General features: G+C 40.5%; 3 protein-coding genes, 1 long non-coding RNA gene and 3 pseudogenes across 8 annotated transcripts; all 7 read left to right on the forward strand.

Annotated features, from left to right (window-relative positions):
- Positions 1-2,016: 2,016 nt before the first annotated feature.
- On the forward strand, positions 2,017-2,942 carry LOC143723618 (UDP-glucuronosyltransferase 1A5-like; annotated as a pseudogene).
- Positions 2,943-34,083: 31,141 nt separating this feature from the next.
- LOC143723371 (uncharacterized) lies at positions 34,084-36,369 on the forward strand. Its single transcript, XR_013197095.1, has 3 exons — positions 34,084-34,491; positions 35,149-35,223; positions 35,301-36,369. It is a non-coding gene; the product is annotated as an uncharacterized LOC143723371 (long non-coding RNA).
- A 6,694-nt stretch (positions 36,370-43,063) lies between these two features.
- On the forward strand, positions 43,064-46,195 carry LOC143723569 (UDP-glucuronosyltransferase 1A5-like). Its single transcript, XM_077216187.1, has 2 exons — positions 43,064-43,983; positions 46,028-46,195. Exons 1-2 carry the CDS (start codon positions 43,141-43,143, stop codon positions 46,079-46,081), a joined length of 897 nt encoding a protein of 298 aa, XP_077072302.1. The 5' UTR covers positions 43,064-43,140; the 3' UTR covers positions 46,082-46,195.
- A 13,523-nt stretch (positions 46,196-59,718) lies between these two features.
- LOC143723563 (UDP-glucuronosyltransferase-like) lies at positions 59,719-86,605 on the forward strand. 3 transcript variants are annotated; one of them, XM_077216180.1, is made up of 5 exons: positions 59,719-60,671; positions 81,690-81,821; positions 85,360-85,447; positions 85,633-85,852; positions 86,195-86,605. In XM_077216180.1, exons 1-5 carry the CDS (start codon positions 59,829-59,831, stop codon positions 86,472-86,474), a joined length of 1,563 nt encoding a protein of 520 aa, XP_077072295.1. In that variant the 5' UTR covers positions 59,719-59,828; the 3' UTR covers positions 86,475-86,605. The 3 variants fall into 3 exon arrangements, with proteins under 3 accessions (XP_077072295.1, XP_077072294.1, XP_077072293.1); XM_077216179.1 differs by lacking the exon at positions 59,719-60,671 and adding an exon at positions 75,047-75,919; XM_077216178.1 differs by lacking the exon at positions 59,719-60,671 and adding an exon at positions 79,259-80,971.
- Positions 63,508-65,973, forward strand: LOC143723570 (UDP-glucuronosyltransferase 1A1 pseudogene; annotated as a pseudogene). Its single transcript, XR_013197144.1, has one exon. The product of XR_013197144.1 is annotated as a UDP-glucuronosyltransferase 1A1 pseudogene (transcript).
- Positions 77,615-78,663, forward strand: LOC143723568 (UDP-glucuronosyltransferase 1A5 pseudogene; annotated as a pseudogene).
- Positions 86,606-87,768: 1,163 nt separating the features above from the next.
- On the forward strand, positions 87,769-95,267 carry prmt2 (protein arginine methyltransferase 2). 2 transcript variants are annotated; one of them, XM_077217129.1, is made up of 9 exons: positions 87,769-87,960; positions 88,491-88,664; positions 88,826-88,987; positions 91,269-91,433; positions 91,605-91,780; positions 92,360-92,489; positions 92,579-92,715; positions 92,893-93,055; positions 93,226-95,267. In XM_077217129.1, exons 1-9 carry the CDS (start codon positions 87,880-87,882, stop codon positions 93,256-93,258), a joined length of 1,221 nt encoding a protein of 406 aa, XP_077073244.1. In that variant the 5' UTR covers positions 87,769-87,879; the 3' UTR covers positions 93,259-95,267. The 2 variants fall into 2 exon arrangements, with proteins under 2 accessions (XP_077073244.1, XP_077073245.1); XM_077217130.1 differs by lacking the exon at positions 88,491-88,664 and having other exon boundaries at positions 87,777-87,960.
- The last annotated feature ends 13,748 nt before the right edge of the window (positions 95,268-109,015 follow it).

Below are 109,015 nucleotides of genomic sequence, written 5' to 3' on the forward strand. Positions count from 1 at the left end.
GTTTTAAAAGTTGTTGAAAGATTCCAAAAATGTTTTTGAGGTGACGAACAAAGTGCCCTGCTCGGACTAAACCGTCCATAAAGTAGGCTAATTATTGTAAGCGTGTAGTCTAGATTAATAGGGTTATTATTTAATGAATATGTTACTGAAGGCTGCATAAGCCACAGTAATAGCATTAGAGAAAAGCGCGCGCGAGAGAAAGGGTAGCCTATAGTCAGACTTATGATGCGTTTTAACCAAGGTTAAATATAGTGCAAAAACAACATTACAGCTACACCCAACCACACATTAGATTAAAATGTTGACATTGCTAAAATTGTTAGTGTGCAATGAGTGTGTCTGGAGTAGGCTTCTATAGTTGTAGCCTATGCAGTTAAACCTTGAGCAGTGCAACTTCAATGCAGCTAACATAATTTAGTTAGTACAGTCCTATAGCGCCACCCCGTGTGTAAACTGCCTCAAAATAATGTAGCTATAATATTTTATAATTTTCAATTAGATATCAACTGTTCCTTCAAATAATTAATTTAAAAATATGTACTGATTCTGAATGTAAATAATTACTATTATTTGTCTATTTAAATGTCAAATGTATTTTGAATGTCAAATTGAAGTAGCTATTTAAATGTCTGGCCTATCCAAACCAAAAAGTAAATGGTGAAATTAAAATGTTTCCATTTAATTTAGTCTAGTATTCAAGGTTAGTATTTAAAGAATATAACCTAGTATTTAGGTTAGTAATCAAAAGTATAAAATTAATGCATTTATCATTTTTTAAAAATTTCAAATAAACAGGGGATACTTTACCATCAAATCGTTGAAGTGTGTAAAGTAACCTATTCTGTGTTTTCTCAGTGTCCTGGCTATGAGTCTCAAGAACACAACACACTAGATGATTACTGAACTGAACTGAATATTCTCATATCACATCATTTTACAAATTTACTTTTCCAACTCCTGCAACTAGGCCTACATTCCTTATAGTGCACCAGCAGCAGAGCAGATCAACCAATTCAGTTAGGCTAACTACTTAACTACTTACTACTTCAGTTACAAACAAACAATAAACTGTCATAGTAGTACATACCATCAGTATTAGCTGGAAAAATGTCACAAATAAACTGAACACATAACTTTTTTAATATTTAGCCTATAACATTATGGTATTGTTTGGAGTTTTGGAGAATTAAAATACAGTTTCAATATATAGCCTCAGACACTAACAATAATGTTAACGTGAAAAAAATGATCCTTTTTTCGGTCGTTATATATATTTATATATTTATTGTAAAACTTTGTTGACATGGCATGGCAGAACACCAAAACCCCTAGAATTATAATATGATGACTTTTACAATATTTTTCAAAACACTCTTCTACACCGTCTTTCAATAATATATCAAACCCAGCAACAAAAATGACAGAGATGCCGATAAAAAAAGAAAGGTTAAGAAGCTGATCACATGAATGCTGGATATTGCACCAGTTCTGTTTGGCACAGCATTCATTAAAGTCAAGTTCTAATAGGCCTAGCGCTTTATTGCTTCAAAGCAACTCAAGTAGAATAAAACAGAGTCGCACATTCTTCAATTTTAGGAATCAGAATTTGAATGATTAAAAAAAAAAATTTAAACTTCCGTTTTTAATGCAACTCTACTTATGTTTTATCTCTGACCTCGACGGAGCGACAGGAATGAATGAGCAGGTGGAGCCCTCAGAGCAATAACACCTATTACGTCATCCTCATTGGTCAATGGCAGTTCGAACTTAGAAGGTGTTTATCAGTCGCAAAGTTTTTTGTTCAGTTTTTGATTTCACTTAAGGTGTATCAGGACCTGGTCTGCTGAGGGTGTGTTTTTCCACGGATGAGTGGAAGGCGGATTACATTCTCTTGAGGCCCTGCCTTCTTTTTTGGCTGTTGCAACATCCCTTTTAGGATAAAAACCTCTGCTGAGAAGTGCAAATTCATAAGTGTCTTGCAGGATTCAAAACAACCTACTCTTGCCAATACTACCAGCTCATATACTTGTATTAATTGCTGATTATGAATGATATGATTGTTAGAATGGCTGCTTCTGTGTTCCTCTTGTGTCTTTTCTGCCTGGGATCAGCAGAGGCTGGGAAGTTATTGGTGATTCCAGCATATAGCAGCTACTGACCAGGCATGAAGCCTTTGGTGGAAGAGCTTGGCCGTAGAGGAAACCTGGTGGTGGTCGTCACCCCAGAGGAAAGTCTGAACATGGGTCCAGCACACCACAACTCTGACATATCCAGTACCCTACACCAAGACCCACCTACAAGAGAGCATGAATGCAGGTATTAATGAAATGTTGAGTGCAGATCTATCCACAGATATGGACAGGTTTCAGAGTTTTATTAACACTATGGATATACTTAAAGTTATTATAACCCGGAACGCTGATGGTTTGCTCTCCAACAAGGATTTGATGAAGAAACTGCAAGATTACAAGTTAGATGCTATTCTCACAGATCCATTTGAGACTGTTGGAGTTATTGCTGCAGAATATCTCTCAGTTTCAGCCATTTATATGCAAACAAGCCATCCTTGTGGTGCCAATGCTCTTGCCAGTCAATGTCCAATTCCAGCTTCTTATGTTCCACAACCTTTAACTCACTTTACTGACCACACGAATCTCTGGCAAAGAAGTGTGAACCTGGTAAGGACTCTCCTGCAGCCAATGGCTTGCTGACGTATGTTTGCTCGTGCAGATGAGATCGCCTCACATGTTCTGCAGAGAAAAACATCGATGGTAGAGATCATGAGCCGTGCAGCTCTCTGGTTTATGCATTTTGACTTTGCCTTTGAACTACCACGTCCATTGATGCCTAACATGATCATAATTGGAGGAATGGAGAGCAAGAAAGCAGGACCTTTGTTACAAGTAATTCTTCTAATAGCTGTCATTTTACACTACTTCTAATTTTGCCTTTGCTGTCTACTAGCAAAGTTTCTCTAAATTTGGCCTCGGAAGAAAAGTGCAGTCTCATTTTTGTTCAACACCTAAAAAACAGTATATTGGCTACACATACCATGAACACATTGCGCTTTTCTTTCTCAATATGTAAATGTGATCAATATGTCCAATCAAATTTCTTATCAACTATATTTCATCAATTTCAGATCTGATTTCAAATCTGACAACTCTAACTCTTAACGCAGTAATTCCACTGCTTTCCCATGTACAAACTCACTCTAAATCAGATGCAGTTCCCTTAAGTTTCTAAAGAGCGAAGTCACAATATTATTTAGGCTAATTATTAGGTTAATATATATTAGGCTAGTTTTGCACCATTTGGTTGACTTGCATCATAGTTTCCATTGTATGTTGTGCAAAATTTTGTCATTTGTAGTATTAACTGCTAAAAAAAAATTCATCTCTGTAATCACACATATAGAGACTGGTTTTATTTGAGTTTGATCTTTAAGTTCATGCATCACTCTCTGTTTAAAATACATGGGCAAAAAGCACATGTCTTCCTTCTGGATTACTGGATATATGTGTCATGATTCTGCCCTCGTGTCCTTGATTTTCTCTAGTCTTGAGGCAGGATCATGACAGACCCATGTTTTGTGTGCAAGCACATGGCCTTTTGTTTGGGCTATGTGCTTGTGTTGTCTGTTACATACCCGCCCCCTTGTTATCCTCGTCTTGTCATTATTGTCTAGTCAGCTTCACCTGTTCTTGTCATTAGTGTCTCCCTATATCATCCCCTTGTGTTTGCTGTCCTGTGTTGGTTCATTGTGATTCTTACCTGTGTGTTACTTTACCTGTATCATTCCTTGTGAGTATCCTGTCGAGTGTATTGTCTAGAGAAAGTTCTACTGTTTGTTTTTCGTCAAGTAATCTGTCACGTCTTAGTCAAAGTTTAGTCTCTCCTAGTCTTGTCTATGTTTTTCCCCCCTGTGGGTTTTGTTTTCACTAGCTTTGTCCTATAATAAAGTGTGTGTGTTAAGCATCCTGTCTGCGCTTGGGTTCATCTCTGTAAATCATAACAGAAAGAACTGACCAATACAGAACCCAGCAGACAGTATGTCCTCCCAGCTCCAGCGACAATCGGAGTTCAGTGAACAATGCTGGTTGTCGGCTCCCACCGACAGAAAGAGGGTCAGCTTTCCAATCTCGTCCCAGGGTGAGTGGGTCCTGAGAAATTATGCCTAACTCTGGGATCGTTTTTCCGGGGAGGAGCCGTAGGCTTCTTCGAGGTCTCCACCTTCTGCCTGGCTGCCAGTGATTTCAGAGGGTCGTATGTTAGCCGTCACTACGCGAGGGGACCAGGCTGGTTCCACCACGACTCCTGAGACACCGTCCGTATTCTCCAGCCTTCGTGGAAAACGAGGGAGACGGATCTCTTGGGAGTCTGCTTCTGAGTCCTCAGCGACGGAGTCCACCCTGCCTGAGACTGTGCTTCCCCAACCAGTCACAAGTCCGACTTTGGCCTCTGCTCTGCGACCCAGGAAGAAGAGGAGAAAGGGAGCCTCTTGTCCTCCGTCTCCCCCTGAGTCCGCGATGGCTCCCCAACCCGCAGCTGCAGAGAGCGTGGATCCCAAGCCAGCTGCAGAGAGCGCGGATCCCGAGTCAGCTACTTTCAACGCCACTACAGAATCAGAGATGAGGAGTGTCGATTCTGCTTGGGGAAGCGTTGATTCCGGGTCTGATTCTGAGAGCTCATTTCCTGTTCCCGCTCCACAGCCACCTGCCACACCCCTTGTCTTCGCTCCACTGCCGGCTGCAGCAGTTCCCACTGTCACCCAACCTCTGAATGTTTCCCCGGTCTCCCCTGTCATGGTTCAATCCTGGACTGTTTCACCTACTTCCCACACTACACAACCAAACCCACCCGGATCCCTCGTCCTAAGAACTTTGTTGTGCCTCCGCCTCCCCTTCCTTGTTTATTATTCCTAATTTTTCACCCTAACCCTGTCATTGTGTATTAGTGTATGCCTTTGTTATTATTTGTCATGTTTTGTTGGTTTGTGTCTGTCTCAGTCTGTCATGTCCCGTGTTTGATGTCCCCTTGAAGAGCGTCTGGAAGACGCTCCTTAAGGTGGGGGTTCTGTCATGATTCTGCCCTCTTGTCCTTGATTTTCTCTAGCCTTGAGGCAGGCTCATGACAGACCCATGTTTTGTGTGCATGCACATGGCCTTTTGTTTGGGACATGTGCTTGTATTGTCTTGTTACATACCCCGCCCCCTTGTTATCCATGTCTTGTCTTAATTGTCTAGTCAGCTTCACTTGTTGTTGTCATTACGTGTCTCCCTAAATCATCCAGAGATGGGGGACTCGAGTGACATGACTTGACTCGAGTTGCAAATTTAAGGACTTGAGACTTGCTTGACTAAATTAAGAAAATTACTTGACTTGACTTTGACTTGAGATCCAATGACTCGAGACTTGACTTGACTTGAACTGTATGACTCGAAAATGACTTCATATACATTTTTATATAAATCATTGCAATATTGATGACCAAAATGAAAGTAACGGAACCATTGACGCCAGTCATCAGATTCTGCGCGATTGCGTGACGCACAGAGCACAGAAAAAACATACAGCGCGGTGAGCGTGCTAAATACAAAAACATCTCCCAGCATCGTTTCTTTTTGGCTTTAAACATTAGAAATTGACCATATTCATACAAGAAGATTTGCTGTACGCATAATAACTGGCAAGGGATATCGGACACGGACACGACCATTACGACCTCGAACTTCATTCACCACGTCTAAAAGTAAGCTATATGGCATGTTTAACCTTTTTGTTATAGTTAATTTGACTAACGTTAAATCTAGAAAATAGTGGTCAAAACAGCATGCCTCTTTATACAATATGTTTTCAAATGTAGCTTTAAGGCTGTCAATAGATTCAAATGATAATTAATGATGGCATATTTTTTGTATAACGTGCATACATTCACGCTGACATTTGCCACTGTTTCTTTCAAACCATGCTTTAAAGCCAAATATGTCGCTCTTTCCAATGACGAAAAACAGCATAGAAAACTGTTAATGGTGTTTTGTCGTGTTTTATGTTTCTCTTGAAGCAGGGTCAGATGTTATCAGGGGGTTGGGGGGCATATGTGAGCAGAATTAATATGCATCCAAAATTCAAGATGTAGAAAAAAAGTCCCTAGTAGGAGTTATTTTTATATTTATAACACATGATATTAAAAATTATTTCCAGAATATTGGCGCGATTGCAAATGTGATTATAATGATTTTATACAACAGTCCAGTAAACAAAGAGTGAATATTGTGGTGTGAAATTTTAGACATAATATTCAGAATCAGAATCAGAATCAGAAAGAGCTTTATTGCCAAGTGTGCTTGCACACACAAGGAATTTGTTTTGGTACTGAGGCTTCCAGTGGACATATACAAATACAACATGAAACATAATACTACAAATTATAAGAATAAAAAAAATATATTTATAAATATATGAGAATAAAACTATCACAGTTGGGTTTAGTCAGAATAGAAATTTTCAGATTTACAGATTATGAACCTATTTATAGTGTTTTGAATATTATAAATACATAAATCTACATATAAGTATCACCTGAGTTGTAGGATATTGCACTAAACAGTGGGAGTATTGCACTTACAGGCATATGCCTTGGGAGGAGTGTTAACTGTTCAGGAGGGAAATGGCCTGTGGGAAGAAACTGTTCCTGTGCAGAGATGTTCTTGTGGCCAGTGATCTGAGTCTCCGTCTTGACGGTAACAGTTCAAACAGGTGGTGTCCAGGGTGAGTGGAGTCTGTGATGATTTTACCTGCTCTCTTCCTCACTCTGGAAGAGTACAGGTCCTGGAGGTTTGGCAGGGGGGCACCAATGATCCTCTCCGCAGTCCGGACTGTCCGTTGTAGTCTCCTGATGTCTGATTTGGTAGCTGAACCAAACCAGACAGTGATGGAAGCGCACAAGACAGACTCAATGACGGCTGAGTAGAACTGAATCAGCAGATCCTGTGGCAGGTTGAACTTCCTCAGCTGGCGAAGGAAGTACAGTCTCTGCTGGGCCTTTTTCACAGTGGAGTCAATGTGATTGTCCCACTTCAGGTCCTGAGAGATGATAGTGCCCAGGAACCTGAATGACTCCACTGCTTCCACAGTGCTGTTCATGATGGTGAGTGGGGGGAGTGCTGGGCTGTTCCTCCTGAAGTCCACGATCATCTCCACTGTTTTGAGCGTGTTCAGCTCAAGGTTGTTATAACTGCACCAGGCAGCCAGCTGTTCAACCTCCAGTCTGTAAGCAGACTCGTCACCGTTTTGGATGAGACCGATGACAGTGGTGTCGTCTGCAAATTTCAGGAGCTTGACAGTGGGGTCTTTAGAAGTGAAGTCATTAGTGTACAGGGAGAAGAGCAGTGGGGAGAGAACGCACCCTTGGGGGGCGCCAGTGCTGGTGGTGAGAGTCCTGGATGTGTGTTTCCCCAGTCTCACTCGCTGCTGCCGGTCCGTCAGGAAGCTGGTGATCCACTGACAGATCGAGGATGGTATGGAGAGCTGTGTCAGTTTGGCTGTGAGAAGACCAGGCATGATGGTATTGAAGGCCGAACTGAAGTCCACAAAGAGGATCCTTGCATAAGTCCCTGGTCTGTCGAGATGTTGCAGGATATAATGCAGTCCCATGTTGACTGCATCATCCACAGACCTGTTTGCTCTGAAAGCAAACTGAAAGGGATCCAGCAAGGGTCCAGTGAGGTCCTTCAGGTGGGCCAGCACCAGTCTTTCAAACGACTTCATGACCACAGACGTGAGAGCGACAGGTCTGTAGTCATTAAGTCCAGTGATTTGGGGTTTTTTGGGGGCAGGAATGATAGTGGAGCGTTTGAAGCAGCAGGGAACTTCACACTGCTCCAATGATCTGTTGAAGATCTGCGTGAAGACCGGGGCCAGTTGGTCAGCGCAGGCTTTTAAACAAGCAGATGAGATGCCGTCTGGGCCTGAGGCTTTCCTAGTCTTCTGTTTTTTGAAGACTCTGCTCACGTCCTCCACACAGACCTTAAGCTCAGGTTGGATGGCAGGAGGGGGGAGTGATAATTGGAGTGCAGGAGGTGATGGTGAAAGTGTGAAGTGCAGATCAGACCGGGTGTGTGGTGTGAATGAGGGCTTTTCAAACCGGCAGTAAAATGAATTTAAATCGTCAGCCAGGTGTTGATTGTCCACAGATCGAGGGGATGGTGGCTTGTAGTTGGTGATGTTCCTCAGGCCATTCCAGACTGATGATGGGTCGTTGGATGAAAACTGGTTTTTCAGTTTATCAGAGTAGTTCCTTTTAGCAACTCTGATCTCCTTTGTCAATCTGTTTCTGGCCTGGTTATACAAGATTTTATCCCCACTTCTGTAAGCATCCTCTTTGGCATGACGAAGGTGTTTGAGTTTCCCAGTAAACCATGGTTTATCATTAGTGAATGATAAGAATGTACTGGTAGGAATGCATGTATCCTCACAGAAACTTATATATGATGTTACAGTATCTGTGAGCTCATCCAGATCATTGGTAGCAGCTTCAAAAACAGTCCAATCAGTGCAATCAAAGCAGGCCTGTAGATTCTGCTCTGCTTCATTAGTCCATCTTTTTACAGTCCTTATTCCAGGTTTAGCTGATTTCAGTTTCTGCCTGTAGGTCGGTATGAGATGAACCAAACAGTGATCAGAGAGCCCCAAAGCTGCCAGTGGGACGGAGTGATACGCATTTCTTATTGTGGTGTAACAGTGGTCCAGTATATTACTGTCTCTGGTGGGACATGTAACGTGCTGTCTGTATTTTGGTAGTTCACGGGAAAGATTTGCTATGTTAAAATCCCCAAGAATGATTAAAAGAGAGTCTGGGTACCTTTGTTCCGTTTCAGATATTTGTTCAGCCAGCTGTTGTAGCGCCGCGCTCACGCACGCGTCTAGAGGGATGTAAACATTCACGAGAATGAAAGAGGAAAATTCCCGAGGCGAGTAGAAGGGTTTACAGTTTATGAAATGTGCCTCTAAATTAGGAGAGCACATCTTCTTCAGTGTTGTTACATCTGAACACCAACTTTCGTTAATGTAGAAACACAATCCACCACCTCTCGTTTTCCCCGTTAGCTCCGCGATGCGATCCGCTCGGACCAGCTGGAAGCCCGGCAGATGTATTGCGTTGTCCGGTATGGCTTCACTCAGCCAGGTTTCAGTGAAGCACAAAGCAGCAGAGTTTAAAAAATCCTTGTTAGTGTGGGTGAGGAGAAGAAGTTCATCCGTTTTGTTAGGAAGGGATCGGAGATTCGCGAGATGAATACTGGGGAGTGCAGTGCGCAGGCCGCGCTCGCGGAGTTTAACCAGCGCGCCGGCTCGCTTCCCGCGTTTGCGTCTGACGCAGCACCTCCGACGAGAATGTCCAGCAAAACGTCTGAATAATCAAAAACTGTAGAAAAGATTTCTGGTGTGTGTTTCCTAATGTCCAGTAGTTCGTCTTTGGTGAAACTGATAGGAAAAGAATGACTAAACGCAGAACAAACGAACAAAAACAACACAATAGCTGGAGAGCTCCACACCGAGGCAGCCATCCGCGGCACCATCTTGGATCTGACCAATAGGTCAGATCCAATAGGTCAGATATTTATGGTGTTTAATATTGTAAATATTCTCTGTTTTTGCTCTTTCTCCAATGACAGTAGTTTAAAAAAAGCCACAGAAAAATAGTAGTTTTGTGATTGAGTGACCTAGTTGTTTAGTTCCAGATTGAATCTGCAGCTTTGAATGAATGCTTCTATGACTCGTACATTAAGACGTTGATTTGGCGCCACCTATTGGCGGTTTTAATTTCATAATTAAAAAAATAGAATTTATAATTTTTTAGCATCTAATTTTCTATATTAAAATGATTATATTTAAATAATTAATCTCATAACATTATTTATGGTGTTTTAATTGCAGTCTAAATGCATGGATAGAAAAAAAATGGTTATAACATAGTTAGAAAAAAATGCCCTTGGAAATCAATTTAAAGGGTAACTAAACACTAAGGGGCGGTTTCCCGGACAGGGTTTAAATTAAGCCTGGAGTAGGCCTTAATCTAGAATAGTTAATCGTGTCTTAAAAAATGGCTTTCTGTAACACAGATTAAGTACAGATTAGTTACACCTGGACTATGGAGCCCTGAACTAAAATAAACCAGATTAATTTAAAATCAACTGTACTAATCTGAATTAGCATGACAGACGTAGCCTATAAAACATGGAATGAACCAAGAAAAGCTAAAAATTGCATGGAACTGAGAAGCAAATACAAGGAAAACAATGGCATCAGAAAAATTTTTTTACTAAACAAGAGAAAATTATTTTTAAGCAAGCTAAATAAACATCAGATATGGAACAGCACACATCAGCTATGGAAGAAAAGAAAAGAAATGCCTGGAAGTCTGTTTGTAATTAATTATATACAATTAATTACAAACAGACTTCCAGGCATTTCTTTTGAAATTGAACCATTTGAACTCACTCTCGTGCTTTCCCTCGACCCCCACTCCCTCCCACTCGTGGTGAGATCTCCCAAACTCACACAAGAATCTAAATACTTTATATAGGCCTACACGAAGTGAATGCCTGCAATCATTCAGTCATTGACGAATGCACAAAATGTGCAAATTAATAAAAACATTATGAGCATTACGAAACGATACACAATTGTAGTTTAAGTTCGCGCTGAAACTATATTTACCTTATAATATATATATATATAACCCATTAAACCTGCTGAGAAACGAGGAGGGAACCTCTGAGTGAACTAAAACGAGCAGTTCCACGCGCATGCCCGGGAAACTCATGAATATTCATGTAGGCTCCGCCCACTGCCTCTACAGATGCACAAGTCAGTTTTTCTCCACATTTAACGAGATATATAGTGCAAAAGGGAGAGCGTGCGAAACTTGTCACTTGAAAGATTCGTAACATCTTTAGTTGATTGGAACTTCATAATTATTGCCCTGATGGTCAAAATGGGGATTTTCAATTCTTTAGCTATTTTCTTACAGCCACTTTCCATTTTGTGATGCTCAACAATCTTTTAATGCACATCAGAACTATATTCTTTGGTTTCACTCATTGTGGTGGATGATTGAGGGAATTTGGCCTTTGTGTGTTTCCTCATATTTAAACTCCTGTGAAACAAGAAGTCATTCTTGAAAAGTCAAGAAGACAATTTTTATGTTCCTAGTCACCCTGGTGTGCTAAAAAAAAAAAAGGTAAATATTAATGGAAATATACTTCAGAAATATTTCACTCGTAAAAAAATTCTAGGGTTGCCTGTCATGAAGATGGAAGGAGAACCCAGGCGCAGACAGCAGATGACACTCAAATGATTTATTTTGGACCAAAACAGAAAACAAAACCCACGAGGGGGTAAAACAGGACTGGAGCAGAGTATAACAAGACTAAGACACGATGACAAACAAAGACTCTGACTTGACAGGAAACAAACTCACAATACTGATTAAACAGGTCTTCAGACAATATACTCACAGGGATTAACACGCAAAGTTAGACAATGTACCGACACAGGACAGCAAACACAAGGGGATTAAATAGGGAGACACTAATGACAAAGACAGGTGAAGCTGACTAGACAAGGACAGGTGAAACTGACTAGACAATAATGACGAGACAAGGATAACAAGGGGGCGGGGTGACGTGACAACACAAGCACATGGCTCAAAACACAAGACCATGTGCTTGCACACAAAACATGATTCTGTCATGATCCTGCCTCAAGACTAGAGAAAATCAAGGACACGAGGGCAGAATCATGACAGAACCCCCACCTTAAGGAGCGGCTACCAGACGCTCCTCAAGGGGACATCAAACACGGGACATGACAGACTGAGACGTCGACACAAACCAACAAAACATGACAAGTAACAGTAATGCCAAACACGAAAACACAACAACCGGGTTAGGATGAAACATTAAAAATAAAAAACAAGGAAGAGGTGGTGGAGGAAACAGAGTTCATGGGGGGTGGTCCAGGGTGAATGGGTGTGCTGGGGGTCTTAGGTCCACGGGATGAGGATGGGGAACGAGGAATCCGGGCTGGCTTGGAGGGGGACACACGAGGGGGGGACTTGGACAAAACAGTACGGGGTTTAGTGGCGACAGGGAAAACAGTCCGGGAACTAGTGGTGACAGGGACAAACGGGGAAACAGTCCGGGGACTAGTGGTAACAGGGACAAACGGGGAAACAGTCCCGGGGCTGGTGGAGACAGGGACGAACGGAGAAACAGTCCGGGGGCTGGTGGAGACAGGGACGAACGGAGAAACAGTCCGGGGGCTGGTGGAGACAGGGACGAACGGAGAAACAGTCCGGGAATTAGTGGAGACAGATTGGGATACTGCTTCAGTGGTAGCAGCAACAGATTCAGAGACAGAGGGTGAGGAAACGGGACTCCTGACGGGGGACATAGCAGGTGAAGGGGCAGGACTGGGTGCAGCGATCACAGCGGCAGGCTCGGGGGCTGGAGACAAGACAAGACAAACAGGGACTTCGAGGATTTTAGCTAGACAAGACAAATAATCAGAGAGGGTCTTGGCAGCAAGGAAGATGTGCATCTCCTGACGAGCAGAAACCGATTTCAGAACCTCTTTTGCGGCTAGATCGGCCGCAAGTCTCTCAGTAGATTCTGGGACGGCGCTAGCTGGAGCGGGCTCATGGACGGCGCTAGCTGGAGCGGGCTCATGGACGGCGCTAGCTGGAGCGGGCTCATGGACGGCGCTAGCTGGAGCGGGCTCATGGACGGCGCTAGCTGGAGCGGGCTCATGGACGGCGCTAGCTGGAGCGGGCTCATGGACGGCGCTAGCTGGAGCGGGCTCATGGACGGCGCTAGCTGGAGCGGGCTCATGGACGGCGCTAGCTGGAGCGGGCTCATGGACGGCGCTAGCTGGAGCGGGCTCATGGACGGCGCTAGCTGGAGCGGGCTCATGGACGGCGCTAGCTGGAGCGGGCTCATGGACGGCGCTAGCTGGAGCGGCCTCATGGACGGCGCTTGCTGGAGCGGCCTCATGGACGGCGCTTGCTGGAGCGGCCTCATGGACGGCGCTTGCTGGAGCGGCCTCATGGACGGCGCTTGCTGGAGCGGCCTCATGGACGGCGCTTGCTGGAGCGGCCTCATGGACGGCGCTTGCTGGAGCGGCCTCATGGACGGCGCTTGCTGGAGCGGCCTCATGGACGGCGCTTGCTGGAGCGGCCTCATGGACGGCGCTTGCTGGAGCGGCCTCATGGACGGCGCTTGCTGGAGCGGCCTCATGGACGGCGCTTGCTGGAGCGGCCTCATGGACGGCGCTTGCTGGAGCGGCCTCATGGACGGCGCTTGCTGGAGCGGCCTCATGGACGGCGCTTGCTGGAGCGGCCTCATGGACGGCGCTTGCTGGAGCGGCCTCATGGACGGCGCTTGCTGGAGCGGCCTCATGGACGGCGCTTGCTGGAGCGGCCTCATGGACGGCGCTTGCTGGAGCGGCCTCATGGACGGCGCTTGCTGGAGCGGCCTCATGGACGGCGCTTGAAGTTGCGGGCTCATTGACGGCGCTTGAAGTAGCGGGCTCTGGGGCAGCGATCGCGGACTCAGGGGGAGACAGAGACGGAGGACAAGAGGCTCCCTTCCTCCTCTTCTTCCTTCTGGGTCACGGAGCTGAGTCCGTAGCCAGGCTTGAGACCGGTAAGGGGGGCGAAAAGGGAGACGAAGCAGGTGCTGGCGACTCCACCGCAGGCAAGGGGGATTCCGTGGAGGACGACTCAGACGCTGACTCCCACGACAAACGTCTTCCACGCTTTCCACGGGGGCTGACGGACACGGGTGATGGATCGGGAGTCAGGGTGGAAGACGCTTGGTCCTCCTGTGTCACGACGGCTAACATGCGACCCTCAGGGATGACTGGAAGTGTGGCAGGAGGTGAAAAACCAGGGGGACCTGGCTGCTCCTTCCGAGACAAGTAGTCCACCATGTTGCGAAACGGACGGCGGACCAAACTCTCTCGTTCAGCAAGGGGAGGGAGGACTTTGAGACCCGCGACGAGGTAGCGGTTGACCAGGGTCTCCGGCAGGAAGAACCTCCTCTCCTCAACAACCTGGGCGTACCTCTTCAGAGTCAACTCACCCTGGGGAGGGAAAGGAAGCTTGCCATTGGAACTGTCAGAGATAGCCACGCGCCACCACAGTTCCGGGTCAGAAGGCTGAAGATCAGCGGAGAAGGACTGAACGTCTGCTGGGTTCTTTTCTGGTCGGTACATTCTGTCATGAAGATGGAAGGAGAACCCAGGCGCAGACAGCAGATGACACTCAAATGATTTATTTTGGACCAAAACAGAAAACAAAACCCACGAGGGGGTAAAACAGGACTGGAGCAGAGTATAACAAGACTAAGACACGATGACAAACACAGACTCTGACTTGACAGGAAACAAACTCACAATACTGATTAAACAGGTCTTCAGACAATATACTCACAGGGATTAACACGCAAAGTTAGACAATGTACCGACACAGGACAGCAAACACAAGGGGATTAAATAGGGAGACACTAATGACAAAGACAGGTGAAGCTGACTAGACAAGGACAGGTGAAACTGACTAGACAATAATGACGAGACGAGGATAACAAGGGGGCGGGGTGACGTGACGAGACAACACAACCACAATGCTCAAAACACAAGACCATGTGCTTGCACACAAAACATGATTCTGTCATGATCCTGCCTCAAGACTAGAGAAAATCAAGGACACGAGGGCAGAATCATGACAGTGCCAATAATTGTGGCCAACGTGCTTTGGAGAAAAACATTTATTTCATAATGTGATTTCCCCCCCCCCAGTTTCAATTATTTTACTTCAATGAAAGGTTAGATTTTTGCAATTTGTTTTAAATGGAAGATCAAAAGAAAATTTTTGAACATATTTACCAGGGGTGCCATTATTTCTGACCACAGCTGTATATATATACTAGTAGTACATGTGTCTTCTTTGAAACACATTGTTAATCTGAAGTTAAACCTGCCTCCTGGTAGGTTTAATTTAAGACTCAATTTAGTCTTGGGGTAACTCTAATCTTCCTCCACGAAATCAGTTTATTAAACTCTGGACTAAACTAAATCTAGGACTATTTAAAGCCATGACAGAGAAAGCAGATTTCTGTTAAACTGGTTTAAAGGGCCATTTTAGTCTAGCACTAGGCTTAATCTCTGTCCGGGAAACCGCCCCATACATAACAACTTTTTTTAGTTAATGATCTGTTAGAATGGAGCTTCATAAATGCTGTTCATTGATTCCAGTAATTTTTTTGACATTTGGGTTTGAAGTGTTTTAATTCTACAATATATGGTATAAAAACGTCAGTTTATAAACGAGGTATATAGACCCTCTTCAGGTTGAACGGTGGCTACTGCAGTTGTATTTTCCTATAGGATGTTTGCGGTGGTTCGTGACGCAGCGGTTGTTGGTGACGTGGGCAGGTTCCATACAAAGAGATGCATCTCAGGTGCACGCCCCCCTCCGTTGGGCTCTGCCCACTTTTCCAGCATTTTTCAAATATTGCCAGTGGGTGGAGTCAGGCTCTGACCAGAGGTTTAGTTACCGTTTAAGGCAGGGGTCTCCAACCTTTTTTCATTTGAGAGCTACTTTTTAAAAAATATAGTGGCCGAGAGCTACTCATGTAGGCTAATACAATACTTAAATCTCTTAAATAATGTCTCATAACTCTCATATTAACAACTATCTAAACTGTTTTAGACCTAAAATAGTTTTTGGTAGGCCTATATATGTCACCCTTAAATGTCAGAGAAAAGAACAGAATCAGAGATTAATTTTTTAAAGAAAATTGTACTTTGCATATTATACTATAAAAACACATAATTATAGTTGATTTTATAGTGCATCTTAACTAGAGATGAAATGGCCTGAAAATTTCATTTCATGATTAAAGTGACCAAAATGATCAGTTATCACAGAACCCTGTTCAAAAAGTACTAATACTAGGCTACACAATAAAATCCATTCACCAAGGTTTATGTCGAAAACCAGCAAATAACAAATATAAATAGAATTCATTTTCACTTTTTGTTTACATAAACAAAATAACAACATTAAAAATAATGGTCAGATTTTAAAGGAGTGTCTTGCGACATGTTATCTACTAACATGTAGCCTACAAGTTCAAATAAAGTTTTGACAAAAAAAGATTTATAAAAAGCTCGCATATTTCAGCCTTTAAATCATTTTTATAAAAAGAATGAGTCAAAAAAGATAAATTACTGACGTTCACAATGCACATTAGCTTATCTTTCATTATTAATAGTAAAATTCGGTCCGATTTTCCCGTGGCGTCTGTCATTGCTATGCAACCATGCACTGCGCTCTCCACAATGACAAAGAAGTTTTAGTAGCTAATGGATTTTTCATCTTGCTGCGCATGGAAAAATGAGTGCCTCGCTTCAATTATGAGCTTCCTACATTTGAAATAACGAACTTGAGCGTGCAAAAGATGCGATATGTGAACGCCCCCTTGGTGAGCTACCTCCAATCAGGCCACAAGCTACTGGTAGCTCGCGAGCGACGTGTTGGAGACCCCTTCCATTGGCAACCGCAATGCGTGCTCCACAGATGAGGCATACAGCTTTATCTTTAACATTAGTGAAGAGGAATTCTGTCTCCCACTCCTCGTTAAAATAATAAGTCTTCTTTTTTGCATGACCTGCATTGTCAGCAATAATTAATCTTTTTTTTATTTTTTATAGTTCAATTTATCTTACGTATGTACCGTCTGCCCGCGACCGCCTCAACTCACTGAAGTTACGTTACGTTTTTTTTTAAAAACGTGCTCGACGTGCAGATTCTAAATATTTTTAATTATTTTATGTTTTAATGGTATATGAAATGTTACCATTAGTTATTTTCTCATTTTATGCCATCATCATAAATAATAATAAAAAAAACTAAATGAAAGACAATTCAGGCTATTTTTAGAACGTGCTCAGCGGGCGACTCAGAGACTCCATGCGGGCTACCAGGTGCCCGCGGGCACCATGTTGGAGACCACTGGTTTAAGGGGTCAAATATGGGCTATTAATGGAAAAGTTAATGTCTGGGTGATATTGCATAAACAAATATATAAGCAAAGTTAAACATATGACATTTACTATAAAACCAATATAATTAATGCATCACACTTGTGAATTTACCTTCAAATGTTTTATGTTCAAACTTTTTCATATAATTGTTATTATCATAATAATTCCAAATTGTGATATCATAAATACATGCTGTAATAAATTATATGAATATTATTAAGATTACGATATAAATGTATAAGAAAGGTAATCAAGGTAATCAAACATAAATAAGGTTGAGGCCAATATAAACTTTTTTTCTGTTTGGTATTGTGACTTGACTTGGACTTGACCCTTAGCAGGACTCGACTTGACTTGCTTGAAGTGAACCATTGACTTGACTTGACTTGACTTGACCTGACTTGACTTGGTTGCGTGTACATGCGACTTAGACTTGATGGTATGGGACTTGTGACTTGAACATGTGTGACTTACTCCCACCTCTGATATCATCCCCTTGTGTTTGCTGTCCTGTGTCGGTTTATTGTGATTTTTACCTGCGTGTTACCTTACCTGTATCATTCCTTGTGAGTATCCTGTCGAGTGTATTGTCTAGAAAAAGTTCTGCTGTTTGTTTTTCGTCAAGTCTTAGACAAGACTAGGAGAGACTAAACTTTGACTAAGACTTGACGAAAAAAGTAAGGACAAAACTAGTGAAAACAAAACCCACGAGGGGGCAAAACATAGACAAGACTAGGAGAGACTAAACTTTGACTATGTTTTGCCCCCTCTTGGGTTTTGTTTTCACTAGTTTTGTCCTTACTTTATTTTACTGCAATAGGCCTACATGTTAAATGCGTAGTTTATTCCAAGCGCTGTATCTTTTTTATGGGCATGAGCGATGCTCGACTCACAAATGAATCACTCTTTTGAGTCGATTATGTTCAAAGACTTCATCAAACAAGTTGGCAGACTTAAAGTTTTTCCAAATGAAGTCCTTAGCAACTCATTACTAATGAAAGGAAATAAATGAAATTTACACCATTATGAGTTCCCACCACTAAATGCAAGTGTGTGTGTGTGTGTGTGTGTGTGTGTGTGCACATGTCTGTTTGTGTGTATGAATATGCGTGTGTGTGTGTGTGTGCATGTCTGTTTGTGTGTATGAATATGCGTGTGTGTGTGTGTGTGTGTGTGGTTACAAAACTGTTCCACAAATAGGGTCTCATTCATGAAACATTCGTAAATATACGAGTAAATATGCGAGTGATTTGCGCGTAAAGAGACCTTCCCGAAAACTTTTCTCCTGATTCACAAATACTTCGTAAACGTCAGATGTGAGAGTGAAATGTGTGTGTGTGTGTGTGTGTTAATGAATTCCAATCAATCGTAAATGGGATGCGTATGCACATTCATTCTCAATTACCAAAAATCCCGCCCATTAAATCCGTCTGACAACTATATATGGGCATCATATTATGACATGAATGCGCAGAGCCGGCCCGAGCCTTTCCCACTACGCGAAGTCACCTGTGCTTGATGATTATTGACACAAATGTCACGCAATAATGATACATTATAAATGAATACAGTGAGGTTATGTATTAATACAAAATAAATACTTAATAAAAAATAGATGCCTACTTAAAAAAGTTTTAACTTTTACTTTACTTTTTTACTACCTCTTTGAAACTTCTTAAAACAAACTGTCTCAAAACATAAAATAAATTATTTGCAAAAAATAATGACAAAACTGAGAAATCAGAAACATAATAAGAGCAAGGGTTCAACAATGAAAATTATTGTTGAAAACTGTAAAAATATTATTATTATTTCTCAACTGTCTCAATACAGTGTAACTGTCCTCAAAATCTTTTTTATTATTATTATTGTAACAGACTTTGTTGGATTGTACATGACAGAATCCAACAAAGTCTGTTACTATAATACCGGTAATGATGTACTGGCGCTCGTTGTATGTGTGTATGCAATCTATTGTATGCAATTTCCCCTCGGGGCTTGCCGTAGATAGGAATGGGTCGTGCGCACTTGGTACTGGAGTGTCGCGGGTTTTTGGAGTTAGTGATCTGATGTGTGGTATAAAGTGGAGAAGAGTTCAAACTGCTATGTTTATTATTTATTCAAACTGCTACCCTTACACCTAGAAGGTTAAAGGTTGTATCAGTGATTTCAGGCCCAAAAATAAATGTCTAATCTTTCCTAACGATCCGCTAGCTGCCCGCCCCATAAGCATGCCGTCCAAAAACCGCGTCTCTGTAGGCAGCCTAGGCTCTGAGATCTGCACACAAAAACAAATGTGTACAACCACCACTCAAAACCAAAATAAAGTGTTCCAACCAATCACTGACAGGGGCGGGTGTTGTGAGATTTTGCGCTCGTGCATGGCTGGACGCGAAATCGGAGCAACACCCGCCCCTGTCAGTGATTGGTTGGAACACTGTTTATTTTGGTTTTGAGTGGTGGTTGTACCCATTTGTTTTTGTGTGCAGATCTCAGAGCCTAGGCTGCCTACAGAGATGCGGTTTTTGGACGGCATGCTTATGGGGCGAGCAGCTAGCGGATCGTTAGGAAAGATTAGACATTTATTTTTGGGCCAGAAATCACTGATACAACCTTTAAGTTCCCCTGCGGCTATTTTCTCCAACTTAAACCGATACCGTGACTATGCGCAGTTGCGCACGAATTGTCTACACTCGCGAGGTGTCTATATTATGCGCATGACTTAAACGCTGGCAGACACAGTAGCAGTTGTTGGCAGGTATATTGATCATGAAATCAGAATTTTCTTGTCTTGAATTATTCATTCATATTCATTCATTCATTTATGTCACTTGTTTAAGTCATCTAAAAAAAAAAAAAAAAGTTAAACTCGATTGGGGGGGGCCCCTGGTGGCCAGGGGGACCCAAGCAGCCGGTTAGTTCGCTTATGCCTCGGGCCGGCCCCGTGAATGCGAATGAAAAAGAAAAATTTCTCAGATGCAGAAATTGAAGTTTTATTATCAGAAGTTCATTCAAAACGCCACATTTTATTTTCAAGCGTACATAGTGGCGTATCGAGTCCTAAAAAAGGAAGCTTGGCAGCATATTACAGATGCAGTCAATGGAGTTTCATCTGTTAATCGAACATTCCCAGAAGTGAGAAGAAAATGGTTCGACATTAAGCTTGAGAGCAAAAAACGAATTAGTTCACTTCGGAAAAATCGTATTAAAACTGGAGAAGCTGAAAGCAAGAACCATTGCAGATGCTTTTACTACATTTACATTTACATTTACATTTAGTCATTTAGCAGACGCTTTTATCCAAAGCGACTTACATTTGAGGATTAAACCAAGCAAGTCATCATGGAGAGGCAAAAACAACGCAAGAAGTGCTCAGAATACCAAGTTCAAACATTGCTCAGAGTAGCATAAACCAGACAAGCGAAGATTTCAAGAAAAAGGTTTTTTTTTTTTTTTTTTTTTTATGTTAAGTGCTCACGGAAGAGATGAGTTCCCTTTCAAGGGAACTCGAGCTGCGTTGAGACGCGGTGGGAACGCTCTGCGTGATTGCGTCGTGAAGCACGTGTATAATCAGTCCAATGGAAGAACGAGACGTCACCGGCGGTGACGTCATAGACCAGGAAGCTATAAAGCACACCAGAAATCAGACCGCGACAGCTTCTGTTGCCTTCAGCAAGCGCTCTCTGTATACTGTCCTTGTCTATTTATTGTTGTCTGTCACAAGCACATTATCTATCTATCTATATATATATATATATATTATGGCGAAACAAGAATTCAAGCGTTGTGTTGTCCCTTGCCCTCGTTTCATCACGGGTGGGGACACACATCAGCTTTCATTGGAGTCATTCAGGTTCCTGGGCACTATCATCTCTCAGGACCTGAAGTGGGACAATCACATTGACTCCACTGTGAAAAAGGCCCAGCAGAGACTGTACTTCCTTCGCCAGCTGAGGAAGTTCAACCTGCCACAGGATCTGCTGATTCAGTTCTACTCAGCCGTCATTGAGTCTGTCTTGTGCGCTTCCATCACTGTCTGGTTTGGTTCAGCTACCAAATCAGACATCAGGAGACTACAACGGACAGTCCGGACTGCGGAGAGGATTATTGGTGCCCCCCTGCCAAACCTCCAGGACCTGTACTCTTCCAGAGTGAGGAAGAGAGCAGGTAAAATCATCACAGACTCCACTCACCCTGGACACCACCTGTTTGAACTGTTACCGTCAAGACGGAGACTCAGATCACTGGCCACAAGAACATCTCGGCACAGGAACAGTTTCTTCCCACAGGCAATTTCCCTCCTGAACAGTTAACACTCCTCCCAAGGCATATGCCTGTAAGTGCAATACTCCCACTGTTTAGTGCAATATCCCACAACTCATGTGATACTTATATGTAGATTTATTTATTTATAATATTCAAAACACTGTAAATAGGTTCATAATCTGTAAATCTGAAAATGTCTATTCTGACTAAACCCAACTGTGATAGTTTTATTCTCATATATTTATATTTTTATTTTTTATTCTTATAATTTGTAGTATTATGTTTCATGTTGTATTTGTATATGTCCACTGGAAGCCTCAGTACCAAAACAAATTCCTTGTGTGTGCAAGCACACTTGGCAATAAAGCTCTTTCTGATTCTGATTCTGATTCTGATTTGTGTTGCTTGTTTGGGAGTGGAGCATGCCCAGTCAGTTCTCGAGGGAGCTGACTGTGAGCATTGCGAGAAGCTGTCCGTGAGGACGCTCCGCTCTCGCCGGGCGTTCTTTGAGGAGGACGGTTCGGTTCGCGCTCCCCGGGGTGCGGGTCCCGCTGCTGCCGAGGCACAGCGAAGGCTTTCATCTTGGGGTTCGCATATGGATCTAGTAGCTGGGCTTGAGACGGGCCCAGCCCTTTCTCAACCCTTACCTGCTGGATCCGGTGCCTCTGCCCAGGAAGGAGCCCGCGCTGCGGCTTCTCCTTCCCAGGTTGGGGCACCATTGTTGCGGCTATCCAGTTCTGAAGATCTGGATGTCGTCAGTGTTGATATGGGGGATGTTGAGTTTTCGCCAGCTCATGCCTCCGATAATGATGAGGAGCTTATGGAGGTTTTATCTCGTGCTGTAGCTAGATTAAATATTGAATGGCCAGCCGATGATTCTTTGAGTGTTACTTGAAAAAGTTTATTAGATGAAAGATTTTTACCATCTAAAACACAGCCTCCACGTCGGGGACTCCCGTTTTTTCCCGATCTTCACAATGAGGTTTCGAGATCGTGGAATAAACCGGCGTCATTCAGAGTATTTAACCCACAAACTTCCTGTTACAGTAATGTTTTGGGTGCATCTGATTATGGTTATGTTAAGGTGCCTCGGGCTGAAGAGACGCTCGCGAGCTATCTCTCTCCCGAGTCATCGTCATCATTAAAAATCCCGACGTTACCCACCAAGCCATTAAAATCTACATCTTCGCTGGTGGGTAAAGCTTATTCGGCAGCAGGTCAGGCTGCGTCATGTCTGCACACTATGTCTATACTGCAGGCATACCAGGCTGATCTGCTGAAGGATATCGATGAACGTGAGGAAGTCAGCACTGACGCAATTCGAGAATTGCGTCGCGCAACAGACCTGTCTCTCCGGGCCACCAAGGAGACGGCCAAATCAGTGGGCCGTTCTATGGCAGCCCTGGTGGCCACGGAGCGGCATCTTTGGTTAAATCTGTCTGATATAAAGGATAAAGATAGGTCTGTTCTTCTGGATGCGCCACTGTCACCTTCAAGTTTGTTCGGCGACGCTATCAACTGTGTCGTCGATAGGTTTCAAGAAACGAAAAAACAATCGGCTGCGTTCCAGAGGTTTCTTCCTCGACGTTTCAATATCCCCAAGACTGCTGGGCGAAAAATGATTATTAAATCCGAGCAGTCTCATCCGAGTACAAGCTCCTCACAGCACAGAGTGCATCAAAAACAGAGCGTCGCCACTCGGGTTCCTCCACAATCTGGGGAATCTGGGTGGCGGTCGCAGTCCAGGCCAGCTAGGGGTAGGCAAGATCTGAGGACTGTCATCTCTAAGAAGGCTTGGGCTAAGAAGAAGTCCTGACGCCCAAGGCGTCAGGCTTCTGAGGGTGGTCCCCTCCGAGGAGGGACGATTTCGAGAAATCGTTCATCCTCGGCACCCTCTGGGGGGCGATTCTCTGAGGAGAGTCACAGCGCTGCCACATCGGTTGTTCCCTGCCGGTTCGCCGCTTCAGGGCACCGAGGTGTCAGCGTCCCCAAACGATTCTCCGAGGAGGATCGTAGAACGGTCAGTTGGGTTGTTCCCTGCCGGTTCGCCGCTTCAGGGCACCGAAATGTCCGTACAACCGAATCCCGAGGCCAGTCTCGAGAGACTGGTCCCCTTAGTAGAATTTCTGGCAGCGTGGAAACTACTGCCAAATATTTCTCAGTGGGTCCTGCATATAATAGAAAAGGGTTACAGAATTCAGTTCGGTTCTCGTCCGCCCAGATTTCAAGGGGTCCTTCCCACAGTGGTGGACCCAAGGCAGGCTCGGGTCATGGAACTAGAAGTACTGACGCTTCTGCAAAAAGGGGCTATAGAAAGGGTTTCTCCTCCCAGCAGAGAGTCAGGGTTTTACAGCCGTTACTTCATCGTTCCCAATAAGGATGGGGGGTTGCGTCCTATTCTAGATCTGCGTCAGTTAAACAGCAGAGTTCAGAAACTCAAGTTCAAGATGCTTACACTCAAACAGATTGTATCACAGATTCAGTCCGAGGACTGGTTTGTCACAATAGACTTGAAGGACGCTTACTTTCATGTATCCATTCATCCTCATCACAGGAAGTTCCTGAGGTTTGCTTTCGGGGGCGAAGCATACCAATATCGGGTCCTTCCATTCGGCCTAGGTTTATCACCCCGCACCTTTACGAAATGCGTGGATGCAGCGCTGGCTCCTCTGAGACTCCAGGGCATTCGCGTATTAAACTATATCGACGACTGGTTGATCCTGGCTCGTTCCGAGCAGTTGGCAGTTCGGCATCGAGATGTCGTTCTGTCTCACTTAAAAAGGTTGGGGTTGTGGCTAAACACCAAGAAGAGTGTGCTCCTCCCAGCCCAGAGGACCACTTTTTTAGGGGTGATGTAGGATTCGACAACTATGCAAGCACGATTGTCTCCAGCTCGTATTTCTGCGATTCTCACAGCCGTAAATATGGTAAAACTAGGCCAGTCACTCACTGTGAAACAGTTCCAGAGACTGGTGGGTCTCATGGCAGCTGCGTCCAACGTAGTTACTTTTGGCCTTCTGCACATGAGACCCCTGCAGTGGTGGCTCAGGACCAAGGGGTTTTCTCCGAGGGGAAATCCGTTTCGCACGATCAAGGTCACGCGGCTATGCCTACGTGCCTTGGTCATGTGGAAGAAACCTTGGTTCCTCGCCCAAGGCCCAGTATTGGGGGCTTCTTGTCGACGCGTAACGCTATCGACGGATGCTTCCCTCACAGGCTGGGGGGCGGTCATGAGTGGCCGCTCGGCGACAGGTGTCTGGCAGGACCATCAGCTTTCGTGGCATATAAACCGACTAGAGATGATGGCGGTATTTCAGGCTCTCAAATACTTCCTGCCAGACCTGAGAGGCCATCATGTGCTCGTCCGCACAGACAACACATCGGTGGTCTCTTACATCAACCATCAGGGGGGTCTGAGGTCCCTATTATTATGCAAACTGGCTCATCAGATCCTCCTATGGGCCCAGGGAAAATTACTGTCACTCAGGGCAGTTTATATTCCAGGGTATTTGAATGTGGGAGCAGATATCCTGTCAAGACAGGGGCTGAGGCCCGGGGAGTGGAGACTTCACCCCGAGGTGGTGGAGCTCCTATGGGAGAACTATGGTCAAGCTCAGATAGATCTTTTCGCATCTTACGATACAACCCATTGTCCGCTTTGGTTCTCCCTCACATATCCAGCTCCTCTCGGACTGGACGCTATGGTACAGGAGTGGCCGAGGCTGCACCTGTACGCATTCCCCCCGATATCATTGCTTCCGGGAGTTCTGGAGAGGGTTCGCCGGGAGGGGGCTCATCTATTATTAGTAGCCCCGCACTGGCCGACCCGAGTGTGGTTCTCGGACCTAGTGTCCATTCTTTACGGCTCTCCCATGGAGATTCCTGTCAGGGGGGACTTGTTATCTCAAGCAGGGGGCATGATATTTCACCCTCGCCCGGAGTTGTGGAAACTGTGGGCTTGGCCTCTGAGGGGGCCCAGCTCTTAGAATCCGGTCTCTCGACTGAGGTCGTTGAGACCATCCTTCAATCCAGAGCTCCTTCCACGAGAAAACTATATTCATTGAAATGGAAATTGTTCTCTACATGGTGTGGAGAACGTTTTTTAAATCCTGCTAACTGCCCGGTTGGTACAGTTCTCGATTTCCTTCAAGACCGTTTCTCTGCTGGATTATCTCCCTCCACCTTAAGGGGGTACGTAGCGGCTATATCTGCTTATCGCTCCCCTTTGGGGGCTTCTTCTCTTGGGAGAGATCCTCTTATTACTCGTTTTCTCCGTGGTACACTGAGGCTTAGGCCTGCATTGCACTCTAGAGCACCGGCTTGGGATTTGGCCATTGTACTTGAGGGTCTGGCCCTGGCTCCCTTCGAGCCTATTGAAGAGGTTTCAGAGAAGTTCCTTACACTAAAAACTCTATTTCTTCTCGCTATTTCTTCTATCAAGAGAATTGGAGATCTGCAAGCCCTGTCGGTGGCTCCTTCATGTTTGGAATTTGCACCTGGTATGGTGAAAGCATTTTTACACCCTAGGCCGGGGCACATTCCTAAGGTCCCCACTAATGTGGCGGGCCCTATTGTGCTGCAGGCTTTTTGCCCTCCACCTTTCGTTACCCCAGATCAGGAAGGTCTCAATCTGTTATGTCCCGTTAGGGCTTTGGATGCCTACGTTCACAGAGCTGCCCTGTGGCGTAGATCAGAGCAGTTATTTGTCTGCTTCGGTTCAACCAAGAAAGGTTGTCCTGCATCTAGACAGGTAATGAGCAAGTGGGTAGTTGAGGCTATCTCACTTGCTTATGAAGCGGCCGGACAGCTCTCACCTATGGCTGTCCGCGCCCATTCTACTAGGAGTATGGCTGCCTCTAAGGCTTTAATTTCAGGGGTTTCCCTGCAGGACGTTTGTAATGCGGCAGGCTGGTCCTCACCGCATACATTTGTCAGATTCTACGACCTAGACCTCTCCACTCCCGGGGCTAGGCTGCTTGTTTCTTAGTGTGTGCAAGGACTCCACACAGAACGGGCATTTCTCATTATGGCGTAGTGGACATGGGGTTCCCACCGCGTCTCAACGCAGCTCGAGTTCCCTTGAAAGGGAACGTCTCAGGTTACGTATGTAACCCTGGTTCCCTGAGAGGGAACGAGACGCTGTGTTCTCCTGCCATACTTCCTGCATGCCCTGATCGACTTGCTTCAGGCCTTTTCAGAAGCTGTCGCGGTCTGATTTCTGGTGTGCTTTATAGCTTCCTGGTCTATGACGTCACCGCCGGTGACGTCTCGTTCTTCCATTGGACTGATTATACACGTGCTTCACGACGCAATCACGCAGAGCGTTCCCACCGCGTCTCAACGCAGCGTCTCGTTCCCTCTCAGGGAACCAGGGTTACATACGTAACCTGAGACGTTTTCAGTTGTCTTTTGAATGCTGTCAGGGATTCTGCATTCCGGACGAGGGTGGGGAGATCATTCCACCAGCATGGAACCGTGAATGAGAATGTTCTGGACAGTGATTTTGTGCCTCGCTGTGATGGCACCACGAGCCGTCTCTCCTTCTATTACTGGTTCTCATAATAAGAAAAAACATGTAATTACTATATATAATATTTTTTCAAAATGCTGTGTAAATATGTACCCGATTAAGGTGAATTAAAATGCAGCCTTATTAATGAGCAAAACGTTAGGGTGTTAAGCGCACTATTTACGCGTGGCTGGGAGCAGGTGTAGATTTCTTGCGTACCAACTAACATTTGGAAAATACGAACATTTTACTGAATCTGAAAATTTACGCCAGGACCACTTTACACACGATTTACACAATTTCGTTCTGCTCGTGTTTCATGAATGAGACCCATTGATCGAATTCGTCGTCATCTAAAAAATCATTTACTATGTTCATTAAATTATTGCAGTCATTAAAGTTGAAATTGAGCAAACGCGCTATCTCAGAATCCATGGCTTGCACCGTAACCATTGCGGATTGTGTACACTGTGCACGCGAAGAAGCCGCCAGCCAATGAGAGGCGCTGTAGCAGACCGTTGCTAAGAAGAAAACAGTTTTTTTTACAAGAGAAGGGTTTGTTTTAACGCTCTCTATTGGCTTACTGCTCTAATGACGTTGTGGAGAGTTATGAACCCGAAAGGGGGAAATCTATATGGGGGTAGAATTGTTGCATTATTCCAAATAAATAGATTATGATCCACAAATAAATGTAAAGAGTATGATCCACAAATAAATGTAAAGAGATTCACAAAAATATATCAAATTCACAAATAAATAGATTAAGATCCACAAATAAATGTAAAGAGTTTCACAAAAAAATATAAAACTCACAAATAAATAAAATTAGCTTTGCAAATAAAAATATATATTTACAAATGTGTTTTATGCCACAAACACAGGTCGGCCTGGTATTTATTTGTGAACCGCTTTCTCTACATTTGTAAATCCCTTCACACATTTGTGAATCGGTACCTGTGCATTTGTAAATCCCCTCATGCATTTGTGGATTTTGAAACACTTCTAGCGCCGACGTGCAGACAAATCCACAAATAAGTCGACTCCACCCACCCTTTACCTAAGCCAATCAGATAACGGCCACATTGAGCTGACCAATCGTAGCACGTTCTTGGTTAGGCTTTACCAATGCCATTGAGAGAAAGAGTTGCGACACGCTCTGATGTCGCCGCTATGGCTGTCACGTGGTTCATGTAAGCCCCAATAGTTCCAAAACATACGCTGGCTGTCATGTTCTTCTATGGGACAGACAGCAGCGATTACATTATTGAACGGTAAATATAAAATAAAACACACACCCAAGTACTTTTTCAGCTGTTACTGCATTATTGCATTTAGTTAATGTCAGTTTTGCATTTGGAGAGGCAGGGTGACAACGAAATACTGTATATTACTTATATTTTTAGGGGTTTTTTGGAGGGAAAAGCTTAGTGTTCATGTTTGCATGGGTAGTAGCACTGGTTTTACCGGCTCATCTGATGATGGACGTCTCATGATATTTATTTTAGCACAACTGGGCTGTATTAGGCTATTGATCCGTGATCTTGCTTATAAATTCCGATTCAGCCATTAGCCTACCTTCACGCAAAAAGTTCTGCAGTGGCGTTCCGTTCAGAATTCCAACCAACATAAAATATAAATAATTACGCTGTGCATGTACAAATGAATGATTTAGGAGGGAAATGGACTGCTCCCATAACGTAGAAAGCAACAACTATATTTGCAGAAATGTTCGGTAAATATTAACTTCAGAAAATGAAACCCGAGAGATAGTTAATGAGTGAATTAACTATGTTCCTAAATAGGTAGCTAAATAACTGTTAACGGGATTCATTTCAGTATGGCCTATGTACCCCTTCATCCTACCCTAATCATAGACTAAACCATTCATCAGAAAACACACACAAATAGATGTATACTATGTACTGTGTACAGTACACATGTATATATATTTTAATCACACATTACTAACCCCAACCCATACACATAATATATTAATTGTGTAGGTATATATATATATATATATATATATATATATATATATATATATAATATTATTATTCATAATATTATATACATCAGGTTACCATAAGTTAGCTAACGTTAGTGTCACGTAAGCTATAGCTGCAATTAACCTATTATCTTCCAATAAACATTAACTAAAACTACATGGCTACATAAAATATAACTTCTGACTAGATTCACGAGAGGTCGGCTAATGTGTTTAAAAGTAAAAAAATACAGTAATTTCATTAATTTACCAGCGAGAGTACTTCGGAAACACTGAAAATGAATGGGGTTCAATGCTGGAACTATCAGTGTTTGGAACTATTGGCTGCTCCACGACAAGCATTACTTCCGCATTCGAAAGTTCCTATGGCGGTCTATGGGAGTGTCGCAACTCTTTCTCTCTATGGCACTGCTTTACACTCGGGCCGAGAACTGGATCTGAATAATTTTGCAGAAATTATCGACACCCCTGAAAGCATCTGTAATGGGAGCTTCATTCAAATTAGCTGTTTGTGTGGTTAAAACACCCCGTTTCCAAAAGATTGTTGGAGTTTAAGGCTTCTTTATATTTATTATTATTTATTATTAACTCAGGATTACACACAAATGATCATCACATACCGAGAGAGTGAGTTACCGGAGTCAAGCGGCGCGTCAAAAGCAAATAGCCGATTAATTTCCCTGCTGCCGTAGCAGTTTCAAATATGTAAAACTAACATGTTTGCAATGTTAACACATTTTACCCATGACGTCTGTTTTCTTACCTTTGGTTTGAGAAGTGGGGGGGACACAAAGTGGGGGAAAATATTTTCGATTTGAATCCCATTTCCTGCATTTACAGACATTTAGGGACAATGGTGATGCAAAATCCAGGAAATCATTTGATTATAATGATAAATTCTGCCAAAAATAATAGTAGGCTATCTATTTATATAAGAAAAAGATGTCTTACTTTATTGTTTAATAGGGGCCGATCGTCAAGACTTAAGAGAATAATTTTATAAAGTAAAAAATGTTAGCTATTAATGTTTTGTGTGTAAATAAAAATTAAATAATGTGAGACTCAATTTCCACTGTAATGTAGAAACAACATAAAGACAGAATAATGTCTCGATGAAATTAGGTTTCATTTTATTAGGCTTAAAAAAATAGTGAAAAAAGTGAACTTAAAACAAACCTCACATAAACCCATAAGCCATGATAGATGTCATATTATGTTAACTTTCTGTCTAACAGCTGTGCCAGTTGTCTAGTATGAAATATACAGACATTTCAGAAAGTTTATAGCTAAAACGGCATAAATTATAAATTAAAAATTAATTTAAATAAATAAATTTAAAATATTTTATTTGATTAATCCGTTCTTTAGTCAAGAGCAGTTAGTAATTTTCTCTTTTCCTTTTGTTCTTTGGTTAACTTTACTGACAGAGAGAATGAGTGGCTGCTGTCACTTTAAGATCTGCCGCTGCTGACAGGATCTCACGCGTCTCATTCTCTCACAACTCTTTACTTCCATTTAAGATTCTATTTAACTAATTTAAGACTGTTCTTGTGGGATACTCGACAAAACGGACATTTTGGCATAAATGTGTGTGTTATTGTTAGGTTCTGTCTTGACTACTTCGTTGCTGACAGAAAATGCAGCGGTTTAAAGTGGACTCGTTTTCATGGTAGGCCTACAGAATGTTCATTTTTAAGTAAGCTACACAGAATGTTCTACATTAATATATTTAGCTAACACAGTCTGAAGTTATTAAGCAGCAGTGTAGCTCGCCTCAGTCAACGTAAGGCTAACATCAACAGGTGTAACGTTAACGTTAGACAGAAAATATGATTATCCTGACCTGAGCAAATTTACTGAATCAACCAATTCACATCTCCTTTCTTTCTTTTCATCCATGATGACATTAAAGTCACCTGTTGTTGTTTCTGGCATTGCGCCGCAACCGCTAACGTTATTCCTGCTCATTAGAACTTTCAGTGAGCTATTTTTAGAGTGCACGCGAAGTTCCTGGACGTGGACGCGGACGCACGCGTCGACACAGGCTCGGTCCTGCTCCTCCGTTGCGATGACGGCGTGCGGTTTAAAATCATAACAAACGAATTTGAAAGTGGGGGGGACACAAACGGGATTTTGAAAAGTGTGGGGGGGGGGGGGAAATTTCCCCATAGGAAATTACGCCCATGCCTGAAGATATATGACGCATAATCTGTTTTATTGAACTACATGAAAATTCATAATTCGTGATAGTGTCTGATGGACGCGGTGCAGCGCGACACGATGATTCATTGATAGTAAACAGATGCCCGTTCTTCTTCTGAAGTAGCGGCTACAACAACAGGGACAGAGCCGGCGCCAGCCGAGCGCTGATGAGGGGGCGTCTGAAATACCGAGAGGGGGCGTTCACATTAACGCACGTCACCACTTTTTGCCAGGGTCGATCTTCTCCCCACCACTTTTTAAAACATCTTCGCGGCACGGATGTACCAATACAAATTAATAAAACATCTCCAAACAGCAGAGGATTAATTTTGTTCGTTTGTCAAATTAGAGTTGTTCTAGCGCTGAAATGTGTTGCTTTTTAAATCAAGTGATCAAAGTGCTCGTTGCCGCTGCGATCAGTGAAGCGGATACAGTGTTGTCTTGTGGCTCGCGCAGTTTTCACACTGACGCGCGTTTCAATCTATCGCTGTTGCGGGAGACTCTATTCGTTACAATGAAATCACAAAATAAAATGCAAACAAACGTGTCCCTGCTTGATATAGACTGTTGAAGACGATTGATAAGACGTTTTGATGAAAGAGAGAAAAAAAAACTTTTTGCTAAAAAGGCTTAGCCTTCCCCTGGCCACGGACTTGAGACTAGCAATATAATTCGAGTGAAATTTTCTCCCTCAAAAGCAGCCTGACTGCTTCTACTAGTTGCTTTTATAAAGAAATGCTCAGGGCCGGCGCCACGTTGCTGGTCTAGGATCAGTTTCCTCCACTCCATAACCAACTGATAAGCGCGACTGGGCTGGCTCAGCTGTGGTCTGTGGAAAACGACGTAAACTGCATGCGTGCGCACGCGCAGAGATAATTCATGCGCGTGATAATTCATTTTATGCAGGATTTATGCATTTTTTTCGATAAACAATTTTTAAATAAATGAAAGCAATATAATTTATAAATTGCAATGTTTTTATTAAATTGTTATCACTTTAAATACTCATTCATTTGCACGTTGTGTCCGAGCCCGGCCCGGCCCGACAAATTAACTGTAATTATGAGCCCGAGCCTGTTTAGGGATAAAAATTGCTAGCTATGAAATTAGCCTTGGCAAGACAAAGACGTCAGCTATTTTGTTTAAAAAATCAGCAACATTTCCTCTAAATTTACTGACGTTCTCAACTACTTTCTAAGTTACTTTCCCCCGCCCGCAACATTAATGTTTTATCCCGCTCCTGCCCACAAATAGACTTTTTTTCTGTACCTCCAAAATACAAATACTACTTGTCGCCATCATACACATCATACACATTAGCATAAATGCTCCTGATAAATTTGTTACTAAAGCATTAACTTTAAAGCTTGTTAAAGCACACATATAGTTGTTCTTGTTGCTTTTCTGCAACAGAAGAATAAAAATGTATTACTTTTTATATGTTTTATTCATAAATATTTCTAGTTTGAGGGAGTCCCGTGATTCGCGAATCGTTTTATTCTCCCGCAACCCGCACACACAGAGTGAGTGCATTACCGCCCGCGCCCGCACTCGGCCATCAAATCTAGTCCCGCGCCGCACTCTATTGCGTTGGGAGTGCACGTCTCTAGATCAAAGGCCCGGCCCGGCCCGAGGATAGTGACGGGAAATATCGTCGGTTCGGGTCAAGTTCGGGCTCGGGTAGAGAATCTAGCAGCTAAGCTCTAATTGAGAGTGACATAACCACAAAACTAAACAACGAGGGCATCATCAACGCATGATGCCATGTCTAAACGCAGGATTTTGCTGCATTAGGTAAGGCCATGTTTATTTATATTGGCTGCCAGGCATACAGTGCTTGTTTTTTTTTTTGCTCAAATTAACAGTTTGTAAACGTATAGTTGCGCTAATAACAAGTGAGTTAACGGGAGCGTTTATACTGGGACGCTTAAGTTGTTGCTAGGCGACGTTGGTTAAAACTAGCAGTTCCGCATCACAATCCGTACACGAAAACTCGCTTCCGGGCACGTAAAAACGTCAGAGCAACCCTTAACGGATTAGACCAATGAACTTTTGATATGTCATTTACTGGGGGAGGGTCTTATCTTCGTTTCTTAGCTTTGATTGGTTCATTTTTGGCCTATGAAATGCTCATAAATGGCGATTTGCTGAGGCGGCGCTGGGTGGGGAACTATGTTACGCGTCACAAGATTCCGTACAGTCATTGTTGGGAGCGTAACATGAAACCGTACAACGGGCCATCATGATTTCGACGACGTGAAGGTATCGTTTATATATAAATTTATGTGAATTACCTTAACTTTTGCTGTTTGTTACTTTATATGCTATGTATATTATCTGTTGTCAGGCCGAAATAACCGATTTGGATGTGTATTTAGTTTCAGTATAAACTTCACGTGTTTTCAACGGTGTGTAGGTAGCAGCTAGCTGCTAATGTTTTATTTGATAAGCTTCTTAGCTTCTGCTGTTCATTATTTGATAGGCTGTGTGTATTATGAAAGCTTGTATCCTCCACCAAAAGTCCTTCATTTAGATCATCATTTAGTTTCAGTATGCTACTTTTTTTTTAATCACTGAGGTCAATAACGGTCACTGTATCAAACATGGCTTTAGGTTTTAGGAAACTGTGTGCTACAAGAAAACACTGATGCACTTTTGATAAATGTTTTAGGAACATAGACATATTTATTAAAACAAATAAACAAAGAATGCAGTAAATATAGCAATATAAAATAGAACATGTAATTGATATATACAATAATATATCAATAATAATATATACAATAATAATACCAAAACTATTTATAAGCATATTTGTGGATTGCGACTCATGTCACACTCCCTGCACAGCCATGCCTCCTCTGGTACCACATTAGTGACACACTCAGTGTGGTACCAGAGGGTGCAATTTTCACATTGCACCCACTCCACTGTCTCTGTTGCAGTTCCTGGGGGGCTTGGCTGCTTGCAAGCTGCACAGATATCATTTTGGAGCCACTCCTGCTCCCTCTCTCTCCGTATTCTTTCTCTCTCTTGTTCCCTCTCCCTCTGCTTCTGTCTCTCTCTCTGCTCCTTCACCCTCTCTCTCTGCGCCTTCTCCCTCTCTCTCTGCTCCTTCTCTCTCTGCTTCCTCTTCTTCTCTTCCTCCATCAATGCTTTCCTTTCCTTGACTTCCTCCATCCTCCTTCTCTTCGCCTCCTGCTTCTCCCTCTCTTCCCTCTCCTTCTCAGCTTGGTGAGATGCAAACTCGTCACTGGTAATGCAGCGTGCTCCAGCAGGAACCTGCTGCCGCCGCCTCCTCCGGGCCGATTGGTCAAAGCGTGGCGGGACCAGGATGTGGGCGAGCCCCGCCGGGATAATTCCAGCCGCGATCAAAGGATTTGGTGGCCGATGGCAGGTGGGGCACTCTACACAGCCAGCAACAACTGGCACTGATATGCTGTCGGGAGGAGCCGTGGCGATGGTGGTGGCAGGAGGGGCTGGGTGGATCTGGGCCGTGGTGATGGTGGTGGCAGGAGGGGCTGGGTGGATCTGGGCCCTGGCGATGCTGGTGGCAGGAGGGGCTGTGTGGATCTGGGCCGTGGCGATGGTGGTGGCAGGAGGGGTTGGGTGGATCTGGGCCGTGGTGATGGTGGTGGCAGGAGGGGCTGGGTGGATCTGGGCCGTAGTGATGGTGGTGGCAGGAGGGGCTGGGTGGATCTGGGCCGTGGCGATGGTGGTGGCAGGAGGGGCTGTGTGGATCTGGGCCGTGGCGATGGTGGTGGCAGGAGGGGCTGGGTGGATCTGGGCCGTGGTGATGGTGGTGGCAGGAGGGGCTGCGTGGATCTGGGCCGTGGTGATGGTGGTGGCAGGAGGGGCTGGGTGGACTGCCACTGGAGGGATGATCATCATCTGAAATGTAAATTAGAGGAGATAAAGATATTAGTATATCTGGGCGTATTTTTATAATATAAAGATATATTATCTTATTATTGTTTGCATTGTTTCTATTGTATTTAGCCTATGCAGTGTCTATTTTTTGTTATTTTGTTTGTACCTGATCACTGTCCTCCAGTGCGTGCCTGTTCAGGGGGAACAAACCTGTCAGCCGGAACCCCTTCTTTATGTTCTCCACGGTGGCCGCCTTTGGGTAAGCAAATTTTAATATTGAAGAAAAATGCTTTTTCCCCAGGACAAGGTCTCCTCTAACCAGTCCCATATTTGTAGCCAGCTTGGTGAAGGCCTCTTTCAGTGGCCCGAAGAGGGACACATCGAGGGGCTGAAGGGCATGGGTAGTGTGGCTTGGCAGGCACACCACCTCCACACCATTGCCCCGACAGAGGTCCACCACGTCCTTGGACATATGGGTCTCGTGTTGGTCGCAAGTTAGCAGTAGTGGACGCTCTGCCGGAGCATGCTTCAGAAAATGTTCGATCCACCTCACGAACAGGGGCCCATCCATGTAGCCCTTCTCACTGATGGCATACAGGGCGTTGGGGGGGCCATCTAGCGCATAACTGTTACTGGGCAAGCATTGGCCATATATAATCATGGGGGGGATGCTCACACCTGCCGCGCTAGCACAGCAGTGGACGCTGATGTGCTCCCTTGTGACCACAGTTTGGCGATACACATGTTTTTGTCCCCTCTGTGCATACACCTTCTCCTTCCTGCTTTTTTGTTTATCCCCAAAGCCTGTTTCATCACAATTGAACACCAGGTGAGGACGATCATGCCAGCTCTTCCCGGCAAACATGGGCTCCAATATGTTGAAGAGTGCCTCCACACGAGGCACCGTCACACCGAAAACCCTCTGCCGGTCCAGGGGGTCGGGGGTCCTGGCCGACAGCTCCGGGTGGCGTTCCCGGAAACGGCACCACCACATACGGCTCAGCCCATGTTCAAAGTTCACCATTGTCTGGCGTCCTGAGGCCTTGACAATAGCAGTGGCCATCAACGTCGCTACGGCCCTTGTCACGGGGAAGCCGTGCCTGCCCATCCAAATGATATAAGCAACTAAAGATGCCTCTTCCACCGGGAGGAGGGCACGGCTGGGGTGGGGCTGGTAGGCGTAGCGGCCTCGCCGATGGTCCTGAAGAGTGTTGTGGGGGATGCCGTAGCGGACCCCCACCGTTCTCAGGCTCTGCCCTGCCTCCAGTTCCTCCAGGGCCGCCTTCATGTCCTCTTCGGACCATTTTTTATACGTTTTGTTTTGTTTTGGCATTTTCTGAAAACGCACACAAAAGACTTGAGTTTTCTGTTTTGTTTGATTTTAAAAAATAAAGAATATATGGTTCATTCATTCGCCTGTTCATTAGTTCTTTGAGATCACTATAACTATGTATATAAACTTAATAAAATGGGTATAACACGGTTCATTCATTTATTCATTAGCTAGTTATTTGAGATCACTGGGTTGAAGCAAAATGTGTAATTTTTCCTGGGTGGTTTACATTATAACTATGTATATAAACTTAATAAAATGGGTATAACACTGTTCATTCATTTATTCATTAGCTAGTTATTTATTTATTAATTAATTATGTATTTATTCATTAGCTAGTTATTTGAGATCACTGGGTTGAAGCAAAATGTTTAAATTTTTCCTGGGGTGGTTTACATTATAACTATGTATATAAACTTAATAAAATGGGTATAACACTGTTCATTCATGTATTCATTAGCTAGATATTTGAGATCACTGGGTTGAAAAAACAAGATGTTTACATTTGTCCTGGGGGACTTACATTAATTACTGCTATGGGCGGTAAAAAAGCGTTTAGCAAAAGCTGTTTCTAGCGCCCGTCAAAGTGCAGTTTCTTCTGCTTAAGCTGCTAGCTTTAACTTTGTTTATGGACACCCTACCTCATCGTGCAGGGTGTCTTATAGTAGTTAGATTTCATTATGACACAATTTACTTCAGATTTGACTCTTTGGTTGACTTTAACGTCCTTATATCGCTGATCTGCAAAATATTGTTCATTACGAAAAATGGCGCGTTCAGTCACCTCAGGTCGTTTCCAAGACCTCGTGAACATAGTTTTTAAACCGCTGTTTAAAATAGGGTTTTATTAACCTTATAACACACATTTTAGGTTAAAAATGTTCAACACCAATAACCATTACGTTTAACTTCAATACTATAGACCACATGACCAAAACTTCATTCATTTCATTCGCTGACTCTCTTCCCTCCTTCACCGGAGTCTACGCGAGATCCCCGCCCACCGCCATTTTTAAACGTCACTCGGGTGTCCTTGTACTTACCGCTGAAATGTCGTCTTCAAAGGGCGTGGACTTCGACAATGAGTGAAGAAGATCAAATATGAAAAAACACAGTTTCCAAAGGTATATATAACTTTATTTGACCTGGAAGTGATTCATTGTACATTTGATTCAAAAGGTCACTGTACGGATTCATGTTACGGAAGCGCCGCTGTACGGATTGTGATGCGGAACTGCTACATGGTTAGGAAATCTATTTAAATGCAGGGGAAGCGCACATCTTAGTCTTACCCTGGAGTTGGTTCACCCTCCGCCTATGCCGAGTCTCCCGATTGCCCCCGATATGCATTATTCAACCTTGAAATTATGGAATATCCGTTCTACAGTCCGTAGCCGTCGTGTGATCTTTCCCGTATGAGAAATTTAACGTAATGCTAGGGTGAGCGAGCACGCAAAATCAAACGACCAATCAAAATTCGACTTTGTCTAACAGACTGTCCTTAATTAAAATATTATTAATTCAGCTTAATATTCACAAAAACAAGAAAATGTGAAAATGTAATTGGCAAATGTGATTTTTAAATAGCATATTTTATCAATACAATCCCGTTTACATTCATGGTGATCTGAGGGGGCGGGAGAGTCCCGTTGAGGGGGCGTCGCTCCCTCACGCCCCCCCCCCACCCGCCGGCCCTGTACAGGGAGGACACATCATTTGCACATTTGCTCCGTTGTCCAATGTAGAAAGCCTCGCACCGGGTAGACACGATGTAATAAATTACAAAACGAATGATTTTGTCTTTTAAAGCACAATCGTTGTGACAAATAGATAGCTATAGGACATAAATATTATGTAGAATACAAAATATCAGCCCAAATGACCATCATTGAAGATGTAACAGCGTGTAGGCTAATGGGGTTTTAGTTGATAATGCAATGCTGAAAAATACATATTTGCATTTATAGGCTTTAAGTAGCCTAACTTTTACAATACAATATTATTAAGTCTGATTCATATGAAATATTATTTGTGTGATCAAGCGTTTTAACGGATAAATTCAAATCGCTTGTCTGCTGGGCATTTCACTTTTCAATGCATGTTATATATTTAATCATTAGATCCACAGACCTGCTATTTAAAACTTGAATGAAGAAGTGGGAAAATCTGTTGTGACAGTAATTTCCCCAATATTACACAAACTCGCGTATTTATCACGAGGTTGAATACAGTCATTCATTCAGCAACGTATTGATGCTTTTTTGTTTTATCATGAATAACGTGACACTTCCATAAGGCGTTGTTCCCGCGCTGTTTCTCTGCCATTTTCAAAGGCTCATAAAATGTGTCTTGGCTTGATACACAGTCTCATGGTCTAACTCTAACGAAATCCAAATTTTAAAAATATTTTACTGAAGCAATATTATGGGCCTTATAGCCTTACACTTCCTATTTGAGCCAATGCAGATGAATGGGCAAAGTTATTTCCTCTTTTACTGTCTATGGTAAAGGGCAGGGCAAGACCACTCTGATTATAAAGCCTAACGTGATTAACGGTAGCGAGAACGTGCTACGATTGGTCAGCTGAATGTGGCCGTTATCTGATTGGTTATCTGAGTAAACGGTGGGGGGAGTCCACTTATTTGTGGAATTGTCTGCACTTCGACGCTAGAAGTGTTTCAAAATCCATAAATGCGTGAGGGGATTTGGGGATTTACAAATGCACAGGAACCGATTCACAAATGCGTGAGGGGGTTTACAAATGCACAAAAAAAGGTCCACAAATAAATGCCAGGCAGAGTTGTGTTTGTGGTATAAACAACATTTGTAAATATATTTTTTATTTGCAAATCTCATTCTATATATTTGTGAGTTTTATAATTCTTTGTGAAACATTTATTTGTGGATCTTAATCTATTTATTTGTGGATTTGATATATTTTTGTGGATCTCTACATTTATTCGTGGATCATAATCGATTTATTTGGAATAATGCAACAATTCTACCCCCATAAATCTAAGCTTGACATAGATACCCAACTTGAGTGGGTAATTCCCAAAAAGCGGACAGCAGCGAGTGAAGTTTATAGGCCTGTTTTCTGACTTTTTTTTTGCGCGATTTTGCTGCATCCATTCACAAAAATATATTTTATATATATTTAAGTTAGGAAATTTACAAAATATCTTCATGGAACATGATCTTTACTGAATATACTAATGATTTTGGCATAAAAGAAAAATCGATAATTTTGACCCATACAATGTATTGTTGGCTATTGCTAAAAATATACCCGTGCGACTTACGACTGGTTTTGTGGTCCAGAGTCACAAATATACATTTGATTACATTTGGGAGAACAGACAGAAGAACCGTCGATGAGCATTTGATCGTTGTTTGTGTTCAGATGTTCAGTAGTTTTTTGTGTTCAGATGTTCAGTAGTTGTTCATGAGCGCGAGCACATGTGAAGAGTTTTAAATCTTTGTTCTCTGTGTCAATGGTTCCCTTTACATGCCTTTGAATCAGTAGCGGATGCAGAACGTGACAGATGGGTAGGCCTGAATTAAATCGAGGTGGGCCTGAAGGGTGTCAGCAAAGGATTTCTAGCCCTTGTATTAAGCTTTACTACTATAGGCTATATTTATGGAGATGAGAAATAAAAAACCGCCCTGTACATCTATGATCAGCTGTTTGGCCGAGCTTTCGAAGTTGTTAAGGAAAGGCCGAAGCTGACAGGTTGGTTTTTGTCACATGACATGCGGTGCGCTTGCGGCATTCTGAAAAGTTGAGATGTTTTCATCTCGCTGCGGCATAGGCCTATAGGTGCGCCTGGAAAAACGAGCGCGCTGCAGCCTGCACCACATTCGAATGGCAAGCCAAAGTATTCATAAATGCCTGGTCAGGCGTCTGATTGCCCACTGACCCGTCAAAAGCATGCGGGACGTGCGATTTGTTATAAAAGCGTGCGTTCTTAACATGCACTTTGGTCACGGAAAACGCACGTCAGAAATGCGGTTTTTTTGCATAAAAAAAAATAAAAATGTATGAAACCTTATTGCAAAGTGTTACCGGAATTACAACTGGAAATTTTGCGAGACATGTCTGAAGGAAGGGATTGGGGGACTGTCCAAGGCGCTGAAATAAAAAACAGTGAACGTGAAACCGAGAGTTGTTTTTCTTTTCTTGTTACAAAAACACATCTGAGGCATAAAACACCTGCAGACAGAAAACAATCTCATGCTGGTGGCGGTCTGTGGTGGTGGAATGTAGTGTCAGCCTTCATGCTAATCATGCTCTTGATTAAAATGCGGCAATTTTCACCGGCATTCCCAGAGCCACTAAGTGTCTCACGACCATCCTCCTCCTCCTCAGGTATGACATGGTCCAAAAGTATATCATCATCTAGACGTGTTTTTTTTAAAGTGTGTCAATGATAGCTGTTTAGTTATAGCTCAGTTAGGTTGCCGCTGCTACCTAACAGTTAACGTACGGGAAACTGCTGCCACTTTCGGAGCTAATGCGGTGTTGCGTGATAGCATCACTGGACTGACACATGATATGCCGACATAATATTTTTCTTTTGTAGCTATTTTTCGTAGCTACTGTACATAATTTAAATGTCCTTAAGAAACGATTAAAATGAAATTATTTCTTAACTCATTATTATGAGATTAGGAGGAAACTGCGGCTGAACTTAGCTCAACTGCTCTGGCCGCGCTGTGATATAGACATAATATTAGCTATTTTTAAAAATGGGAGAGGCTGTTTAATATGTTCCGTACTGTCTTCCTGTTTCAGTGGAAATTGTCAACACATTGAATAATGCTGCACAGTCTATGGTTTCAAGGCACTTCAGTTGGCCTTTAAACTGTGAGAAGTGCAACTTGAATGCAGTGAATTCATATGCAACTTGAATTCATATGGATAAAAGTGTCAATAGCGCCACCGTGTGTGTGAAAAGCTAAACTATTTAGAGTGCTATTTTGTAGCCTGTTCTTTTAGATTTCAGCTGTTCTTTCGATAGTAAATACATAAATAACGATGGTTGCACTTTAAATGATGGGTAATATGGTATTTAATAGTCAAACTATCTAGTCAGAAACTTACTTAAATGAAAATATCAAATGCTACTTTTTACACTGGCTTGTACTTTTGGAATTGGCAATCAAAGTGGAAATGTCATTTTCCCATATAACTTTAAAGCCACCTGTTGAGTCACTATTTTCTCAGTGTCGTAACTATATAAGTTAGAATACGCCAGATGTTAACTACATTTACATTTCTTTATATTGATGCTTTCATCACATATTGTTTTATAAACAGCAGAACATTAGTTAGTTTAACAATTTCAGTTTTTAAACTACAATGCTGATTAATTAATTTTCTTGGTTTTCTTTCTGCAACCAAGAAAAACTCAATTCACAAATGCATGTTACATGAAGACAATCAGTTACTTCTTTTATGTTCCTTTTAACAAATTATTTCCAGCATCATAGCTGTGCTACCAGAGCATCAAGATAAACATGCCTTTTGTCATGTAACCATATTCCAAAACAGTTCCATATTCCAAAATTCCACGCAGTTTGATCCCACTGCAATGCAAGCATGACCTTGCACATTCTAATAGAGATAATAAGGAAGCTACAAGTGGTCGATGCACTTTGTAAAAATGTTGATGTGCTCGCTTGATATGCTTTGATAGTTAGAGTTGACTATAGAGGACACAAAGTCTACCTTTTGTCCGAAATGTGTCTTTATAAAAAATCTGTTATATTAAATATAACAGAAAAAAGAACTTGTATAAGTTATATACACCTAGGATTGCTTGAGGGTGAGTAAATCATGGGGTTAATTTTCATTTTAAAGGGAACTACTCCTTTAAGGTTTAAAATCAGTCAAACAAGCAATTTACAGAATGCATAGTGGCACCAAAAAGTATTTGGAGACTCACTTTTAAAGTTTTGAATTTCAATGTTTTTTTCCCACAAAAAAATTCAATACAATACCTTTCATTTTGCCCTTGCTGCCTGTCATCAGCTTCAAATGTAAAGAGAACCAGCATGTTCCTGATATTGTTGTGAATGATTCACTATAGTGAACGTTGCCTCAAAAAAAAAAAAAAAGGTTTGCCTTCCAATTCTGGGTCCCACTTTATATTAAGTGGCTTTAACTACTATGTACTAACATTGAAATTAATAATTTGATACAATGGACTTATTGTGTACATATATGTTTTTACATTGTACTTATATTTTAAAAATACCTTCATCTAGTTACAGCTGTAATTAATTTATGTAATTACATTTGTAATTACACTGTTGAACCTTCCCTTACACCTTAACCTACCCTTAAACCAACCCATACCACCACACCTGTCGCTAACCTTACTTATATCACACCTCAATAGCAGCACAAGTGTTTTACAATACAGCATGAAGACAATAAATACATTTTACTTATTTTTTTGATGTAAGTACATAGTACTTAAAGCCACTTAATATAAAGTGGGACCAAATTGTGTAGTCAAATTGTAATAATCTAAATTTAAAAAGTTAAAAATGGTTAAAAGATCACTCAGCTTTTTTTTTTTTTCATTTATGAGATCTGGGTACTTTTCTCAATTTTCTACTAAGGGCATGCTTTGAAACTTAAGATTTGAGGTTGTCAACTTTTCAGGCCCAGCCTACTGTTGGTTGTTGAAACTCCCCTTTCAGGATAAAAGCCTGTGCCGCAGGATGTGCAAATTCATAAGTGCTTGCAGACTTATAAGAAAATCTTCTTAGCTCTTATCAATACTACAAGTTCATCTGCTTGTAATTATTGCTGATTATGATATAATTGTTAGAATGGCTGCTTCTGTGTTGCTCTTGTGTCTTTTCTGCTTGGGATCAGCAGAGGCTGGAAAGTTATTAGTAGTTCCTTCAGATGGCAGCCACTGGACAGGCATGAAGCCTTTGGTGGAAGAGCTTGGCCGTAGAGGAAACCAGGTGGTGGTCGTCATCCCAGAAGCAAGTCTGAGTATGGGTCCTTCACAACACACCACTACTCTGACATATCCAGTACCCTACACCAAGACCCAGCTACAAGAGCATGTGAATGCAGGTGTTACTACTCTGACAAGTAAAGATTTATCAACAGATCTGGCCAGGTTTCAGAATTTCGTCAACTCTATGGATCTGCTTAGTATTCTTACAACCCGGAATGCTGAGGGTTTGCTCTCCAACAAAGCCTTGATGAAGAAACTGCAAAATTACAACTTTGATGCTATTCTCACAGATCCATTTGAGCCTGTCGGAGCTATAGCTGGTGAATATCTCTCAATTCCAGCAATTTACATACAAACAACCCATCCTTGTGGTGTCGACGCTCTCGCCAGTCAATGTCCAGTTCCAGCCTCTTATGTTCCACAACCTTTAACTCACTTTACTGACCGCATGAATCTTTTGCAAAGAAGTGTGAACCTGGTAAGGACTCTCCTGCAGCCAATGGCTTGCGGACGTATGCTTGCTCGTGCAGATGAGATCGCCTCACATGTTCTCCAGAGAAAAACTTCGATGGTGGAGATCTTGAGCCGTGGAGTTCTCTGGTTTATGCATTCAGACTTTGTTTTAGAATTTCCACGTCCGTTGATGCCAAACATGATTGTAGTCGGAGGAATGGACAGCAAGAAAGCAAAACCTTTGTCACAGGTTAGCTCTTATTTTACCAATAATACTGATTTTCCGTGTGCTTTTTTCTGTTATCATCCTCAAATGTAAAGTAAAATTTGCCAATATCCCAGTTTCAAAAGAAAGACACTTCCGAAATAATATAAACTCATTCATATATTCAACTAGAATGAAATACCTCTCAATAGGGTCTGTTTTTTTTTTTTTTTGAACTTTTGAGAGATTTTAAGGAACTTTTGAAATTTGCAACAGTAAGTGGGATAAAGTAATTCATGCATTAAGTTGTTGGAAGAGGGAGAAACTCTCTGACCCTTTTCACATGTCTGTTTTAGAACAGAAAACAATAGTTCTAAAACATGTTTGACGCTCTCTGGAATTTTATAATTTTACAAAACTCTACGAACTAGTTCTTCAGTTTCTGTGTACAGGGGCAAAGTGCAAAACCTCCCCAGCACCCACACACCTCCTCCTCTACTCCGTTAAGCACAATGTGCTCAATTAATGCATGTATCAACAGAAATATATTTAAATCTTCTCACTCTAGATGTCATTAATATTTTAATCATACCATCCCTTTTATTATTTATATTTTTTGATAAATCCTTAATTTCAGCTGTTATCTGAAAAAATTCCAGTAGCAGTGTGCAATCTCACTCTAAACTGATGCAGTTGCCTTGCAGTTCCTACAGAGGGAAGTCTCACTATTGGAAACTGTGAGCCATGCATGGTTTTGGACTGTTAGGTTTTTTGTATAAGCCAATCATGCCGTACATGATCACAATTTGCAAGCTTAGCTGGTCAACAATGCTTCACACATGCAGATAAAAGGCCAGTATTTGAAGACAGGCTGTGTTTGATTTTTATCTTCAAGCTCATTCTTCACTCTTTAAAAATAAATGTTTTAAAGGGTACAACTAGCATTATGAACTTTAATTAGACATTGTTTCACAGATTTTAGTGTCTGTTTAAAATGCTGTCTGTAGCATTTTAAAGTGTCCTGGTATTTGGTTAGTGCTTGTTTAATAGATTATAGATTAGTGAAACATCATACTCTACCAACACATCCAGTATTTTGCCTATTTTGCATTTCAATACTTGCCATGAGTTTTGCATTTGCCAAGAATCATTTATAAAAAATAGTTATCCTCACCCCCAAACACCCCCCCCCCCCCTCCCTCCCCTTTTAGAAATCTTTTTAAAAATCTTTTTAAACTTTCACCCAATTAGTTGCTTCACCACCTTATATAGATAAAGTCCCACCCAGCTGCTTGCATAAACCACTCATTGTGAGATATTGGAGTAGTTTAAGCTACACATTACCTAGTTGTTTCTCGTCGACCTCACGTACAGATGGCAAAAGCCACAGTGAGAGATTTTTATCATACCATTGATAAAATGGCCGGCGTGTGGTGGTTCCTGAGTCTCTTTTTCTTGGGTTCAGCTGAAGCTGGGAAACTGTTGGTTATTCCATCAGATGGCAGTCACTGGTTAGGGATGAAACCTATTGTGGAGGAGCTGGGGAGGAGAGGAAACCAGGTGGTCGTCGTCATTCCAGAGGCGAGTCTGAGTATGGGTCCTTCACAGAATACCACCACTCTGAAATATCAAGTGAACTACACCAAGGCTGAATTAGAAGCAGACTTAGCAGATCAATTAAACACAGTTCTAAGTATTGATATCTCTACAGACCTGACCAAGTTCCAGGTGTTCATTTTTTCACTGAATATTCTTCAAAGCTTCATAGTGATGAACGCAGAGGGTCTACTCTTCAACAGAGACTTGATGAAGAAACTACAAGATTACAGCTTTGATGCTATTCTCACAGATCCATTTGAGCCCATTGGAGCTATAGCTGGTGAATATCTCTCCATTCCAGCTATTTATATGCAAATAAACCTTCCTTGTGGTGTTGACACTCTTGCCAGTCAATGTCCTGTTCCAGCCTCTTATGTTCCACAACCTTTAACTCACTTTACTGACCGCATGCATCTTTGGCAAAGAAGTGTGAACCTGGTAAGGACTCTCCTGCAGCCAATGGCTTGCAGATATTTGTTTACTCTTGCAGATGAGATCGCCTCACGTGTACTGCAGAGAAAAGTATCGATGGTTGAGATCATGAGCCAGGCAGCTCTCTGGTTTATGCGCTTTGACTTTGCCTTGGAATTCCCACGACCGTTGATGCCTAACATGGTCATGATCGGAGGAATGGCAACCAAGAAACCAAAACCATTGTCACAAGTAAGCTCCCATAATTACATTTACATGCAATTGCATGTACATTTGCACTACAGTATCGTTGCTCACTGTAACAAGTGTGCTTTAACAATGTTCAAGCAAGAAAGAAAGTCAGGTCAGCGAGGTTCCAGAGTCTGAATGCAAAGCTTGTACAGAAGCTTTGGCAAAATGGTCTGCTTATATAGGCATATTGTTCTCTCTCACAAACAAAATAAATAACGAAACGAAAGTAGCGCTTCTGTGCCTTCAACAATGACTGTTCAACTCAACTCATAAAGGGCCCTATCTTGCACCCAGCGCAATTGACTTTTGCACCGACGCATGTATTATTCCTATTTTGCACCCGACGCACAGTGGACTTTTCCCTCCACAGACCCACGTCGGTAAATTAGGAAATGTACTTTCGCTCCCGGGGGCGGTTCACAATTCCATCACAGACCAGGAAAAACCTAGTCTAAAGTAAGTGGCGAATTATTCAAATGCTATTTTAGGGGTGCATACTTGGCCATAATGTAGCTGCACAACGCGCATACACTTTACTTCTCTCATTTAAACACAGACGCAGCAGTTCCCATTTTTGCTAACCATACATAATTACAAGGAAAAATATTACCACATGAGGGAAATCATTGTGGTTTGCATGAAGATGTGAAAAAATAGGCATAAATCTAGCTTACACATTTACCCAAATTATTATACGCCTGCTTAACCGAAGCAAATTCGGGTGGGTTTCTCCCATCCCCATACAATGTCACTTCTCTGTCTTTTACGGCCCTGACGAGAACGTCGGTCTCCTCGGCTGTGAAGCGCGCCTGCTTTTAAAGGGAATGTGAGATGACGCTCTGATTGGTTTATTTCATGTTATGCCCAAACTACACCTATGAGTAATGTAGCTATTTCAGACCAACCCATTTTAAATTTGCTTTGGACGCAAGAGTCATTCCCGCCGGTATTGCAACAGTGCACGAGATCCGCCCACAAAGTTACTTGTGTTTTGCGGTTTATACTTGCATTTCAGATCATTAAAATAGGCCCCTAAATGTGTGCTCACCGTCTTCCCCATTCCCAGGTCTACATGCTCTATTTATCGCGTCTCTCTGCCAGTTACTGGAATTAGAAACAGGTGTTAATCAATTGCACTTGACCAGAGGTGGGTAATGAAGTACATTTACTTCGTTACATTTACTTGAGTATTCTTTTGGAGAAATTGTACTTTTAAGAGTAGATTTAAATGTGGGTACTTTTAATTTTACTCGAGTACATTTCTAATGAAAAAACTGTACTTTTACTTCGTTACGTTGGACGACGTTCCTCTCGTTACTTTATTTTAATGCAGCATGTTGTTAAATGCAATGCATAGTTTATTCCAAGCGCGCAGTATCATTTTTATGGGCATGAGCGATGCTCAATTCACAAATTAATCACTCTTTTGAGTCGATTCTGTTCACAGACGTCATCAAACAAGTTGGCAGATCTGTCTAAATCGGTTTGCAAATCAGTTTAAATGATCTGTTCAATTTCCTGCACGCACTGAATTGACTGAAGCGCTTTCAATTCACACTCGACTCGGAGTCGTAACAGGAAGGTTTAAGAAAATCAAGAGCGTTGTATGAAGTGGCTGTGGACCTACAGTACAGTCAAGTGAAAGCAAATCAGCAAGGAAGCGCGGGAATGCGAGGGGTGGGGTCGCCATCCAAGAGCAGAGCTAGTCGCGAGCTCAGGATGGAGATGGGCAGGCTCTCGCAGTGCGGGCAGCCGCCATTGTTGTGTGCAGTCTCTGAGTGGGCGAGGCCCAGGCATGGGGCGCACTCACTGTGTCCGTTAGTTTCAGGCAGAGAGGCTCTGCATGAAGTGCATCGGGAACGCAGCATTTGAAGCAACGCCGTAGAAAATTTGCTCTTTCAGCTTCTAGAGTGTCGCGAAGGTGAACACACAGAAGTAGCAGAAAAGGATATAAAGGCTTCTCACTCTTTAGCCCCTGCAGTGGAAAGAGCGGACACGGCGCCGCCTTCCCCTGAATCGCCGTTAATCTGCGGCCATCCGGCGATTCAGGGGAAGGCGGCGCCGTGTCCGCTCTTTCCACTGCAGGGGCTCGTCAATGGCAAAGTCTCGGAGATCAGCGAAGAAGGTGTAGTGGCGATTTGTCCTCCAATTTAACTCAAACAAGAAATCAAAAGAAGATAAACAAACTCAAAATCAAACGGCCACTGAGGCACTGAAAGATCGAATCTTACGCACGGGCACGGCAAAAGAGTCCAATGTCCAGGCAAGCATATCGTTCATGCGGTTTATTTCCAATAAGCAAGCGTACAAACAAATGTCGTCTGCAGCCTCTCTTACCCTGTATGTATGTGTGTGTGTGTGTGTGGCTAAAAAACCAACAACCTTTCCCAGTGCCTGCCTGTCCTAAATGTGACCACCATTATATAGGTGCAAACAGGTGCTCAATACTTTCAAAATAAAAGTCCCAAAAAAATACTCAAATTAACCAAAATAATAACATTAATATTCTGTATCTAAATCAATAAAATAATCATGCAAATTATTTAAGGTGAAACAAAATAAAGTAATTAATTATTAAGTTAAATTACAAAACAAGGAAATGGCTCCAACACTCCGGCCCCTAATTGTGAAATGTGTAAACCCACAATTACTTTTCTTCTTGTAACGGAGCTATTCTCTAGATATGCCCTAACTATAATACATAAAGTCTTCTGGTCTTCTTCCCGTGGCTGTCTGGAAAAGAAACAAACAGAAGGAAAATAGAAAAGAAGAGGGAAAAGAAAGAATACATGTCCATGATGCTACACTGTGGCCTCCAGAAGCAGACAGATCTTCGTTATAGGTCTCTCCAAGATACTGGTCTTAGTTTGGAGGAGCACAGAGCGAACCAATCCTTTGGAGTCTGACTTAGTACTCAGGACTCGGCCCATCATCCAGGATCCTCTCGGTGCCGTGGCAACAGCAATGATGACAATATCCCCAGTAGAGAAACTTCTTCTTGGTATAGCCCATTTTTGTCTTTCCTGCATTAGAAGTAAGTATTCGAATGTCCATCTTTTCCAAAAAAGTTCAGTGATGTACTGTACTTGCTTCCATCTTCTCCTGATATACAGGTCACTCTGTGGGAAGAGTCCTGGTGGGAAGATGGGTTTTCCTTTTAACAGAAGAATATGGTTTGGTGTGAGGGCCTCAAGGTCATTAGGGTCATCTGAGACCTTTGTAATGGGTCTGTCGTTTAGTATTGCCTCTACCTCACAAAACAGCGTCTGCATGCCTTCATCGTCTAAAACCTGCTGCCCAAGAACCGAAGTGAGTATGCTTCTTACTGAGTGGATCAGACGCTCCCAAACACCACCTTGATGTGAGGCTGTAGGTGTATTAAAGCTCCATTTAATCCCATCTTGAACCAAAGCACCTTGGATTTTTGCATTATTCAAAGCGGCAAGACTTTGCTTTAACTCTTTGTTTGCTCCAATGAAATTCGTGCCATTGTCTGACCTTAGGCTGGACACCGGACCTCTTCTACAAATAAATCTCCTCAAAGCATTAATACAGGAGTCCGTATCTAAAGAGTATGCCATTTCCAGGTGTATTGCCCGACTGGTCAAACAAGTGAAAAGCACTCCATACCCTTTTTAGAAAGCTTCTTCCTCTTTTAACCTCTATGGGGCCAAAATAATCAACTCCCACATCCGTAAAAGGAGCCTTGTCTGGCATAACCCTCTCTTCGGGTAAGTCTGCCATCTTCTGCTCTCCAAGTTTTCCTCTATAGCGTCTACATGTTGTACATTCTGCAATTATTTTTCTTGCAGCAGAGTTGGCATTGATTATCCAATATCTCTGTCGAAGTCTGTTCAACATGTGGTTTCTACCAGCGTGTCCTAGTTGTTGATGGATGTGACGTAAAATCAGCTGGGAAACATGCAGATCTTTGGAAAGGATAACAGGATGTTTAATCTCTGATGGTAACGCAGACTTGTGTAAACGACCCCCGACTCTGAGAATGTCACCTTCCAGTATAGGATCCAACTTGTACAATGAACTGTCCTTGGGGACATTAACCAAGCCGTTCTTCAGGGTGGCAATTTCACTCTTAAACCTGTGTTTTTGAACAAAACGAAGTATTGCCTTCTCTGCTTCATCATAACTTTCTGGAGTTAAGGATTTCCCTCCAAGAGTGGCTTTGAAGCTCTGAAGTCTCTGTTCAACAAAACTTTTGACTCCTATGTCTCTGTTACTTTCAGTAGATTTGAACTCTTTTCTCTTCTGGTTCAGGAGCAAAAGAACTCTTTTAAGCTGGAGAAACCAGGAAACAGATGTTCTAAGCTTCCTCCAAGATGAGAAATAATTAACGAGATAGTCTGTGGGATCTTCTGAGTGCTTGACAATAGCATTCACAGCAACTTCTCTTTTGACCTCTGGGTCCTCAGTTGGAATCACAGCTATATCCACATCAGTGATTGGCCACTCCTCTTCTGACAAAGAGAGGAACTCTGGACCTTTAATCCATTTCTGGTGTATGAGAAATTCCTCTGCTCTCAGTACACGAGATGCTTCATCGGCAGGATTGATCTTAGAGCTCACATACTTCCACTGGTCAACATCGGTGGCTTCTCTGATAATCGAAACTCTGTTTGCAACAAAGGTATGGAAACGTCTAGTTTCATTGCAGATATACTTGAGGACGGTTATGCTATCTGTCCAAAACACTGACCTCTTAAGCGGCCACTGTAACTCTTTCTGAAGCATTCTGTCCATTCGGACAGCCAGAACTGCTGCTGCGAGCTCCAGACGAGGAATGGTGACTTGCTTCAGGGGTGTAACTCTAGTCTTTCCCACAAGAAATGAAACATGTACTTTGTCAACAACTTTCAGTCTCAGGTAAGACACCGTACCATATCCAACTTGACTGGCATCTGAAAAGTTATGAATTTGTGCTGTTACAGATGTTCCAAAATCAGGTGGTTTAATGCAGCGATCCACCTTGAATCCACTCATTTTTTGGAGATCCGTTAGCCAGTCAGACCATTGCTTAGAGAAGGAAGGGGGTATTTGTTCATCCCACTTCAAATTTCTTCTACAGAGCTCCTGTAACATTAACTTAGCTGACATGATAAAAGGACCCAAAAAACCTAATGGATCATACAGTGAGCTGACCACCGACAAAATACCTCTTCTGGTATGTGGCCGTTCCTGTACCGAAGTCCTAAACCTAAATTTGTCAGACTCAACACACCATTGCAGACCAAGTGCTCTTTCAATAGGAAGCTGGTCTGTGTCTAAATCCAGTTCTTGTGTCTCTGTTGCTCTGATGTTACTTGGGATTGACGTCAACACAGAGCGGCTATTAGTCACCCATTTTCTGAGACTAAATCCACCTTTGTCACAGAGCACAGTCAAGTCCTTTGCAATTTGAATTGCATCTCTTTCTGAGGCTATGGATTTCAGGCAGTCGTCCACGTAGAAATTATGACGAACTGTACTGATCACTTCATCTGGAAAATCCAACGCATTGTCCTCTGCAGTTCTTCTCAAGGCATAATTTGCACAACTTGGGGACGATACAGCTCCAAACAAGTGTACCTTCATTCGATGTTCCACTGGTTCTTGATCAGTATTGCCATTAGGCCACCAAAGAAAGCGAAGAAAGTTCACATGTTTATCATGCACCTGTACTTGATAAAACATGGCATGGATGTCAGACATGACAGCAACATGTTCTTTCCTGAACCGAATGAGGACCCCAAAAAGAGAGTTGGTGAGATCTGGACCCTGCAAGAGCTGACAGTTTAGTGATGTTCCTTTGTATTTGGCTCCACAGTCAAACACAACCCTCAGCTTTCCTTTAGTGGGGTGATGTACTCCGTGATGGGGGATGTACCAGACTTTTCCATTCTCTTGTTCCAGTTGGTCAACGGGTACCACTTCAGCATAGCCCTGAACCAACATATCACCGATAAATGAGGTGTACTCCTCCTTAAACTTATCGTTCCTCTCAAACTTCCTCTTCAAACCTTGGAGGCGCTGTTCAGCAACACAGCGATTATTTGGTAAGACAGGATCTTCTTCTCTGAAAGTTAAGTCAATGCAATAATGTCAATTTTTCAATTCTGCTGTACTACTCACAATCTTCATGAATTTAACGTCCTCTCTTGACATTTCCAATTGCTCCTCTGATGTTTTTTCGTTAAAATCATGGTTATATTGTTTAATGAGCATTTCCTCCAGATGTTCCACAGAAATACGATTGCTTGTAACAACAGAGCAGCCAGTCTTTACTCTATTGCTACCTCCACCTCGAAGCGGTCCATTAATTACGCAGCCAACTCTTGTTCGAACTGCATATGGTCCTTCACCTTGACTGTTAATCAGCTCCCAGGGTTCCGTCACCTTTGCTGCATCTGTTCCAATGAGCAAATCCACATTCGCATCCACATTATGAAGCTTTATGTTCCTCAAGTAAGACCATTTAGCCACATCCTCTTGTCGTGGAATGTTCAACTTTGACACTGGCATAATCTTTTGAGTTAAAACATTAGGCAACCCAATAAAATCATTAGTATCCATGCCAGACACTTCTAAACCAGACAAAACAGTAGTACTCACAATTTTCTTTTGACCCATTGTCCTTAATAGAATGTTTGCTGGTTTTCCTCTTAGGCCTAGTCTCCTTGCCAAATCAACAGTGCAGAAAGTACCTGAACTCCCAGGATCCAAAAATGCGTAGGTCTGAACCACTGTATTACTCCTCTTGCTTTTAACCTGAACTGCAACAATTGAGAAGACAGCATCATCCTCTTCACCGGCCCCTATATGACCGCATGTCTGTTGTCCAGTTGACACACTCAGTGGAAGGCTCACAGACTCCTGTACTTCTTTGAATGATGTACCCTTTCCCTCAATGTGAAGGACTGATGGGTGCTTCAGGTGACACACACTACAATCCAAACGACTCCTACAGTCTTTGCTTGTGTGACCAACTTTTAAGCAACCAAAACAAATTCCATTTTCCTTTATGAAACTTATCTTGTCCCGGTGCATCTTCAACTTAAACCGTGAGCATTTATCCAGAGCATGATTGTTCTGTTGGCAGAATAAACAGCATTTAAGATTACTTTGGGCAGAGGAGGACTTGATCTTATCGTCAATGTAGATCTTATCTCCTTCTTTTACTGAACTGACACTGGTTGCAAAAGTGCTTCCAGTTCTTCTCTGCTTTGCATGACCAGCCTTGGAGGCTTTAATGTAGCTGGTAGGTTGACAATCCTGTATGTTACCAAACAGAGGGTCAGAGACAATTCTTACTTGTTTTTCAACAAAGGTCACAAGGTCAGTGAATACAGCCCTGTCTCCACTTTGCTCCTGCAGATCACATGCAACATTTCTCCATTTTTCCCTTAGCTTATAAGGCAATTTCATCACAATGCTTCTGAGGTTGGATGGCATGTCCAACTCCTTCATATACATAATTTGCTGTGTTAAATTCGAACAACCTCGAAGAAACAGAAAATGATTGTAGTGCTTTCACATCCTCTGGCTTAATGAGAGGCCATGTAAGAATCTTGTCCATATAAGCAGAGGCGATTTTGTGCTCATTACCAAAATGTTCTGCAAGAAGGGATTTAGCTCTTTGGTATCCCTGCTGAGGAGGCAGGTGCTGACAACTTTTCACCAGGTCTCTTGGCTGACCCTTGGTGTACTGCTCCAAAAAGTTCAAGCAATCACTCATATTATTAGTCTTTTCTTCTACACAGTTTTCAAAAGCTCTAATAAAAGTTTGAAACTGAAGGGGGTCACCATCAAACACAGGAATATTTCTCATTGGCAAAGCAGATGCTAAATTTTGCTGAACCAACAATGTGGTGATGTCGTTCTGTCGTTGCATAATGCTCACAATATCATTCTGGGTGTTATCATTGCATGCTGGGTTAAGATAGGATTGGCGTCCTATTTGTTGAGCATCATGGACCATTGGTGTCCTTTGTGTTTGGGTGTCACTTGTTGCAAGTCTGGTGTCTGTTTGTTCCACTTTTTTAGGTCTGACAATCAGAGCATGTGACTCAGGGTGAGATTCACTGTGAATATTCTTTATGTTACTGTGTTCTTGAATGAAATGATCAGCGTGAGGATTCAGGCGGCCTGTTCTTGGCTTGTTCCTTTCATAATAGGAGTTCATTCCGTCAGATCCTTTAGAACCACACTTTGAATTCATTTCCAGCACATGAAGTTTAGCATTGGCTGCAGCAAGATCGGTTTCCAGAGCCAACTGTTCCTTTTCCTTCCTTAATTCCTCTTCTTTTGCTTCTAACAAGTGTTTCCTTTTTAATGCTGCCATGCGTTCCATAAGTGCTGCCTTATCAGCTTCTGTTTTTATCCTTGCAGATGAAGTTGAGGATACTCTTGATACTTGAGAGTGTAATCTGGAATTATTCTCCTTTACAAATGAGATGTTAGATGCACTGTCTTCAGGATTAATCCCATCAGAAGTTACACTTTGGTTGTCAGGATGTTCAGCATCGATATCAACTGATGGTACATATGGGTGAGCAGCTTCAGACAACCAGCCCTTTACTTCTTCAGTGAAATCACAGAACATGGTCATTTTTGTAAGAAAACACTTATTTTGTCTTTGAACTTCACTCTCTGGCAAATTCAAATTCAAGAAGGATTCATGCATGTTATTAGCTTCCTCATAACACTTAATGCATTTTCCCAACTGAGATTGCACAGAGTTCACATTATCAGTGGATTCCATCAAGACACGAATTTGTTCCATGTACTTCTTAGCTTGCTTGCATTTCAAAGACCTCTTTTCTTGGCACGTTTTTGCATAAAATGCCAACCCTTTTTCGGTGAACTTGCCGCTTCGTTTTACAGAGCGTCGCTCTTCACTCTTGATGTGCTAGATTGTTGCGACATTGTTTCTTTGTTCTCAAATCCCTTTTAAGTCCAGCTTAACTTTCACTCAATTCATTCACAAGTAGCACGGAGAAACATCGTGTGTTGCATTGGGACGCTTCAATGACATAGCTTTCTTATGAATGAATGACGTGAATGTCTCTGTCGAGGTATTGCGCAACCGCTACACATCCTCCAAAGTCCCTCAAAATCCTTTAAAACATCCAATATTCAACCTCGTGCAGTGAAACAATGAATCCAACGCTCCAATAGCTAAGCCATCTTCCAATACAGCTTCATAGTAAACATTTTTCACATACCGACTGTTGAACAGCTTTGTGTGATGTCCGTGTGCCACCGTCTTTCCAGGCAACGACGTGGTTTTCAACAACATACTCCACAATCCTCCTTCTTATAAGTGATCCAAGCTTCCACAAAGTCCATCGACATAAATCTCCACATTAAGGTGGGTTTTTTACTTTTTGTAGTGGCGATTTGTCCTCCAATTTAACTCAAACAAGAAATCAAAAGAAGATAAACAAACTCAAAATCAAACGGCCACTGAGGCACTGAAAGATCGAATCTTACGCACGGGCACGGCAAAAGAGTCCAATGTCCAGGCAAGCATATCGTTCATGCGGTTTATTTCCAATAAGCAAGCGTACAAACAAATGTCGTCTGCAGCCTCTCTTACCCTGTATGTATGTGTGTGTGTGTGTGTGTGTGGCTAAAAAACCAACAACCTTTCCCAGTGCCTGCCTGTCCTAAATGTGACCACCATTATATAGGTGCAAACAGGCGCTCAATACTTTCAAAATAAAAGTCCCAAAAAAATAACATTAATATTCTGTATCTAAATCAATAAAATAATCATGCAAATTATTTAAGGTGGAACAAAATAAAGTAATTAATTATTAAGTTAAATTACAAAACAAGGAAATGGCTCCAACAGAAGGTGTTCGCTGAAGGAGATTAAATCTTATTCTATGGCAAAATGGTCTGCTTATATAGGCATAAGCCACGCCCATTCTGGTGGGTTCTGACATGCCCTGGGCGCGAAGTGAGCCGATTGATTCACCCATCTCAGCCGCCTCGTCATAGGTTCGTGCAGTTGCTGCAGCACAACTAATGAGCGAGCTAGATGCTCTGTTCTGTGCTCGCTGTATAGCTGCACTGCGTTTTAACATAATGGCTTCAATATTCTTGAGAAAAGGAGTTTTCCCACTGCGTATAGCTACACTGGTTCGGGTAAGAACTTTAGCTGCTGCATTTTGGATCAGCTGTAGTTTGTTTATTTAGCGTGCAGGGCAGCCACCCATAATAGCATTACAATAATCTAGCCTTGATGTCATGAACGCTTGAACTAACTGTTCCGCATTTGTCATTGAGAGCATGTGACGTAATTTAGATATATTTTTAAGATGGAAAAATGCGGTTTTACAGATACTAGACACGTGACTTTCAAATTAAAGATTGGTATCAAAGAGCACTCCCAGGTTCCTAACCGATGACGAAGACTTGACAGAGCAGCCATCAGGTGTTAGACAGTATTCTAGTTCAAGTTCCAATTCAAGTTTTTTGTCCAATAATTAGAATCTCTGTTTTTTCAGAATTAAGTATTAGGAAATTACAATTCAACCAGTTTTTTATATCAGCTATGCATTCTGTTAATTTTGTGAATTGGTAGGTTTCGTCAGGGCGTGAAGAAATATAGAGCTGAGTATCATCAGCATAACAGTGAAAACTAATTCCATGCTTCCTAATGATATCTCCTAAGGGTAGCATGTACAGAGTGAACAGCAACAGTCCTAGTTTTGAGCCTTGTGGTACGCAATACTGAACTTTTGTTCGATAAGACATCTCTTCATTTACTGTTACAAACTGATAATGGTCAGATAAGTATGATTTATACCATGCTACTGCAATTCCAATAATGCCAACATTATTTTCAAGTCTATTTAAAAGAATGTTGTGGTCAATAGTATCAAATTCAGCACTAGGATTGTAACATAATAGAGAGATACAACCACGATCGGATGATAAGAGCAAATCATTTGTGACTCTAATGAGAGTTGTCTCTGTACAATGGTGCGGTCTAAATCCTGACTGAAAATCCTTGCAGATACCATTTCTTTATAAAAAGGAACATAGTTGTGAGGATACTGCCTTTTCTAGTATCTTTGATAGAAAAGGTAGATTCGAGATCGGCCTGTAATTAACTCATTCTGTAGGATCAAGTTGCCGTTTTTTAACAAGCGGTTTAATCATAGCCAGCTTAAAAGTTTTTGGCACGTATCCTAATGACAAAGATGAATTAATGATATTAAGAAGAGGCTCTATGACCTCTATGACCTCTGGAAGCATCTCTTTCAATAGCTTAGTCGGTATAGGGTCTAACATACATGTTGTCGATTTAGATGATTTAACGAGTTTAGAAAATTCTTCCACTCCTATAGCAATGAATTAATCAAATTCTTCCTCAGGGAGACTACAATGCACTGCCTGATGTGATACTGTAGTAGACGGTTGCATATAGTTATAATTTTCTCCCTGATATTACCAATCTTGTAAGTAAAGAAGTTCATAAAGTCATTACTGCTGTGCTGCTTGGAAACGTCTGGGATTGAAGCTTTATTTTTCGTCAATTTAGCCACTGTTTCAAATAAATACCTAGGGTTTTGTTTATTTTCTTCTAATAGGGTTGAACAATAAGCAGATCTAGCAGCTTTTAAGGCCTCTCTGTACGCAATTGTGCTCTCTTTCCATGAAATGCGAAGAAAAAAGTTTTGTTTTCTTCCAGTTGTGCTCCATTTTTCTGGCTGCTCTCTTAAGGGCCTGAGTGTGCTCATTGTACCACAGCATTGGACTATTTTCTTTAATCTTCTTTAAGCGCAAAGGAGCAACTGTGTCTAAAGTGCTGGAAAAGAGAGAGTCAAAAGTTTCTGTCACAAATTCAGCAATTTTTTTTTGATAAAGTCTGTATGGTACCCTTGTGGCCTGTATACAGTAGCCAGCACAAATCTCAAACGTGATTTATCATTTACATTAGATAGTGTTACATTAAGCACCAACACTTCCAAATAATTATATTTAAAACTAGACTTCTCAGTAATTCTGAAGATATTACTATAAATTACAGCAACACCTCCCCCTTTGCCTTTCAGACGAGGCTCATGTATATAACAGTAATCTTGTTAAAGTAATGTAAAGTAAAATCTCATTTAAAGTAATGTAATCGTCTGGTTTTAGCCAGGTTTCTGTCAAACACAGCACATCTAGGTTATAATCTGTAATCATATCATTAACAATAAGTGCTTTTGAAGTAAGGGATCGAATATTCAGCAACCCAAGCTTTATAATTTGTTCATCCGTATTATATCTGCTTTTTATTTGTTGAACATCAATTAAATTTTTACCCTTAAATGGGTTTAGGAGTTTTTGTATGTCCTAATTCGGGGAACATACACAGTCTCTATATTATGATATATATTGCAAGTGACAATAACAGGAGAAGACATTACTCACCGTGTTTTTTGACTGATTCTACTTACCTTAGTTGCTTGATAGACTTGTAAAAGGCGCGAGCGAGAAAAAAAAACACGGCAAGCACGATGGCAGGTTAACAGGCTAGCGAGATACTAGGATGTTGTGCTAGCGATAATGATTTAAATTAAAGCTAGCAATGTCAGATTAATGTGATAGGCAATATTAGACAATATCTAATATTAATGATGAATAAGTAATTTAGCAAAGAACAGCAAGGAATGGTAGTAAATAGAGATTCAAACAGAAAACTATACGGAGCTTACAGATGCAGACCCGCAACAAGGCAGACAGGAGCACCTGTATCAATTGATCAATTATTATTGATCAGTATCATTAATAATTTACGCAAAACACATGATTCACATATGCGTAAACAATTTCACATGCATGAAACAAAATTCATGTGTACAAAAAAAAATTTCACACGCGTGAAAAAAAATATTATATATATATATATGTGTGTGTGTGGTATATATAAACATACCAGTTAAGGAAGCTCATAGTTCACACTTGAAAAATAAATGTTTAAAAGATCATAACTTGTATTAGTGATGACCTTTAATTACACATTGTTCCACAAATTTTAGTGTCTATGTTATAGCATTTTAAAGTATATTGGTATTTTGTTAGTGCTTTTTAATAGTTTATAAATTATAGATAAGTATTCCATTGTATTTAGATTTTTTGTTAAAAAATTAGGTAAAAAATACAATTATACATTTTAGCATGTCTTCTCATCCTTTTTTCTTTTTTTACTTTTGTTACCATACAAACATGTCCAGTACAAATATACACCTATTTTAATAACAAGACCTGAAGACATTTCATGTTTGCTATGAGTTTTGTATTTGACAGGACAAATCACTTATTTTAAAAAAAGTATACATATCTGTACAATAGTTACTTTTTTTCCATTTTCATCTCTACATGCCGTATGCATTTTTCTCTATTTCATTTTTTTGCATGACATAACATATTTCTAAACTTTCACCCCAATTGGTTGCTTCACCACCATATATATAAAGCCCCACCCAGCTACAAGGATCTCCACCTCTGCTTGCATAAACCAGACTCATTGTGAGATATTGGAGTAGTTTAAGCTACACATTAGCTAGTTGTTTCTCGTCGACTTCACCTACAGCTGGCAAAAGCCACAGTGAGAGATTTTATTATACCATTATAAAATGGCTGGCGTGTGGTTGTTCCTGAGTCTCTTTTTCTTGGGTTCAGCTGAAGCTGGGAAACTGTTGGTTATTCCATCAGATGGCAGTCACTGGTTAGGAATGAAGCCTATTGTGGAGGAGCTGGGGAGGAGAGGAAACCAGGTGGTCGTCGTCATTCCAGAGGCGAGTCTGAGTATGGGTCCTTCACAGAATACCACCACTCTGACATATCCAGTGAACTACACCAAGGCTGAACTACATGCATCATTAGAAGGCAATTTAACTGCAATTCTGAGTAACGACCTTTCTTCTGACCTGTCCAAGTTTCTGCTTTTCTTCTACCAAATGAACCTTCTTCAAAGGTTTATAGTGAGGAATGCAGAGGGTCTGCTCTTCAATGAGGACTTGATGAAGAGGCTTCAAGACTACAGATTTGATGCTATTCTCACTGACCCGTTTGAGCCTGTTGGGGTCATTGTTAGTGAATATCTCTCCATTCCAGCTATTTATATGCAAATAAACCTCCCTTGTGGTATCGACAGTCTTGCCAGCCAATGCCCAAGTCCTCCTTCTTATGTTCCACAACGTAATACCCACTTTACAGACCAGATGAATTTGTGGCAAAGGTGTGTCAACTTGATAAGGACTCTGCTGCAGCCAATGGCTTGTAGATACATGCATACTTGCGCAGATGAGATCGCCTCACGTGTACTGCAGAGAAAAGCGTCTATGATGGAAATCATGAGCCGTGCAGCTCTCTGGTTTATGCGCTTTGACTTTGCCTTTGAATTTCCACGACCGTTGATGCCTAACATGGTCATGATTGGAGGAATGGCAACTAAGAAGCCAAAACCATTGTCACAAGTAAGCTCACATAATTACATTTACATGTAATTACATGTGCATTTTCACTAACAGTATCAGTGTCGTTGCTCTCTGTCCCTCTATCCCATTGATCACTTTTCTCTATCCATTTCTGTCATCAACTCATCATGGACTGTGAAAATAGCCAACAAATGCACAAGCAAACCTCACACCATTATTTATACTATATATAAAGAGTGTTTTGTCTAAATTAATGGTGTCTAATAGGCTGAGAAAGAGTGAGAAACTATTTGGGTCTGTTTTTTCAGAGCATGTCTGTATGAGGACAGAATCATTCCAGAAATATGCTTCTCTTTGAAGATCTCTGCTTCAACAACATGAAAATTTGTATATTTCTCTTGTCACTGAGGCAAAGTACCTTAGTTGAAGGTTGACATCCTTCCACACTGAAATATACTGAGATTTAACTATTTTCTACCCTGATCGCACATTATCATGATGGCTGATATATTCATTTAGATAGGCTAGTTCGAGTGGGACATATTAAAGGTCACAATGTTTTTTTCATAGGTGATAGCCCATGGTTTTTGTTACAGCCCAGTGTTGTGTTAGATATTTTTGTGAGATATAATCACAGATTATTGTCCTAGTCTGTATTTTTTGTACAAACTGGTTCTATTTCATATTTGGACATTTAAATGAATTTGTTCTCTCTTTAAAACAGCATGTTTTAAAATGAAACCAGACATAGAGGGGGACCGGATATGTTTGTAACATGGGGAGAGCTGTAACACCACCAGTTTCCCCAATCAGGGATAAGCTAGGAGTCATTATTTACCAACTTCATTCCCTTACATACAACTAAGCACAGTTTATTTGTAATAATCCTACATAATGCGTAGACAGTGGAAAAGAAAGACAGATAGATGTGTGCCTGCCAGAGTTTTTTGTTGTTTGTTGTTGTTGTTGTTGTTGTTGTTGTTGTTGTTGTTGTTGTTGTTGTTGTTGTTGTTTTAAGGAAGTGGTCAGCTTTCAAAGAAAAACAAGTCAATCTGATCAGTTGCAAAGAAAATTGTGAAAACCAGTGGTGAGGATTCTGAGACCCCAAACAATTAAATCTTTATTTTGGCTGTATGGAATCATTTGGCAGCTCTAAGCTAAAATAATTGTGAGTATATCGTGCCCTATATGCAGTATCTGGGCCCACCTCCACTCCAGGGTTAACAACATTGATTTTTTCACCATTGTTACCCTGATTGAGAAATAACCAAATTCTTTTATATAGACACGAAAAGCAAACCGATTTTAGTATCAAACTGATTAGAGAATTAATAGCTGAATTCATAAGGGCTTACAGTATTCATAAGCATTTAATATTTCTGGCATTTAGGCATTAGATTTGAATTCAGTGTAAGACTTGTGTGACAGATAAGCAGAGAGAAAGAGAGACATTAGATTTGATGAAAGTATAGCATGGATGCATTTGAATCTATACTGTATGGTATTTTCTCTTTCGATATACATGACAACCTTTAAAAGTACATTAAGTACATTTTAAGTGACCTGCTAAAGCCACTTTTTTCCACCTGCATCATTAAAGTGCTTTGTGAGATTGACTCTTGTATATATTTTAACAGTATGTTGGATCATGTTAGATTTACTTGTGTACTGAATTGCTCTGAAACCAGTGCAGAATTTTAGATTTAGATGTGTTTCTCTTTAGACCCTTCGTCATTTCTATAAATTCATTAGAATTTTAATCAAACACCATTTGCTTAAGATTAAGCTGCAAACAGATCATCGTGTGTAAAAACATGTGCTCTGTAATGTTTCTCTCAGCACTGTCACATTTTGGGTGTTTGTTTCTTGTTCCTGTCTTTTGTCTGTAATGTGATCCCCTGTTTTTAGTCTTGTGATCCTGATATGTGTTCCCTTGTCTGTTGTGTCATGTTGTAATTGGTTTACTGTTAATTGTTCACATGTGTCCCTTGTCTTGTCATTAGTATTGTGCGTGTTTAAGCCCTCTGGTTTGCCGTGTCTTTGTCTTCATCTTGTTTTTGAAGTCTTTGGTCGTCTTTGAGTTTAGAGTTTCCATGCCTCGTCATGCTTTTGTTCTATGTTTAATCTTTTTTAGTAAATAAATTGTGTTTGGCTTCTCACCTGAACTTGCCTCCAGTGGAATCAATCGTTACAAGCACTTTCTTTCATTCAGAGTAGTGTGCTTTTGACCACTAATCCCCTCATGCCACAGCCCTCTTGAATGTGAGAGTTCATGTGTTTGCGTGACTGCCTTGTGTTCCTGTGTGTTTAGAGAGTTTGCATGATATGTGAGGCAATCCTGTACTGACAGACCATAGTGACTTGCAGAATTGTTTTGAACATTTTGTCAAAAGGTAAAGATAAAAGCAACTTTAACCTGTAACAAACTCTGTACTTATGAACCAGAAAAGTGACCTTTTTCCTTAAATTCTTGAATGATTTCTGGATTTATAAACAGTTGTGAGGGGAAAAATATTGGTTATGCTTGCAGCTTGATTCAGTTTGTTAATATTACTATTAGTGGCCTCACGTTTATTTTTTGTCTGATCAATTTACAAATTTCAAATCCGAAATACAATGACTTGATTACAACTCTTCTATGATTATGATTTTTTTAAATATTTTGTTAAAACTAATTGTGATATTTTTAGGCATAGAGTAAAAAATTGTCAGGGTTATACAACTGTCCTGATATCATAATGAAGAAAAAGGTGAGAAAAGAATGAAATTCTTAAAGATTAATCATCAAGTAGGTTTAATCAGGGTTGTTGTTTTTTTATAGTTCTGAGACAATAAATATACATGCAAAAACTGGGAGTTGCACCACATGAACCAAACTAACTTTGCCTTGTCATGAAAAGGTCAAATTACCTGACATTTTAAGATACTTTTTGACTTTTTTTTGTTTGACTTTTACCTTTCTCAAGTTGAATTATTTAAAAAACTATTTATTAATTGGTCAGTGCTGATTTATAATTATTATTATTCATTGTTGTTTTTCATGTTTGTTTATAATAATGTTAGTCCACAAAGTTTGAAAAGTTAAAACTATCTTAATATGTAGAAATGAACTTAAAATAAATCATAAATTCTGTAAAAGTTTATTGTGATAGTTAATATGATAAAAGTGTTACCAAAAAATTAACCTGTTGCAGAAACTTGGTCCTCTTTACCTTTGTATGAACAAAGCGATCTCTAACTAACTGTGACAGTTCTTAATCCTTGCACATTCTTGAAATATTAACCCAGAGCTACATTTTACCCACTTGTTAGACTTTAAACCACAGTGCAGTGACGTAGCATAAAAGTCTGAGCTTATTAGTTGTGCTGTACGCTCATTCAGCCAGAGACCTATCAATACTCACTCCCCTTTTGTCTAGTTTAGAAGCACCTCCTCATTTGAAAACATTCCCAGGCGTCTTAAATATATTGTATCTCCAGTTGCTGTATACTGTACGAACTTTAGAGGTATGGTGAGATCACTGAGTGTTCCTGCTTTGGGGCTTCTAGCCTGGCTAAGCTTGTTCTCAGAGCCTGTGCAGGCTGGAAAGGTGCTTGTCATGCCAGTGGATGGCAGCCACTGGCTGAGCATGAAGATCCTGGTGGAAGAGTTGTCTCTGAGGGGTCATGAGACGGTGGTCCTGGTCCCTGAAACCAGTTTTCTGATTAGGGCGTCTGCCAATTACACCACTAAGTCTTTCCGTGTGCCCTACACCATTGCTGAGCTAAATGCCAACTTGGACCACATAAGGAAGAATGCGTTTGAGAAGCCTCCACAATTTAATGATATCTTTGTGAATTTGGGGAGCCTGATAGAGTTCACAAATATGCAGGTGAAAGGCTGTGAAGGGCTGCTGTACGACGAGCTCCTGATGAAGAGTCTGAGAGAGACCGGATTTGATGTTTTGCTCACCGATCCTTTCCTGCCATGTGGCACTATCCTTGCTGATTCCTTCTCACTTCCTGCGATTTATTTCTTGCGTGGAATTCCCTGTCGACTTGATGAGTCAGCCGCTCAGTGTCCCTCGCCTCCATCTTTTGTCCCGCGCTTCTTCACCGGTTACTCAGATAAGATGACTTTCCCTGAGAGAGCAAGAAACACACTTATGACAGTTTTTGAAATGTTACTTTGCCGTAAACTGTTTGCCAGCGCTGATGAACTGGCCAGTAGATATCTGCAGAAGGACACTACATACAAAGAGCTATTAGGGAACGCGGCAGTTTGGCTTCTAAGGTACGACTTTACCTTTGAGTTCCCTAAACCACAAATGCCAAACATGGTCCATATCGGGGGCATCAACTGTGCAAAGAGGGGTCCACTGACAAAGGTAAGATGTTAATGAACATAGTCATTCTCAGATGCTTTAGTTGTACACAAAATACAGAGCTTTTACAACAGTGAAAGGAACTTACTGGCAAGACTGTACAGTTAAACCCCCCAAACAAATAGCAATTATTAATGGGCAATTTCGCATCAGTGGTTCGGAGTGTGTAACAAACTGCTAAAGTCAGGTGAATTTAGTGAACAAGGCTTAGTTATGTCATAACTGTTTCGGAATTTCAATGGTTCACCGTTTTGAACAAGTGTCTATGCTTTTTTCCTGATCTTTGTTCTTTGTTGCATTGATCAGCAGGCATCACCAGCGTGTATCGTTTCAAATGCATCGAAACAGTGAGTCATTTTGCAAAGCAATTGGTTCAATTGATTCGATGCTTTGAAAAGCTTAGTTTCTCCCATCACTACGTCAGAGTAGCGACACTATGGGAACGCCTCTAAGTGATTGTGTCTTGAAGCACATGTGAAATCAGTCCAACGCATGACAGAACATCATAGGCAGGTGACATCATGACCAGGAAGCTATGTAGCACACCCAGACCAAACAAAAGCTATATGTCCCAATTTAGAGGCAGCATCCTTAGAAGGACTCGGACTTCAGAGGCTGCATCTTTCTAAGGCAGTGAAGGTTGGACCGAGCATTGTTAAATGGGATGGTCTAGCCTACAGACGATTGTTCTTGTCGCCTTTCACCTGTGACATCGATGAGTGACAGTAACAATTATTTGACTTATTTGAAAGTTATATTGAACTCTCTGAAAACAAAACAGGGCTCACACACTGTCTAAATTCCACCATGGTCCATTTCTGTATATAATAAAGAGTGTAAACCATATATAATCTTATCTTAGTAAGATATAATTCAACATCTGAAACGTTTTAAAGTTTTTTATTTTTATATTTGTATCATTAGATATTTAATTAAGTTGAAACCCAATACTTGTGATTAAAAGTGTGATTTGGCAATTTCTCCCCAAAAAATCCTGTCGTCACTGCCGTGCAATGAATTCTGGGGTAGGCAAGACTGCGAAGGATACATCTGTTGTACCCTTAATTTCATGGGAAACAAGGACGCATTTGAAGGAGCTTTTGAATTAGGACAGCACTTTGTCGCGCTGCGGTGACCCAATCGGCCTTTGAATGTGATTTTAGTTTCTTTGTTCAAATATAGCATTTTAAAGTGTCTTGGTTTTTGTTTAGTGCTTGTTTAATATAGATTATAGAAAAGTATTTAACAGTGTTCCATTATATTTTGGTTTTTGTTATAATGTGAGGTTTTAACATGTGTCCTCATTCTAATTTTTTTAAACTCTACCAGCATATCCAGTATTTTGCATATCTGAAAAAAGTCAGACTATTTGAATAACAAGACCTGACATTTCATGCTTGCCATTAGTTTTGCATTTGACAGGAAGAATCGTTTATTTGAAAAAAGTATTAAGGTAAAAATATCGGTGCAATAGTTCCTTTGTGATATACATTTCCCTTTTTCCATTTTCACCTATGCCATTACAAGCCATATGCATTTTTCTCTATTTAATTTTTTGCATGACATGACATATTTCTAAACTTTCACCTCTATTTGGTTGCTTCACCACCATACACAAAGTCCCACCCAGCTGCTGATCCCAACCTCTGCTAACTTAAACCAGACTCATTGTGAGATAATGGAGTCATTTAAGCTCTGGTTGCTTCTCGTCGACCTCTCATCCTGCTGACTAAAGCCACAGTGAGAGTTTTTTTTTAAAATACCACTAATAAAATAGTTGCTCCTGAGTCTCTTCTTCTTGGGGTTAATTTAAAAAGATTAATGTACATTTATAGAACAATTCATTGTGTTTTATTACCTTGGCATTATTTACAGTTCAACAGCTGATGGAGTGACAGCAAATTAGACATTTCTTATAATCGTAATCAAGCACTCAATATTGTTTCCCTCTTTTGAAAAGTAAGAAAATCATGGGCTAATTTTCATTGTTGGGTGAACTATCTCTGTAATTATGGTGTGGTGTGCAATACTGTATTCTAGCATGTATCTATTTGAGTAAAGCCACTAGTAAATATCGGACTATTTCTACCTTCATCAAAAAAATGCTTTGTGGGATTAACTCCAAGGCTCCTGTAGAATATTTTAACAGTATGTTCAATCATGTTAGATTTACTCAGATTTAGATTCACTTGTGTGCTGAATTGCTCTGAAACCAGTGCAGGCTTTTAGATTATGATCGGCTCTAGACCTAGTTCATTAGAATTGTAATCAAACACACTCCTCTGTCTCTGACTTTGTTTAAACATAAATTGTTTTCATCTGTTGTAGTTTTTTTCAATTATAAAAAGAATGACTAAGTGGCAAATAGGCCCCCAAGTGTAAAAATGTGGTCTGTAATCTTTCTCTCAGCACTTTCTTTCATTCAGATTGTGTTTTGACCACTTAAGCCCCTCATGACACAGCACCTTGTATGTGAGGGATGAGCTGGGAATAATTATTTAATAATAGTTGCACAATATATGAGGCAATCATACTACAGTCTGATTATAGACTTGCAGAACTGTTTGAAACACAACTTGACAAAAGTTAAAGATAAAAGCAATACATTTAACCTTGAAAAAACTCTGTACTTATGAACCAGAAAAGTGACTAATTTTCTTTCTTTCTTCAACAAAAATATTGGTCATACTTGGTTCAGTTCATTATTGTCAGTGACTGATAGTCTAAGCAATTTATTTAATTAAAAAAGCAATACATGCATACAATGACTTGAATGTACCTCTTCTATGATGATCATGCTTTAATTTTTTTAATTAAAATACATTTAGATATTTTTGGGAGGCATAAAGTAAAAAAAAAAAACTTTTTACTTTTTTGGAAATTGTTTTTTGAAAACACTATTTATTAACGTAGGTCAGAGCTGATTTATAAGTACTATTGTTCATTGTTGTTATTTGTGTCTGTTCATAATAGATTAATGTTAATTTATATAGATTGAAATGTCAAAAATGTATGTAGAATTTAACTTTAGCCTATAATGGTATGGTAGACAATTTTCGGTGAGGCTATAGCAAAGCTTTGAAAGCATAAGATCCCACCCTCCTCTCCAAAGCTACACCTCCTCCAAAACACATGAACGAGTACAGCAAGGTGCAAACAAAAGTGTCACGGGAGACAGAGTTAAACTACCTCATGTCTCAAAGCACATAACAATATTATAATAATAATGAACATAAACAATGTCTAGGTTACTATTGTATTGAGATGTTACGTCAGAACTGAACTGACGAATTGGGATCTTGCCTAAGAGCCCAAACACCTTCAAGTGTAAACTAAATGAGCCAATGAACAATGGCATGCGAGATTTGTATTGCACACCCCACCCCGCAAAACGGCTATGTATAGGAAGTGCGTGCAATCACACATTCAGGTTTGCGCTGAGGATCCGAGCTGGTGACCCAGCCACTCAGCGTTAGTGCACCAATTGAGGTGATGGGACGTAACGTCTCCATTCCCTCCTTCAGGGCATCACTATTGCTGCCCCTTCCAGTGCTCCGTGTAACTCACCTGATCCCCCCGCACCTGCTTGGGAAGGAAGATAGGACGGGGCTTTACGCAGAGAAGGTCAATCACTTCTTTTCTTTCTAGCCCATACAGAGAGACTATCAGATAACATTGGGAAAGTGTGCCTTTTTCAAGCAGAAAGAGATGCTACGGGGACCACATACTTCCTGTAGGGAGGTGTCAAATGGAAATTACACACATGGACTGACCGTTAAGGCAGAGCTACATGTGGAAGGTCTTTGTGGTAGATTCAGTCTAGTTATGGTGAAGTCAATACTGGGTAGAGAGAGGCAGACCTTCGTAAAGATGCGGGGCGACAAGGACAGCCTGAAGGGTTGGCAACGCAAAGCATAGGAACGGTCTGTGTCGAGGAAATATTGAGACAGGAAAGTACACTTACATCAGGTTGATCTCGGAAACCAATCTCGGGGACGGATGCATTCGAAAATGCGTTTCTGCATTAGCATTTTGAACGGGCGCTTATGAAGTGGCCGATTCAAAACACGCAGATGATTTCTGCCCCCAGAAATCATGCAAACGGGGTCAGAGGGACCACAGATTTCCCCAGATGTCCCCAGACCCAGAATGGACAGTGTCCCGGAGGGGGGTTCTGTCTGCACAGTGCAACCCTTACCTGGCTCCACGGTTTGGCAGGGGGTGCGTGAGTAGGCATCGTGTCCTCGAACCACCCCTAGCTGCCGGCTGGTGATAGAAGAGAGGTATGAAAGTGACAAGGCATAGCGGCATGCACTACCATCCGCTCCCTCTTGGGGCCCAGGCACAGAGGAACCTGCTCTTTTTCTAATAATTTGGGTACCTAAAACTAAAACAAAATTCAACACAGGATTCTCCACCCTGCCCTCATCCAGAAGAAGGAGTGATGTGCTCACCATCTCCCGAAGAGCTGTTCCCTCCATCTCTGGGCCGCCCGTCTTAGGACCCCCTGCTCTTATGCTTGACAGGTCTTGGCCGCTCCGCCTTTCCACGGCCAGCTCCATGCTGTGGCCTGGGTGGAGGCTGCTTCTGCGGCTGTGCGGGAGCGGAGTTGGAAGCCGCAGGGGGGCGCCCTCGGCGATGAGCAGTTGGGGGGACTGCAAACGGCGGCGAGGTGGAGACTGCAGCAGGCCATCGGTGTAGCCGAGAACTTCTGGGTGAAATTCTTGACTATGTCACCAAAGAGGCTGGCCTGGGATGTCAGGGAGACGAGAAAACAGTATTTGTCAGTCTCCCTCATATCTGTCAGGTTCATCCAGAGATGGCATTCCTGGAATACCAGGGTGGATTTCGTTTGAACCAGGGGGTGTGCAGTGGTTTTCGTCAAGAGGTAACCAGAAAAAGGGGCCTTCCGTTATCTGGTAACCTCTTTGTGCATTTCCTGGAAAAAAGGCATGTGTGGGCTGCCCCGAGATACCAATCATCCAGCCTCGAACATTAGGGACACGGTGGAGGCCTCCACTCAAGCCTGACGCTCTCAGCGGCCTGAGAAAGCATGGCTGTCAGCTCTGGGTCGGATTTGATCAACACTACTCTCCCCAAAGGGGGCAACGTAGCCGGGTCTTCATCCCCAAAGGACGCTAGCCCACCCTCCGACACAGTGATCGAAATCTGATCATCCGCCGGAGCTCCGAATGAAACGCTTGGTCCCCCATGTGAAGGTCTAAAGCTCCACAGCTTGCAGTGTGCTAGAGGAGTGGGGCCCCCACAGGGATTAGCTCGGCGGGTAAGCCCCCACTGTGATCCTCAGGTCACCCTGGCTATACACCGAAGTAGCCCTTTCCTGATTACCAGCAGAGGAACTAGATCATTGTATAGGTGAAGGGGACTCCACCTCGACTGAGGTAATCGAGTCTCGACCGCAGCACCGCGATGGTCGTCTTCCCGCACTGGGTACATGACTCATCCACAAAAGCCACCTCAGTGTGCTTTATGCCCAGACACGTGAGGCAGCGATCATGACCATAGTGGAGTGGGTGCTTAATCTCGTCTTTTGGAAGGGACAAGGCTGCACAACAAAACTCACTACGAAAGAAAATAAAAGAGCACAGAGACTCAATTTATCACAAGAAAGCAGTTGAAATAAAAGAGAAGGCAACACAAAATACAATGCAAAAACACATTGAAGATATGAGAAAGGCTGACTACGCTTCAACTTGCAATGTGTTTAGAACAGCTTATAAGATTTGCAAGCATGGGCGTCCCTTTACAGACATGCTAAAAGATGTCCAGTTGCAAGTCTTAAATGGTGTCAAGATGGGGCAGAGTTTTGCACTCTAATAACTCATGTGCAAATATACTGGATCACATTGCAGCTGAAATGAAAAAGAAGGTAGTCAATGACATAGTGATGAATGAAAGAAAATTGTGTGTGCTCATTGATGAATCCACTACAATAAGCGGAAAGTCTGTGCTTCTCGTGTGCCTGCGGTCAGCTATTTCCAGTGAAAAGCCAGACACAATATTTTTTTAACTGATTTAGCTGCAGGGAACCACAGCAAAGGACAACACTGAAGCACTGTTAGGATGTCTTCATAATAATGGCTTTGACCCTCACTACCTACAGAAACATTTGTTGGCATTTGCTTGTGATGGAGCCTCAGTGATGCTTGGGAGGAAAGCAGGAGTTGCTGCGCAGCTTTGTTCCAAATTCCCTTACCTGTTTGTCTGGCATTGTTCCAATCACAGACTGGAACTGGCAGTTTGTGATGTTTTGAAGGAGGTAGGAGGAATCAACCACTTTAAAATATTTTTAGATCAGCTTTACTCCCTCTACATGCATCCCCAAAAAACCAAAGAGAGTTAACCGAGAGTGCTCACAATGTTGGACAGCGTCTCCTTGTGATAGGCCGTGTTTTATCAGTGCGTTGGGTTGCTTCAAGTGAGAGAACAGTGAAAGCGGTATGGGAGAACTACCAAGCTCTGCAGGTACACTTTACAAGTGCTGCTGCTGATACCAGCTGGGACTCAAGAGAGAGAGCAAAATACAAAGGACTCAATGATGTTCTCACTACTGTTTCTTTTGTGGTCAATCTTGGCATTATGTATGACGCTCTCACAGAACTCAGTGACCTCTCAAGAATGCTCCAGAGACGGGACATGACTTTGGATCAAGCCGACAGGCAGCTGGACCGACAAATCCGGGTGTTTGAGTCAATGGTGTCCACACCTGGTCCCTACACACAAACTGCCATTGAAGCTGAAAAGAAGAAAATCTTCAGAAATGTATGCCTGCATGAAAATCAGTGGGTTATAAAAATCAACCCTGGGCAATTTTTCCGTAGCCTGGCTGAAAATGTTAAGTGCAGGATGACTCCAACAACTTCCTCACATGTCAGTAGAACCTCATCTGAAAAGACAGATAATCACCTCCTCTCAGACATCAAGGTCCTCCAGTCTGACTCCTGGCCTGCATCTCTAGATATTCAATATGCGGATGCAGCGGTCAGACGTTTATGTCAGAGATTCAGAGTTGGGGAGAGGGAAAGTGTCCTAGGATTTAGGGAGTATAAAGACGTTAAAGCTTCCAAGACACCAGAAGCCCTGAAGCCTCTTCTTAAAGCTGTCCATACCATTGCAGTATCAACAAGTGAATGCGAACGAGCTTTCAGCTCAATGAATGATACTTTGACAGATAAAAGAAACTCTCTCGACATCAAAAGGCTTTCAAATCTGATCTTCCTGAAATGCAACGGCCCTTGGATCAGTTTAATGCACAAACATATGTGCAGACATGGCTGGCACTAGGGAGGAGAAGTGCAGCATCCACAAACTACGAAGCCCAAAGTGCAGGGAAAGTGGAGCCCAAAACTTGCTGGAGCCTCTTCTAGGTAAAATGATTTATACAGTATTTCTCATTTTTCATTTGGTGTACTGTGATTGTATTTTGCTGAATCTGCTTTTGTATATTTTTCAGGGGTAAAGAAATGAACCATCTTCAAGCCATGTTTATGTTCTTCTATTCTATGGTTATTATGTTATGTTTTATAATTTATTTTATATACATTTAGTTAAAAAATGTTCAATACCCTTTTGCACATTTTATTTATGTTCAGTAGCTCTTTCTAGCTCAAGCAAATCCACAAACTAATAAAAGGATTTATTATTTTATATAAGGTCGTCTGTTGACTGCTGTATATAAAACCCCTTCAATATAGTTGTTGTTACCTCAGGGGAGGAGGGGAGTCAGCAAAAAAACAACAACAACATAATAATAGAGTACCGGCACCTCTTTTGGGCCACTTAAAGCACTGGTGTTGGGGAAAGTTACTTTGAAAAGTAATGCATTACAATATTGCGTTACTCCCTTAAAAACTAACTAATTGCGTTACTTCGTTACTTTATTAGAAAAGTAATGCGTTACTTTACCTTTGCGTTACTTTTTTTCAGCTGGGCTGGGCTTGTTTTTTATAACAAAAAAGTTATATTTTTGGGCAAATGTAAAGACCCTTTCTCAGCAAATAATAAGTGAAATAATAAGCCTCAGGCTGAAGGAAAAGGATTTTATTCATTTTGAGGAATATTGAATCTTTTTTTGTGCAAGTTTGATGAGTAAATGCTCATACTAAAATAACCATCATGTTTACAAACAACGCCTCTGCACTTAGAAGAGAGCTGTCAGTCAATAAATAGAAAAACAAAGTAACTTGCATTACTTATTTGAAAAGGTAACTCAGGTGTATTGTTGTAAATTTTAAAAGTAATGCGTTACTTTACTAGTTACTTGAAAAGGTAATCTAATTACGTAACTCAAGTTGTAATGAGTTACCCCCAACACTGACTGCAACGCTCTTTTTTTATGGACTGCCTTCAAAGCTACTCCACAAACTTTAGCTAGTACAGAACTCGGCTGCTCGAATCATCTGCAGAACTCCTCTAGCTGAACACATTACTCCCATATTACAACAATGGCTCCCGGTTAAATATCGTACTGATTTTAAAATTCTTCTTCTTACTTACAAGGCACTCAACAATCTTGCCTTTAGTCATGCAGCTCCTTATTTTTGGAACTGTAAGGGGTATACAGTCAAAGACCCAGAACCAGATATGAAGAATGAAGACCCAGAGTCAGAATTATAATAAATTAAAAGAAAAGTTTTACTGAAGATAGTTTGCAGTTTCATCTGCAGAAGTCAGCTTCAAGACTCACACAGGAGTTCGTAGGCCGCCCCGCTAACAGTTACAAATATCACACCAGTTTTACCATTTCCAAGGTCTAAGCTACGTCATTGCTTACAGGTTTAATGATTCTGATTGGCAAAGAAATAGATAAACAGTAATTTTCCACACATATACAGATAGACTGAAGCATATCTCCATCGATTATGCAGCTGAAGTTAGGCACGTCATGACCTTCCAGGTCGCAGATTTGGGTTGCTGGGCGCCAGCATGTCCAGAACAACAACTCAGTCAATCTCCAATAATGCCAGTGGTTCCATAACCTGCAACCAAGAACCTTCTGCCACAAGATGTGTGAAACAGTGAAAGTCTTTGTCTTTTTAAATCTCGCCTTAAGACCCATCTTTTTCGGCAAGCTTTTATGTGATTAATATTACACTGAGCCGTCACTGACGGAAAGGGAACTTAAAGAGCACTGACCTGTACCTGCTTACTACTGCAGAATAATTTCGGTGTTGATAGTGTTGCCATTAAAATGCTATGGAGTCATGAACTGCTCCGAGTATAACGTCACGTGTTTCCATCTCTTCCAAATTACAGTAGTTATGTCATAAACGCAGCATAAGCTCATTGTTTTGGTTCAGGAGGAACTGTAAAAGGTGGCTGCTGTTTCTGTTGCGGATTTCAGTGACTGACGTCTGTCTAACTCTGCATAGCATGAAACGCACTGATAACGTATGATGTCTGCTTGAGCAGGGTGCATGGAGGTATGGAAATACATACTTTAATAGGCAGGAATCATTGTATCATTGCATTCGGACTGAATTAAATTATTGGATGAACTTTTTATGTTCCTACGCCTTCCACAGAAAAGATATATACATATAAATGCATTTAGACCACTTAACTTAGTGATTGTTACCAGGATGTGAAGAGACTTTCAACCAGCATAACAAAAATATTTATCTGGAACTAATCACCTACCCTGCCTTTAATAAATGCTGTAAAGGTATTGTTAGTTCATGATACCTAATGCATTAACTAATATTAACTTGATGAACCTTATTGAAATGTGTTAACAATATATTAACCTGTTGCTGACATTTGGTCCTCTTGAACTTTGTAACAAAGCTATCTCTAAATAGCTGCGATAGTTCTTATATGCTTGTACATTCTTGAAATAATTAATCCAGAGCTACATTTAACCCACTTGTTAGACTTTAAACTCCAGTGCAGTGACATAGCTAAACAATATGAGCTGTTGCAGTGGCGGCCTATCAACACTCATTCCCCTTTTGTTTAGTTTTGAGGCCCCTCCTCTTTTAAAAAACATTCCCAGGCTTCTTAAATGTATCTCTGTATGCTGTATACTGTACAAACGTTAGAAGAATGGTGAGAGCAAAGAGTTTTCCCGCTCTGGGTCTATTAGCCTGGCTAAGCTTGTTCTCAGAGCCTGTGCAGGCTGGAAAGGTGCTTGTCATGCCAGTGGATGGCAGCCACTGGCTGAGCATGAAGATCTTGGTGGAAGAGATGTCTCGGAGGGGTCATGAGATGGTGGTCCTGATCCCTGAAACCAGTTTACTGATTAGGGCGTCTGGCAATTACAATACTAAGTCTTTTCGTGTGCCCTACACCCAAGATGAGATGAATGCAAACTTGGACCACATTAAGAAGAATGCGATTGAGAAGCCTCCACAATTAACTGATTTTTTTGAGAATTTGGGGAACCTGATAGAGTTCACAAATATGCAGGTGAAAGCATGTGAAGGGCTGCTGTACGACGAGCTCCTGATGAAGAGTCTGAGAGAGACCGGATTTGATATTTTGCTCACCGATCCTTTCCTGCCGTGTGGCACTATCCTTGCTGATTTCCTTTCACTTCCCCCTGTTTACTATTTGCATGGGATTCCCTGTCGACTTGATGAGTCAGCCACTCAGTGTCCCTCGCCTCCATCTTTTGTCCCGCGCTTCATTACCGGTTACTCAGATAATATGACTTTCCCTCAGAGAGTAAATAATATGCTTATGACATTTTTTGAAATGTTCCTTTGCCGAAAACTGTATACCAGCTTTGATGAACTGGCCAGTAGATATCTGCAGAAGGACACTACATACGAAGAGCTATTAGGGAACGGTGCAGTTTGGCTTCATAGGTATGACTTTACCTTTGAGTTCCCTAAACCCCAAATGCCAAACATGGTCCATATCGGGGGCATCAACTGTGCAAAGAGGGGTCCACTGACAAAGGTAAGATGTTAATGAGCATAGTCATTCTCAGGTGTTTTAAATTGTGCACAAAATACAGAGCTTTCACTGAATCACGTGTCTTTTACAATTATAGTGAAAGGCACTTAGTGGTAAGACTGTACAGTTAATGCAAAAACAAAAAACAGAAATTATGTTAATGGCTACCAGGGGCCTTTATTGGGTATGTTGGCTGCCATACCTTGGCTGCCTGGTCAGGTTTTATTGCAGGATTAACATGAAACATGTGAAACATATAAGTTGTAATGTTTAATAAAAGAGAAAAGTAAGTAAATTGAAGTGATCTAGTTGTTATATTCGTGTCAAGTGAGTTCAGCGACACTGCAAATGTGTACATTTTTAATGTTATGATAGTGATTTGATAATGTCTAAAAAAATAAATATCTAAATATAAATTAAAAAGCAAAATGTGTAAAAAAAACTGGGCTATATTATGGAGTGGAAAAGGCTAATGAGCAATAAGTGCTCCTCTGCCACCATTTACTGGATTTTGTGGTAATTTCATGTCTTTCGTAGATTTTAAAATAAAAATGTTAGTTTTCCCACATCGTCAAACTTTTAGTTTTACAAATGGCAACAATCTTTGAAGGATGAACTAGAAAAAAGTTTTGATGATTTTAAACTTTGAAGACCTAGAAATAGTTGTGTTAAGTAGGCTACTTGGAAGTCCTTGAAAAGGACTTAATTCTTTTAACAGTGGTCTATAGCTGTCTAATTTAATTGGTTATTATCAAATGATTTGGACGCACCACACACACACACACTTGTCGTATTGTTAGTCTTTGTTGGTTTATTTTCTCAGCTATCACTATACCTTTGCTTGAATTTCAATTTTGTGCATTTCAAATTGTCAAATGGATTCAATATGTGTAGATGTGCTTGATGTGATATTTGAGGATGCAGTACTGTATAGGAATGAAAGAAAATATGTGGGAGGGTCACATCAAGGGAATAAGATTTGATGAAGTCATCAGGGTTCACCATACCTTGGCTCATGGTGAATTGATGACTACATATAGAAATATATATATATATATTTAACATTTTTAGTTGTTTTAATTAAAATTGATGATTTAACACTGAACATTAGTATATTTTTTTAATTAACATGAAGCATGTGGTCCAGGTCAAGATGCTCTAATATAAGTTGATGCCATGTACTTTTGTAAAAGCAGTTTTACTGTTTTGGCTCTCTAGAGTGTTACATCATACAAGGTTGTTTTTTTATTTGTTTTTTTTATTGAAATCCTTATTTCGAACATGAAAGAGAAAGTATATTAAATAAAATAAAAATAAAACCATGTTTAAGAACATAAAAGAAAACAACAACAACAGATGAGCAGCAACAAAGTACCCTTCTTTCCTGTGTTAACATACCTCTATTACATGGGCGAAAAGGAGTAGGAAGAAGTAAAACTTAATGTTCAGTAAACAGTGTCAGGATAACCAAGATCTAATTTAGGAAGTTCTCCTGTGCACACAATATGAAAAATCCACAAACACTTATTTGTGAATAAGACCCATTGATTACTTCAATGCCATATTTGGACTGAGCACATAGCTGCAAACATCGCCACTCCTTTGAACCAAGTCTTGACTCCCTCAAGATAGTACTTTAACCTTTGTGGTTACACTGCATAATTTTTTTTTCTGATTTAATCTTCGTCAACTCTGCCTCTGTCCTTCACAACATTGACAAAATGGCTGGCGTGTGGTTGCTCCTGGTTCTGTTCCTCTCGGGTTCAGCTGAAGCTGGGAAACTGTTGGTTATTCCATCAGATGGCAGTCACTATTTAGGGATGAAGCCTATTGTGGAGGAGCTGGGGAGGAGAGGAAACCAGGTGGTCGTCGTCATTCCAGAGGCGAGTCTGAGTATGGGTCCTTCACAGAATACCACCACTCTGACATATCCAGTGAACTACACCAAGGCTGAATTAGAAGCAGGCATAGCAGATAAAATAAACACACTTCTGAGTGTTGAAATCTCTACAGACCTGGCCAAGTTCCAGGCATTTATTATTTCAATGGATATTCTTCAAAGCTTCATAGTGAGGAACGCAGAGGGTCTACTCTTCAACAGAGACTTGATGAAGAAACTACAAGATTACAGCTTTGATGCTATTCTCACAGATCCATTTGAGCCCATTGGAGCTATAGCTGGTGAATATCTCTCAATTCCAGCTATTTATATGCAAATAAGCCATCCTTGTGGTGTTGACGCTCTTGCCAGTCAATGTCCAGTTCCAGCCTCTTATGTTCCACAACCTTTAACTCACTTTACTGACCGCATGCATCTTTGGCAAAGAAGTGTGAACCTGGTAAGGACTCTCCTGCAGCCAATGGCTTGCAGATATTTGTTTACTCGTGCAGATGAAATCGCCTCACGTGTACTGCAGAGAAAAGCATCGATGGTTGAGATCATGAGCCGTGCAGCTCTCTGGTTTATGCGTTTCGACTTTGCCTTGGAATTCCCACGTCCGGTGATGCCCAACATGGTCATGATTGGAGCAACAGTTAGCCAGAAACCAAAACCTTTCTCAAAAGTGAGTCTTTATTTTTCAGTTTCTAATTGGCTTACTAATGATGTAGCTGTGTATAAAGTTTAATTTAAAATAGTAAATTTGGAAACACAGGACAAGCAAGGTTATAGAATGTCATATCTGTTCAAAAACAGCAGCTGCTGGACACAACCAAACTGCTCTTACAATTTTTGCTGCTATGTCTTAATATAGCAAAAACAGTTTAGTATGGTATTTCAAATTCAGTGATTTAGTCCAAATTTAACGAGACCTTTCACTGTTTTGTATTAACAACTGATGACAGTGACGCATATTGTAAGAATGAAGAAAGAAAAGAAAGCCTTAGTTTGACAATCTTTTATTATTATTTTTGAGATTATCAATCTATATTCAGAAAAAAACATAAAACAAGCAATGATATCACAGAGAACACCCCTGCAAACCCTAAAGTCAGAAAGTTGAAGTGAATAAGGTTCAGCTTTATCTGGCAACTCCCCAAACACATAATATTTATTAAAAAGAAAAACTACTTTTTACCTTTTGTGCATTCGTCAATGACTGAATGATTGCAGGCATTCACTTCCTGTAGGCCTATAAAGTAGCCTACACATTGACATTTAAAAGACTTTTTAAAGCAAATAAGTGACTCTAAAAAATCTAACACCCAGCAATGAGTAATTTCTTTGCATCTCCTTTCGAATACAACATTCAAATTACTAGACAAAAAAGTATATCCTGAGAAAAGTGGATTTTGATTTTGACCTCCATTCATTCTGCACCCGTCCTGTGAGCGCCCTCATATGGAACCAGACTGGAACTGCAACCAGTTCAGAAGCCGGAAGTTTACTGAGAGTGAAAGTTCTCCCCTTATTATTATGTTCTGCTTCTCTAATCGTGCTTCGTTTTTCTCCGTTGAAATTAATGGGGTCGCTGTGTCCATTTCTTTTACTGTGTATGGGTTGTTGTGAACTTTTGCAGCGCGTTTGTATTTGGTTGTGTTGTGAGTATTTGGAGCACACGTGTGTTGTACTGATGAAGATGTTTTCTTAATTTGCGGGTGTTTTTCGCAGTTGCTGTGCGTTGAGCTCTTTTTTGTTTGTTTGTTTGTTTGTTTGTTTGTTTGTTTTTAAACAGCGCGTTGAGCTCTCTCGGACACCTAATTTGCGAGTGTTTTTCTATCTGCATGTGTTTTCTTCAGTTGCAGCGCGTTTAGCTCTCTGTCACCGTACTATAAACACTGTAAAGGTATTGTTCAATGTTTTTTCATGTTACCTAATGCATTAACTAGTGTTAACATGTTGAACCCTATTGAAAAGTGTTTCCAATATTTACCTCTTGCTAACATTAGGTCCTCTTGACCTTTGTATGAACAAAGCTATCTTTAACTAAACTGTGACAGCTCTTATATGCTCTTACATTCTTGAAATATTAACCCAGAACTACATTTAACCCACTTGTTAGACTTTAAACCACAGTGCAGTGACGTAGCATAAAAGTCTGAGCTTATTAGTTGTGCTGTACGCACATTTAGCCAGAGATCAATACTCACTCCCCTTTTGTCTAGTTTAGAAGCACCTCCTCATTTGAAAACATTCCCAGGCGTCTTAAATATATTGTATCTCCAGTTGCTGTATACTGTACGAACTTTAGAGGTATGGTGAGATCACTGAGTGTTCCCGCTCTGGGGCTTCTAGCCTGGCTAAGCTTGTTCTCCTCAGAGCCTGTGCAGGCTGGAAAGGTGCTTGTCATGCCAATGGATGGCAGCCACTGGCTGAGCATGAAGATCCTGGTGGAAGAGTTGTCTCTGAGGGGTCATGAGATGGTGGTCCTGGTCCCTGAAACTAATGTTCGGATTAGTGCGTCTGCCAATTACACCACTAAGTCTTTTCGTGTGCCCTACACCCATGCTGATTTAAAGGCAAATTTAGACAACATAGAGAAGAACGCGTTTGAGAAACCTCCGCAATTGATTGATATCTTTGTGAATTTGGGGAGCCTGATAGAGTTCACAAATATGCAGGTGAAAGGCTGTGAAGGGCTGCTGTACGACGAGCTCCTGATGAAGAGTCTGAGAGAGACCGGATTTGATGTTTTGCTCACCGATCCTTTCCTGCCGTGTGGCACTATCCTTGCCGATTCCCTCTCACTTCCCACCGTTTACTTTTTGCGTTTGATTCCCTGTCGACTTGATGAGTCAGCCGCTCAGTGTCCCTCGCCTCCATCTTCTGTCCCACGCTTGTTCACCGGTTACTCCGATAAGATGGCTTTCCCTCAGAGATTAAATAATATGCTTATGACAGTTTTTGAAATGTTACTTTGCCATAAACTGTTTGCCAGCGCTGATGAACTGGCCAGTAGATATCTGCAGAAGGACACTACATACAAAGAGCTATTAGGGAACGCGGCAGTTTGGCTTCTAAGGTACGACTTTACCTTTGAGTTCCCAAAACCTCAAATGCCAAACATGGTTCATATAGGGGGCATCAACTGTATAAAAAGGGGTCCACTGACAAAGGTAAGATGTTAATGAGCATAGTCATTCTCAGTTGCTGTCTCAAAATACAGAGCTTTGACTGAGTCACATGTCTTTTACAACTTTTACTGGTAAGACTGTACAGTTAATGCAAAAAAAGACAGCATTTATTACATCACACTTTTATTAAACGACCTCAGGACAACCAAAATCTGCATAACTCTAATTGCTTAAGAGTGCCAACCTGCACAATCATTAACAATGTTTAACTGTCTAATCTGCAATCAACAATGGTCATAGGCTGTACTTCCTAAGATGTGTATACATGAATGTGGGACCACTGAGTCAGTTTAGGTGTTAAGATATTGTGCATAATTTTAGAATTTTCTGATCTTTCTCATTTGACCACTGTAATCTTCAAGTGGAAATGAGGGGTGCCTTTGTGTTTACAGCATGGAGCACAGGGGAAATGAAACCCATTGTCTTTGTATTTATGTTGTGTACTTTTCAGTAAGCAAAAAGGGAAAGGTACTCTTTTGCCAAGGTGTTTTATTGTTGCACTATGCTGCTTTTCAGAAGTTCAAAGTTTAAACATGCAAGTTCATGTTGGTATTTGTGTGTGTGAGTGAGACAGCAAACATATTATGTAGGAAGAACTGCTTACATTAAAAAGGAGTATAGTTAACAGTGAAAGTGTGCGCTTTTGTGTCCATGAAATGTGATATCTGCTCAATACTGATGATGTCTGTCCTCTGTGCAGGAGCTGGAGGAGTTTGTGAATGGTTCTGGAGAGCATGGGTTTGTGGTCTTCACTCTGGGCTCCATGGTGTCACAGTTACCTGAGGCCAAAGCCAGAGAGTTCTTTGAGGCATTTAGGCAGATACCTCAGAGGGTAAGTGTGGAACACTTAAAAAAAGACTACTTTTGAAATGCTTGAATACAATTGAAATGCAATGTGGCAGCAGTGTTGTTATGTTTTGCTAGAGAAATAAGTGACCTGGGGGTGCATTACAGAAAGATCCTATCTTATCTGTTTGGTAACAATGGCAAGTTCAGTTAGGACCTCGTTTAGGACAAAAACTACTGCAAAATGACATTTCTTAAGTGCATAATCGTATCGTAACCACAAATAGGAAAAGGGTATTACAGAAGCTTCCTAACTCCACAAAAAAATCCTAAAAACTGTCTTAACTTTAGGACAACCCCAATGGTGTCCTAACGTCAAAATTATTTGTGAAATTAATTATTACTGTAAAAATCACATAATTTTAGCTCTGTCTGAGAATGCTGTCACATTTATTAATGATACAATCTGAAGAACAGCCATGTTTGATGGTGGAAAGACTTTGAACACCCAAATGATGCACTGCACTTTGACAACAAATTTCTGAAAAATATTAATTACAGACTCCTATGAAATAAAAGGATTAGGCTTTGCCTTTTCTATCAAGCTTATAAAAACTTTGTTTCTCCATTCACCAGTTTTTCAGTTGTACTTCCCAGGCGCTGTTTGTGTTGTTGGTTGCTTGGTAACAGACCTGAGAGTTAATTACCGAACTCAATGGTGGGGTTTAAGATTTTCTAACCACAGACAAGATGAGATTTTATAAGATAGGATAAGAATTCTAAATCAACTTAAAATTTGCTTCTGTAATACGAATTTGTGAAAAATCCAAAATTAACTTGTCAGATCTTAACTTAAGATAGAAAGTTTCTGAATTTGCCCCCTGGTCTCGAAAAAAAAGCCCAAAATAATCAACCTGGTCTGAAAAAAAAAAATCTGGTTTTGGCTGGTAGGGCATATGCACATCATGCAGTCTGCATAGGGCACCCCTTTTGAAAATTATTTTTTCCCAGTATTCTCATTTGTTCTGTGAAAAAAAAAAAATTCTAGGACTTTCTATAGCCCCTTTCACACAGCGCGTTGATCCCGGGAAATTGCCAGAACACCTTCTGTGTGAACACTAACACGACCCGGGATTGATGCCGGTGTTCTGACGATTCATGCTACCCATCGAGATGTGTTACTTACTGGTTATGCGCATGTGCAGACTCATTTTTCTTCTGCTTACCACGCCCATAAATCTATGCATCCTTGCTGTGAAGACTTTGACAGGTCAAAGATGAATATTTGATGATAATTTTTACTTTTCACACCGTTTTAATAATAAAAACAGTACAGTATACTGTACTCATAACTTCGAATTTTATTATAATTGTATTTCATGTAATAATGTCATTTTTACTTGTTATATCAAATGTGATAATTACTAGTTCATTTAAAATATCAAAATATGCTCCCCATACACTTACCATGATTTAAATGAAATAATGATTTCTTAATATTGTGAGATTTACACCATTATGGAAACAATAGAGAATGAATCAACATTCTCTGTGATCGATTCGCGCTTGGGTAGCAGTTTTTGAGAAGGCAGCACAAATCGACAGACTCTGCTATCGATTTGCTCTACGGTAGCATTTTTCGACAACGCTGCACAAATCGTCAGAACACCGGGATTGATCCCGGGTTGGGGACCTAGTATGGCCCTGTCCCAAATGGCGCACTTCATGCAGACTTTTCGGTCTTGTGGATTTAAATTGCGCGTGCTCGCCGAGTCTACGAGTCCGTAGGCCGTCCCATTTAGCATTTTAACGCTCTGAAGTGTGCTCAGCAGCGCCCCCTTTGTACCCTTGAAGCGGTCTTCCACTTTAACTACCCAGGAATCCTTGCGAAATGCCAATCAGAAAACGGATGGGAGGAGATTTCGCTCACGGAGTGTTAACATGGCTCTACGATATAGGCGTACATTTTACCAGTTGTTACTTACAGTTAATACAAACATTATGGACCAGTGGTTGATATCTCAAACATAATAATAGCGTGTTAAATAATACGATCGCATTATGATTCATTACAGAAATAGAACCGAATGTCATGGCTTTACTGAGTCATATAAACGTAGTATGAATATTGAAACCTATACATTTTTCTTAAACTCATTTACATTTTAATTTTGTGTTAAAATTGAACATTATGTATTATTATGTACAACTGTATTGATCATTTACATAACCATGACATCCAGTCTAATGCCCAGGTGGCATATACAATTATAGAACTGTAAAAGCAGGCTCTGTAGTTCACATGGACATAAGATTTGTGAAAATAAAATAAATCCTGTTCTCGATGCTAAAGACTGTAATTTTTTTTATGATATTTGTGATATTTTTATAATAAAGGGACTGATGAGATGACCTTTAAGTTTATTCAGCTTCGACGTCTGAGCTGAGACCTTCTTCCTGTTTCCGGCGTGACGATCGAGTCTGTCCCAAAAATACATCTCAATGCGCCCTCGTGGACTCGCGCTAAGGGCCCTATAGGTCTGCACTACATGACGTCACCGAAGTGTGTGGACTCTGAGGAAGTCCACAAGTCCGGAGTGTGCCATTTGGGACATGGCCAATCATTGCCGGGATCAGTCCCGGAACGCGCGCTGTGTGAACAAAAGCCGTAACCATTGCCGTGTCGTAATGATGACGCTGAAGTGAAGTGAAAGCAGGCTAGTGAAACGGTAAGTAATGCGCTAGTTTATGATCGAATCAGAGAGAAAAATGCACAAGCGTGGTTTCTCCAGAGAGAAATCGCAGCTCATAAGAAAACTATAGACCTGCTGAGACATTACATGTCACATCGATGTCACGTGTCTTTACGGGTTGTGTGTGAACGCACTCTCTGATTCCGGAAAATCACTGGCAGTGTGAATGAACCAAAATCAAACGAACCCGGGTCAAATCCCGGGTCACTTTTTCTGTGTATTTTCCGGAATCTCTGTGTGAAACGGGCTTATCTTCCAACTCCTCCGGGATGTTATTCAAGGACGGCTATCTCATCACAGTATAAATGCACTGAATTAAAAACTGTGATTTTATTGTCCACAAAACTCATAAGACATGTAAACTTCAGCCACTGGCTGTCTAAATAAGACCATTTACAAATATACAGTAATATGTGTACATTGATGGCTGCATATTTTATTATTTAAGAAATGTCTTACTGTTGCACCAAAAGCAGCTAAAGTCATAAAGATGTTGAATAAAATAACTGTAGCTGGTAAAAATAAAAAAAATGTTACAGTCAGTATGTGGGTTGTAATGTTAATCCAGGGGTGTCCAAACTCGGTCCTGGAGGGCCATTGTCCTGCAGAGTAAATTGCATAAAACTCTGGCTTGAATAACAGCACCATTTCTGTTAAAAATAGCAATACTTGCATTTGTAGCATTGACGTCCTAAAGACTTAGCATCTCTAATGGCCAGCCATGTGTTTTGTGAAACAAAATAATGTTATGCAAAATAATGCATGTCACCATACTGCATGTTCATGATTAAATGGCTTCAAAATATTAACCTTTAGCTCTCTGATTCGTAGGTGCTATGGAGGTACACTGGACCAGTCCCTGAAAATGCTCCAAAGAATGTCAAACTGATGAAATGGCTTCCACAAAATGATCTCTTGGGTATGTTTATATTCTCCTTTGACCCTCTAACCTTCCTGGAAGACATTTTATTTAAATAAGTGTGCTTCTTTTTTTTTTCGGAACTGATGGTAAGAGTCAGGGGGTGCATGATGTTTGAATTACCATGGCATATTATAATTCACCGCACTAAGATACTGAATGTGTTGTTTTCTTGTATGTTATAGGCCATCCTAAGGTTAAGGCTTTTATTACACATGGCGGATCACATGGAATCTATGAAGGAATCTGTAATGGGGTGCCAATGGTGATGCTTCCTCTGTTTGGAGACCAAGGGGATAACGCCCAGCGTTTAGTGGCTCGAGGTGTTGCAGAAGCCCTGAGTATCTTTGATGTGACCTCAGAAAAACTGCTGGTTGCATTGAGAAAGGTCCTCAATGACAAAAGGTAAACATATGTATTACATTCAGCCTGGGCATTAAACATGCAGTTTATGCACTGATAGATTCTGTCTTGATTCATACAACATTTATTTAGTATTGAACTCAGTGGCATGTTTGCATGTGTGAATAAAGAAATACTATTTTAGTCTTTCTACTTCAAAATTTCACATTTAATTAATTGTGTTACTTGCCATTTATTTGTAATTATTTATTAAATTTACTAGCAATTTCTGAGTGAAAATTGTTTGTGTATATCCTACAACAAATAGTTTTCAGTGTGTATATTGTGCAATCCTTCTGTATGCAACAAAATATAAAAATTCTTCCTCCATTTTTGACTCAACAGCTACAAGGAGAAGATGTCAGAGCTTTCAGCTATTCACAGAGACCGTCCCATTGAGCCTCTGGACCTGGCTGTGTTCTGGACTGAGTTTGTCATGAGGCACAAAGGGGCAGATCATCTCAGATCCGCAGCCCATGAGCTGAACTGGATTCAGTATCATTCTCTGGACGTCATTGGCTTTCTCATTATGATTCTAGTGACTGTTATTTTTGTGACTGTCAAAAGCTGCATGTTTTGTTTCAGGAAGTGCTTCAGAAAAACTCAGAAAAAGAAGAAGGAGTAGATACATAGTCAACTTTTTGTCCTTTTTTTTTTTGTGGGGTTATTGTTAGAAACCTCTTTAATCTGTGTTATTGTAACTTTAATACCTCCAAGACCTGTATCCATGACTTGAATAAAGCTTCTCAAAACCTATACTGAGTGTGAACATTTACCTTTTTTCTACACTAGTACATGTTTTAGTTTTGCCTGGCTATGTTATTTCAAATCACTGTTTACAAATTCATGGGTATAGAACAGATTGCGAAAATGCTATAACATTTTAAGTACTTATTTCAGAAAACATCTATGAATCTTTTTGCTTGGTTATCTCTGTAGCTCTGTAACTGTTACAGATAATTATTAGATTGCATTGTGGTGCTTTCAAAGTCTATTCGAAGTTTGCTTAGCAGGTGATTTCATACAATTGCTGTATTTTAAGTAATTTACTCACTGCTCACTGAAAGAAGAAAAAGAGCTCCATCCATGCAATAGGCTTTCCTGATTAAAAAAAGATTATTAAATATTCTCCATAAGAGTCTCTAATATTAGATATTATTAATATTAGACATCTCTCTTTCTCTCTCTCTTTCTTTCATTACCTATTCAGTCATATCTGACTCTTGGTGATTTTCTTGGCAATGTTTTTTTTCTGGGGTAGGTTGTCAGGACTTTCCCCACCCTCCCCATTACATGGTTTGGGACACACACACACACACTATGGCCAATTTGGCATGTCTAATCCACCTAACCTGCATGTCTTTGGACTGTGTGGGGGAAACCGTAGGAATCCTACGCTGACTCGAGTCGGAAAAAACATGCAAACTCCACACAGAAAGGAGTCCTGGGTCAGCTGGGGTTCTTCTTGCTGTGAGGCGACAGTGCTACCCATTGAGCCACTGTGCCACCACGATATTAGATACATAATGAAAAACAGATAATGGGTGGGTAATATTTAACTCTAGGGGTGATAATCTTCACTGCACAGCACCTTCAGTTCGACGTTCATAGTGCATGAACACTATTGTCTTGGCCTGCAATTAACAAAAAACCTTGGTTTGTAAGCAAGCCACCTCTGTTTTGGACATTTTTGGACTCATATGCAGGATTAAACAGAATATTAAAAAATAAATGTGATGTTAGTGTGGGGGTATTTTTGTCACTTTAACCATGCAAAGTCCACCACGTTTTGACCCTTTTTAAAACACATATGATAACTGTAATAATCTACTATTGATATACCACATTTATCTTTAAGAAACAATCGTTTCTTAAAAAACATACCAATTTCAACAGGACTTTTATTTTGAAAATTGCGTGGTGGGAGATGCGCCGTAGAATGTTAAACACTTCCCTACACTTTTTTTTGTAGAGATTCAACACGTTTGCGTTTCGTGATTTGTGTGTATTTAGAGGTTTGACGTGCTGAAATGCATGAAAATGACAGCGAGGACCATGAAGCTGAAGAGTATGTCGGCCTTGCGGATTTTCTGGCTGAAGGAGATGAGCAGGTAACTTATGCTGTTGAGCACATGATGGTCGCCCTTCAAAATAAACTGTGATTTCAAAATGAGTGAGTGAGTGTGATTATTGCTGCCTTCAAGTGCTATTGGACATTTCCTAACGTTATTTCCCACTTCTGAAGTCGTGATTACGAGCTCGTCGCATTCAAGTGCACTGCTGTCGGAAAGAACAGGAATCATAGAGGACACCGGGTTTATTCTTACTTATTTGTTGGGGAAATTGTATTATAAAGCCAAAATGATATTGAAAGCGTTTATGTCCAATTTTTAACTATGAAACTCTGATAGCACGTGAAGACAGTATTATACTCATTATTGAGCCTAAGTATTTCTTTTTTGGGAATAGTTTAGATGACCAAATGCCACGTCTCATGCATCTTGTTTGCTTAACATTTTTAGTGCCATACTTAGATAGAGAAACATATCGATCAAAAATTGTTTAAATGTGACAATTACTGGTGGTGACAATACACGCGAAAAAGGAACAAACTATTTTTTTACTTTCTTTTAAACGACAGCTTAGTTTCTCTGTTGGCGATAAACTGCTGGTCCATGAGAGGAGTTCAGACGTGTGGTGGTGGGCTGAACTGCGGGGTCTCTTTGGTTATGTCCCATCCAGCTATTTGCACAAAAGAGTAGATGTAGAAGATGCTTGGCAAGATGACGAATACTTTGGCGATTATGGGACATTAGTAAGTACTAAAATGTTAAGCTAGTCAATCTAAAGCCTAGCAAGCATCCAGTTAATAAATCGTTAAAAATGCTTCAATACAATGGTAGGATTGAACTCAAATGATTCTTCATACAGAAGCAAACTATGTGTTAACATGCATTATCTGGATCTTTCTCTCAGAGGCTTCACCTGGAGATGCTGTCAGATAAGCCCCGCACAGATACATACAGGCAGGTGATCCTGAGCAATAGCGCCTCCCTGAGGGGGAAGGTGGTCATGGACTTGGGCTGTGGGACAGGCGTTATCAGCCTCTTCTGTGCTCTTCTAGCACAACCTGCAGCGGTGAGACTAACGAAATATTTGCAGAATGCTTTACAGTCACGTTATGGTTAAAGGTTTTCACCCAAAATTGTGAAAACATGAAACATTTTCCATAATTTATTCACCCTCAAGCCACCCTAGGTGTATATGACTTTCTTCTTTCAGCCAAACACAGTTATATTAATTATAAAATATCCAGACTCTTCGAAGCTTTATAATGGGAGTGAGTGAATGGTACCATTTTCTTACCCCAAAAAGCAATTCCGATTCCGCCCATCATAAAAGTAATCTATACAGCTCCAGGGGATTAATAAAGGCCTTCTAAAGCGAAGTTATGTGTTTTTGTAAGAAAAATATTTATAATTTTATAAACTATAATCACTGGCTTACACAAGTCGAGTTCCAGCCGAAGAGTCAACTCTGACCCGACGTAATGACGAACCCGGAAACGCAGAGGAGAGAACAAAACAAAACACTGGTCACAAATTAGAAGTCTAAAACAAGAATTTTCCAAGAGAAATATCAGAGGAGTTTGAGTTTGTTGCCTAGCCCTATTTGTTTGAACCGTGAGAGGCGACTACTCTCACGTAAGCTTTAGTGGACATTAGCAGAAGCAAGTGATTACAGTTTATAAAGTTATAATTATGGATATTTTTCTTACAAAAACACATTGCTTCAGAAGGCCTTTATTAACCTCTGTATAGATTACTTTTATGATGGATGGAAGTGCATTTTGGGGCTTCAAAAATGGTACCATTCACTCCCATTTTAAAGCTTGGATTATCTTTTAATATAACTTTGATTGTTTTTTGTCTGAAAGAAGAAAGTCTTATACACCTAGGATGGCTTGAAGGTAAGATTTTGAATTAGTAATTTTTGCGGGTGTAAATAGCAAAGGCCTATAGAAATGGCACAACTGTTTTTATTTTATAATTTGTATTTTATTATATTGACATTTAGGGAGTTTCCTAATATGAAAATCAAACGGGTGCCCTTAATAGATAACAATCCTCTTGAAAATGTAAGGAGTTAAGGGTCATCTTCAGTTGGTGGCATCTTATGGAGTTTAGCAAACAAATGAAAATAAAGAGTAAAAGACTAAAATCCTAAAAAAAATAAACTGGAATTGCATAAGAAAAGACTTCCACTTAACAGGGAAAATAAGAATTGAAGAAAATAACAAAATAAAATTCTAAAACAAAAGAGAAACTAAACTAGGTTACAATGCACAAGAGCTAAAGCTAAGCAAAACCGTGTTTTTAAAACGAATTAGCAATAAGGATACTCTGATACTGGAAATAAGATTTTAAAAAACTAGAGCAAGCACTAAGATCATTTCAGGAGCACAAACCTGAAAACACCATAAAGTACATACACAACGAACCAGCAAATACATGAGGGAAAGAGGCACAATATAAAGGGACCAGAGCACATGAGGATCAGGTGAGCACAATTAGTAAAAAAGAGGACTAGACAAGGGGCATGGTAACGGGAAACAAGGAGGCGGGACAAGAGGAGCACATGGCAAACACAAACAAAGACAGCCATGTGCTCAAACACAAGACAAACATAGAAACATGAAACAAAGACATCACAGACAAGGCTGCCAGGGCAGAACCGTGACACTATTTTTACAAAGTAAAAAAAGTTCCCCTTCAGGTTGTGGTAAACATGTTTTTGCTTTGGAATTTAAATTTTTTTTGAAAGTAAATGTAAGAATTACTTTTCCAATGTTAGTAATATTTCAAGATCAACATGCTGGACTGAAGCAATTTTCTTTGCTTGTTTACTTTATTATTCATACATAATAAAACATTTATTTTTTACAATTTATGTATCAATATGATACAACAGGGTTTTGAGGAATGCTCATTTATAAATCTTCTATGATCATTGTATTGCATTTTATTACTTCTTGGTCATACAAACATTAGCAACTGCACCAAATAGCTAATTTTTTAGTTAGTTATTTTTAGGCAAAAAGTTTTTTTCTCTCCTCAAATGTCATATCCCTCCATATCTCCATATTTCTACTATATCATACTATATGAGCCATAAAAGCCTGATGAAATACAAACATAAAACATATCCAAACTTTTTTTTAAGATTTTTTTTTAGATTTTGTCCAAAGTTTCAATAAACTGATTCATTAAAAAAAGTAGAATTTTCTGCTTATAACATATATTTCAGGGTTTACAGGGTAAAAAAAGTTGAAAAAAAATCCAAGTTTAATAATTTGACTTTAATCAAATATAATATAAAAACTCTTTCATATAAATGTGTACAGTTTTTGTCCCTGTAGGTATATGCTGTGGAGGCCAGCTCAATGGCAGAACACACCGAGGAACTAGTGAAGCAGAATAGCTGTGAGGAAGTTGTGACCGTCTTTCAGGACCGAGCTGAGAATCTCACTCTTCCTGGGAAAGTGGATGTTCTAGTGTCAGAGTGGATGGGCAACTGCCTACTGGTATGAGAGCAGCTTTGAACTTCAATATTCACAGACAAAAATAAACTGAATATCACAACACAAACATTATGTCTGCTGAGTGGGTAAACAATGTCACCTGTGAAATTATGTTCACTTTAACTGTAATATTACGTCTTCCATAATTGTCACGGTTTAAGCACTATCTTTCAGTTTGAGTACATGTTGGAGTCAGTGTTGCTGGCACGTGATCGCTGGCTGAAGGAGGGTGGAATGATGTGGCCGTCCTCTGCCTGTCTGACCGTCGTTCCTTGCCAGGCCTTCTCTGACTACAGCCAAAAAATGGAGTTCTGGGAGAAACCCTATGGCCTAGACTTCAGCTACCTACAGTGAGGCCTTTCATATTGATATACAGCTCTTTTTGACATATGTATTGTGGGTATTTGAGCAGCTTGCCATTGCATTAGGTGTCAAATTATCAAATTAAGTGGCTTTAAAATCATAATGTTTGTTTTTCAGAATGAAGGCAGACATTATTATAGCACTTTCTAGTTGTCAAATGTTCTAGTTGTCTCATGCTCTTATTTAATGTGATGAACTACAACTGTGATTGCTCTGATTGCACCTTTGAATTTGAACTTCATACATCTACTAAAAATGAACTTGAGACCATAGTAGTCAATGACAAAAAAACCTCTTAATCCTAAAAAACCCTTCTTAAACCTCTGCACATTTTACTCGTTAAAATCACTAATTTAATTAAGAAAATATATATTTTTATTATTTATTTAATAAAACTAGGTAATTAAATTGTTGAATTATTAAATAATTAATAGTTAAATAGAGTATTTAAAACTGTACTGTGAATTTTATTGAAACAAGATGACCCAATTGATCAGCTACATACATCATTGTTATATAACACTTGAGTAATATGATAAATCTGACCGTGCATATATGTATTGTAGGTCACTTGCACAGAAAGAGTTTCTCTCAAAGCCTAAATTCAGCCATCATCTACTAACTGAAGACTGTTTGTCCGCCCCAGCTGATGTTATCACTCTTGATATGGTCACAATACAGGTCTCAGAGTTAGAGGTAAATGTTAGAATTTGGATTAAATGAAATAACCATTATTTAAAAGGAAGCACATGTTAACTACACTGCTTTTCCCCAATTTTGTCCAGAGACTAAAAGGAGAGTTTAGTTTCAGTGTTGAGAAGTCAGGCATGTTCCATGGTTTCACCGTCTGGTTCAGTGCACACTTCCAGAGTTTAGAAGAGGATGGACCATCACTGGAGTTGAACACCGGACCATATTCAGAGTATGACGCAGAAACAGAAAAAGCCAAATACAAATACATGATAGCATACTTGATATTCAATTCGCAATTTCACATCTGAATGCAGGTTCTAATTCTTAATGTACAGTTCACAGGATAATCTGTGAGTGAAACATTAATCTGAAACTAAAAGTAAAACAGAACCTGCCTTTTTCCCAGGATCACTCACTGGAAACAGACTCTTTTCATGTTGGATGCCCCAGTGACAGTCGAGGAAGGGGACATTATAGTGGGGTCCATACTTCTGCAGAGAAATCCAATCTGGAGACGTCACATGTCAGTTTCATTTTCATGGAACATAAACGGCACTGAAGTTTCTAAGGTGAGTATCTACGTATCATTGCTTGATCTCCTTAAAGTCAATCATATTATTAGTTTTTGCTTTATTTATCACCTTACCAGTAGATTTTTACCTTGTGGGCATTAAGAAATCTGAATGTAATACCAACGTGAACATTTGAAGCATCATTCACATTCTGAATATTTTTGCAGGTCCAGACAAAGTGTTTTCCAATGTGGAGGTGACCATAAGACAGCCATGCACTTTAAACAGAACCTTGTATTTCTTTTTGCTGTTATGCAAACAGCAGTGCATAAAACATGACACTACAAATCTTAACCTCATAAAAGCCTTTATAAAAGGGATTTCAGGCTTTATTTAGCTAGATAAAACTGACATGGATAAAGTAAAATTCACTAGATAAGATTTTGTTAACAAATCTAAAAATCTATGAATCCAACAGAACTTATTTAAAATGCAGGTCTCAGTAATTATATAATTGTTTTTTTAAATATAGTGATAAGATGGTCTGAATAACAATAATGGAGTAGGTGAAGCCCCTCTATATTCTCCATCCACTACATTAATGGCAGTTCAGCATTTTCTGGAGCAACATCACACTCTGCTAGCGAACATGTGTAGTGCAACTCCAGCTTAGGATATTACATGGTTTTCAGTCAGGCTGACATGTTGTATTCTTGTGTGAGATCATAAACACTTTCTCCTACTGCACCAGTGCATGTGCCAGGTCAATTGTGAAAAAGGGCTCATAAATGTGGTGCTGCCACATTGGTCATAATGTGTATGGGAGCTGTCTTACTGTATGATGATGTACAGCATGTATTTTGACAGGCGAGCAGTAACACTTTTCTTGTTGCCTGGCATTTGTCACCGTAAGAGAAATTGCTGGTGCTTGTGAGAATAGATTTCTAGACAAAAGACCTTTAACAAAAGGTCAGATCGAGCCTTAATTTGAGGACTAGCACATCAAAATTATTAGGGGAAAAAAAGATTATCTTTATAATGTACCATACTCTTTTGGTCAAACCTTTTTCTTTTTTTTAATCTGAATATTAATTGTGTGAGTTTAGATTGATTGATTGTACACTTGCTATTCAACTTCCTTTATTACTATTGCGTCTTCCTTCTCATCTAGTTTCACAGTTTCAGTTTCTGCAGTGTCAGGAATGTCCCATGTGGGCTCTGAAACGGTTAACCTTAATCAGGCTAGCGCATATTTGTACCATAATGAAAAGTAGGCTGTGAGGGTTTAAGTAGTGTGTTCAATGAATTGTTTTGTAGTTTAATAACATGTCAATTGTTCAGCTGACGAAACAACATTTAAAAATAAAATTATACAAGTGGTATGCAGTGGTTTTGAAATTAGGAGGCAAATTTTTTTATACTCTTTTTTTAAACTTTTTTTATAATCCAATGGAAATTCATGTTGATACATTTCCCAGTTTAAATAAACATTACTTATGCTATCAAAAAAAAAAAATCTATTTTCTATTGCTACATTAACAATGTTATATCTTAAAACCAAGTAGCTGTTAGGATTTTGAGATATTTTGTGTGTTGGTATCAACTGTCCTTGTGTGAAGGTTTGTCTTGTTCTCTTTTTCTCTCTGTATGTTAACAAGCTTGTTTCAGATGGGCGTTACCTCTGTTAATCTGTGGAAGACTGTGATTGGACCAGCTATGCACCTGACCTGGATATAAGGACCGCCTCTGACACTCTATCAAGGCCTTTGAGCCTCGCTGACTTTGTGCTTCTGTGTTTTGTGGTTGTACTGTTTAGGTACTTCTCGTTAGCTTTGTTTGTGTCACCATTGTTTGAATGAGTAAGAGTGTCGTGCCAGAGAGATTATTAGTGTTTAGTGAAATTGAGTAAGTGTTTGTTGAATGTAATACTATTTCGGGTTTTCTTCTATCTGATTATTGCCTGATTGATTACCTCTTTGGATTATGATTCTAACTTGTCAACCTGATACTATTTTAAATGTGTGTAAGCATTCTTGTAATTATTACCATACCAAGGGATGTAGGGGGTTTGACGCCAATTTATTTATATCTATTTTTCACTTTGTTTATGTGTAAGGGAGTTAGGTAAGTTAAACTGTATTTTCATTTCTTCTTTCTTTTGTTAAAGGTTATTTAGATTCTAAAAAGTAAATTGTTTTGTTTGTTATTTTGGCCTTGTCTGCCCCTGACGATAACCCCTTATGGTCAATAAAAATCATATTACTCTTTATCTCTCTGGTAGTGTGACTCTCTTCCTTTTTCTGTTGCGGCTGACCCCTAGAGGTCGTAACAGAAATTGGGGGCTCGTCCTCGTCTTACGCATAAGAACCTCGTCTTAAAAATAAGTTTTATTGAAAACAAAAAACAAAAAAACAATTGGAGTTTCGCCACTGTGTGTTAAGAAAAAAAGGAGAATTAGGAACTCATGAAATTTGCTTTGTATAGTGTTGTTTGGCTAGTGGTTTTCACTTTGAGGGGGAGGGAATTTGGTATGTCTTTAAAGTTTGCACTAGATAAATTCACGATTCAACCTACGTCTGAACAGTTAGATATTTGTCGTAAAGATGATTTGGTCACGATTGCGGATTTTTATCAAATCACAGTTCCTCGTGGTGCAGTTAAACAGGAGATTAAGGAGGTAATTTATAAACACTTGATGGAGCGTGGAGTTTTGCCAGAGCGGAGTGAGTCGGCGGGTGTTGCATTTCAGTTGCCGGTTTCTACGAGTGAGGGTGAGCAACCCAAACCTAATGAGCTGGCCGGCATAGATCCCGTCGATTTAGCTTCTCCGCGAGATCCTTTTCTGGCGATCAGACTGAAAGAGTTAGAGGTGGAACTGAGCAGACAGCATTATGAGAGTCAGCTGTTGCATGTACGCACAGTTGAGCTTGAAACCAAGCGAGATATCAAGCTCAAGGAGCTGGAGCTGGAGCTCAAAATTAAATCATCTGTTTTCCCCTCAGCTGTTGATGCGCCTGACATGAACGTGAATGTATCGTCACCTATGATTGTTTCCACTCCGAGTCCTATTCCTGCACCTCGACGCAACTCACAAGTAAGTCAACCTGAATTTGATATTAGTCGTCAGATATCCATAGTGCCACTTTTTCGAGAGACCGAGGTTGACACTTATTTCAACGTGTTTGAACGAATCGCTGGCACGTTGAAATGGCCGCGGAATGTTTGGCCGCTGTTGTTACAATGTAAACTTGTGGGTAAAGCCCAAGAAGTCTGTTCAGCGTTATCGCTTGAGCAAAGTTTGGATTATGAAGTAATGAAAAATGCCGTTTTGCGTGCGTATGAATTAGTCCCTGAAGCCTATCGGCAGAAGTTCCGGAATCATGTGAAAACCCCTAGTCAAACATATGTTGAGTTCGCTAGAGACAAAGCAAGTTTATTTGAGAAGTGGTGCGCCGCAAACAAAATAGTCACGTTTGAGCAGCTTAAAGAATTAATATTATTGGAGGAGTTCAAGAATTGTTTACCAGAGAAAATTGTGGTTTACTTAAATGAGCAGAAGGTTTCCGCTCTTTCCGCTGCTGCAGTTTTTTCTGATGAGTTCGTACTTACGCACAGAGTAGTGTTTTCACCCACGAAACGTAATCTTCCTGATCGTGTTCGTAGTTCTAAGGATTCCTTAGTGGTACCTAAGAACGTTTTGAGAGCAGACTTTACGGAAAACCGTGAATGTTTTTACTGTCATGACGTCGGACATCTAATTTCTGTATGCCCGGTTCTGAAACGTAAAACTGGCAAGAAAGTAAACACTTTCAAAAGCGTTGCGTTAGTAGAGCGGCCTATCTTTTCCATCGAGCCAGAGTCTCTGGATTATACGACCGCTGAATCCGCTTTTAAGCCGTTTATCTTTGATGGTGTTGTGTCATTTAATGAAGCAGATTTGGAAACGAAACCTATTTGTATACTCCGTGATACTGGTGCTGCGCAATCCTTCATTTTAGAGAGTGTGTTACCATTTTCAGAACTTTCAAACTGTGGTTCCAGTGTGCTAGTGCAAGGCATTGATCTTACTGTAGTTAGAGTTCCTTTGCACAATGTTTATTTACGCTCCGGGATTATTTCAGGGAACGTTAAACTGGCAGTTCGGGCTGAATTACCTGTGAAAGGTGTATCACTCATTCTAGGAAATGATTTGGCAGGTGATAAAGTTTTCTGTTTGCCTGAAGTGATAGATGTTCCTGATGTACATAATGAAGATGCACTGCAGAAAGAATTTCCCCAAGTATTTAGTACGTGTGTAGTAACTCGAGCTCAAGCTCATAAGCTAAAAGAAACTGTGGATTTATCTAAAACTTTTCTGTGTGCTGATAATTCTCGTGAGACAGAGGAAAAAGTTGATGCAGCTGAGTTAAAAATGTGTGCACTTCCCAATGTTGATTTTCCATTTGGAAGAACTATGTTAATTGAGGCACAACGTGCCGATCAAACTCTGTGTCATTGTGCTGAAGCTGTTGTTGAGCCGAGTGTTTTGCCAGAGTGTCCAGTGGCTTACTTCTTTGAAGACGATGTTCTTATGCGTAAGTGGTCTCCAGGTCATGTCAAGGAGGACTGGGGCACTGTTATTCAAGTTGTCCTTCCAAAACCTTATCGAGAACAAGTGTTGAGTGTAGCACATGACCATGAACTGTCGGGTCATGTAGGAGTTCGAAAAACGTATGATAATCTGTTGAAACATTTTTTTTGGCCTTCCATGAAATCAGATGTTTCAAAATTCTGTAAATCTTGTCATGCGTGTCAGTTATCCGGTAAACCCAATCAAGTTATTCCTCCAGCACCGTTGAGGCCGATACCTGTGCTTGGCGAACCGTTCGAGCGTATTTTGATTGATTGTGTTGGGCCACTACCCAAAACAAAATCTGGAAATTCCTACTTGTTGACATTAATGTGTACGTCGACTAGGTATCCTGAAGCAATACCACTACGCTCTCTTAAAGCTCATGCAGTTGTTAAAGCAATCATTAAATTCTGCACCACTTTTGGAGTACCGAAATGCATTCAGTCCGATCAAGGAACCAATTTTATGTCTAGGGTGTTCGCCAAAGTAATAAAAAAATTAAATATTAAACATCAAGTATCTAGCGCTTATCACCCTCAGTCACAGGGGGCAATCGAAAGATTTCATCAAACTCTCAAGTCCATGCTTCGAACTTTTTGTGTTGATCAACAGAAAGAATGGGACGAGGAAATCCCACTATTGTTATTCGCAATTCGTACCACGACTCAAGCATCTCTCGGATTCAGCCCTGCTGAATTGATTTTTGGGCATACTGTGCGTGGACCTTTGAAAATTTTGCAGGAGCAGATCCTTTCATCTGATCGTCCTACTCCTGCAACGAACGTCTTAGATTACGTTAGCTCGTTTCGTGAGCGACTTCATAAAGTGTGGAAGTTGGCAAGACGTTCTCTTGATTCCGCTCAATACCAAATGAAAACTCGATATGATCAAAAAGCTGTGCAGCGATCATTCCAAATTGGAGAGAAAGTTCTCGTTTTACTTCCTATGCCTGGTTCAGCGCTTAAGGCTAGATTTACTGGACCCTATGATATTAACGAGAAATTAAGTGTCACTGATTATGTTGTTAACACCCCAAATCATAAGAAAAAGTCACGCGTCTGTCATATCAATATGCTGAAGGCATATGTTACGCGGTCTAATTCTGAGACTAAGATCCCTGTTGTCACTGTTGCTCCAGTAGATGTATCACCCTCAGAATATTCACCAGAAATCGATGGTTTGAAGATGAACAGTGCCGCGTTCACAACCGCTCGGTTGCCTAATTCAGAAACTTTGTTAAACTTTTCAGCAAGATTGTCGCACTTGTCTTCATCGGCCCAGGCTGACATTTTAAATTTGATAAAGAGGTATCCGACTTTGTTCAGTGACTCGCCTACAACTACACACGTGTTAAAACACGACATTGATGTTGGTTCACATGCGCCCGTTAAGCAAAGTGCTTACCGAGTAAATCCACTTAAGAAGGAACTGATGAAACAAGAAACTCAGTATTTACTTAAACACAATTTGGCAGCCCCTAGTTCTAGTCCATGGTGTTCACCATGTCTTCTCGTCCCTAAGCCCGATGGTACTTCAAGGTTCTGTACAGATTACAGGAAAGTTAATGCGTTAACTAAGGCTGATTCCTTTCCACTTCCGCGAATGGAAGATTGCATAGATCGTGTGGGTAATGCCAAATTTGTGACTAAACTCGACCTACTAAAAGGTTATTGGCAGGTGCCGCTCACGGAGCGAGCGGCTGAAATTTCTGCATTCGCCACCCCTGAGGTATTTCTACAATACCGGGTTATGCCGTTCGGTCTTCGAAATGCTGGAGCTACCTTTCAGCGGTTAATGTCTATTGTGTTATCCAACATATCTAATTGTGAAGTTTATTTAGATGATGTTGTGTGTTATGCTAGCACTTGGGAAGTACATATTAAGGTTTTAGAGGAAGTCTTTGGACGCCTTAAAAATGCTAATCTTACCTTGAATCTAGCAAAGTGCGAATTCGGTTGTGCTACAGTCACCTATTTGGGTAAGGAGGTTGGTAGCGGTCAGATTTGCCCTTTGAATTCAAAAATTCAAGCTGTTCTTGATTTTTCCATTCCGAACAATAGAAGAGATCTCCGTCGATTTCTCGGAATGACGGGTTATTATCGATGCTTTTGTAAGAACTTCTCATCTGTAGCTAGTCCTCTTACAGAATTACTGCGTAAAGCAGTCTCATTCAAGTGGACTTCTGAATGTCAGTCCGCTTTTGAAGCATTAAAGACTCTGCTCTGTAGTGCTCCTGTACTTGTTGCCCCTCAGTTTGAAAAACCATTCTTGCTAGAAGTTGATGCCAGTGGCACTGGTATCGGAGCGGTTTTGTTGCAGACCGGTGAAGATGATTTGAATCATCCGATCAGTTTCTTTTCAAAGAAATTTCTCAAACATCAAATGAACTATAGTACGATAGAGAAAGAGGCTCTTGCCTTGATTCTTGCCTTGCAACACTTTGAAGTGTATATTGGTTCGAGTGTATCACCTATTACCATTTTCACTGATCATAATCCTCTTACGTTTCTCCAGCTAATGTCTAATAGCAATCATCGGTTAATGCGATGGTCTCTGATTTGTCAAAGCTACAATATGAAGATCTGTCATAAGAGAGGTATCGAAAATGTACTTGCTGACTCACTGTCCCGTGTCAACTAGTAAAACATTGTTTTATTTTATGGGTGGGGGTGTTAGGATTTTGAGATATTTTGTGTGTTGGTATCAACTGTCCTTGTGTGAAGGTTTGTCTTGTTCTCTTTTTCTCTCTGTATGTTAACAAGCTTGTTTCAGATGGGCGTTACCTCTGTTAATCTGTGGAAGACTGTGATTGGACCAGCTATGCACCTGACCTGGATATAAGGACCGCCTCTGACACTCTATCAAGGCCTTTGAGCCTCGCTGACTTTGTGCTTCTGTGTTTTGTGGTTGTACTGTTTAGGTACTTCTCGTTAGCTTTGTTTGTGTCACCATTGTTTGAATGAGTAAGAGTGTCGTGCCAGAGAGATTATTAGTGTTTAGTGAAATTGAGTAAGTGTTTGTTGAATGTAATACTATTTCGGGTTTTCTTCTATCTGATTATTGCCTGATTGATTACCTCTTTGGATTCTGATTCTAACTTGTCAACCTGATACTATTTTAAATGTGTGTAAGCATTCTTGTAATTATTACCATACCAAGGGATGTAGGGGGTTTGACGCCAATTTATTTATATCTATTTTTCACTTTGTTTATGTGTAAGGGAGTTAGGTAAGTTAAACTGTATTTTCATTTCTTCTTTCTTTTGTTAAAGGTTATTTAGATTCTAAAAAGTAAATTGTTTTGTTTGTTATTTTGGCCTTGTCTGCCCCTGACGATAACCCCTTATGGTCAATAAAAATCATATTACTCTTTATCTCTCTGGTAGTGTGACTCTCTTCCTTTTTCTGTTGCGGCTGACCCCTAGAGGTCGTAACATAGCCTATAAAACTCAAGTTAATGTATTTAAGATTTTTTACATTTATTCCTAAATAAAATACAGATTTCATGTATATTTTATTTGTCAACTGATTTTCAGCTGTTTGTTTGTTTATTTTTTATAATGACTTATTTTCAGATCATCAGTCATCAAAACCTGTTAAACACTGCAGTTGACATGATGGTTGGTCACAGACACTGAGATGTACTTTTAAATTCACCAAACTTATTGCTCACTAAAAAAAATTATATTAACAACTAATATCAGTCATGTCCTGTATGTGTGCACAGAACCAGCACGTTTCTAATACACAACCCTGCATTTGCCAGGTGTCAGTTAAAAGACATGACACAGTCAAATACACTTACTTACAGGTGATGTACATTTGATGTTTAGACTATGCTGTGATAGACAAGGGGAGGAGAGAATTTAAGAGGAAGCAGATATTTTTGCTACCTTTAAACTACTATATGAACCTGTTCAGTACTGCAAACGTGTCTGAGCTGCAAGGATCTGTCAACATGACACATCAGATCATACAACCATTGAATCCGCATTGATGAAAAAGCTGACTTCAAGTAGTGCATTTGCAATTGCCTTTATATTTCTTGTTTTTCACTACACATTTAAACTGGACTTTCAATGCCCATGTGAGGATCCTGACAACCAGCGGTTATGTGAAATGTATTTCCCCCCCGTCTATCAGACTTTTTATAATACTGACCTTAACTTATAAAACATTTCCAATGACATGCAAACGATGTTGTTGTAAATGTTCGAAACAACATTTCTTAGTTATTTTCCTGTAAATCCCCCACCGATAAGGATTACTGCTGGATTACCTGGAAAAATATAATGAGAAACTTGATTATTTCTCTATTATAGAACGTGACAGTTATGTTTCCTGGAAGCTAACAGACAAAAACACTAGTTGGTTTAATCAACTTCCCAAAGAGAAGGACAAACTTACTGCTGATGGGAATGTTACAAAACATCAGTCTGAATCACAGGTATGTTATGTACCATCCAATAATATGAATATGCTAAATTAATTTAGTAATTCAATTATACTATATAAAAGGAAAATTACTGTTATATAGGGTTCAATTATAAAAAATTATGAATATAATCATCTTTTAAAAATAGGCAAAGAAGAGGATCCCATTTTAAATGTACAATTGATGTGTATGTAGACAGGGCTAGTTGCCACACTTTTTATTATTTAAGAATCTGAAGAGGACAGATAGCTATGAATTTTTTTTTTCTCTTGGCTTTATTATTAAAATTTTGATCTTCTCTCAACCGAGAGAGCATTATAGCAATCCTGCATTATATTGTATTATAATGACTATATTTAATATTAGCCTACCACTAAACTTCGACTATATAGGCATGTTGCGTATTAATTGTTCTAGGAACCTCAAAGCACATTCTAATTTTTGTGTAATTTGTGGTACTCCATAATGATGTTTCTTGCGTAAGTAGGGCCCAAACATAAACCGAGGTGCCCCCTAAGTCCTGCCCTGACTGGTGCATTTGACAGAATGTAGACTTTTCTCAATGTATTCCTGTATTTGTGTCTGTTAATTGAAAAGCACACTGTGTTATACTAGGGTGGCAGATGACTTCTGGCAATCACATATTTGTATAGTCTTGTTATTATGAACAAGGAATTTATTTATGTTTTTTAGGTAATGGAAATAGCTATTAAGATTCAGTATAGAGTTAAATGCTTTCTTAATTTATTTGTTAACAGTTTGTCTGTTAAAGGCCTGACTACCATTGAAATTATTCACTTAAATTATCCATCATATCATGTATTTAGCAAACCTGTGAACGATGCAATTATTCTTCAGAGGGCCAGTGTTTCTAAATCTATGTCACTCACATCAGCGCCATTGTTAAGGAACCTAACTAAAGTGCTTAACTAAAGCCTAAAGTGTTGTTTGGGAAAAGAGTAATTTAATGTATATGATGAGCTGTGCTATTGATTGACTAATGAGGAAGGGCATTCACTAGTCTAGTGTTTGCTGAGATGTCTGTGCTTATCACAATCATGATAAAAGTATATTTTACTACTGTTTATGTCTTTCAGTGTTGAAGTAATGTCTGTAAACAGCAAAATCCCCAGTTTTTTTTGTTTGGCTGCTGTAATTCAGTTATAACAGCCAGATGAACAAAGAGAAAAGGTGATATGATGGTGTTGGTTGTGATTTGACATAATTATTAGTTGGCCTGACTCACTGAACTCATTGAGAGCATAATTTCTGAGTTAAGGTTACCTTATGGATTATAGCAGCTTGTAGAGTAATTTTTTTTAGCCTTTTCAATGAAATCCAAAGGATCAAATCAATAAACAAAAAAAAAAAACACTTTTTGAAAAGTCTTTTATGTTGGCCACACACATACATCAAGAATTAGAGTATGAATCTCAACAATGGTAACAAACAGATCACCTCTGATCATAAGCTCATTATTTATTCATGCATCAATGCATGATGGGAGCCATGAATGAGTTTTGATTGGAGGCACCCAGAATGCACTGCAACATGCTTTATAATTGTCACCATTGTTGAGATTCACAGGCTGATTCTTGATGTCTGTGTTTACAAGGAAGAAAAAAGCGATTTTTGGATGTGAACAACTTTTAAGAAATGATTTGGATTAAATTGTAAAAGTTACAAATATTATGCTTTTCAATGATAGTGCTGCTGTAATTAATTAAGTAAATTTAACTCAGAAATTACACTCTATGTGTGTTCAGTGATTTAGGTCAAATGATTGTGAAATAATGATTATTGTAAAACACAACAAACACCATCATATCACCTTTTCTGTTTGTTTATCTGGCTGTTATAACTGAATTATAGCAGCAAAAAAAATTCTAAAGTTTATAACTTAAGGGTGAAGAGCCCAACTAAAGCAAACACTGATCTCCATAATGGTAACATACCAATTAGGGTTTTCTCCTACAGTGATTCTGCTTGTTAATATCAGGTGTCTTCAATAATGCTCAATCATCACTCAATTAATCACTTAATTATCTCATTAACTCTTAACACTCTTCAGTGTTCATTTAACACTCTGAGAGTGTGGACTCATATAAACACTGAGCAGTGTTAATTTAACACTGGGGATTTTGTCAGAGTTTTTTATTGTTATTATGCATATTATTTGCATTTATTATTTTGATTGATTAAATATTCTAAATGCTAGAACCTTTTTTCTAATACTATACTGGTGGTATTTCTAGATTGGTCACTGAGAGGTACAATGTTTTGCTCTGAACTTTGAGGAGGTCTGTGTGGATGCACTGTGTCTATAGTGTATCTGAACCGTACTAACAGCAGGTGGCAGGACTGCACTATTTAAATTTGTGAACCACTGTTAAACAAAACGATTTAGGCTGTTGTTATTGTTGTTGTTATAATTTTATTGTTACTGTACTGATATATTTTTGAGTAATTGTACCCTCAAGGCATATATGATTTGGAATTAGCCTGAATCCTAAAAAATGAAATGCTATGTCTGTGAAAAAGAAAGTGGCCGTTTTCTGCTGATCCTGAATAACTCAGAGAATGTAACAAAACAAAATTAATGCTGTTTTTGTTATTTGTTATTAAATTATTTGATCATTTTATTATGAACAAAAGTAAACCTAAACCGTAGTTAATCGTATATATGAATGAATGCATCTCTTGTCTAAAGCAATATTTATATGGCCAAAATACTGTAGGCCAAAATGATGAGTCCTTCCCACTATACTTTTTTTTGTTGTAATATATAACAAGGGATACTAGCTATATCCTTTTCACAAAGTTTTTTTTCCACTTAAATCTTAGTGATAACTTGCCATAGTTCCAGATATTCGACACACCCTCAAATATGCACAGCCTGTCAAAAACAATTTAGATTTAATTAAGATCATTTATGATTATGTACATTTAATACATTTGACATTTAATTTTTTCATGAGAAAATTTATGGCGTAGTTAAGTAATTGTGCAGTAAATAGGTAAAACATTTCCAAATATCCTCAAAAACACAGCATAAATGTATAGTTGAGAGGTAAATCAAAAAATTATATATAGTTTGCCATGAAAAAAAAAATTATATTTCCTTATACAATCTATCTGACCCCTAACACCAAAAACGTAAACCCTACTTGAGCATGGAAATAAAAAAATGTAATGCGCTGCATACACTATATGTCTTACAATGGGGATGAGAGAAAGGGTAAAAGATGTTAAATTACTGAAAACCTTAAAACACTCAACACCCCCAAAGGATATATATTTTAAATAAGGTCTTTCTTTTCTTTTCTTTCTTTATCATTTTTCTCTCTCCTCGTCTGTTCTTATATTGTTGTATATCTGTGTTTTGTTTTTGTTTGTGTTTTGGTCGATGTGTGTATTTTGTAGAGTTTCTGTATGCATTTCTGCAATGATGATAATAAAAAAGAAAAGAAAATAATAAATAAATAGGTTAAATAAATAAAAAATATATATAAATTAAATTAATAAAATTATTGACCTGATATCACTTTAATAATCATAAAATTATACATCTAATAAAGCTCTTCAGTTTAAAAATAGCAGCATCATTCATTATGTATAATACATTAAGTGTTGACTTCAATTTAAGTCCCTATATGGATTTCAACATGCTGGTGTAAGTATTGATATGTTTAGATAACCGTGAGAACTTTTTTTTTTTTTTTTTTTTTTACTCTGGCTGTTAAATGCACAAACATGCGGTTCACCTAAACTCATCATCTCAACTGTTATTTTTGTGCCAAACATGGATGTGGGTTAAGTCTGTTTACCACATGGGACTGTATGCTCAAGCCCTTTGCTGCAGCTCATGTTTGGCACTCTGCTTGATGTATATGCCTTCAGCTTGTGCATGAGAATTGATGTCAGTTGTAGGCAACTGGGGGAAGTCAAGTTTAGCCTGACAGAACTTGAAATAAAAAAAATCTGAAATGTCTGATGTGCTTTGCTACTGCTGTATTACAATAAAGACTTTAGCATCCGACTTCAAATATTAAGGATATAAGGATTGTCCCTGTAATGAATAAACTAAAGTGTTGTGGATTTCCATTACACGAGAGTAGGTGTTAAAACTTCATGCTGATTTGTACTCGGCTTTCTTCAAGATAATCACCAACTAAGACGTAGCTTTACAGTAACCTATGCTTCTCCATCCATTTACGCTTCTTTCCATCTGGTGACGTGAATCTCCTTCAGTCTGGTGTTAATACGCGTCAGCACACACAACGGCTGCAACCACAGTGCGGTCCCCCCATAACAACCCTCTGGATTGAGCGGAGTAGGGAACATCTCTAGGGTCTTCAAGTGGGCACCTTCCGTCCTCAGTGTTACGTCGACTAGCCCACGACACCTCAAGAGGGCTCGACAGTGACTCTGGCGTCCCAGAGTCACCCCCCTCCATCCCCCACTCAACTCAGCCTAGCTTACTGACCTCTACATCCCACTTGCTGCTGAGACCTAACCACAATCTCACAATGTCTCCGCAACCCAACCATACGCGCCAACCCGTTTGACTAAGGCTGTCGAGCCCCACTGGTGCGTTAATAAGCAGTTTCAGTGGCAACGGTTCCGTATGGCATTCCACCTACCGCAAAACACAATATCTGCCCAACCAACCGTCATTCACGCAATATACACAGGAATGTAATAACTGTAAATACTATAAAACCTATACAAATAAACCAACAGACTCTTCAAGTTTTTCAAGAATTCTTTGAAACCGTAGCGTAGCGGCCTATACACAGCCAGCCAAAATATTTCCGTCTCAACCTCAGCCAGTTGCTGCTCCTTTCTGCTGCTTCAGATAAGTTCTTTACTGTGCGACGCAACTCTTGGCCACTGAATCTGGCGTCTCTGAGGAACAGGGTTGTAGAGTGTGCCACAAAACCTCGACAACCCACTTCCACTGGATAAACCTGGACTCTCCATCCTCGCTGTTCTGCTTCAGTGGCCAGATGAGCATACCGCAGTTTCTTCCTCTCATATGCCTCATCTACCGCATCCTCCCATGGCACTGTTAACTCTATCAGTTGAACAATGCGTGGTGATCCAGACCACAAAACAATATCTGGTCGTAGGTTAGTGGTGGCAATCTCAGGTGGAAAAATAAACCGTTGATCAAGATCAGCCAGCATCTTCCAGTCTCTAGCAGCCTCCAGTTGTCCTGGGCGAGAATTGGTGTTAGCACCTTTTCTTGGTGGTTGCTCGCCTGGGCGGAGGAATATTGTCTTCTGCGTGTAATGTTTTACTAGAACAGGCGGCAACTTATTGGTCATACTACGCTTGCCTTCCAATGCTAAAGCCAAACATCGCAATACTCGGTCATGGCGCCAAATAAACGAAAAAAACATTAACAAAAAAACTCAGATGTTCAGAAGCATTAACAGAAGTAAAGCAGAGTTGGGACCTTTTACATCCGAGACCATTGTCTTAAAATGTTGATGGGAAAATTATAAGTTTAAAGGGTTAGTTCACCCAAAAATGAAAATGATGTCATTAATGACTCACCCTCATGTCACTCCAAGTCCATAAGACCTCCGTTCATCTTCAGAACACAGTTTAAGATATTTTAGATTTAGTCCGAGAGCTTTCTGTCCCTCCATTGAAAATGTATGTACGGTTTACTGTCCTTGTCCAGAAAGGAAATAAAGACATCATCAAAGTAGTCCATGTGACATCAGTGGGTTAGTTAGAATGTTTTGAAGCATCGAAAATACATTTTGGTCCAAAAATAACAAAAACTACGACTTTATTCAGCATTGTATTGTCTTCCGGTTCTGTTGGGGATCCGCGTTCAGTGACGCTGCTGACGTAAGACGCTGATGACGTGTTATCTGGTGCGCCCAAGCTTCGATTACAGTCTGAGGGAGACGCACGCTGGAAACAAAACAATCTTCACAAACATGTCTAAGGATTTCCACACAGAGGAAGACTTGCATTTTTTTGCCCAGCCATATTTATTTGAACCCGAATACACGGACGCACTAGATACACGTCTGCAGCGTCTTACTCTGCGGACTCGTGAACGCGGATCCCCAACAGAACCGGAAGACAATACAATGCTGAATAAAGTCCTAGTTTTTGTTATTTTTGGACCAAAATGTATTTCCGATGCTTCAAAACATTCTAACTAACCCACTGATGTCACATGGACTACTTTGATGATGTCTTTATTGCCTTTCTGGACAAGGACAGTATACCGTTCATACATTTTCAATGGAGGGACAGAAAGCTCTCGGACTAAATCTAAAATATCTTAAACTGTGTTCTGAAGATGAACGGAGGTCTTACGGGCTTGGAGCGACATGAGGGTGAGTCATTAATGACATCATTTTCATTTTTGGGTGAACTAACCCTTTAAGACGTTTCTAATCATGAAAAAACAAATCTGCGGAAATTTGACAGGAATGTACATGGGGAACAGGAATGGATAATCATTATCATTAATCATGGGTTAATATTTTGAAATGTAATAGACAATGAGCAATAGTTGTAATTTAAACTATAAAATGTGATATACACATAAAATTGCACAGTAATGAGGGTTATAAGCTTAAAACTATGTGCACTGAATGTCTTCTATTTATTTGCATGACCTTAAACAATTATGCAATGTTTGTATAACGTGATCCATGCACCACTTACCAAATTAGTGCATAACCACATACAATTCATACATCACAACATAACTGTGGTTTTCGTGAGAAAAGGGCTTGTATCTCAGATGGCATCAATACATTATGCAACACAAATGATAGGGGGTGGAAGTTCCTGTATGTCTATGAGAAAATCTGCTCAACATGTTAAAAGTTAAACATTGCAAGAAGTTAAAGCTGAAGGAGTCAAAGAAGGATTAATGCGCTTGTTAATATTGCCTATATTAATATAGCCTACTATAAACTGTGAAATGTAGCATA

The sequence above is a fragment of the Siphateles boraxobius genome, unplaced genomic scaffold (assembly GCF_051911475.1).
Source record: "Siphateles boraxobius isolate OS27281-9 unplaced genomic scaffold, OSU_SipBor_1 7, whole genome shotgun sequence".
In the NCBI taxonomy this organism is placed as follows: Eukaryota; Metazoa; Chordata; class Actinopteri; order Cypriniformes; family Leuciscidae; genus Siphateles; species Siphateles boraxobius.

Bases quoted from the DNA above. Each gene is read 5' to 3' on its own strand.
- LOC143723563 (XM_077216178.1), top strand. From the start codon at position 80,111: ATGGTGAGATCACTGAGTGTTCCCGCTCTGGGGCTTCTAGCCTGGCTA. The intron at 81,822-85,359 runs GTAAGTGTGGAA...TCTGATTCGTAG, and splicing joins TTAGGCAGATACCTCAGAGG to GTGCTATGGAGGTACACTGG. The intron at 85,853-86,194 runs GTAAACATATGT...TTGACTCAACAG, and splicing joins AAGGTCCTCAATGACAAAAG to CTACAAGGAGAAGATGTCAG.
- LOC143723569 (XM_077216187.1), top strand. From the start codon at position 43,141: ATGGCTGCTTCTGTGTTGCTCTTGTGTCTTTTCTGCTTGGGATCAGCA. The intron at 43,984-46,027 runs GTTAGCTCTTAT...TTACTCTTGCAG, and splicing joins AAGCAAAACCTTTGTCACAG to ATGAGATCGCCTCACGTGTA.
- prmt2 (XM_077217129.1), top strand. From the start codon at position 87,880: ATGCATGAAAATGACAGCGAGGACCATGAAGCTGAAGAGTATGTCGGC. The intron at 92,490-92,578 runs GTAAATGTTAGA...AATTTTGTCCAG, and splicing joins TACAGGTCTCAGAGTTAGAG to AGACTAAAAGGAGAGTTTAG. The intron at 93,056-93,225 runs GTGAGTATCTAC...ATATTTTTGCAG, and splicing joins ACGGCACTGAAGTTTCTAAG to GTCCAGACAAAGTGTTTTCC.